Source organism: Dipteris shenzhenensis, chromosome 12 (genome assembly GCF_047967505.1).
Source record: "Dipteris shenzhenensis isolate YYH24624 ecotype China chromosome 12, Dip_SZ_1.0, whole genome shotgun sequence".
Taxonomy (NCBI): Eukaryota; Viridiplantae; Streptophyta; class Polypodiopsida; order Gleicheniales; family Dipteridaceae; genus Dipteris; species Dipteris shenzhenensis.
Genome location: NC_141607.1, coordinates 3,139,919 through 3,284,097, shown reverse-complemented (window position 1 = coordinate 3,284,097; position 144,179 = coordinate 3,139,919). Strand labels below are relative to the sequence as shown.

Genomic DNA, 144,179 nt, shown 5'->3' with positions numbered 1-144,179 from the left:
TGCAATTGCTACAGACTCCTTGGGGTGGCTTCTTCATCAACAAAGCCAAGAAGACAAGTTGAAAGGTATTGAACTACCCTCAGGCAAGCACCTTATCTGTCAGCAGTTTGCTGATGATACAAACCTTGAAGGTCATCATAAGGATGTAGCAAAGGCCCTAGGCAAACAGATGAAGAAGCAAGCATTTTTGTTAATAAAGCAATAGCTCCCCTTCAAGGCATCTGATATGACCACCCGAACTGGTTAGGCATTTTGGTAAGATGATAGATTTGACCATCTAAGTAACCTGACCCAGACCCTCTTCTATTAAGGCCCTTAAATGTAAAATCAAGAGGACAGCGCCCTCTTATTCAATGTGGCATTATCAAGGTGGCCATGGAGTCTTTAGAGATATTTTCAAAGCCTCTGGGTCCAAAATCAACCACTCTAAAATTCGATATGCAACCCTCAAGGGGATGAACAGCAAATGTTGGAAGGGATGGGATGCCAGAGGATCTCAAACATGGTTCAGAGTCTTCAGGCTTCTGCATATCCCCATGGGGTTTGATATTTCCCTCAAGCAAAGGTGGGATTGGTTCATGAAGAGATTCCAAAACAAGATGGAGGATTTCAAGCTAGTCTGGTAGGAAGAAAGACTGTTCTTAACCATTGCATTTACCCTATTATTATCTTCTACCTCACAGCTTGGTCCCCCTCCAAAGCTGGAATTAACAGATTCATAAAAACTTGCAGATCTTTTCTATGGGGAGGTAAGATACCCAAGGTCAGGGGTCAGGTGGGACTTCTGTATCAAACCCAAGCAGGAGGGTGGATTAGGAGTTATTGACATAGAACAGGTTGCTCTAAAACTCTCCTCAACCTGGATTTTAAAGGCAATCCTAAACCCTATTGAAGATTGGGCTCAACTTCTCCTTAGGAATGTCAGCTCCCTAAGACCCCTCAGAGTCCTCATGTGGAAAAACTACCCCATGCTATCAGCTATTTATAACCCAGAACCTTGCAAACCTAAAGGCAGCAAGCTTTGGGTCTCTCTTTGGACATCTTTTGATGAAGGGATCAAAAGCCAAATTGTCTTTTTAGGTAAAGGAGCTTTTATGACTCTGGACTCAATTTGGATTTCTGTTATTTTCAAAGAAGCTATGCTTTCTAATGAAGAGATAGCTAGGGCAGCTCTTCTCTTTAAAAAGGGTTGCAAAGCTAGGGGAAATTGTGGAATAGAGCTGAACTAAGGTGGAAAACTTTGGTAGAGATTAGGAGAGAGTTCAGCCTAAACAACAAAAGCCAATCACTTGTTCTGAGTAGAATACAACTTTGGAGTGGCAGCCAATAGTGGAAGGGGGGATCTTTCCTAGTTTATAGTAGAGAGTTCAGCTGGGTGGAGAGTACCTCTTTCTTCCCTATACCCACACCAAGCAAGGACATGGGTGATCTCTACAGGGTTCTTAATGACAGGTGGAAACTTCATGACTCCAAAGAGAAATGGAAATTCAGGTTTCATGCCATTTGGTCTCCTTCAATTCCAAACAAAATATCTGCCCTAATGTGGCTCATATTGCAAAAAGCTGTGTGGACCAATGTCAGAGGACTCAAGCTTGGGAAGGGTAATGGTAAATGTATGAATTACCCCTCTACCAATGAAGATATCTTCCGTCTCTTTGTGGCTTGTCCTATGGCTAGAAAGGTTTGGAAAATAGTCCAACTGGAGATAGGGAAGCCAGTGAATTGGAAGGCCATCTTACTTGGAGACTTTGCAAGGACAAAATAGGACACCTAGTCACCCCTGAGAGCACATGCACTTTGGTTCATATGGGTAACAAGGAATAATCTTCAGTTTAATCAAGTTATTTTGCAAGCTGACTTACTTTTTGTTAACTAGCTGAGTAGGACTAGAAGAAAATCATAGAACTGATTCACAGTTTCAACTGCCCTCTTCAATGCTGACTTTCAAGAACACACTCAAAGATGCTTTGGGATTTTTGAAGTCCCTGCTAAGATCACTAAGTTTCTTAATCAGGTACCCTCCACAAAGGTAAAAAAGGAACCATACTCACCTTGTGAAGCCCAGGCAGATGACATTGATAGCTTTTGGGACTCATACAGTTTCAATTACTCTGATTACTTCAATGATGACAATACAAATGACATTGAGGACTCCTACGTCCCTCTCTTTTGATTTTGTTGCTACTGTTTTTGTTTTACTTTAGAAATGTTTTGATGAAACTCTCCCCATGGGGGTTAGTTGTTCTTTACCAAAGAACATGTAAATATTTATGATGATGATGGATATTCTAATATAAGACAAATTTTTCTGCCCAAAAAAGAAGAAAAGAAAGACCCTTCCAACTTAAGTATCTAGTTTTACAAAACCACAACTTCAACATGCAAGTCTCAAACCCATCCACCCTCCAACATACCACTATGCACCACTATGCAATATAAAGAAGAGCAAAAAGGGTCTAGAACTGATGCAACTTTCCATCTAGGGGACATAAATATCATTGCATGATAATTTATGGCAAACCAAAATCATGCTAAACTGTGAGATAGAGCAAAACAACGACAATTTTTCAAAACCATAACGTCAACATGTAAATCTCAAAAGAGATATAGAGGATCGCTTAATGTTTCCAAACTTAGATAAAGTAATGAATACATATGCACTCCATACTTGATGGAAATACTGAGCCCATCCACCCTTCAACACACCACTATGTAATACAAAGAAGAGCCAAAAAGGATCCTTAACTAATGCAACTTTCTATCCAAGGGACAAAAGGATCACCACATGATATTTTATGGCAAACCAAAACCATGCTGGTCTTTGATATAGAGCAACACATATTCATCTATTTGGGAATATTTCCATCTACTCTGCAAGGTTTCTTCCAGCATTCAAAGCCTGGAAAAGTTCCACTTTTGTGAGAGCAGCTTGATGCATGAATTGATGGACTGTTGCACTTAGTCCAAGAACGAAAATAAACACAAAGTATATGTGCTTACAAGGCATGTATGCATTGTTCTTTATGTCACGTTGTTTAAAATCAAGACATGTGCAGCACAGAAACTTTGCTAGAGTGATAGACTAGGTGAGCCCTTTAGACATTGAATCTTCAGTTTGTGTATGAAACACATATACACCTCATTATGTATTATGATATCCTCCTTCACAACATCACCACTCTCCTTCATTGCCTTCTCTATCCTCTCTTTGAATTTCTTAATTTCGATCCCCATCTCACAATCTTTCCATCACGACGGGGTGGTCGTGCATGATTAATTGCACTACCTTGTTGAACTCTACTATCCTCGAAAACATCATCTAGGGTAAACCCTTCTTTGACCAAATGATCTCTCCCCTCCGTAGTTAGAGAGGTTCCCTATACAATCCTCCACACTCCTGGAAAATTACCAGGCATACCTTGAAAAGAATGATCCACACTCCATGTGTGGGTAACCGTGGTATTGCAAAACCTGATGAATTGCTCCATGATCCCTTTTGGATGTTGTCATCTGCCCTTGAAGCAAGGTGCAAGAACCCCTTGTGCAACCCCACTACCAAGTGGATTAATCAATGCTCCACATCTCCCATGTGCATCTGCCAAGTTTCCAAAGCATGTGAACACACTATGCAGTTTAGTTCTTTTTATGCCCAGGTGACATCATGCACATCCTCCTCTTTATAATTGCTTCTTATGGTTAACTTGAATGGGTCCCAATGTAAGACTTTCTTTTTTTACCAAGAACTTCATTCATTGTGACTGATATGTACTCTAATCGATTACTATCAAGCTCACTTTCCTCAATTGGTAATCCCAAATCCCTCTTTCTACGTACTATTAGGGGTATAGACATTGGTATCCTAGGAGAACTCAAGTTAGCCTCCACAAGTGTGGCCTCTGTTAAGTCCACAAATTTATTTCTTTGCAATTTACTAGAGCCACCCTTTGATATGCATTGCCTCATTACATCCAGATCCGCCGGTCCAGTTCCCAAGTGCTTGCTTGACATAAATGCATTATGATGGGCACTTTGTCGGGTACTTTTTGTGATATCCATAATTCATGCTTCATATAGAGAAAGTGTAAGAAAACAATACAACATTTGTGCTCAACAGATAACAGGATCTCATATGCAAGAGAGAAAAGTAGATAGTATGGAGAATAAAAAATTTGATTACTGTAAAACTGATACAATAGATGGCGCTGCCTCCCAGTCGTGCACTCCTGTGAGAGAAGCTTCTCTCACAGGAGTGCACGGCTGGGAGGCAGCGCCATCTATTGTATCAGTTTTACAGTAATCAAATAGTAGAGGACGGAGGTTGGATGCTAAGGAATTAGGGTTGCTGTAGCCAGTGATGATAATGGGCTTCACGGGCTTGCTCTTATATAGCCACCACTCATAGTTGGTTAGACCCAATTGGGCGACCGACCCAGTCCGCCGAAAACAGCCGACTAGGGGTCGGTCTCGAAATAGGCCACCGATCACATGATAGAATCGTGGCACAAAATAGAGCAACTAGACTATGATCTCCGTTCGGGGCCCAGAGCCATCCGAGATCATCTGAGGCTCCAAATGGGCCTCGCAACCCGAGAGTGGGCTACCCCGAGAAATGCTCCATCTACCCTCAGTGCGATCAATCATGGGATACCTTCCCGCACTTGCATGTAGCCTAGTTGGCAGTGTGCCAACTCTATCTGAAGCCGTTCAGCCATCAGGCCACACATGGCCCCTATCTGGTGTCCAAACTAGGACCTACTAGATAATGGAGCTACTCAAATGCCTTCTCCTCATATGGGGGGCTTACAAGTAGAGTTAGCTAGTTTTGTGTAGTTACACGAGAGTGGAGCTTTGATATCTAACACCCCCCCTCAATGTCCACCCACAAGTGAACTTACTTTTTCGGCCCAATGCCAAGTCGATGAAGATGCCTCTCCAACAAGTCTCTTCCAAGAGCCTTCGTGAAGATGTCCATAGCATTCTCTATAGTTGGACAGTACACCAAGTTGACCTCTCCATCCATCATGAGCTCGCATACAAAGTGATATTGAATCTCAATGTGTTTTGTGCGAGTGTGGAACATAGGGTTCTTTGCAATCACCATGCATCTCTGATTGTCACATGATAAGTGTGTAGGCTTGTTCTTCATTACACCCATGTCCCCTAAAATCCTCCTCAACCACACTACCTCGCAAGATGCAAAGCATGCTGATTTGTACTCAGCCTTGGTAGAAGAAAGAGCAACTGTTGGTTGCTTCTTGCTGACCCATGACACAGCTCTAAATCCAAGTGAGAAATAGTAACCTATCACTAATCTCCTGCTATCCACGTCTCCTACCCAATCCGAGTCACAAAATCCAATTAAGATGTTGCCCTTAGTATAGGTGATGCCATGATGTATTTCAGCACCTGCATCCCTGCCCTCCAATGGTTCTCTCGAGGCTTATTGGAAAACCTGCTTAGTACACCAGTCACAAAGCTGATGTCCGGCCACGTGTTGCACAAGTAAATCAAACTGCCCACAAGCCTTTTGTACTTCGCTTCGTCCACCAGTGGTGATGAATCCTCATTTGAGAGCTTCATGTCAACCTCCATGGGGGTGCCAACTATCTTGCACTCAGCCATGCCAAATGCCTTCAGTATCTCTCCAAGCATACTTCAACTGTGAGATGATCTGTTTTGGCTCTTGCCAAACTTCAATCCCCAAACAAAAATGCATCAGTTCGAGGTCTGTCATTTCAAACTCTCTTCCTAGCAAATGCTTTGTCTACGAGATCTTCTCTTCATGGTTCCCTGTCATGACAAGGTCGTCCACATAAAGGATCACAATCATACACCTGCCTCCTTCTCTGTAGATATACAAATTTGCATCAGATGGGCTCCTCCTGAACCCGTTTTGCAGAAAGTAGGCATAAATCCATTGGTACTACACTCATCTATATGCACCTTCGTGCTAGATTCTCAGTGGTGATGGTGATGCCAATCGCAATCATCTGATCGCACAGATTCTTCACCTTGGTGATGAATTTCTCTATCGCTTCAGACTCACATAGTTTCTCGTTCGCGAGTTGATCTCCATATTTTGAATCTGCATCTAATTCGTGGTCTCGTATTGATTCTTCAAGACCATCCATGCCTTCTCCACTATGGTGACATGTTGAATTAACGCCATGATGAAATCACTTACACTGTAGACAATAGAACAAAGTGCATCTGCATTTCTTCTTGTCCATGTGAGAATCTCATCCGCAGTTGGTACTATCTGTTGTCCTACATTGGCTGGATTCGTTCTCGCAACCGGCTTCATGTCCACCCTAGTAGCAGTATCCCAAAGCTCGTATGCGCTTAGGATGGTCTTCATCTTGAACTTCCAGAGTGGATACTTAGTGCCGTCCAACTTTCCACTTTTGCCAAACGGTGGGATTCGTAGTCTTGTGGGCTGGGCCATCTCTCACAATCTGCTCGCAAATAGAAACACACTACCAAATCTTCTTGCTAGAGTCCAGGCTCTGATACCATGTAAGAAAACAATACAACATCTATGCTCAACAGATAACATGATCTTGTATGCAAGAGAGAAAAGCAGATAGTATGGAGAATCAAAATTTTGATTACTGTAAAACTGATACAATAGATGGAGCTCCCTCCCAGCCGTGCACTCCTGTGAGAGAAGCTTCAATGGCATGCTAGAAATAGTAGAGGATGGAGGCTAGATGCTAAGGAATCAAGGTTGCTATAGCCAGTGATATAGCCACCACTCGTAGTTGGTTTGCCGTCTTGCCATCAGGCCACACATGGCCCCATCTGGTGTCCAAACCAAGACCTATCGGATAACCGAGCTACTCAAATGCCTTCTCCTCATATGGGGGGCTTACAAGTAGAGTTAACTGGTTCCCGCATAGTTACACGAGAGTGGAGCATTGATATCTAACAAAAACATATTTTCCTAACCCATGACTTGCCCTAATGCTTGAATGCTTATTCTCAAATAGATTAACTATGGGAACAAAGCCAGCATTGACTTGTTGTAACATGAACATGCCCTCCCATTGACTTACACGAATGTATCAAAATGCCATCCATTGTTGGAGACCAGGTAGGTCCCCATATTTACACGTGCTAGAGACCAAAACTTTACAATTCAGTTTTTACATTATGGTATGCTTGACCATGCTCATTTCCCAATGAAACACACAGGTTCTCTTCTTGCCTTCCATTTTGTTTCTAGGCCCGCCATTCTAAACAGTCCTAACAACAAGCCAATTTGCACTTATGGTTTCTCAAACCCATTCTTTAGCATTTGTTCATTCAACATTTCGCAAAATTGCACAAGGAATTGTGTTTGAACTCACACGTTGCTATTGTCAAAAGCTCTCGAACATATGGATCATAAACATGAGCACCCATGGTAGTCTAACACATATGTAATCGAAATGCACCCACATGTCACCCAAATTTCCACCAGGTCACATTCTATTTACAAGGTCCATTCCAGATGTAGGGCTGATAGTAGACATTTTAAAAATATGAGGATGGCCTCCATCTTCAAGCTAGCCTAAAAACAATATGCTTTGCAAGAAAGGATAAGTACACTGCTGCTTCAAAGCCAAAATTGCATCCAGGCCACTGTCGCCTATATAGGAATCCTTTCTTGCACATTTGACATATCTTTGAAGACGCTATAGTGGCACAATATAGTGATTGATTCAAACACCTCCTTGAACCTGGACTCACCTAACTTGTTTTACATGTGTCACCCTCTTTAACAAGAAACATGTCCATCAATATGTCTTTTATTACTGACATCTCAATGTTCTTGGAAGATGCATATGGAGCTAGTTTAGCTCACATTGACACCATATTTTTCGACCCGTTTGCTCTTCAATCTTGAGTCTCCTTATTCCATTGGATGGTCATGCATTCCCACATGTATTTCACATCTTGTAATCTTGTTGCATTCATGGGGCAAGCAATAGTATATTAATGCACTACACATAGAAACACACTCTGGTGGCTCACCACAATGTTTACAAACCAACATTTCCTTGTCTTCCAAGATTGGGCCAATAAAGGGAACCTTTTTCAACTTGCCCTTCCACTATATTTCATTCACATGCCACTGCATTCTATATAAGCACAATCCATGTTATAGCATCTCAAATACTTTGTACATCTACTTATTCTAACAATACATTTGAAGAACTCTTGTGTGCTAGTGGTGTATTCTATCCATACATGCCCATCATTCTTTTGCTCCATTCCTTGCATTGGAGATCCTGAAGCTATCAATGGCAACTATATCTCATAGGGAGCTCTTGCACCATCTTGATTGACTCTACATTTGAGAAGACAACATGCGAAGAAGTTGATAGTGGAAGGTGTTGTAACATTGTGATTATACTCACCTTTTGAGTAGAAGTTGCAATCAAAGATGCCCTCTGGTGGATAGTAACCTTGAAATGTTGAAACTAATGACCATCCAATTTGAAGCCCTTCTCCCCATCTTCCAAGTCCACCACTTCCTGTGTGATGGTGACATCCTCAGTACCCATCTCTTGGTGCACCTCAATCTCACTATCTCGGATATCAAAATGCTCTTTGATATCTGTAGTCAAAATTTCACAGAACTCTGTGTCGTATCTAATTGCAAGTGTGTCTACCTCACGAAAGTGAAGGAAGACCATTTCAGGCTTCATGGCATAGATCGAGAATGGGGAAGATTGGGCACTGGGAAATATTGAAGGATAGCAATAGCATTATGCTCAATGCATGCACTCACATGAAGCATGCCAATGGCGTGTGAAATGGTGAAATCATTGGAAAAACATATATGACAAAGAATGGCCGTAGAGAAGAGGTATGTCTTCAAGAAGTTTTGTTGAAGGGGAGAGTAGGCAATGGAGATGGACGTAGTAGCAAATGTTGGAGCTTCTGGAGTGTGAGCAATAGAGCAGCAAGAAAGGTGCAAAGCATTTCTCAAAGTGCCACGTAGCATGTTTTTGCCCATGCAAGTTTCATTTTGCCAAACAAACCCAACCCATGCATTAATGAGAACCCAACATGATTGTAGTTATCGTCGTCACTAGATTTTGGCCATTTCAAGATATTCTCAACAAGACATTTTAAATCATTGCCCACATTAGAGCAATGCTAGATTCTCCGATAGTAGATATGGCAGCTAGACCTCTTCAGTTGACCAAAACAAGAGGGTCAGGGCCACCTAAGGGCAGTTGACCTCTACTTAAAAGAAATCCAGAATTTAGGGCCCAAAAGTGTCAAAAAGTGTGTGTCCAAGTGTAGGATGGGTGCCTAGGTAGGATCTCCCAAGTCCTGGCACTTTGGGCACTTCCAGTAAGCATTTTACTAAGCATTTTAAAACGTTTAGTAGAAGTGCCCAAAGTGCCACAATTTGGGGGGTCCCACCTGGGCACCCATCCTACATTTGAAATGAGACCTTTGTCCAATTTTTTGGGGTTCGAAGGACTAGGTTAGGGCCACCTAAGGGTAGCTCACCTTTGCTAAAATGCTTAGTAGAAGTGCCCAAAGTGCTAGGATTGCTGGGTCCTGCTAGGGCACCCATCCTACATTTGAAATGAGACTCTTGTTCAATGTTTTGGTGTCAGAAGGACTGGATCAGGGTCACCTGAAGGCAGTTGACCTCTGTTTCAAAGAAATTCAAAAATTTAGGGCCCAAAAGTGCCAAAACATGTGTGTTCAAGTGCAGGAGGTAGGATCCCCCAAATCTTAGCACTTTGGGCACTTCTACTATGCATTTTAAAATGCTTAATAAAAGTGCTCAAAGTGCCAAGATTTGGGGGGTCCTGTTTGGGCACCCATCCTACATTTGAAATGAGACTCTTGTCCCATGTTTTGGTGTCAGAAGGATTGGGTAAGGGTCACCTGAGGGCAACTGACCTTTGTTTGAAATAAATCCAAAATTTAGGGCCCAAAAATGCATAAACATGTGTCCAAGTGTAGGATGGGTGCCTAAGAAGGACCCCCCAAAGTGCTAAGATTTGGGAGGTCTTGCCTGGGTAGGACATCATTTTAAATGTAGGATGGGTGCCCAAGAAGGACCCCCCAATGTGCGAGGATTTGGGCTTGAGCACTGAAAGCTAAGAGTTAGTAGATGTTGTTGCACCGTGTACCTTTATCAACAACCTTCCCTTGAAGATACAAAATCTGTGCGCCATTCTTATTGAAGTGAACTTTGAGGTCTCGATCTGTGATCGCAGAAATGGACAAGTTCCTCTTGATATCTGGCACATAAAGAAGATCGAACAACTGTTTTACAACTCCATCTAAGTTGAGAGCGATCGTACCTTTTCCTTTTACTGGACATTTTGCATCATTGCCGACTCCTACCAAGATGTCATTCCCTACCGGATGTAGAGAGGTATACCAATCCTTATGACTGGTCATGTGGTGTGATGCACCACTGTTAATAATCCAAGGTTCTTCCGTAGCTACATGAATTGCCTCTGTGCAAATCTCCTCAATTCCTACAAACAGCTCTACTAGTACTGCCTGCATGCTATTGCTGGACTCTTTCTTTACTCTGTTCTTCTCATCTGCAATCTTTTTCTGGCACTCATTTTGCTTGTGCCCTGCCTTGTTGCAATAGAAGCACTTGATCTTCTTCTTTCTCTTTTATCATCAGAAGAAGATGGGTTACTAGAATCCTTACCCTTACCTTTCTTTAATCCAGCTAAGAAAGTCGAATCTTCTCCAGTCCTCGTCTTTTGATGCATCTCCTCCTCCAAAAGCATTGCACTAAAATCCTCAAAGTTGAGGGGTGGATTTCTGTTCTGCGTATTCAGTGCCATAACAAGACCATCGTACTTTGGTGGGAGAATCCGTATGCACCTTCGTGCTAGATTCTCACTAGCGATGGTGATGCCAATCGCAGTCATCTGATCGCACATATTCTTCACCTTGGTGATGAACTTCTCTACCACTTCAGACTCAGATAGTTTCTCGTTCACGAGTTGAGTCTCCAGATTTTGAATCCGCATCTAATTCATGGTCTCATATTGATTTTTCAAGACCATCCATGACTCCTCCGCTGTGGTGACATGTTGAATTAATGCCATGATAGAATCACTTACACTGCAGACAATAGAACACAGCGCATCTACATTTCTTCTTGTCCACGCGAGAATCTCATCTGCGTTGGTACTATCTGTTGTCCTGCATTGGCTGGATCTGATCTCGCAACCATCTTCACATCCACCCCAATAGTAGTATCCCAAAGCTCGTATGCACTTAGGGTGGTCTTCATCTTGAACTTCTAGAGTGGATGGTTAGTGCCGTCCAACTTTCGCTTTTGTCGAACAGTGGGATTCGCAGTCTTGCAGGTTGGGCCATCTTTCACAATTTGCTCGCAAATAGAAACACACTACCAAATCTTCTTGCTAGAGCCCAAGCTCTAATACCATGTAAGAAAATATTACAATGTCTGTGCTCAACATATAAGAGGATCTCATATGCAAGAGAGAAAACATATAGTATAAAGAAAAAATTTGATTACTATAGAAGTAATACAATAGATGGCGCTGCCTCCTAGCCATGCACTCTTGTGAGAGAAGCTTCGATGGCATGTTGGAAATAGTAGAGGACAGCAGAGCCTGGATGCTAAGGAATCAGGGTTGCTATAACCAGTGATGATGATGGGCTTCATGGGCTTACTCTTATATAGCCACCACTCGTAGTCAGTTAGACCCAATTGGGTGACCGACCTAGTCTGCCCAAAATGGCCTCGGTCCTAAAATAGGCCACCGACCACACAATAGAACCATGGCACAAAATAGAGCAATTGACCTGTGGTTGCCGTTCGCCATCCGGGATCATCTGGGGCTCCAAACGGGCCCTGCAACCCAAGAGTGGGCTGCCTCAAGAAATGTTTTGTCTACCCTCAATGCGGTTAGTCATGGGATGCCTTCCCGTACTTGCATGTAGCCTAGTTGGCAACGTGCCAACTCTATCTGAAGCCATCTAGCCATCAAGCCATACATGGCCCCCATCTGGTGTCCAAACCAGGACCTACCGAATAATCGAGCTACTCAAATGCCTTCTCCTCATATGGGGGGCTTACAAGTAGAGTTAGCTGGTTCCCACGTAATTACACGAGAGTGGAGCATTGATATCTAACAATGTGAACATAATATAGAATTCCATTTGTTGATGCAGGTCCTTGCATTGCATGGATGAAATGATATCTTCATGTCCAAGGCTTAGAGGTCACACATTGGGTATTCTTGCTGAATAAACTGTCTTATGGATTCCAGCAATAGGATGTTGTGGATATCATGGTGGGTTGTGTCCATACAGCTTGCTCTCATAGAATTTACATGAGTGACAAATGATTCTGATATATTCTTTTTTATCGTAGAAGCATACTTCCTTGCTTGTGTTTTGCAGATGGATGAGCCATAGGCCACCCTTGTTCTACACAGAGAGTAACCTCTATTTTAGAGGCTAAAAAGTCAGCCCACATCCAACTCTTGGAATCTATACATGCAAGTGATCAAGACCACGATCAAACCGTCTTTGCCACCACGAGCAATACAGGGAGTGTTGGAGAGGTCTGCATTTTTTGTCAAAGCTATTCTCAGCATGCTGTGTCTCGCCGCAGATGGCCTAGCTATGGAGATGGGATGTGGCATGGCATCCCCCTACTTCTCCTTTGTTAGTGATGCATCTATTATTACGACCAATGTAAAGTCTCTTGTGCAGAGTGCTGTTGTTGCAAAGAGGGTTCAGGATCATGTCATTGAGGATGCGTCAATTTTACGAGCAAAAACCTATGAGCAGGTTTATACGAGCGTGTTTTTCAAGAGATTTTAAAAATAGTATTTCTTTAGGAAACATGGTTTTTACACTTTTATTTTCATTAGAACTAGATCCCTTTATCATAAAAATATACAAACTAGTCACTCATTCATTTTTACATAACATAAATCTTCTTATTCATAGACATCCCTTTGTACCCTTGTTATTACCTTAAAAAAGTATTAAAAAATAATTCATTTAAGAAACGTCCCTCATAATCACTCTCAACATAATAATATTATACATAAATAATTACTTATTAAACACATTTATATCATATGGCAATATCTTTCAAGTGTTTTTATAGTATTAATAACAATATATTTATGGACATGTTTCTATAGAAGTTTAAATTACTGTAAATAAGTATTAACTTGGGCTTATATATCACTCTCATAAAATACATGTAATATTTAATACTATATATGCAAGGTTTTCCAAAATATAACCCCATAGATGTGCTCAAATGGGGTTTTCCGATCAATTTGAGTGGCTGAATGACTATATTTGGACATTGGATGTGAAAGTTATGTCACTTTTAAAAGTGCTGTCCAAGGTAGTTTCGCCAGCGAAACTACCTTGAAAGACCTTGTTCAAAGGGGTTTCGCTGGCGAAACTACCTTGATGGCTTGCTTCAATGAGTTTTCTTTGGAGAAACCGTTTCATGAAGATAGGATGAGAGAGGTTTTTCAATGTCACCCCCTATTAAGTAAAAAGCTGTAAGAAGGATCATAAGGGAATTTTCATAGAGAAGTCTACTCTACATGTGGGTTTCTTCAAAAGCCATCCCATTATGTTCTCACCATTCCCAAAGATTCACATAAATATTCGTGTATAAAATAGGCATTCCTATAATACTTTTCATATTTCTAAGTGAAACTATGTTTTCTTCTGATCCATTTTTGTCATATTTTTGCATAGTTGGAAGCTTTTTTTTTCCTTCGCTCGGACGCTCGGAAGATTTCGCTCGGAAAATGCTCGTCCCCTGTCATTGAAGAGGAGGGGCAAGATGTGGATGAGTATGCCAAGAGATTTCAACAACGGAAGTGGAATAAAACAAGACTCCCAATGCCTCTTTCTTGGATTAGCCATATACCGGCTAGCAACTCCCACTACAAATGCAATGTCTGGTCTAGTAGCTATCATAGCATACATAAGACTCCCAACTACTAATGCATAAGGAACCTTGGCCATCGTGGCCATCTCCTCATCTGATTTGGGACTGTCTACCTGACTCAGTTTCACATGAGGCAGTCGATCAAGCGAGCTCTCTCGAGCGAGCAGGACCAAATAAGTGAGCAAGAAAAAGCGAGCAAAGTAGAAATGGTTGGGCTACTAACACATTATCTCATTGTATATATGTACTCATCATTAATAAAGATTTATAGTGCTTCCTCAACATTAAACATGATTATACCATAATATTGTAAGTGCACATTAGTAATACTATTCTACATTCTATGAGATGAGCTTAAATAGAAATACTTTGGCTATCAAGAACAGTAACTATATACTTGAAGTGCAACACTTGATAAAAACATAACCTTACTATATGTATGTATTGATTGTTAATAAAGCTTTATAGTATCACCATAATTTTGAATATGATTATAACATAAGCTTGTAAGTCTAAATCAGTGATAAAGTGCATAGAAATGCTTTGGCTACCAACGAGTAGTATATGGTCGAAGTGCATCATTCAATAAACACTTCAACATCGAACATGATCATAACATGTTATTGAAGGTCTACCTTGGCAAAAGTGTTCTATATATTTTCATCATAAGAACTTGCATAAAAAACCTTTGATTTTTTATCCCAATATATAAATAGAGTTCTAACATGCTCCTATTTATGAGCGGCCTTGCTCTAAATTTGGTGCAAGAAACTGGCAAAAATTCAATTAGATTCACATTTTGATGCATGAAGTTTTACCAAATGGTACAAAGGTCATGATAATCATCTAAATCATGCCTTGCCATTCGTTTTGATATGTAACATGACCCCATTTGGATTTGTAAATCAAAAGATATAGGACATTCTAAATTCTCATCTTTTGGGCCAAAATAGGTAGCATGTTAACGCGCTCCCTCCTTTGGCCCAAAAGATCAAAATTTCGATGTCCTGTATCTTTTGATTTACAATTCCAAATGGGGTCATGTTACATATCAAAACGAATGGCAAGGCATGATTTAGATGATTATCATGACCTTTTGCACCATTTAGTAAAACTTCACATATGAAAATGGGAATTCAATAAATAATTAGCGGATTTCTTAAGGAAAGTTTAATAGCGACCATGTCAATATGTTGTCTATTTTGGCTTCTACCATTGATTTCTATAAGCAAATATTGATTTGTTTTGGAATTTAATTCATTTTAAAGAAAGTGATGTACTTGCTTTTTAGATTTTGTTGGATTGGTGGGATATAAGAGTGATTCATTAGGGAGGGTTTTTTTGCAAACAAAAAAACATGGGTTTTGTTACAAGAGTGAATAGAGTTTCAAAAACCAAGCATTTATAGATGCATGTAATGTGGACTAATCCATTCAAGAAGTCCTATGAAACTTTTTACTTGTGTGGAAGATTTCATTGCTGATCTCACTTATGTTGGTGGAGAGAGAGAACTTGATTATTAAGGATTACAAAAATTTGAATGAGTAAGAGTGAGTGAAGATAGGGTGTGTCTTTACCAATGATGCCTCGGCAATGACATAGGTCCAACTCTCTCATAGACTTTTGAAGAACTTAGACAGTTGCTAAAATAAGGACTTGTCGATGTATTATTCTTTTGTTTTGAATTTTTTTTGGCTCACTCACTATTTCTTGCTCGCCTTTTTTGGTTTGCTCACTTTTCCTCGTTCGCTTTTTGGTAATCCTCGTTTCACATATGGAGGCAAAGAGTACTTTTACTGCCTCTTCCCCCCCTCCATATTGAAATATTGCGACACTTTCATAACACACTCCTTTTATGAAAGCCAAAGGAGTTTCCTACTCTAGTCACGCATGATGAGCATACCAAGAATATGACCTGCAGGCCCCAAATCCTTCATGCCAAAGGCCTCATGCAACTTGGCCTTCAATGCACCCAACTCATAAGTGCTCTTGCTAGCCAATAGCATATCATCCACATAAAGTGCCAGGAGTATCGGGCTATTATCCTTAGCCCTGTTAGTGTAGAGGCAGTTATCAATCTCACTTCTTCTAAAACCCTAGGACTAAATGAAAGCATCAAGCTTTTGATACCATTCTCTAGGCACTTGCTTAAGGCCATAGAGACTCTTTTTCAACTTGCAAACCTTTGCCCTTTTCTTCAAAGACTTCTAGCTGTACCATGTAAATTTCCTCATGTAGATCCCCATGCAAGAAAACTATCTTGACATCCATCTACATAAGCTCCATATCCTCTACTGCCACAAGTCCAATTATGCATCTAAGTTTGGTCATCTTCACAACTATGCAGATCCCCATGCAAGAAAGCTGTCTTGACATCCATCTATATAAGCTCCATATCCTCTACTACCACAAGTCCAAGTACGCATCTAAGAGTGATCGTCTTCACAACCAGAGAGAAGATTTCATCAAAGTCCACACCCTTCTCTTGCTTGAACCCTTTAGCAACCAAATGGGCCTTGTACTTAGGTACATCATCACCTATGGCCTTCATCTTGTAGACCCATTTACATGGCAATTCTTTTTTTCAGTGGTAAAGAAACCAAGTCCTAAATCATATTTTTCATGATTGAATTCATCTCTAATTGCACAACACACCCTTACTTGCACTAATCCTCGTGCATCATAGCCTCGATGTAGCAAGAAGGCTCCCCGCAATCAGTAAGCATCACATAGTCTAACCCTGGAACAAACCTCTTAGGAAGTCTAGACACTCTAGATAATCTTCTCAAGGGCATTTCAGCTTGCTGTCCCACCTGCATATCAGCCACATTTGGCTCATCATTGCCACCAATAGATGATCCATCCTAAAACCACTGCATTGGTTGCAATTATGCTTATGCAATAAATCATAGACTTATTGTGGTTAAATAGTGTTAAAAGAATGCCATATACTGGTCAAAGAAAGCTAGAATAGTGCATAAAAGTGTCAAAGTGCCAAAATGTGTTTAAATAGTGCCCAAAAGTGCTAAAAGGTGGCCATGAAGATCTTAAAAATACAAGAACTCTGGTAGAGTGGTTTTAGGAAACTGATTCTCCTCATTTCCACATCCCTCATGGGTGTCTTATGCATCTTCTTCTCAATTAAAGACCACATCATGGCTTCATATGATCTTCTTTGCTTCTAGATCCCAAAGACGATAGCCCATCTCTCCACTTTCACCATAATCCGAAAAGATGCATTTCCTAGATTTAGGATCTAGCTTCCTTTGAAGCTCTTTTGGCACTTGTGCATATGCCTCACACCCAAATATATGCAAATGAGAGTAAGAAGGCTTCTTGCCACTCCATGCCTCTTTAGGAATACCACCATCAAAACTCTTACTAGGTGATCTATTGATATTGATCACATGCACTGCAGGATTCATTGCCTCAGCCCAAAAACCACCAAAAAGACTTGCATTGGAAAGCATACATTGCAACCTTTCCTGACTTGGGCGGCTCATTTGTTTTGTAACAACTAGATTTTATTCAGGAGTATGAGGAGATGTGAGCTCCCTTTTGATCCCATGTATATCACATAAATGATGAAAGTCATGAGAGATATACTCTCCACCATTATCAGTCTGTAGGCATTTAAGCATTCTACCTGACTAATTTTCAGTCACCAAAGCCAACCATTTCTAAAATACCTGGAACACATCACTCTTCCGAGCTATAGCATAAGCCCACACTTTCCTAGTTGCATCATCAATGAATGTCACATACTATTCAGCCCTGCCTAATGATCGTGTAGGCATGGGACCACATACGTTTGAATGCACCAAATCAAGCCTTTCAAGATCTTTCTTCCCCCTTCTTTTTATGGGCTGATTTAGTCTGCTTCCCATAGAGACAATGCTCAAAAAATTGAAAATTCAAAAAAACTCAAAATGCAGTATAGAACCTAAATGGCATAAGAGTTTCATTCCATTCTAGCTCATGTGCCCCAACCTGTAATGCCACAAAGAAGTACTTGGCTGCTCAGTTTTTACAACAACATGATCAGACACCCTTCATATATGTAAGGGATACAAAGTCCCACACTTGGCACCTCTTGCCAAAACCATAGAGCCCTTCTGAATTTTCCAACTTTGAAAACCAAAAGTGGTATGAAAACTAGCATCATTTAGTTGACCCACTGAAATGAGACTCTTGGTCAACTTAGGCACATGTCTCACATTTTTCAAAACAATTGCAAACCCATTTGCAAAAGAAAACTTTATATCACCTGCTGCCACTATGTCACATGCATAGTTATTTCCAAGATGCACACAACCTTTCCACTGTCATAAGTGGAGAACCATTCCCTATGGGGAGTAACATGGAATGAAGCACTAGAATAAAAAATCCAATCCTAGGAATATGCATCATCTAAAGTGTAAGCAACTCTACAGGTAGACTAGTCATGAAGAGAATGTCATTGTCACTATTATCAGTAAGACTAGATTAATTTCCTCGACCTTCATTTTTCCTTTTTCCTCCCTTGGACTCTCTTCCTTCTTATTTGCACCCAAATTTGCATTCTTTTTCTTATCCTTTTGCTCTCTTTTAAGCTTGTAGCAATCCTTTTTCATGTGGCCCTTCTTGCCACAATGGTAACACTCAATGTTCCATGCCTTGGATTTGCTACAAGACTTCCCTCTTTCTTGGGACTTCCCCTTGAACTGTGATCTAACCCTTTGCAAATTTAAGGCTGCATCCTTTTTGTTGCCATCCATAGAATTTTGTCTAATTTCCTCGGCTAAAAAGCTACCCACAACATCATCAAACTTCAGTACTCCACTAGGTGCAGAGTTACTGATAACTGTACAGAAGGTATCTCATGAGGATGACAATGAACAAAAGAGGAATATTGCCTTAGTCTCTGCATCAAAATTCATCTTCTGAGCTTTAAGTTGGCTGAAAATAATATTTAATTCATTCAAGTGAGAAGCAATGGAGACCCCTTCCTTCATCTGCAACTCAAATAACCTCTTCATGAGGTAAACTTTATTAGAAGTAGTTTCCTTCTCATAAGTGGCACATAATTTCTTCCACAAATCTTCCGTAGTCTACTCATTTACTACTATAAAATAGTTTGACTTTGCAAGATGAAGTCTAATAGTAGACTTTACTAATGCATCCAACTCATTCCAATCATCTCAAACATATCTATAAGTTTAGCTCCAATCCCTACCAAGGGTTTAATTTGCTTCTTTTGAATAAGCACATCCCTTATCTATTCTTTCCATAAAGAAAAGTTTGTCCCATCAAACTTTTAATGCTGAAAAACTCTTTTTCAGACATAGAAGAGGATGCCATGATGCAAATGAAACAAAATCCTAAATGCTAGTACCTGCAACAAGAGAGAAATCACACCAAATACTAGGTGCACCAAGAACTCAATACACTGATCATATTTACATGACCGTCATCCTCAAGACAATGATAATATGATCATCTGCAAACATACACACATACATACATACATACATACATACATACATACACACACACACACACACACACATCTATGTGTGTGTGTGTGTGTGTGTGTGGAAGACAAGACAACAACCCCTTTTGCATAGTGAAGCGACAAAAGAGTAAGTGTAAAGGATGGAAAGAGAACATTATGGTATTAAGGAAGAGCATGAGTATGTAGGTAAAGCATCCATGAAATTGCATAAAAAGTATATAACAGCTTTGATAAGAAATGACCATATAATTTTTGTAAAAACCATTTTTGCAAAAGAATGGGAGCTTGGTGAAGTCCTGATAAGCATCTCTTTTATTGAAGAGGAGAGTTTGCATACCTGCCATCATCCAACTAGAAAAATGGTAAGAACCAGCTTTAGCATTAGTTGGGAAGACAGGTGTCATAAATACTCCTCCCTTGTTATCAGGGTCACAATAAAAAATTAACGCTTAGCCTTGGACTAATAAAGGAGGTCAGAAAAGGTCAATGTGAAATTTTTAATACTTACTATTAGGAAAATACAGGGAGTTAATGCAAAAAGGAGATCCATGTGACCATTTTTCTACTCTAATAATAATAGAAGAGCACTTTTAAAAAAAAGTAATGCATAGCACATGGGAAATTTAAAGGAAAATTAAGAGGAGGAATTAGTTGGGAAAGGTTAGGGTTAGAACTAAAGGTAGATTATAAAGGGATCTTAGAAAAAAAAAGGGGAGGGGGTTGAGGGGTAAAATAAAGGTAAATCTGAAAGGGATTTTTTGATATTAATGAAAAAAAGAAAGGGGGGGGGAAAGGTAATATATAAAGGGTTTCAAGAAATTAATGAAAAAAGGAACGGGGGGGAGGGGAAGAGATAATATATAAAGGGTTTTAAGAAATTAATGAAAAAAAAGGGGCGGGGGGTGTGGGGCAAGTGACTTCAATGCATGGAGAGCTTAGAGAGAGAGAGAGAGAGAGAGAGAGAGAGAGAGGTAGAGAGAGAAGGGGGTTTAATACATGAAGAAAGAGGGGGTGCTAATAAATGAAGTGAAAGGGGAAGGGGGACTGACGAGTCCATCTAAAGAAAGGTAGAGTATGTCGATGGTGGCAACACCGAGATCTTGGAAAATCGTAGAGGCATGGTGTGTGTACAAACCTGTATGGTGGTGCTGACTTGCAATGCAACAACCACTTGAAAAATGGAAAATTAACTTTGTGGGACCCATACATTTGCAAAGGGGACACAAACACACTATATCATTGTGGCCACAGACTACTTCACAAAGTGGGCTGAAGCTAAAGCATTGAGAAAGATAGATGCCAAAAGTATAGCAAAGTTCTTATATGAAAATGTGATTATGCGATTTGGATGCCCCATTGAAATTGTGTCAAATAGAGGCACACATTTCATCCATGAGGTAATCCAAGAACTTTTGTCTAGCTTTATGGTGATCCACAAAAAAAGAACACCTTACTATTCCCAAGGCAATGGATAAGTAGAGTCCACGAACAAAATACTATACATTGTTCTCACCAAAATAGTGAAGCCTAAGAGATCTGACTAGGCAGAAAAGCTTAATGCAGCCTTATGTGCATATCAAACCATACTAAAGGTTAGTACATGATTTATGCCTTTTAATTGGTGTATGGCCTTGAAGCAGTGGTCACTTTCGTATAGGCATCATACCTGCTTTCATACATTTGTCATACAGTGCTTCATATAATGTACCAGATTGGTATAACGTAACAGATCTGTACAGCTTGTACCTGCTCTAGGTATTGTTATCAGAATCCATACTAGCTGGCAGTGGCTGTGAATTCGGACATTGGCAGTTCTTGGGGCTTTTAGTTCTTTTCACCTTCTTTGGTTGCAATTTCTTGCAAGAACATTGGGACTTTGGGATCTAGGGCTGCAATCTCTTGTTTGTTTGCAGTACTTTTGGGTCAGATTTGGGTCAGATTGCAGGACATTGAGTCACTTTTGCAGAACATTGAGTCAGATTCTCACACATTGGGTCACATTTGCAAAATCTCAGCAAAATTTGGGGCTTTTTTGCATTTACCCTCTTTTTGGCCTATTTGCCCTCATTAAATTTGGGGCTTTTGCCAGATTTGTTGTTTTTCCAGTGAACATTGCCTGCCATAGTCACATTTGGGTTAGATCTACATTAGCCCTTTGATTTAGGTTAGAAATTTGCAGATATTTGTTGTAATTTTTGGACAGCCAACTTTTGCAATGATAGCCTTGAGGCTTTTGGGTTTTCTATCAATTGGAAAAGCATATAGAGGCAAGGTTAGTTTCCAATAATGCCATGACATCAAAAAAGTGAAGAAGGAAGGCATGGTTTCACACAAACCTTAAGGAAGGTAAACTAGTTTTTCTCTACAATGCCAATAGGGCAACCTCAAATATCTAGGTCAAGGATCTTATAGAGTCAAAAAGATGAATCCCATTGGAGTTGTGCTGCTGAAAACATTAGATGGAGTCCAATTCACCACAACAATAAGCAAGATCTTACTAAAGCGCTACTACATCAACACACAAGCCATCCCTGACAATAACGAAGATTTGGGAGCCCCAAGTCTTCTATAGTTAGTATTAGATTGTATCATGAGCACTCACTAGCATAAGTACATCTTCACACATATAGGTAGTATCAACCGATTTCAACCTAGGGCTCAGAGGGGGCTCAGAGGTGATGACTCAGTCCTAGTTGCCCCCAATGAACTCCCAAAAAAATAAGCATATTTTAGTCCCTACCTAGTTATTACATTACGTGCACTCACACATTCTTGCATAGACACTTAGTATATTGCATCAATAATTGTGCCACACTTTCATTCCACAATCTCAAAGCATGTGGTCAAATCACCTCTCTCACACTACACATACGACTGTCATACTTGCATACCAACTAATGTAATTTTTAATGGTACACCTTATCAAAAATGGATGTAGGTTTAGAACCAATGCCGCTACTAAAGGGGATTCGAAGAAAGAGCCCATAGCCTCCACCACAAGACCTCTGCCAAAATTCACAACAGTCATCTACCTCCTCTCAACCAAGGTGACCATAGGCATTTGCGGTTCAGAGTGATAGCTTCAATGAAGATTCTGTGCATGACATGGAGATAGAAGAGGTACAAATGCCACCCCAATCACCACCTGCTTACAAGACCATTGATGAGGCCTAGTCCTTGGAGCTTGTGTGGCCACCTCCATCAACTTATGTACTTTCCAATTATGCAAAAGATTTCTTAGAGAAAATTGGACTTGGTATTTGCTTAAGCGCCTACAATCCTTAAAGGAAAATCCTACGATGACCACATACATCTAGGAATTTCTCCATTCTTACCACTCCAGTGATGAATAGGTTAGCAAATATGGCACCATAACTATAAATCAAAGTCAACTCAATATTATAATCGATAGTACATTGATTAAGAGGGCCTTCTCACCCCTAACTAAAGGAAAAAAATATCCCACAAGGCCTGCCGATGCCAAATTTCTTGAAACTTAGCCTCTCCTCACCAAGGGCATCAAGTTCATAGGGATGGGATTCTACTTCTCACAACCATCGACCCTTGACTCAAGGAAGCAGTGACATTTCTATCTACAATCCTAGAGGGTCAAGTGTGGCAAGAATCGATCCCTCCCACTCCACACATTTGTTGTTTTCTCAGTAAGCAGCTAAAGCAAGACTAGATCTAGCATTTGCTCATATTCTTCACAAAGAAAATCGATGGTTCATCTACCAAAATATGTAATATTCCTCACTTATTGGTAGTAATCATCAGTAAGGAGATACAAGAAAAAGAAATGACTCTCCCCTTATTGCCGCAAACTATTGAGGAGCTGGATGTCCTCTTATCAATCATCAAGGAGCTATCACCACCTTCTTCTACTACCACATTGCCAAATGCGGATGCCTAAGAAGAAATGCCTATTAGGGAGGTAGAAAATGAGGAATTGCCCCAAGAGATGCTACAGCTTAACACACGATTTCAACCAATATATCTCCATCAACACTAGCAGTAAGAGCCAAAGGCTACATCAGTACTAATACCACCCGTCAACATCATGCTAGTCAATGAGCCACAAGGAGATCTAGTGCCAGATTAACAATACAACTATTGTGCCCAAGTGGCTGACCTACCAATGGAGCAACCCTCAGCTAGTAATACGAAATCATCAAGATGGATACATGGGTACCAATTGTATCAACAATTTCACCAATTCTCATCACTATCTTCCATACTCCATCATCAAGCCAACCAAAAGGGACGAACGGGGTTTCAAAAAGGAAATAGTGCACTGTGGGCCGGAGGGGCTACAACACTAATGGAACTGAAAGCTTATTGAAGGCACTGAAGGTATGTGGGAATAGAGAGAACTTGAGGGGTGAGCCAAGGAAACCAGCACGGGAGGCAAGATCACGATTGTTTAATACGAGATGCGACTAGCACGTGGCCAACTAGCACAAGATGTGAGGCAAAAGTGGGCAGGCTGTTGTGGGGACAGTTAGAGGTAATTTTGCAGGAAAAAGGCATGAGTGTGTAGGCGAGGGAGGTACGGAGTAAGTGGGAGGAAATATCATAGAGGAGGTCTTTTATAGGCTAGGGAGCATAAAGGCCGAGGTACAGGGGTCAGAATATAAAGAGTCGGGGATATGGAGAGCTGGGTTTTAGGTTAGTTAGGGAGTAGTTAGTTGTGGGGGGACCAAGGGTTTAGTTTAGAAAATATTTAAAAAACGTAGTAGTAACAATTAGGGGAAAATAGTGCAAATATTCAAGAAACTAGGAACAATATATATATGTGGGGAGAGATGAAGAAATAAGGGGGGGGTAAAGGACTATTGTTAATTAGTTTAGGTTAAAATTGATAAAGGGATCAATGGTAGAGTGATAAAAAATAACTCAAGAACACTTTAGGAGAGTTAAGGTGAGAGGAAAGCTATATATAGATATATATATATATATATATATATATATAATAAGAAAATTGTAGAAAAGTTTCAAGGTGGAAGAAAGGAAAAATTATGAGAAAGAAGATAAGCCTAAGAAAATAGAAAAAATAGGAAACTTTGAGAAATAAGGGGAAAATTAGGGAAAATAGAAAATTTGAGGAAAATTATAGGAGAAAAAAAAGGAAATATTTAAAGGAAAAGTTTTAAGAAAAAAGAAAATTAGGAAGAATAAAAAAGGAAAGAAAAAATAACAAATTTTAATAAAGGAGATTAAGGAAATAAAGGGGAATTTTTGGAAAAAGAGAGAGGATTAAAAGAGGAAATTAATAGAGTAAAAAATAGGAAAAAGGAAAAACTTAAGACAAAAATGAGGGAAATAAGAGGAAAGGGAAACAATTAAGTGAAGTAGGAAAGCTTAAATTGGGCGGGGAAAGAAAAGAGGAAGAAGAGGTAGAAAGGAAGAAAGGAAAAAATAAAGGAGAATGAGGAAAAATACTGAGAAAATTAGAGACAAATAAGGGAAACTTTATAAGGGAATTTGAGGGGAAAATATTACGAAAAGAGGGATAGATATAGGAAGAGAGAGAGAGAGAGAGAGAGAGAGAGAGAGAGAGAGAGAGAGATTATATTTGAAACTGCTATGTTTTTGTATCTGTTTGAGGGGATGAGTGAGGGAGAGAGAGAAAAAAAAGTTTTTTTTTAATTTGCTAGTATAGGAGGGGTAGATAGAGGAAGGGAAAAGAGAGAGAGAGATTATATTTCGAACTGCTATGTTTTCTTCTGTTGAGGGGATGATTGAGGGAGAGAGACAAAGATTGTATTTCAATTTGCTAGGTTTTAGAAGTATTTGAGAAAGAAGGAAGAAAAATAGATCCTAATCAAAGAGTTTTGGGAGGGAGAGAGAGAGTGATATGATATTAATAGTGTTTTCTTTATTTGTGGAGAAACAGAGCAGGAAGAGAGCATATCATAAACTAAGTATTTTTTGAGAGAATATGAGATTGAAAAAAAACCCAAATACAATTGATCCAAAGGGTGGAGCTGCTAACAAAATACAAAAAGTGTATATGTAAAATCAATGTCCATGACATAGATAGCTAAGGGCAACATGGCAACAAGATGATCGTCGGGTGTTAGAGAGAGAGAGAGAGAGAGAGAGAGAGAGAGCAAGGGAGAGAGGGGGAGCAAGAGAGAGAGAGAGAGAGAGAGAGAGAGAGAGAGCAATGAGGGACACAAAGGAAGGGAAAGAAAGAAAGATATATTAACATCCTCAAAAGACCTTGCGGGTCTATGAGAGAGAGAGGGAGGGAGATAGCTAAGGGCAACGAGAGAGAGAGAGACAAAGAGAGAGAGAGAGAGAGAGAGAGAGAGAGAGGGGGGGGGGGGAGAGGGAGGGGGGGGGGGAGAGAGAGAGAGAAAGAGAGAGAGAGAGAGAGAGAGAGAGAGAGAGAGCTAAGGAGAGAGAGAGAGAGAGAGAGAGAGAGAGACTTTCCAAAGAAAAAACAATTAATATAAAGATATTGTAATTGAGAGCATTTTTAAGGGCAATGCCCATTTATAAAGTACACTTCTAAGGTCATTTTCACATTTTTCAGTTTCCCACTCTTGAGTAACCTTACATTCCATGGCCTCCTCTTTCGTCTTCCCGAGCATCCTCCTACACTCATGGCTTCCCCTAGAGACGCTTTTGACCAGTGGATTCTGACTCTCATGCCCCTGCAGATCAGGTTTATCCTATCTTTTGCAAGGCATTCCATCTTGAGTCACACTTGAGAGCTTTCCTTCCTGTTGATAATCCCTCTCTTCAATTTTTTGATAGACTTATCCATGGACAATCTATCACGATTGCTAACTTCCCTCACCAATGGGTTTCATTGGATATTTTGAGCTCTTTTGACCAAAGTGCTAACTTCACGAAGACACTAGGTAGGCCCATAGATAATGTCCCTATCTCTCTGTGCGTATGCTATGCCCATCGGGGATGATTCATCTTCCCCAATTCATTTGATCGAGAGAGATGCAGCCCTTACTGTTCTCCTTGCAACTAGCAAGTTTGATGAGGATGTTGGCGAGCCTGAGGGTCCTGCATCCACAAGTGGTGGAGCAGATCAATCAACAAGTGGTGGAGGAGATGACCTAAACCTAGACCTAGAGCCTAAGCAGCATACTATTAGCCTAGCTAAGGAGCAAGTTGAAAGCAAGGTCATCTTATCTTCATATATGACTCATGCATATCCATCCTCTACCTATAATCCAGATGAGGCTAGCAAACCAAGCCACACCTTGCTTCGGTTGATCCAATCAAGACTGAGGGTGAGGAATACCTTACCTTATTGGAAGTGATGGAAGAAACCGGTCTCCGAGAGGATGAGGTGTTATGTCGGCTCTCGAATGATACTTTTGATGATGTCATTGACTTTGATGCTCTAGTCAATCCAGCAATCGATGAGATTGCATGCTTTGATGACTCGAGCCTCACCAATCTGGAGGCAATCCAACTAACACAGAAGGCAACCAAGGATGTCGCACCTGAGTATGACATGTTCGATGAGCAGTTCATGAATTTGCCGAGGGAATTGTTCAGGGAGAGATATGAAGAAGCTGGCACCTCAAGCCAACATGAAGTTCAAGACCAACCACAAAAGGGAGCCTAGTTGGACACTGTAGTAGCTAACGCACTCCACGATGAGGGAGAAAAAGTATGTAGCTTTGCCAACTTCATGTGATTAAAAATCATCAGATAATTCTAGGTTCCATTTTAGCAACAAAAATCATTGCTTTTTCTTCAACTGGTAGGGAATAAAAAATAGGGTTTAGGGTTTAGAGTAGAAAACCCAACCAAATTTTATGATTTTAGACCCAAGACATCCTACCACTGCCACTTGCCCTTGCCACTCCATTTCTAGAAACAATTAGGGCTATGGTTTTGTAATTTAGGAAAAAATAATTTAAAAAAAATCAAATTTGGGAGGCCATTGACACCCTAGCAACCATGTGCATCATTTTCAAGGAAAAAACCCCCCTGAAAACCCTAAATTCGATGCAAAAACAGGGCTCTGGTCACATGATGTCAGATTTAGGGTTTTCAGGTTGATTTTTTGCTTGAAATAATGCACATGGTTGCTAGGGTTTCAGTGGCCTCCCAAATTTGATTTAGGGAATTAAAAATAAGGTTGAGGGTTTAGGGTACAAAACCAATCAAATGTTATGATTTTAAACCCAGGACATCCTGCCATTGTCACTTGCCCTGCCACTTACCCCTGCCACTTGCCCTACCACTTGCCCCTGACACATGCCCCTGCCACTTGCCCCTCCCACTCCATTTGTGTGAACAATTAGGGTTATGGTTTTTTCACAAATGAAAAATCATACCTTTAAGAAATCATATCCTTATTAATTCTTAAAATATTAATTTCTATAATCTTTGGGTTTGATGTAATATGTTGGTTGCAGGATATCTTATGGCTTGATGAGTCTACGAGATGCAAGGGTGGAACGAGAGGGTCTTTTGGTGGGGGGATGGCATCGATCGGCCACTACATCAGTAGAGTGGCTCAACACATTTTGGTGTTCCATTGATAATTATCGCCAGATGGAAAGATGAACATCATGAAGTTCAGGGTCCTCAGTCAGATGGTGAAGATGAGGCCCATCCATTCTACTACCAATCGTGTTGTTCTAATTAGGCATAGTGTAGCTTTATTTTTGTTCTCAGACACACGATCTGGTCAGGATGCTTGAATACCTCGATCAAGGTATTGGCTTGACAAATGTGCTTCCACTTTATAATACCTCAATCAAGGTATATCCCACCACTTGTTTCGCCATGTAGGATGCATTAATATCTTGATTGAGGTATTTACATGCCCCCCATTACCCCTTTTACATGGGCAAAACCATTGCCACATGGTCTACTTTAATTAATAATAGAGCTTGTATCTTGATTGAGGTATGGTGAGATTGCCACATGGCATGTGCATCCTCTCTCTCTCTCTCTCTCTCTCTCTCTCTCTCTCTCTATTTCACACACACACACACACACACACACACACACATAGAGTTATGCATCCACAAAGAAGGACTCAGCTCTATCGTATCCACCCTACCACGGATTCCCTCTTTTGTCACATGAACTTGCTTTTCCTCAAGTTCCTTTTGGAATCCTCCCTCCTAGCCCAGTGCTTGCCACATGGTGTTCTCTTGCGTGCCATGTGTCCATCTCGACATTAGCACCTCTATGTTCATTTAGGCCTTACTTATGCACTCCATATTGATGTAAGCACTGTCGAGCCCTCTCGTTTCCCGCTTTACCATAACCACACCAGACGATTCTGGGATTATGGCTGACGTAACATTCCCTTCCCCTTAAGAATGGTTTGCATCCTCAAACACAAAATTGGGAAACCTCCTCTGGAGACTTCTTACCCTTTCCCATGTTGAACTCTCTTTTGATCTATCTTTCCACTTAACCAAGCATTCTTGCCATATAGTATGTCATGTTCTTTTTTCTTGTTTATCTATAATTCTTTCTGGTTCATGTGGTAAAGATGCAGGTTCAATGAGTTCAACTATGACTTCATTTCCAATGAGATTATCATCATCTCCTAATTTTCTTTTAAGCCTACTAACATGAAAAATTGGATGTACTCTACATCCCTCAGGTAAGGCTAATTTGTAAGCGAGTTCTCTAATCCTCTTAAGTATTGTGAATGGTCCGCAATACCTCTAGGAGACAACTTCGGACATTTACCTGTCTTTAGCGATTCTGAAGATTCAAGGACCTTGAGGTAGACTTTCTCATTTACTTCAAACTCCATCCTTCTACAGGGGGGGTTTGCATAACTTCATGCTCTATCCTGAGCTCTTCTTATGCTATCTTTAGCTAACTTAAGCGTTTGATTCATATCTTCAAGAAAGTATTTGGTTGCATGAACCTTCTCTTTTTCGAGTCCCACTGCCATTGGGGCTCTTGGTTGAAATCCATACATCATCATGAATGGACTAAAACCTATAGTGGAATGTTTGGCACTGTTATATGCAAATTCTAATATGGGCATATATTGTTCAATTAGTTTTCCATTTACTTACATATGCATGCCATGGTTGCTACACGTCCAAATATTGCTTTTGTATGGGAGCTATTAGCAGGTGTATGGCAAATCTTGGCAAGAAGCATTGGGAGGCAGTGAAAGGTATCATGAGATACTTGAATGGTACAAAGAACATGTGCATTTTCTTTGGGAGGAAGGACACATCTGTTGTTGGATATGCAAATGCTGATTTTGCAAGGAATGTAGACACCAGGAGGTCTACTACAAGATATGTTTTCTCATTCACTAGAGGTGCAGTTTCATGGGTCTCTCATTTGCAGCCATGTACGGCTTTGTCTACCACTGAGGTAGAGTATGTTGCAGCCATTGAGGCATGCAAGGAAGGTATATGGCTTACTCGTCTTCCTATTGCGGATGTGTAAGGTATCTTTGCCATTTCAGCCTGCTCCTCATCTGACTTAAGGCTATCCGCTTGGCTGAGTTTTACAAATTTTGTGACAATGCATCATCACTAGTCACAAGAAAAGCATGCTCAAACATGGAGGCATAAAGAATTTCACCCTCATCACTATTGTTACTTATGGCATTCACTTCCTCTATATTGACCATGGATTTCTCTTCCTTCTTGGACTGCACATTAGCTTTGCCTTTGCCTTTATCATTCTTCCATTTGTAGCAATCCTTTTTGAAATGGCCTTTTTTCCCATAATAGAAGCATTCCAAATCCTTTTTGGCATGGGATTTTCCTCTAGATTTGCTTCTAGACTTGCTTGTATTTCTGTCGTGGTATTTCCCCCTGGAATATGACCTCCCTCTCACATTGAGAGCACTTGAACTTTTAGTTCTAGCATTGTTCTTTCTATTTACCTCCTCAGTGAGAAGGCTACTCTCAACATCACTGCTTGTCAGGCCTCCTGCATGGGCTGAATTGCTTATAGCAGTCCTAAAAGTGTCCCAACTTTCAGGGAGGGTGACCAATAAGAACATTGCCTTAACTGAGTCATCAAAGGCAATTTTCTGAGCTGAAAGTTGTCTGAAAATTGTGTTAAAGTCATTTAACAGCTAGACATTGAAGTCCCTTCTTCCATGTGAAGATCTATGAGTTTCTTCAGCTAATACACTTGAAAAGCGGCACTCTGCTTCTCATAAAGGTCATGCAACTTTGTCCACACACCATAGGCACCACCTGCAATATCTTTCACATTGAAATACATTGATTTTAAAAGTGTGAGCATGATCGTGGAGCATGCAAGCTCATCCAATTCCTTCTACTCTTCATTATCTTCCCAATCCTTTAGCTTTATGCCTTTGCATTTTATAGGCTTTACTTGCTTCTTCTGCACCAGAACATTGTAGATTTACTCCTTCCAATAGGAGAAGTTTGTGCCATCCAACTTCTCAACGTTAAACAATGCATTCTCTGATGCCGAAGCCATCACAATGGATGACAGAACAACCAAGATACACTGCACCAATGTACCAAACTCAAGCCCAAAAATATCAATTGCAATGACAACAGCCACACTGTCACTGTTACAAATACATGTTCTGCTATAAGTGACCTCAGAGCATCCCAAAACTAGCCAATAGCTTTTGCACAGTAGCTCTGATGCAAAAGTACCGTGCAAAAGGTGTAAACAAAAGAAATGTAGCTTGTAGAAAACTCTACTCGGTTTACAGCAAGTCCAAAATCCTTGTAGATTTCCTTATATCTGCTGTTGGAAACCACCACCTGCAAACTTTTATTGTTGTAATAAGAGTCTGCAATAGTTTTGGCCTATTTTAAATTGTCAATATCTTCCCAACCGTAACTCGGGTTGCCTTTGCTGTAAACACCAAAGTTGTAGACATTCAATAGATCTACAAATTTCTAGTTTACTGCAGGTCCAAATTCATTATGGATTTTTTGATATTTACTGTTGAAAGCAACCCCCTGCTCATTTTTTCTAGCTGTTGTCATAAACTGTCAAAACTGTAAATCATGGCTATACCGGGCATCATAACTTTTTCTCTAAATCTCGAATTGAAATGCTTTCAAAAACAAGATTGTAGATTGTCCAGAAAACTAAAACTTCTTAGTTCAACTCAGAAGACAATTCCTCATGGATTCTCTGATATTCACTTCTAAAAACAGCCACTTGCTCACTTTTTACTGCTGTCACAAGAGTGCAAACTGCCAATCACCAACTTTTCCTGAAGCATTTGAGGCATAAACTCCAATGAAATAGCCCAACAATTTTGAAAATTGTTGTCCAAAAAATTCTCTTAGTGGGAAGAATATTACACTCACAAAAAAATTATCCCTTCTTGGAATACAAGACAGCTTCAGAAAAACACTGCTCACTTATGCTCACTTTCTCAGCTAAACAAAGGCTCAAAATGCATCAATTGTAAGCAATCACTTTCAACCAACCTTTTGACTTAATATGCATCAAGTTGAAGGCATAAACCCAACTGAAATCTAAATGTACCAGCTGCCTTTGATCAACTGGAGTCCGCCACAAGCAAAAGATGTTTTTTGCTTTCGGGCCCTAAAAAAGCAACTTCCAGTGGCTGGAATTGCAGAGCACCAGGTCGTTTTTGATAGTAGATGGATAAAAATGACCGTAGATGGATAATATTCCTTCTTCCCTAGTCAACAAGGCAATAGATTGCTAGAACAATCGAGGCAACCTGATATATATGGCTGAAACAGTAAAAACGAGCTAGTATATGTCAAAATACAGCTCCCAGGGGCAGCCCACGAGCAGTAGGAGACTCCACACAACAAGTTAGGGCTCTTGGCACAGCAACACCGCAATGCTACAGTCTCCTTGTTGGCTTCGCTCAACCAAGCTCTGATACTAGTTGATGGAGAGGAGGTCTTATCGGAGAGCAACAAAGAAAGGGAGAACGCCGAAATTGTGGGTGCTAACTCACCCATATCAAGGTAAGCTCTTATTATATATGTATGGTACAAAGGGGTATATACTAGGCCATTGGCCTTTACCCCAACAAAGAGTGAATTATCTCTAAGTAGGTGGAACACTTTTCGCAAATGTTCCAAATGCTTTTTTCTGGTTTTACTATAAATAAGGATATCATCTAAAAATACTACAGCAAATTTTTCTAAATATGGCCTTAAGACACTATTCATAAGTGTCATGAAAGTTGCTCGAGCGTTTGTTGATCCAAATGGCGTTACTTTAAATTAATAATGCCCATACCTAGTACAAAGTGTGAGGTTTAGGGATAGAGAGGGCTCCTCTTGGCTTCTTTGGCTCTCGGGCTGCTCTTCTTCTTCTCCTCCTTGCATCACTACCTTCTCAACTCCTTGCGGTTGTCTTTGTGCTTGAATAAATCCTTCCAACAAGGCATACTCATCCTCAAAGGACAATAGAAATTGCTAAATAACTGCACCTTCTTGACACATATGCTCATCAATACGAACATCAACCTCAAAACACATCATGAGATGAACCATTATTTTTAACATTGGCATCAAACCTTTGGTAATCTTTTATCTTTGGTTATTTATCCATTTTCTCATTGAACACAAAAAAACCATTCAGACTTGAGCTTTTTGCATACTCCTCAAGAGCTCCATCATCATCATCACACATGAAAGATGAGATCTTCAAATAATCAATTGCATAACTATCAAAAACCATATCGACTTCATTGCTTTGACTTGCTTCAAAATTAGAAACATATCCCAAACCTTCTTTGTTGTGAGGGCTTCTATAGTCAGGCTCCTTAAAGAATGCATTCGGATTGATCTTCTCTTGCTTCCACATCACATCAATAGCAAAAGTTGGTGCAAATGCATAGCATGCACAATCATCATATAAATCTTCAATATTCTCATCATTGTTTGTCAGAAAGCAATCATGTTTATCATCCGTGTCATTACTTGATAGATCATTGTCATGTTGCTCCATTTGTCTATGAAAATACCCAGAACTAATTGGCATTTCATAATCCTCACAAATACTTGACTTCTTTGGCTGTCCATACTTGCTTTCGAAATGTCTGAAACTGCTTTCGGACTGTTTGGAATGACTTTTGATCTAATCTAATCTGATCTGATCTGAAACATCTGTAATTTAATTAGAAACTGAAATATTTGAATAAACATAGTAAAAACTTTGCTCATCTTTGGAATCATCTTCAGAATCTAAATTGGAATCAAAATCATCATCTTCCTCATGAGAATATTCGGACTGCAAAATCTGAACTCTTTCTTGAAGTTCCAAGATATCAGCAATATATCGAAAAGATCTGTAATCATCTTTATGAAATTTGGCATACCAATCCTTTGCATTATCAAGCAAAACTGAATATTCTGAAAGCTTATCCAAGAGCTTTATGACTTTTTGGATTGCTTTTTCTTCACATAAAGCTGAAAATATCAGTGCAATACGTCCTTTGATGCCCATATTGCTTGCAATGCTTGCACAAATACATATAGCAATCTTTCGGACTATGATCAGCACTTCCACATAAATGACTTTGCTTGCCCCGATTCATGCTTCAAACTTTAGAATAATGATCTTTTACTTGTGCTTGCTTGTCCTCTCGCACCTTGAAGATTAAGAATTGTATCTGCTTGTCCATAGGCTGAGATCTTGAGTTGTCTTTCATCAAGAACTAGAAATCAATTCAGAATAGTTTGAGAGCTCTTTGGTCAACTTTTAAACTGATTCTTCTTCACAAATGGTAGGATAAATTTGATAAAATTTATCATCCAAGAGCAATGGACAATATTTTCCGCGATGACCTTGCTACAAACAATTCCACAGCTTTAAGTTCTGGTAACTGGTGAAATCCGGTTGCAAATCCAGATTCTTTGTTCCAGATCCTAGTACCGGATCTCTCTCTAGGATCCCGGATTCGTTTCTTGAATCCCGAATTACTGTATTTGCCCATTCGGAATTTCAGTTCAGTTTTGGATTTCTATACTATTACAAATCTGTGTTTCTTTAGGATCTCTCTCTAGATATTTGGAATATTTTAGAATCTCCTTTTGTAAAGTTCTGGGATTTTGGAAACTTACGATCTCTATCTTGATCATCACTAGCTCAGATGCGAAAGCTTCTTGCTCCTTTCTTTGTATGCAGCTTTGTCGACACTCCTTGGTTTGTATCTTTACTTTGGCCACTTTGCTTGATGCTACTGATTCATGCTACACATATCCCAAATTTTTTATTCCGAATGAATGAAAGGTGACAGATCTAAAGAGACTAGATTGCCGGGTCTATTTTTGCATTGCCTCTTCTCCCATTTGAAGCATCTGTGAAGCCAGATCGCTTCAGTTGGTAAAAACATTGTTGCAGATTGGAACCTCCAAAGCCATCCACCTCTCTTCTTATTATGGATTGCTCCTTCCTTCAAAACAAGAAGAAGTTAAGCGTCCTTTCTTCAGAAACCATTGTGACTTTCGTTCCTTACGCTCACCACGGCCAACCCTTCCTGATGCGTGTCTCATCTTGGGCTGATCCTCTCTTTCCTTGGCCTAGGGTCGCATTTCTACAATATACCTTTCTACAACATAGGCTGCTCGTCGCCACAAAGGACTTTCCTTAACAAATTACAGTGACCCTTCTTCCAGCATCTCCAAAAATGCCCACGGCTCTCTTTCTTGACCCATTTCCTTCACTCTTCTTTTGCACCCCCTCTTTCTCTTCATCTTCGAATTCAGATTTCAAAATTCTTTTAGAATTCGTCCATGTTACTCAGTCACACCGAGCGATCAAGCAGATTTGATTGAGTCTACATTTTCCAAGAGGAGCTAGTCTTTCTCCATAGTTCTAAATGATTGTACCAACTGCAGCTGCATCGGCGAGGACAATGTTTTGGCCAGAGATGCTTAAGGTTCAATCCCTTCAGTGCCAATCAAACGGCCTTCAGCTTGACCCACTGATGAGGAAAGGAGAGTGTCCTGCATTTCATCTTTACTCTAGGACGAGGAGTTACAGGCAGCTATGACTCAAATTGTTGCAGCGATGGACGTAGAGAGATGTAGCGGAACTTCAATTTACAGGAATTCTTTGCACCAGATTGTTGAGCCAATTTGTCAGTTTGCAGGAATTATCATGCTTTGAGTATGTCCGGCTGTTTAATTTCCTCGGGAACTTGCGACTGGGATTTTGAATTGACGTGTTGGATGGATGAGCAGATGATGAGAGGAACAGAGAAACTAAAGAGAAAGAGAGAAGAAGATAATATTGTGCACCGCACTAAAGAAGATGAGATGACTCAGGTAAGGGATGAGAGTCTCAGAAAATGAATTGCCTCTTCTTTTCCAACCAAGACAAGAACCGTAAACTCCATCCTTCAAAATAATGTGTTGGCCACAAGAAAACTCCCGCATGGACTAGAAATTCTAGAGTGAGAATTGCTCCACTCTCTGAAAAGAGGATGATCTCTTCCTAGGAGTGCTAAATATTTGAACCCATTGCAAGATCGGAAGTGTAACAGGTAGAGACTGATTCCAAAATTCTACCTATTAGATTACAGGAACTCAAACGTGATAAACAGTCTTTTCTCATTCGAAACTTCGGAACTAAAACATAATTTCATAAACTCAGAAATACAAGTAGAGGAATCATTGTAATTCTGCATATGTGCAATCCCTGATTTAGTACCTCAAGATAGAAGACTAAGGGAAGTTATGGGCAGTTGGAACCTCAAGGGTCCATTCACACCCCTTCACATCCCCCCATGTGACTATTCACTAACCTTATTCTAGGTGCCTAGTTAACCCCTCACAAAAAATTTCTTGCTTGGCTCTTTCATAATCCTAATTCTTCAAGAGAGGATAATTTTGTGTTTGAGGTTTCTTAGGTGGTACCTGAGGAACCTCCTTCTTGAAGTGCCCCTTCCTTTTTAAATTGGGAAATTTGTTGAACTTTGGAACAAAACATGTTTGCTCTGAAGTTCCAACTTTGAATTTCCTCGTCGTATCATCGTATGTTTGGGCATACTTAATGGCTTCCTCAAAGTTTTAGGAGAATTTGTTTTCACCTCAATCTTGTAAGTGTCTTTGAGACCTCTTACGAAACCCCTTATCTTTTGGAATTCGTCAATTCCCTTGAGCTTAAGGATTGCCTCCCTATAGTTCGCTATGTACTGGACTAGAGTGTTTTTACCCATAGTGCAATTGTCCCAAGCCTCCCACGCTCTTTCTAATTCATTTTCTGGTAAAAACTCTTTTAGGAAGGCTTGTTCAAACTCAGTCCAATACCTAGAAATTCTATCACTTTCCTTGAGGCTCATCCACCATTTATAGGCTTTATTTTCAAAGGAAAGACTTGCTTCCACGACTTGATTTTTAGGAGGAGTATTCCTAAGTCGATGGAAGGCTTGCCACTTTTGCAAGAACGTATTAACCGCATCTTTATTACGCTCCTTTTCTTCCCCATTGAAAATTGGCGGTTTTAAGTCCTTAAGGATATAAGAGGTTTCTCTAAGTTGAGAGGTGAACCTTTTAACTTAGCTGTGTTTCTATATTTTGCGTTCGAGATTCAAGTTTAGTGAATTCCGTATATGGAATTCCATAATCACCGTAGTCTATGTCCTCCATTTCCATGTTATCCTCTTGAGTTTCAATTTGTACCTCCTCATGTGTTTCCTCTTCAACTATCGCTTTTCCTTTTCTAGCCCTTTCCTCGGCCTCCCTAATCATATCGTCTCTTTCTGGAGTTGTCTTTTTTTTTTTAAAGTGTACTTTCTAGAAATTATAAAGCAAAAAGCTTTATTTTAGAGAGAAAAATATGATGCCCACTTCCCTGGTATTTGTTCGATGGCTTTGAGTTCGTCTTTGAAATCGACGCATCGTTGCGCTCTTTTAATTCATGATCTCTCTTCCCGATCCCGCTCTCCGTTATACTCTGCTTCGAACTTCTCGACCTGTTCTTCAATCTTCTTCTTTCACTTTGGCAAGGCTAAGAAGGTTGGAAGAGTTAGGGGTCTTTAGGGAAGATGAGATGGTTTTTAAAGTTCTTGGTATTTGGAAAAGAACTTTAGAGAATGAGAGGGCTTAAAAGGCTTAGATGATGTGGCTTTTTCCAAAGGTTTATCAACCTTTGTATGACGTGTCTTTATCGCAATAGTCGATGTCGCGCCGGACTTGCTCTTCTTGTATGCGAGTTCGGAATCGCGTCGCCAGCCAATTTCTTTATCTTGCAGGCTTCAAATGATACGACATAATATGGTCATGGTAGTGGTGAGGACACTGTGCCTCCTCTTTCACGAAACGGCAAATTGTTGGCTCTGCAGTGATTGAGATATCTTCAAGCTCTTCTTTCCACAGCTACAAACTGTGCACCAATTCAATTTCCTTGGTGTTGAGTCCTGTTATCATTTGAGACCTGCAGAGATCTTTATTTGTTGATGGAGCTAATGCCTCCCTAACGGCCTCGTAACAGCAAGTAGTTATGCTGTCTTTGGCGCCACTCTCTTTCGTAGTCCACAGCCCGAGCTTATGGCTCGTAGTCACTCACAGCCTGTGATTGAGCCGAATGTCCAGACTTGTAGTGAGCAACACCTGCGAAACTGCCTCTCCGCTCGATTTCTTCACCGCCATCTTCTGTTGTATTGTCTCGTTTTGGTGGATTTCTATAATGTTCATTTCCCTTGTATAGGAGTTACGTAGGTTTCTGAATGAAACGACCCAAGTAGAGATAGACCATATCCACTGTGCTCTGATACCAATGTTACGCGACCATGAAGAAGGGCTCAGCTCTGTCGTATCCACCCTGCCACGGATTCCCTCTTTTGTCACATGAACTTGCTTTTCCTCAAGTTCCTTGGGGAATCCTCCCTCCTAGCCCAGTGCTTGCCACATGGTGTTCTCTTGAGTGCCATGTGTCCATTTGGACCTTAGCACCTCTATGCTAATTTAGGCCTTACTTGTGCACTCCATATTGATGCAAGCATTGTCGAGTCCTCTGGTTTCTCGCTTCACCATAACCACACCAAACGATTCCGGGATTATGGCTGACGTAACACACACACACACACACAAAAGAAACTTCAAAATCACTAGACTAAGCATGTAAAATACTTTGCCTATTGATTTACCTATTGATTTTGATTCATCTCTCAATCATCTCATCATGTAGCTTCAAATTCCAAACGAACATATTCACCTTCATTATTATGGAAACTTCATTATAGCCGATAGCAAGTATTAAAGAGTATCTCTGAGATGTTATAATGCAAAATGCAAGTACCTAAAATGCATCAATTGGAAGCCTAGCCTCAATCAAATTGAGATTGCAAGGATGGGATATAAATATGCAACAATTGTAAGACACCAGTACACATTGTTGCATGTAAAAAGAGACCTTTTGCACCATGCAAGATTTCAACTTCAAGGGACACAAGATTACAGGAGGAAGAGAAAGATTGATGAACATAGTAGAGCAGAGGAAGCAATGTGATAGTTAATCTAATGGCCATTGCTGACCCATAAAATTTCCTTTTTGTAACTCCCGAGCACCATTCACTTTCCTTTTGAAAATTTGCAAGCAAAAGCCAACTATTATTGCCTTATGAAAATTGGTTACCTCTCCCTTGATTGTGTTTTATGTTATCAATCAACAAAGATGTCTTCAGTATTGTGCATCCTCACTCACCTACCCAAGTGCCACTGCCATGCTAACAAATTGTGTATTGAATGAGCTATGCCAACATTTCAATGGTGGTGTTCTATACTATCAATTAATGAAGATGCCTTGCTATTGTGCATCCTTGCTCACCTACTCAAGTGCCATTGGATCATCTTTCTATTGTAAGAGAAGAGTGTGGTGTATGCTAACCACAATGAAACAAGTAAGGGCATACCCTCATAAGATATCATTACTCACAATAAATCAATGACTAACTTGATAGCCCCAAAAGTGCTAACTAACCTCTCTATGACCACCCATGGGTTTGCTTTACCAAAACCCTTGGTGGCTATCTGACTCTAAGACCAAGCCCTCTAGGGGTTGGAGGGGGGAAGGGGGGAGGGGGACCAGGGGGGGTGAGGTGGGGGGAGGGAGGGAAGGAGGGGGAGTTGAGAGTTGTATTTTGAAAATCTTTTCATCATTGTAAAGGGACTAAAAGAAACTAGCTATTAAATATGACATCGAGAGTCGGGAGACTCCATATGGAAATTCCTACTGAGTGTTTCCAAAATTTTACAAAGTATATCTCTGTTCTAGTCTTATCATAGGATGACCTTCATTACATCAATCTAAGAATGACAGTCTTAGGCTTAGATTTGAATTCCCTAGTCATCACTTGTCCCTCCCTATAAACCACCCCATTTGCCTTCTTTCCTAGCGTCCTTTGGTAAGTTTAATGGCTCTTTATTCGAGCTAGGTCAAAGTGAGCCAGGAGCCTCTTAAATATCACCTTGTCTTTAGAAAAGATTGTGACTGTGTTTCCTTTTGATTAACATTCCACATGACACTTGATCCCATTCAATTTGTGGTATTTTCTCCTTGAGGCCATGGGTTCTATCTTCAATGTCTCCCTCCTAATCAAACCAACTATCTGAAAAATTCCCTCATGCGTAAGATCAATTGCCCTTGCTTGCTGCTCTTTCACCTCCACATGGAGGTCAACTTGTTCACTTTTTCATTGACATAGAGATAATCTCTTATTTCATTAACCTCACCCGAGTGGTGATCATTTCTTGAACCATAGAAAGAAGCCATGGTAGTGGTGGGGATGTACTACATTTGTGTAGCACCTCTTTAATGACTTCTTGTTTTCCATTTTTTTCCGTGTCATGAACTCTCCTTTCCATAGCTACAAATCGAAGCATGAGCTCTTAGATTTCCTGATGCAAGTAGTTAATCTGCTTCTAAGGATTGAAATAGCCCTATGTCTCTAACATGTCTTTGGAGAGAGAGAGAGAGAGAGAGAGAGAGAGAGAGAGGATCACATGTAGCTCACTTGTACTACAATGATACGTGCTTTGACCCTAAAAATTTCCCCTTCCACTAGACTATACATATAGGTATGTGTTAAAAGATGAATGTGACTCTCTACTTACGATAAGACCAGAGTCCAAGTTCTCTTTTCTTAGGTGGAGTTGGTTGATACAAAATGAGACACATAGGAGAGAGAAGAAAGAGAGAGAGAGAGAGAGGAAAGAGAGAGAGAGAGAGAGGAAAGAGAGAGAGAGAGATTTATCAATGTCTATAAATGGCCAAAGAAGCTTATGAGACCAATAAGTTGTTACATCGGATACCCAAGCTCCTCTTGATCAATGTCTACAAATGGCCAAAGAAGCTCATGAGACCAATAAGTTGTTATATCGGATACCCAAACCCCCCTTGATGGGGTGAACAATATATGCCATATCAAGAAATAGAGATGTACATTGGACATGTGCCCAATCTCCATTGATAGATCATATGCATATTGTGAGTGAGATGGGCATTGTGCAAGTAGAATACGTGTCCCATGGGGTACATTTCTGTTGTCATGCTTTGCTCAACTCACTCAACAGAAATATGTGGTCTATGAGACAAAGACAAGATTATAATGTAGCACTAGCATGCACAAAGCAAGCCTTCAAGTGCTTCTTTCCATCCAACACTTGAGTATCTATAGAGTAGTCGGAGATGGTGACGGTTTAATCTGAACATAAAAATGTGGTGATCCATTGCCTCATTGTCATCAAAAGCTGAAATAGAGGTTAAGGTCTCACAATCAGCATTGGCGTTATGGAATCGTGCGTCCATGTTTGGATGGATTGTGATCACTTGGATGGTGAAGCTAGCCATGATAATTCCGACTTCTTCATCTCTGCTAGTTCCCTAAGTAAAGCAGTTTGAGATGCTAGCGTGAATGCAACCAATCATGTCACATCTAGCTCTCCAAGTGGTATTCATTCGAAGACAATCGATGCCAGAGCACTGGTAAGAGAGTCGACAAACCATGCTTTTTAGTTTAGTGAAATAGAATTCGAAAGAAATAGCCGAGAGAAGAAACTCGAAGACATAAATCCATCATGCAGAGCATGAAAAACAAACCACTCACACAGTATGAGCAGATGAAAAACTTTATGGTTTATTTGCTCAATGCAAAGACAAATCAGAATGGTATATACAAAAAAAAAATAAGTACTACTGTCAAATAACCAATGGAGAGCCTAAGCGCTAAGAGAGAGAGAATACTTACATAATGACTAGCACTCCCATTGTCACTTAACCCTTGACAATGATTCTAAGGTCTTTGTCATGTATGTACCAGTTGATGTTCTAGATTGATAACATCTAGAGGCTGGCTACACTCTCATGTAATGTGGTGGGTAGGCGAATCAAGTGTAATACAAACTTTGTTGATCATATCCATTAAAATCCATCATACAAAGTAATCAGATTATTATCATGATGAACCCCACCCAAAGCTATGTAACTAGTTTTAGAGTGTGGTAGAATGACTGAAAAGGGACCATATGATCAGCGCATTCATGAATCTTCCCATCTTCACACAGATTAAATATGCTAGATTGATATCGTCTAGAGGCTGGCTATGCTCTCATGTATTGTGGTGGGTAGGCAAATCAAGTGATGCCTGGGAAACCCTGACCCCATTATGCACTAAATGAAGATTTCCTAACCATTACTAATCTTTTATGACACCTGACTAGTAACCATTCCTAATCCTTTGTGACACCTGACTAGTAACCATTGAGTCATTATTTCAAGGAGGTCCAACATAAGACGATAAAACTCAATATGCATTGGTATACCATGGTACTAGAGCACAAATACAAAAACATGAATAACAAGCCTATGTATAGTATAAAATTGCACCTCGGCAATATATCAAGAGCTTGCCCTTCAGCACGCAGATAGAAATGGAAGAAGACCATAGAAAATTTCCTTGAAGGAAGATTTATAATTTGCATTTTCTTGTAGCTATATTTGCCATTCAGAAATATAACTCTTTTGTCTCCTATATACGCATAACAGGGTTATTTCCCTAAATCCTTGCATAATTCCATGCTCTTTGAGTCTGATAGCCTATGCTCATTTGCTCTCATATGGTTGAGCATGCGTATCAATCCAACTGAAGAAACCTATTACCATTTAAAGTTATTTACATATGCAGACCACATCTGCTAAAACATAGGAGCAATAGCTTTGCATGTGAGAATTTATTACTCAGCATGTCAAAATTTCAATTTATTGAGCTCTGGATTAAAAGAGTTATGACTTTCTAAATAGCTTGGAGGCCAATAAATTGGGCTGCATAAAAGAATCAAGGGAAATTGAATAAAATATAATCATTCGCCACCATGGATGAATCCTCAGCATGCTTGGTGAATTATGCCTTTCATGGAGCTGTGTTTGTAAGCAATGTCTTCAGCTCTTTCTTGTTAACCTGCAAAGGCATACATGTGTGTTGATTTCTATTGACAACCCTTGATACAACATAAATATATAAGGTAAGAGGATTCAAGAAACCTTGTCCAAGATTTCAATTGCATTGAGCCTGGCAAATTTCAAAAATAAACAGTGAATATCTGCATACCTTTCCCATCGCATTTCGAGGCATTGTTTCCCAAATTTGTAATTTTGCTGGAATCTGCCGTGCATTCATAGAATTAGATAGGATTGGCATAGAATTCAAACATTTTGCAAGCTGTATGTATTTCAAACAATTACATAAGACTCATGCGGTGCCTGCTTAGTGGGTTTGGGCTTCATGTTTTCCTGTACAATCATTTGTTATATGTATCTACAAATGTTGTCTGGTATTTGTATGTGCAGACAATTAAATGATCCAGATTTTTTTCTACAGAACAAAAATGGGCATAATATCTCCAAAATGTTAACGTATAACAAAAATACATAGATGACCTAAAACATCCACATTCATGCATAGGAAGGCCCAAGGTCTAAGGGAGGACTGTGAGAGGGATGAAAGGGAGCAATTTTTTTAACAGACAAACCACATCAATCCATGGGGACGCTATGAATGCAAGTGGCAGGGCATGTTGAATTCCTAAACAAGAGTGGGTCAATGAGGACCAACTGAAGCTGCGACAAAAATTGAAGGAGCAGAAGGATGAATGTAAACAAAGATATGTGCATGGCATATAATAGTAAACTCTGTAGCCAGTTTGCTAATGATAAGAAAATCTTTTAATTGTGCTACAATCCACTACTGTATGAGATTCAATAGGAAATTCTTCTTATATGGGGATAACATACTTGTTGAAGACTGTTTAACTGTACCTTGGCCTTACATTTTTGTACCTACATTGCCTTCATTGGAGCTGATTCGTTTTTCTGTTTGAAGCCATCTTTTGGCTTCCAAATAGAAACATGTTATTTGAAGGAAGTGGCTTCAGTGGCTCAGCCTCACCTTCAGCTAGGTGGTACCCCCTTGTGCCCTCACCTCAGCCTCTCAGCCATCCCCCTCCCCCTCCCCTCAACCCTCTCAGCCCTTCTCAGCCTTCTCAGCCCCAGCCCTTCCATGCTGCCCTCTCCAAGTGACGGACGGAATTTTATTGGTTTGAATCGGCCACGAGAGGAGGGTAGAACTCTCTGAAGAGTACTTCTGAAGCTATCCCAACTTTCAGAATGGTAGCCATGAGAGGGGAGGTAGGAGATCTTAGATGGGTTGACGTAAAGATCCATCTAGGGCTGTCCATCCAATCTCCTCCCTGAGAAGGTGTGCATGTCTGTATACTGCGTAAGAAAAAATCCTTCCATGGCTCCTGACCAGGCATCAAACCTCTGACCACCATCTTGCAAAGCAAGGCTCTACACTGCATGTCTGGATCAATAATATTGAGACCCCCTTCCTCAATGGGTAGAATAAGGGTCTCCCAAGCCACCCTGGCTATCACATCTGAAGTGCCGTCTAATCCACTCCACAAAAAATTCCTGATAGGTCTCTTGAGCTGAGTGATACTGCTTGTCGATTGGCACCAACAAGAGCGAACAAACCAGGCTATAGCCAACAATACCTGGTTTACAACCATCACTCTGGATGCAAGGTCAAGTTTGGCTGAACTCCAAAATAGGAGTTTCCTCCTGATGCTCTCCAACACGGGAGCGAACTGCTGTGCTGGAGAAATGCCCACCCCAACCTGGCATCCAAGATACTTGATGGAGACACCCCTCTGAATCCAAGTAAAGCCAATATCAGCACCCCAATCTGGAGTGTCCTCATCACTAATCCAAAAACCATTGGATTAGTTCCAATTAATGTGAGTCCCTACTGCAATGCAAAACAAATCCAAGGCTGTCCTGAAAGAGGTGAGTGTCTGTGGAGTGGCATCCAAAAAAATAGCCATGTCATCTGCCAACTCACTATCCAACAACTCCTCTTCCTGTCTCAACGGAAGTCTCAACCCAAAAATATCAGCTTGAGCTCTAATATAGAGGCTCATAGCTTCAGCCACAAATAAGAATAGAAAGGGGGCTAGAGGGCATCCCTGGCAGACTGATCTAGAAATCTGGAACCTATCTCCCTTGACTCCACCAATGAGTACCTGGCTATGGGCTAACTTGTAAAGAGCAAAAACCCCTCTAGTCCACAAATATGAAAATCCAAAGCGAAGAAGGGTTCCCTCTAGAAAACCCCAATCTACCCTGTCATATGCTTTTCGAAGTACAGGAGTAGAATTGCCAGTCATGGCCCTCATGTATAGCCCACTCATGATGCCAAACAACCTGTCTCGCATCATCTCTAGCCTGTGAATCAGGATCTGCAGTCAGAAGGGAGGCATAGTAATCTGAAGCGATCTGCGTGACGGCATCTGGATGTGTCTGAAGTACCCCGCCTGAGTCAACAAGCTGCGAAACACTCTCTCTACTATGACTAGGGCCAAAAGTAGAGAAGAACTGCTTGTTGACTCTACCTCCGATCTGTTACAAAGAAACACCCCTGACTACATGACAACAGGTGTTGACCACATGTCGACAGGTGTTGACCATATGACCACATCTCGACAGGCATTGACCACATGACAACAGGTGTTGACCACATGACGACAGGCGTTGACCACATGTCGATAGGTGTTGACCACATGTTGACCATGTGTCAACACAAGTCAGCCACATGACACGAGGAGTTGACCACACGGGTTCATCCAGGAGTACTATCCAAGGCAATCATGCATCAACACATGTTAACCACAGCTCGACACATGTCAACCACAAGTCGACCAGGAGTACCATGCCCAAGGAGATCTCATCCAGACCTACCCACATGGAGAGTGAGCTTAGCACATGGAGAAGTCAGGAGTATTTACAATTACACAGTGGTTCAGTCATTGAGTGGTGCGGTGATCCAGCTCACCTGCACATGGAGAATTTACACTATCCTGACTAGAAGAGGCTGGGGAGTTAGGGAGTGGTCGTAGCCATCAAGAGAGCCAGCGACGCAACAGCTATCCTCAATAGCTAAGGAGATAAGAGGATGACCAATGGGAAGAAAGGGGGAGATTCTCAGCGAAGAAGCGACCCTCCAAGGCAGGGATGAGGATGAAAACGAAGGTGGAGAGGGGAGGGGATAGTCAACATTGAGCATTCGGTGTTCGGCATTGGAGTGGGAGAAAGGAGAGTGTGAGGAGAGATAGAGACTAGAGCTGCAAGCCCACCAAGGAGAGAGTGTGGAAAGACTTGTGTGTTGCGACTTGTGACCTGTAGATGTCCAGTGATATGTACTTTGGCCATCTTGGTCACTTTCTCATTTTTCCTGTCTCTTTCCAATATGGGGATTGTTCACTAGTGCATGACAAGGTCTTCTTCTGCTTATGTTCTCGAGTTCTCATGCGATTGTCATTTAGCATAGTGCACTCGTACGTTGTTGTTCACTGCAATACAACATACCACACTCGCACACCACTGCACAGTGCACTCTGCGCGATCCATTGCATTAGAGCATTGCAACACTCATGCTTCTCATGCCAGCGGCCTTTGGCCTCCGGTAACACCTCGAGAAGGATAGGAACACCTCCCCTCAGACAGTTTATGGCGATAACGGTGGGACACTATTGGTGTTGATTAGCAAGAGGGAAGTGGAGTTCTAGGGTCCTAGAGGAGAGAGTTCACTTATGAGGTGGAAGGCTTACCTTACTAGGGCATGCTGAAACAGGCATTGAGGCGTCGAAGGCATACAACATCTGCAACATCTACTGACTCTACATCTCAGTCCGTACAGGTGCCCAAGAACCCACTAGTTACTTTCACCCCATCTTGGTTGAGAGAAGTGGAGGGGGACTTTCCCCTTGAAGATACTCTAGCACATACAGGACTGAGAATGGGTGAGCCAAGTACCTCAACATTCCAATGCATTGCCCATGTTGATGAGGCACGGAACTGGCGGTATCTCAACATTGGGACTGAGGACCAACCTCGGCATTTGAAGTTATCCACTTGGGTCTGGGAACATGACTATCTACTAGCTGCAGTGATAGACTCTTTGTGGATGTCTTTGCCTGATCCTACAAGGATCTGAAGGGGGTGCCCGCTGATTTATGGAGCATCGCATCGAGTTATATTCAGATGCAGACCCTATGATTAAAGGTCCATACTGCATGAAGCCCAACTATGGCAAGGCAGTCCAAACAGATATACAGAAAATGGAGCAAGCACGATTAATCTACCCAGTGGATTACTTTGATTGGGTCAGCGGAATTGTCATTGTTCCCAAAAGAGAGACTGGCAAACTCAGAATATGTGTTGACTATCGGAGTTTGAATGATGCAACACGACGTGATAGGTTCCCCCTTCCCTTCACAGATAGAGTGTTGGAGACAGTGGCAGGACATGCTTTATACTCATTCATGGATGGATATAGCGGGTACAACCAAGTCCAAGTGAAAGAATAGGATCAGCCCAAGACTACCTTTGTCACTCAATCGGGAACATACGCCTACCGAATGATGCCCTTTGGATTATGTAATGCCCTGGCAACATTTCAACGACTTGTAACCAAACTCTTTTAGGAGAATATCGGCAAGTTTCTTGAGGTATTTCTAGATGACTTCTCTGTTTTTTATGGTAAATCGGCCTCCCATCTTGATCCAGCCATACAAAATGATCATCTACATAAGTTGAGATGGGTCTTTGATAAGTGCAGAGAAGTGCGCTTGTGTTTGAACCTTGACAAATGTTTCTTTCTCACACTCCGAGGTGTTCTTCTTGGTCATATTGTTTCTCTCGATGGCATGACTACTGACCCCGCAAAGGTAGAGGTGATCATCTCATTGCCTATCCCTCATACACCCAAAGAGGTGAAGTCCTTCTTAGGGCATGTAGGATATTACCGAAGGTTCATACGTTTCTATGCCGACATTGCTGTTGCACTAACAGAACTCCTACATCAAGACCGATCTTTTGTTTGGGCCACCCCGCAACAACTGGCCTTTGATGATCTGAAGCATCGCCTCATGAAGGCCCCCATCCTCCGGCGGCTCGATTGGGATGTAATTTTTCATGTCCATGTGGATGCTAGTGGGTGGACAGTAGGTGCTATACTAGCTCAACCTGACCTACCAAGATTGATTTGCCCATCTACTTCGCCAGCCAACAACTCAATGAAGTAGAACGCAATTACAGTACCATAGAAAGGGAGGGCCTCGGCATGGTTTATGCCATGACCAAGTATCATCACTACCTCTTGGGCAACAAGTTTGTGATCATCATTGATCATCAAGCTTTTAAGTATTTATTGAATAAGCCTACTCTTGGTGGCCGGTTAAGTAGATGGATTTTTCAAGAAGTTGAATTCGACATTGTGGTGAGGGCTGGCACACTGCATCACCTGCAAACCACTTGTCCAGGTTACATTCCGGGGAACCAGCCAGTGGTATCACCGATGAATTACCCGATGCAGGCCTTTTCGGGGTGATAGCACTACCTGATGAATGGTGGACTGCTTCCCACCATGGTATGCCAACATAGTACACCTCTTGTCTACACGTGGCTTTCCTCCAAGTCTGACTCCAACAGAGAAACGCAAGCGGATCCTTCAAGCTACTCCTTTTAAGTTGATTGTAGGTCGATTGTACAAGCTTGGGAAGGACCAGATCTTGAGAGGGTGTGTGCTTCCCCACGAGACACAATGCATTATTGAAGAGGCACACAGTGGCATAGGTGGAGGGCATATGGCCTCAAATGCTACTACTCGGAAGATCATGCATGCGGGGATTCCGATGGCCCAAGCTCTTCTGTGACTACCATGCTCATGTGACCCGATGTGATTCATGTCAACGAACAGGCCCCAAGCCTACATGGCACGAGTACCTTCCTCTCAAACCATTCACTCCAGTGCCCCCCTTCTATCATTGGTGATTGGATTTCATTGGGCCCATCTCTCTTACCACACGTCGACGGAACAAATATGCTCCGCTTGCCACCGACTATGGAACCAAATGGGTCGAAGCCAAGGCAATCAAGAACTGTAAAGCCTAGGTAGTACCCACATTTCTATATGACCAGATCATCTCTTGGTTTGGCTGTCCTGTTGAGTTGATGAGTGATAAAGGATCTCACTTCCTAAATAACACCATTGCTGCACTGGTTCACATGCTACACATACTTCACAAATTTTCATCTCCCTATTACCCACGTGCCAATGGTCTAGCTGAGAGCTCAAATCGCACAATGTGCGGGATCATGCTTCGCCTTTGCCTAAGTTCTTTAGCAGATTGGGATGACATACTTCCAGCTGCTTTATTCGCCTACCGAACTACTTAGGCGAGTACTGGGTATTCACCCTTCGAGCTGGTCTATGGACTGGAGGCTGTCATGCCTTATGAATTTCATCTTGACACCCACAAAGTTCTTCTAGACAAAAATGACAACTTTGAAGCCTGCACAATGGAATGCTTGTGGGATTTGGAGGCACTAGCAGAGCATCGACGTGAAGCTATCTTCGCTCAAGAAGTGTGGCAAAAACGACAGAAAGTTTGGCATGACCGGAACTTAAGAAAAGGGATTTCAAAGTTCATGATTTAGTACTCTTGTATTCCAGTAAGTTCCTCAAACACAAACCTAAGTTTGTAAGTAGTTGGACAGGCCCATTTTTCATTACCAAGCTTATCCCAAGTGGAGGAGTCCACTTTGGACGGCAGACTCCTACCTACACCAGTGAATGGGTCACGCATCAAGAGGTACCATGATCAATGAAAACACCCTCCTAGTCCTTGTATATATACTCTTGCCTTCTCCTTCCCTGGTCACATCTTCTCCTTCTGAGTACCACTTTCATTCTCTCCATGGGTCCTTCTCTTTGCACCTGGTGCCACTTTCTCTCTCTACAAGGGTCCTCCTCTCTGCACTTGGTGCCACTTTCTCTCTCTACAAGGGTCCTCTCTGCACCTAATGCCACTTTCTCTCTCTACATGGGTCCTCCTCTCTTCACCCTGTCACTTTCTCTAAGTGCGGCCTCTCTTTTTCACCCCGTGTCACTTTCTCTCTCTAAGTGAGACCTCTCTTTCACCCCATGTCACTTTCTCTCTCTAAGTGCGACCTTCCCTTTTCATCCCACGCCACTTTCTCTCTCTAAGTACGGCCTCCCTTTTTCACCTCATGTCACCTTCTCTCTCTAAGTGAGGCCTCCCCTTTTCACCCAGTGTCACTTTCTCTCTCAAAGTGCGACCTCCCCTTTTCATCCCATGCCACTCTCTCTCTCTCTCTAAGTGAGGCCTCCCTCTAATTGCGGCTTCCCTTTTTCACCTCGTGTCACTTTCTCTCTCTAAGTACGACCTCTTTTCATCTCGTGTCACTTTCTCTCTCTAACTATGGCCTCTCCTTTTCATCTTGTGTCACTTTTCTCTTCTCTTTTCACCCTCTGTCCAACCCCGTACCTCTCTCTTACAAAACCCTTCCCTTTCCATCCTCTGTCCAACCCCCCACCTCTCTCTTAGAAATCCATTCTCTTTCCACCCTCTGTCCAACCCCCCACCTCTCTCTTACAAATCCCTTCTCTTTCCACCCTATGTCCAACTCCCCACCTCACAAATCCCTTCCCTTTCCACCCTATGTCCAACCCCCCACCTCTCTCTTACAAATCCCTTCCCTTTCCACCCTATGTCCACCTCTTACAAACCCCTTCTCTTTCCACCCTATGTCCACCCCCCACCTCTCTCTTATAAAACGCTTCTCTTTCCACCTCTGTCCACCCCGTAGTACCTCACTATTCCAAAATGCTTCTCTTTCCACCCTCTGTCCACCTCCACCTCTCTCTTACAAAATTCATCCCTTTCCACCCCATTTCACCTTGCTATATTTAGCCCTACCCCTAGCGCTCCAGCCAAGTTTGGCATGTCTTCCCCTAAGTTTAGCACCTCCTTGCTATATTTAGCATCCCCTTCTAAATTTAGCGCCCTTTTATTAAAATTAGCACTCAATTTAGCAGTTCCTCTCCTTGCTTCCTACTATCCCTACCTTTAGCGGCGGCAAATTCCCTTTGTGGATCTCTCTCCACTTATTGCAACTACCCCTCCTTCTCTACTATCTCCTACCTCCGTCATCTACTCCCCCTCCCCTTTTTCACCTTTCTCACCACCTCCGCTACCTTGGCACCACCCGTGGCACTACCTTGGCCTCCTTGCCACCTTTCCCTTGGTGTCACCTTTCTCGCCACCTTTCTCCCCTGCCAGTCACTTCCTACTCCTCGCCACCTTCATCTCGTTGCTCCTACTGCTAGCGTCCCCTTGGCTTGTACAAGCCCCACTCCTCCTGCGCGCTTCCTTCCAGTAGCCTCCCCCTTGGCTGTTCCCTTTCCTCACTCTCTCATGCGCCTTTCTTCTAGCAGCCACCCCCTTGGCTGCGCCCTTTCCTCGCCAGCCCCTCTCCCTCACAAGCTACCCCCTCCAGCAGCGACATCAGCACCCCCTCTTCAGTCCTTGCCTCTCCAGACCTCGACATCGACACCACCTCCTCACTCTTTGCCTCTCCATAGGGAGCCATCGTTCATGCCTGCTGCCCGTGCCCTTCGCCACAAGTACAAACCCAAATTGCCTCGAGACTCTATTCGTTGACTTCCATACGGCTCGGGCAGCCCGCAGAACACGATCAAGACCACCCTCCATGACATCACTTGGCAAACGCACCGCAGATGACCAAGGTGCCGGGTCTACGCCATAGAGCACTTCCAAACACCCTGGAGTAGCTATAGATTCACCTCCCTCCAACAAGATCACTATCATATCAGATGAGAAGCTATCCCCTTTTTTTAGTTCCTCTGATTCAGATAATGGAGGCTTTGACTATTTGCCCCCCATAGGTACTATCAAGACACCATCCAAGGCATCTAGTGGGCACAATACCGGTGGCCGTGATTTGGCCCCACAAAGTACAGCTTGCGACCTTCCACCCCCTGCTTCATCTTCAAACCTTTCCTCGATCCCACACTTAAGCTATCTAGCATCTTGTCACCTGATGAGATAGTCCGCATGTGTCTCTCACGGAGTTTGCTGCTGTCACACTTCCCTCGGTGGACGTCCAAATGTTGACTACGTTTATTCAGTCTTATGACTTTATAACAGACACATTTGGATTCTTGAATTCCCATCATATGTTCACTCCTAGTCTCGTATCCACATATCTCCGTCTTCCCACACTCCCCTTTTTGCCACCTCACACTGACTCACTCACATTCTTGTCCTTCTTGTCAACATGTAAACCTCATCGCCGCGGACATGAGTGCAAGAAGGTTCTCAAGGGAAACAACAGAGAGGCGCTTTTAGCGAGGTATTTGTTCACTCACTTCTACTCTGCCCCGGGACACTTCTTCATCACCAAGGCGATCCATTCTGCCCTCAACTCCATTCTTTCCGTCACCCCCTACGATTTCACCTCACTCTTCTACTTTACCTTCCGTAACATGGTTCATAAGCGTGGAGGAACGTATACCTGTACCTATGGGCCCCACCTCACCTTCTTACTTCACCAGTGGAAGGCCAACTCTCCTTCCATTGTCACAGGTCGCCTCCCTCCTCTCCCCTCTTGTCACCGTCTCTGCCATCTCTTCCACTGTCACTTCCCCAGTTCTTGCCTCCTCTCCTCATTCGACAAGGAGGGCGCCTCGGTGAGCGCAACCTGATGCAGTCTACCTCGGAGCTTCTGTTACAGGTTTCCCATCAGTAACATGTCTCGTATCTCCATCAGTCACTTTGCCAGTGCCCGGACTTGCATCTCCATTAGTCACACTTGTTCCGGCTTCTCCAGGGACCTCTAGAGTTTCAATGAGTCTGGTTGCACCAGGTACACCCCATGTTATACCAGTGACAACAGATGTTGTACCAATGACTTCCTCGAAAAGTGTTATTTTGCGAAGGACTGCAGTTGTTCCATCTTCCCTCGCCACCACTTTCACCGATGCAGTCATCACCACAGTTCAGGCGACCTCTGACCATGTGTTGGATCTAAATCTTACTCTGGGACCTGACTCCCACGAGCTTTCTCAGGGGCTGTCCTCTTCGGGCGTACTTCACATTTCGGCCTTCCCACCACGACCACCACAGGGTAGAGACAGGAGTGGGAGCCCCTCCTAGGGAGATCCTCCATCAGCCACTTCACCATCAGAGGAGGTATTTGAGGGAGGGAGTTTGCCCAAGTCTGTGGATTGCCCACCCCTTCATCAGAATGATATGTTCATAGCTTACATAGCTGCTTCATCAGGCCCATCACTATCAAATGTTTCTCTTGTGGAAAAACAGAATGAAGATTACAACAAAATACTATCTGTTCTTCACAGGAAACGCTCACCAGTATGTGGGGAAGAGGAGGATTTGAATCAAATCTTCACCATTTCTTTGAAGGAATGCCTCGCACAAAACACGAAGACCTTGAGGGCCCCGACATGTTTTGCGCACTTAGATCAATTGGCACCTACAGGCAACCTGTCTACGCAGGAAGAGGGAGCTCTCCCTGACATGTTCGAGGAATTGGGGGATGTGATTAATTTGGCTGACAGGCTGAATTACAGCCTGGATCAAGAGGTCCTTACATCTTGCTCAGCGTATCATGGATGACACTTTCATGTAGCTGGGGACAGCCGTCTTCAATTCCACAAGTTATGCTCATAAGCTCCTCTCCCAGTAGCAACATTTGTAGTTAGAATTCGAGAGAGCTCAAGCAGCCCAACAGCGCGCCACAGAGGTGACACTTTGGCAACAGGAGGAAAGGTGGCACAAAGAGAAGGACTCAGCTATTCACGAGCGTGACATCGCTTGGAACATTCAGTGGGCTGCCCTTGAGGATTGCCTCCATAGTCACAAGCAAGAATGGGAAGCAGAAATGACAATAGTATAGAGCCAGCATGCAAAAGATCTGGCAACTTTGCAAAGCCAGCATGCCACAGGGGTAATCAGATTTCGGCAGGAGATCGAACAGTTAAAGGAGTCGTTTGTCTTCCTCAGAGATTGCCCATGAAAAATCAGAATCTAGAGTGGCCGAATTGGAAAAGAAGCGTTCATCCATGGAGGAAGAATTCATAAACCTTCAGACATAGTTGGCCACCCTCCAGACTTCCCATTCCACCTTGCAAGGGCAAAAGGATCATTACTACCGGCGATACCACTCGTATAAGACCAAGTATGAAAATCTGAGAAACATGATGGACACGATTGAGGCTGAGGAGGAAACACACCATCTAGAGCTACATATGACTGGGGCAGAGCTGATGGGGTGAGCAAAAGGCCACAGAGCTACATACGAACGCGGAAGAGGAGAAGGCTACTGATGACCTCCCTCAGTAATTGGATACATGGGTTTTTTGTCTTTTTTTGCACTGTTAGATTTTTGAGGGGCTGATTGGCTCTCAATGTAAATATCAGACTGTCCTATCCTAATGATGTACTCAGTTTTTTTGCAATTTCCCATGCTGTCCCTCATCAAGCAGCAGTTTATTTTCACAATTTTATTTTAATACAAATTTTGGATTCACTTGCAAGGCCAGCCACATGGTCTGTAGCATTTTCTTCACCGTATCAATGGTTTGTAAGTTCTTTTTTTCTCTTGATGGGTTTCCTTCTCCTCTATTCGCCGGGACGGTGAATGATAGTGGCGGGGGAAACTATTACAATAGAAACACCCCTGACCACATGATGATAGGTGTTGACCATATGACATGTCGACAGGCGTTGACCACATGAAAAAACGTGTTGACTACATGTCGACAGGCATTGACCACATGTTGACCATGTGTCAACATAGGTCAGCCACATGACACGAGGAGTTGACCACACGGGTTCATCCAGGAGTACTATCCGAGGCAACGAGGCAACCATGCGTCGACACATATCAACCACAGGTCGACCAGGAGTACCATGCCCAAGGAGATCTCGTCTAGAGCTGCGCACATGGAGAGTGAGCTTAGCACATGGAGCATTCAGGAGTATTTACAGTTACACAGTGATTCTATGGTTGAGTGGTTCGGTGATCCAGCTCACCTGCACATGGAGAATTTACACCATCCTGACTAGAAGAGGCTGGGGAGTCAGGGAGTCAGGAAGTCGCCGTAGCCATCAAGAGAGCTAGCGGCGCAACGGCTATCCTCAATAGCTAAGGAGATAAGAGGATGACCAATGGTAAGAAAGGGGGAGATTCTCAGCGAAGAAGGGACCCTTCAAGGTGGGGATGAGGATGAAGGCGAAGGTGAAGAGGGGTAGGGATAGTCAGCATTGAGCATTCCGGCGTTCGGCATTCGAACGGGAGAAAGGAGAGTGTGAGGAGAGATAGAGGCTGGAGCTACGAGCCCACCAAGGAGAGAGTGTGGAGAGACTTGTGTGTACCTCTCTGTCTACTATGGGGATAGACTTGTGTGTTCTTGTGACTTGGGACTTGTGACCTGTAGATGTCCAGTGATATGTACTTTGGCCATCTTGGTCACTTTCTAATTTTTCCTGTCTCTTTCTGATATGGGGATTGTTCACTAGTGCATGACAAGGTTTTCTTCTTCTGCTTATGTTCTGGAGGTCTCATGTGATTGTCATTTAGCATAGTGCACTCGTACATCGTTGTTCAATGCAGTACAGCATACGACACTTGCACACCACTGCATGGTGCACTTTGTGTGATCCATTGCATTAGAGCATTGCAACACTCATGCTTCTCACACCATTGGCCTTTGGCCTCTGGTAACACCTCTGGAAGGATAGGAACCCCTCCCCTCAGACACGATTTGCATCCAAAAAGACTCTATGGCATGAAAGGCATACTCTGCTTTGATCTAGAAGTGTCTGCTGATGAGCCCTTGCTGCAGCAAGGCGCTCTTGAATCCAAGCATCTGGAGGCCGTTTCTGCTCTTCTCTCTAAAGAGCTACTGGTGGCGAATGGCAACCTCTTGCCTGCGAATCTTCTCTCTCCTGATGCCAACAACAAAATGATAAAAGCTGCTAATGTCAATGAGGGCTACAGCCACATCTGACGGGGAAGACTGCCCACCCTGCAAGTGAGAAACCCAAATCCATAGCATTGCCTCTTTGAGGCCCTCCTTTGCATAGAAGGCATCTGGAATCCTAATACTGGCAGAGCGGCCTCTCGCCTAAGCTTTGAAACTATAAAACAACCGGAAAATGATCTGAAGTGGACACCCCAGCGCTGATGCATGCTGTCCCACCTCTGTCCAGTGCCCAATCATCCACATAAAATCTGTCAATCCGTGCGTGGATAGGCATCCGTACTCTCCTATTTGACCAAGAAAACATAAGAGACTATGGTTGAGGTTGAAAAGCATCTTCATACCAAACATCTCTGCCACTGAACTGAAAAAGGAAGGCATCCCATGTTGCTCTCTCAAGGGAGTGAATGCCACCTTCCCTACCCCCTCTTTTGTCTGAAGGCATCTCAACCGTGTTGAAATCGCCCCCAATAATCCAAGAGTCTGCAATATGGGACCAAGAGAGCAACTCCTTCCAAAGGAGGACATGATCCCCTCTCAAGTTTGGTGCATAAAGGTTAAGAAAGCCAACCTTACGCCCACCAATCAGCAAAATAACCCACTATGCTCTAGAGGGGACTATGACTCCATGTCCAATGACCAAGGGGAGCATCGAAGAAGAAATAGAAATGCAAATGCCTCCCCTGGTGCCGAAGGCAAGTGACCAAAAAGTATGGCCAGAAAGAAGCTTACCTGACTTGGCACAATCTCTACCATCCAACTTATGCTCTTGGAGCATAAGGATATCAATGGGGCCACCTAAAACACTTGGATGGAGTTGATTACGAATCAGCTGCCTATGGCGGCAATGAAGTATACCACCGAGGCCCTGAACGTTCCAACTAACGATCCTCATCGATGGGAGGAGGAGGCCGGGTGTAAGGGCCTACCCGACCTGGTGGTGGAGAAAATCCTCTCTTGTGAAAGAGTCCTCCTATCAAGCGGAGGGAAATCAATTGGTGAAAGAAACCCCACTCCAGCAGAGGGGGAAGCCCAGTCCAATGGAATCCCAATAACCGGCTCTCCCATGGTAGAGGGTACAAACTCCTCCTTTGTCTCAAACTCTACCAAATCTGCCAGTACTGCAAAGGAGTTCCTGTAAGAAGGAATTGGCTCATGGAGACTGAGAGGCTGATCAGGAACATCAGTGATAGGCCCTGAAGAGAATCAAGCTTTTCATACTATACCAAACAATCCAAGGAGTCTAAATACAAATTCACCACCGCCAGCATCTATAATTCCATTAGCACATAGGCTAAATACACTAGTCCACCTAATGGCATACCCACAAATAGCAAGTTTAAAAAGAAAATTTTCAGAGTTTCATGGTAAAGATAAAGAAGATCCAAACAGTCCTATTGTGCAATTGAAACTGAAACTTGGTGGCGAGCCAATAGTTCCGACACCTTGTAAGGGATCCAAAAAAATTGCAACAGTTTGCGGGGCACACTAGCTGGAAAAGCTATGCGGTGGTTTAGTCCGTATGGAGTGGGAAATTTCGCCACTTATAATGACTTAAAGACACAGGTTTTGGAGAGGCTTCAAAAAGAGAAAACCTCAACTGATGTCAGAAGAAAACTAAGGCAATTGATACAAAAAAACTGTTCGTAGAAGACTATACCCAACAATTTTTGAACATGAATGCACGATTGGATGCAGGAGCAAGACCGACCACTGAAACGATAGCGGAATATTTTTGCAAGGAACTAAAACCGGAAATTCACAGTTCCGTTGGTGGTCTCATATTGCCACAGCATGTGCAAATGGGTTCAATACCCTTGTTGATGCAACCAAAAGAGTTGAAAGATGCGTAGGAACAATTAAGAAGAAAAAGAATAAATCCAAGGTGGAGGATTCCGAAAAAGATTCAGATGAATCGGATAGTGAAAACAAAACCGAATCGACTTGAGCAGTAATGAGTCCGAAAGTGATTCAGAAACTGACTAAAAGAAGAAAAAGAAGACAACAAAAAAAGTCAAAAAGGGATAAAAGAAGATAAAGAGACTCCTTCAACCTCTGATTTGGAGAAATTAGTGGATCAAAAATTGCAAACTTTGGGAGTGAATCAAAACCGACCACAATTGCAGTGCGAGATTTGCAGCAAGAGTCATCCAACTTCAGCATGCTGGTACACCCTAATGTGCGCAACAATCCATAGCAATAGTCACAGAGAACTCTAGCAACAAAACGGGCGCAAATGCGGTAGCCATTGGAGCAAATGTAGCGGTCATTACACAACAGCAGTAGATACAATCTCAACAAAAAAGAAATTGGGGACAACAAAGGAGTTGGAATTAACAACAATCTGGACAATGTGGTGGGATCCAATTGTGCCTTGTGGGTGAAGCGCCGGGTTGAAAGGGGAATTCAAGTTGTTCGATATGGCAATCAAGGTCCACCACCACCTCAAGTAGCACAACAACCCCCGCAAGCCAATGCAGTGTTGATACAAGAACTACCGAATACACTAATAGGCGGAGCAACGATATACAAGTAGGGTAGGCAGCACGACCCTATTTGGGGTGTATCCTGACTGAAATGATACTGGAAAAACACAAGTCTTGGTAGTGACTAGATCAAAAGGACCACAGCCCCGGAGACACCACAAGCAAAGAAAGAAGTCAAAGGGAAATCTCTTAGATGGAAGGACCAAGAAGAAGTCCGAACAGCAACATTGAAACAAATCCAGAAAGTACAAGCCAAAGAGGCAAAGACAAGAGTGTGGCAACCGGTGGATCCGCAGGAATGGACCAATCCAAAAAATCCAAAACTAAATCTAATCAACAATCTGGCAATAAGTTTGAAGTCAAGTCCAGGTCACAACCCGATGTTGAGTCCAAGAAAGGATCCGACTGTAGATCCAACATGTAGCCAAGTAATTAAAGATCACAAGCTACCAATCTTGATCTTTGATTACCGAATAGGTTGATGGGTATTCCAACCCGCAGGATCACCAGTGTTAACGGAATACAAATCTGTATTCTTTGGGGGTTTGAAAATAGAGAGCTAAACTAACTGTGCATTGCTAAAGAAAAGAATTGAAATCCACGAGATAGTCAAGATATTATCACTACAGGACATAATACACTTCTCTCTCTCATTGCTCAAAGGGTAAGAAGGAAATAGATACAACATTGCACTCAGAAAAACAGTAATGGAAACATAATGCGCAAAATACACAACAGTCGAAATCGTATTCATCATCAGATAAGCTCCTACAAGAACATCACATTGTGTATTCCGCTCTCTCTATCTGTCTCTTACATTCTTGCTATACCCGACTCCGCCCTTGGTATTTCAATTACATCTTCTGATCGTTAAGTCTCTTGATGATTCTGATATTGAAGTCGGGCTACTTATTTTACCCCCTAACAAGCTCATCTCACTCCCCTCTTATGGCTTCTATCCTGAAAGCTTGGGCCAGTGTCAGGAGTACTCTTTGGAGAATTCCCCCTTCTCGTCACGAAGAGATTGATAGGCAGCCCGTCAAGTGGAATGAAAGTATACTTGAAAGCATGGCAGATGATTGGGCACCTCGCACTATTTCCAGTGATCTAAGTGGAAGAGGGGCTTTGCCTCCACCGTTGATCATGGAAAACTTCCAGAGGATCAGAAAATGCAAATGGTTAAGTTATCTCATATAGAGTGCAGGGAGGATTCAACAGATAGATGCAACCTTACCAGTGGATTGGGTTGACACATATCATATGCCTATTACTTGTTCCACTTGGATGGGGCCGTTTACCAGGACTGGCATTCCATTATAGGTTATCACTTTCCACACTGCACATGGAGATGCCATGGTCTTTGATGCTCTTGAGGGAGGCAGGCTGTCTAGACCCACGAAAGACATTCTGCTCCATTTTTCTTTCCATCCAGTCAGGATCGTAGGCTTCATGGAGCGTGGTTCAGATTCAACATGGCATTTGGATCCTAACCCATCTCTCATTTCACACGGTTCATGGAGGTCATGGCTCTATGGAGGTGTCTCGATAAAATATTTGCAATGGGACCCTGGGGAGTGGGAATGGATTGATGAAAGGCACCGAGAGAAGAGCCTCCCCTCCCCTTCTTTATTAGTAATGCCAGAAGATTTCAACTCATAGCTGCAGAGGCTGGAGACCATCTAGGGCTCCTCATCACTAGGAGAGTTTTCATATTTCAGCTAACTTGTAGGAAAACCTTTGGAGAAGGCTCTCGTAATCCCTCATGAATAGGAAAATCACCCTTTTCTTTTGGCACTCGATTCACAGTGGGATTACAGTGAATCTATGGAGGTCCAGGTTCGCGGTGGACCCTACATGCCTTCAATGCCTTTCTACAGTGGAATCAGCTCAGCATTGCCTTTGGGATTGCAGACATGCTAAGGTTATTTGGAAGGGGGTTGCTATAATTTTCAGTACATTTGCTCGTTCCTCTTTCTTTATGACCTGGGGCTCAGTTGCCTGGCTCTCTCTTATAGGGCCTCAGGTTTTCTTCGAGAGACATGACTCCTCTTGGGCCCTATCGATTCGACGACATTAGTTGAGTCATGTTCACTAGAGGATGTCCTGTCCTCACCCTTTAAAGCTGCACATGCCTCTGTAGACACTTCTTGGGAGATTCTCGTTGGTATCGCAGCGTGGCACATATGGAGGTCCAGATGTACAAAAGTATTGGATGGTTCCCAGGTTCACCCCTCATAGACATTGGCCAATATCTAGATAGACATCATACATACTTTGATGCCATATGGGAGAGCATGCAGGGGTCCTCTTGAGTAGATTTTGCCAAGAGGTTTCTCTTTTTAAGGGAATGGAGGGGCACCCCTTTCTTCTCTGAGTCTTCTACAGGGTTGAGATAGCATTTTCAGCCTCAGCCTTGGTTATTCTCTAGCTCTTTCTGCGCTATGTTTTTATGTTGTACTCGCCCCTTGACCTTCTTCACACGCTTTTTTATCATACTTAATAGAAGTCTTTTTCTTGGAAAAACAAATGTACGGCATCTTATGCAGGCCCTTCACTTATTCGGCCTTGCACAACTAGATTGAAGGTGAAATTTTCCCAAATCCAAACTCCTTCCACTCCATGCATGTGATTAGCACCGTAATTTACGGCCTGAATTGATATTGCCTTCAAATCAGATTGTGCGCCATTTGGGCTATCCCATTGGTTGGTGTATTTCTTTGCCACACAAGAAAGACTATGGGTTTTACAAAAGCTATTTCATAAGATACATTATTGGAAGCTGCCCACATGGCCATCCGCCTTCGAATAATAAAGTCTATTATTGGAAATTGTCCACATGACCATTCCATGTCCGTCTTTGAATAAAACAGTCTATTATTATGGCCTATGCGTAATTTCACTTGCCATTGATTCCTTGGTCTTTTATAGACATTGAGAAATTCATATCCAAGGCTATGGAATGCCTCTGGCACACTAAAACGGATTGTAAGGCAATTCGGCTTCTAAAGTTCAACTATGTTTGTTCACCCAAGATGCATGGGGGTTTAAATATTTTGAATATTCACACTCATGTGGTGGCTCACAAGGCTACTCTTTTGCTTACTTTTCTTGAGCAACATTAGCCATGGCCAATTATGCGCTCTTGCTTGTTTGCTTCACTTCGTTCTGACGCTTTTGGACAGTGGATTCCTACTCTATCTGATGTTACTTTTGGAAGGCCCCCACCCAGATATAAAAAATACACTCTATTCGCAGAATATCCATTCGAGCCGTGTCTTTGAAGTTTGATCTACCATTGGCCCATCTCCAGTCTAGAAAGGCTTATTTTCTACATCGATTGGTTATTTCCGTGGTGGATGATATGGTGCATGATAGGGGTCTTACTTTTTCTTTTCTACAGGCCAAGAGACAATTTTGTTTGAGCATGCATCACAGGCCCATCTGGCATACTCTCACTACCATGCCTGCTTCCTTTTCGACCTATTCCCCATTTATTTACTAACCGTTCTCTTATGGATTGGAGATTTGATTGAGGCATTCCGGGTTATTCTACTTTCTCCTTTGCAGATCTTATTGCCAAGAAATCTTATCATCTTCTTTTACCACCACAGCCATGAATTCAAGAGCGTGGCCTTTTTATTGGCATCTTGACAAACCTCCTACTTGGTGGTAGGTTTGTCTTGGCCATATTTGGAACATGAAAGGTCCGGCTCAGACAAAGGCATTTCTCATGGCGGTGTTTGGTTGGTGCACTATCATTGGGTTCTTTCTTGGGTGCCAGGCGCATAGCTTTCTTGCATTGTCCATCTTGTTCACATCCAAGGGAGACAGTCTTATTTTCGTGCCCCGTTTCCTAGCATTGCTTTTGGCATGCAATTTTGGTTGTTTGGGAGATATGCCTCTACATAGGATTTTATTCAGTTTTTTCAGTTGGTGTCGTTATTGGCCACTGTGTTCTTTATCTCATGCCCGTAACTCTCGGATCTATGGACACTCCACTGTGGATATTTATCATTTCTTCCGTTTCTCCTTGCACCCCTCCCTTCAGGACATGCATTTTATGGGATATCTTCCTGCGGGCTAGCTAGAAGTGTTCTTTCACTTTTTTTAGCTTTCCTACACTAGCTTTTCTTCACGGGAGCAACTATTACATGTTTTCTTTTTAGCTTTTTCAGAGTGTGAGTAGTAGTTGTCTCACTTTGAGACATATATGAATGTACATCCTTCTTGATGAAAGGTTTTTTTACAAAAAAAGAGCGTGTGTGAACACGCGTGTGTGTTTGTAAGTGAGCACATTCTTTTATATAATACATTCCTTCTTGAACATAAACAAGCCTACTAAAGTGGTTAAGAGTTGATAATAATACAACAAAGGAAGAGTATAGCGAGACAATAAGGTATCTAATTGGGAAAGATTAAAAGCGGTGTTATAGACAGTTGTTTGTGTGTGTGTGTGTCTGTGTGTTTGTATGTGTGCGCGCGCGTACATGCATGCATGCTTGCGTGCGTGCGCACGCACGTGCGTGTGTGTGTGGGGGGGAGGCGGGTAATTCTCTTTGGCGAATGCATCTGCTAGCTAAGTGGTGGAGGAAAAGACTGCGGCAACTTTGGGCATACAAAGTTCCACTTCGGCAACATGTTTTTTAATGGCGAGGGCTTCTGGGAATATTCCCGTCTGGATAGTTGTGCTGGACATTGCTCATGTTTATGTCATCGGTATCTGATCTCAGGAGACTATGCCCATCTTCTCGATAGTTTCTGGATTCTCTTCGATAGATGCTACGAGCGAGATTCCTGACTCTTCTCTTAGGGAAATTATTCTGGCTCTTTCGTTTTCATCCACAACGACTTGAGTTTTATCTTTTCTTTGTTTGGGCTTGCTATTGGGCACTTTGGACTTTATGGACAGACCGTAATTCTAAAGTCTTTAGTGATCCCAATTTTTCTTTGTTTGCTTTCTTTAAGCATTCTCTCAGCAATCTTTCTTTGATTGCTTGCAGACTCGCTAGATAGATCAGGATATATATTTGGCTTAAACTGAGATCTTCAATTGATGTATTTTCTAGCACCTCTTTTTGGAGGTCACTATTCTTGTAATATAATCAATTAAAGCTTTCACTAAAGAAAACGTGTATTCCTTTTGGGAAGTCTTTTTGGCGTTTCATCTTTTCTTTGTTTGGGTTCGCTATTGGGCACTCTGGACTTAATCGACAGACAGGAACTATAAAATCTTTGGCGATCCTATTTTTCCTTGTTTGGCTTTTTCAAGCATTCTCTGCAGCAATCCTTCTTTGATTGCTTGCAGACGCGCTGCATAGATCATGATGTATATCTAGCATACACTGAGATTTTCAGTTGATGTAATTTCGGCTGCCTCGTTTTAAGGTCGCTACTCTTGTAATATAATCAATCAAAAGTTTTCACTAATTAATAAAAATTGTGTGTGTGCTTTCACCTTCTGTCCCAATTCCTCCTTTGGAACTTCAAGATATAGGCTGAAGGATTGGATTTTGACTTCCCGAGAGTCCTCCTTTCGTCCTTTGAGGCTATCTCAAATTACAGTGCCTGAATTATATAAAATCCTTTTACCTCAGCCTTGGGTTTTAGATAAGGCTAATTCTTTTTGGCCAATGCATCGGCCAACTAAGTGGTGAAGAAAGAGACTAAGGCAACTTTGGGCATATAAGGATCCTCTTCAGCAATAGGTCTTTTTTGGGAGAGTTCTTTTGGGGGGTTTTCCATCTGGCCAACTACTGGCACGTAGACACATTGCTCCTACTCTATGTTGCAGATGTTTGGCTTCTCAGGAGACTATGCTTCATTTGTTCTGGTTTTGCCCGTCCTCCCGTGAGTTCCTAGATTTTCTTCGAATAGTGGTTGAGAACGAGATTCCAAACTCCTGCTTTTGGGAAATTCTTATGGCTCTTTGGTTTTCATCCACGCACTCAAGAGTTTGATCTTTTCTTTGTTTGGGTTCCTTATTGGGCACTTTGGACTTTGTGGATAAACAGAAATTGTAAAGTCTTTGGTGATCCAACATTTTCTTTATTTGCTTTCTTCAAGCGTCCTCTGCGGCAATCTTTTTTTGACTGCTTACAGACTCGCTACTGAAGGGGCAAATTGATGTGTGTGTGTGTGTGCCTATGAGATTGGAGTCCTATGCAAGAAGTGTGTGAGTGTAGGTGTGCTAGAAGGTTCTAGTTAGGTGTGTCAGGTTGGTGTGATGAGTGAGTGATCATAGGAGGTGATTGATTGAGATAATCAGGGAGATGATTGTGGATCTGGGATCTACCTACATGGAGGCAATTGCCTATATATGTAACCACTCTATGAATAAACAAACACATTTGTGTCTCATTGTTTCTACATGGACTTACACATGGTATCAGAGCCTGGTTAGAATCTGAGTGCCAAGAATGAGATTCTTAGAAGATTCCAACTAGATTCCTCCTTCTTCTCCAATGCCTCCATGTCTTCCCTTCTTCTACTTAGAGCTACATTGATCATGATGTATATTTAGCATATACGAAGGTTTTCAGCTGATGTAATTTCTAGCTCCTCGCTTTGAGGTGGTTTTTCTTGTAATATAAACAATCATGGCTTTCACTAAAAAAAAAAAAAGTAAGTGTGTGCGTGTGTGATGCCATTTTACTTAATTTCACATCCATCTCCTTGCGCAAAAGGGTAAAATGATGCTGCATTTTCTAGAAGGTGATCAGCCTTGGACAGCCATGATCTCTCATTCACTTTTGCAGTTGTCTACTCCTATTTTGGGGCATTGGCATCGCACTTCATGGGACTTTATTTTGGGACACCTTCATGGCAGGATTAAGGGCTGTCCTTTTGTTTCTCAAATGCTCTTAGCTTGGAAGGAGATTTTATCTCATCATAAATGGACTGGGCGTGACTCTTTGCAAGGCAATTCTTTAAGGGCTGAGAACTTGCACTGGTCGAAAGTATTTCATCCACCGCTTGCTCTATAGGAACTTAGTGTTCCTTTTTCCTCTCTTCTAAAGGTATTTCACTTGTTGGTAATGTCCTTTCGGATGATGGTACTTTATTGCCTTTTCCATTGGCTGCCAGACAGTATGGATTGGGGATGCATTATAGATCACTTTGGCATTCCCTCTCTTATATGCTTTTCTCTTTCCTTCCGGTACCCAGATTGGAGCTCACAGATCGGCTTACTGATTGGTCTTTACATTACCAAGGTTCTTCTATGCACTTTTTGCGCCTGGCTGATATTTCAGTGTCTGGTTTATATAGGATTTTGCTGCCACCTCATCGAATCATGCAGCATGCCAATCGACTCTGGTCTTTTAATTGTAGTGCCAAATGGTGGCGTAAAAGATTGCATCAAATTTGGTCTTGCAAACTACCCCTTTGCCAGCAAGTTTTTTTATGGAGAGTGCTGCTTGGTGTCGTTCCCTTTGGCCAACTCATGGCTCGTTGACATATTGCTCCTGCGTTATGCCACAGATGTTTGTCTCCTAGGAAATCTCTGCTTTATCTTTTCTTGACTTGTCCCATCACTCGGGAGTTTTTCTTGGTAGTTTAGCAGTGTCTTCGAGCATGCTTTCCCTCTGCTACATTTGGAAAGCTTTTCTGGCTCTTTGAGATTCACACGACGCGATGACTGGATATTGATTTGTTCTTTCTATGGGTCAGATATTGAGCACTCTGGACTATATGGAAAGATAGGAATCAAACTGTCTTTCATGAGCCCACTGCTTCCATGTTCTTTTTTTGCATGTCACTCAAACAATCATTCTATGATTGTTTGTTTGTTCATTAGATAGACTATGCTGCCTACTTGTCTTATACTGATATTTTCTGATTTTGTATTGATTGACCTCTGCTTTGGGAACGGTCTTTTTGTAATATAAACAAACATGGCTTTCACTACATAAAAAAGTGTGTGATGCCCTTTTGCCTCCTGAATGTTTCCAGATTGGAAGGAAATCCTCTCTCATCTTAAATGGCACGGTCACACCTCTCTTGAGGGAAACTGCTTATGGGCTTAGAGTTTACATTGGTCCAAGATGTTACCTAGTGCACTGGCCTTACAAGAACCCAAACACTCCTATTTTATTTCACTAAAGGAATTCAATTTGTGGGGGATGTGCTTAATGCTGATGGTACTTTTCTATCTTCTCCTTTAGCAATTAGGCAGTGTGATTTGGGGCTATATTTTCTCCCCCTCTCGCATTATATTTCTCACCGCCTTCAAAATTTCCTCCTAGTTCCATAGTTGGAGCTCACTTCTCAGCTTAACTTGGGCTCTACATCGCTACGGTTCATGCATCCGTCCATTATTATCGGCTGATGTCACTATAGCTAGCTTGTACAAGGTTTTGATGCCTTCATCGTGGATTTCAAATAGGGAAAATCACATGTGGGCATGAATGTAATCTAAAGCGGTGGCGGAAGAGATTGCACCAGGTTTGGAGCTGCAAATAGCCTCTTTGACAACAGGTCTTTTTGTGGTGGAGAGTGCTGTAGATGTATGGCTCCAACGGAATCCTTGTCTCACCTTTTTTGACATTGCCTTGAGACTCATGATTTTTTACAGTTTCTTCGGCAACAACTCCAGACACGGTTTCCTACTACTTAGCATTTTTTACTATTTGGAATCTATCCACAATGGCCTGGTTTTTATCTTTTCTATGCATGGGTTCCTTATTGGGGACTCTAGACTCTATGGAAAGATAGGAATCATTGAATCTTTCTTGATCCTACCTTCTCCAAGTTCACTTCTTCTAGATGTCGCTCTAACAATCATTTTATGATTGTCTGTGTGCTCATCAATTAGATTCTCCTGCATACTTGTCACGTATAATGACATATTCTGATGTACTAGCATGTTCCTTTTCTTAAAACTACTCATTGTAACATAAAGTTGCATGAATTTCACCCAAAAAAATTGTGTGCGCCTCTTTGTCAACAGGTCTTTCAATGGTGGGTCTTTCTTGTAGTTATACCACTTGGTCAACTACTGGCACATAGATGTATTTCTCTGACAGTTTGTCACAGATGCCTGCCTTCAAGGGAATCCTTGCTTCATATCTTCTCGCATTGCCCTATCGCTTGTTGTGACTTTTTGTTTCTACTACAGCAACGTCTTCGAGCCAGATTTCCTTCTGCTTGCTTTGGCAAGCTCTTCTGGCTATTAAGGATATGAGTTTGATATTTTCTTCACTTGGTTAGACATTGGAGACTTTGAAATCTATGGAGAGACATAAATCATAGTCTCTTTGGAGATTCTACTTTCTCCAAGTTTCACTTTTTTTGGATGTCACTCAGGCAATCTTTTTATGATTGCTTTGTGTTCATTAGATAGATTCCTACGTCTACTTATTTTATTTTGAAATCTCCTCATGTTTGTAATTGTGCGTTCCTCTTTGGGGATTGTTTATGATATAGAAATACATGGATTTCACTAAAAAAAATTGTGTGCGTGCACGTGCGCATAACATTGGCAGTTGTTGACTTATGTATGCATGGGTGTGTGGGTGTGTGTATACTTCAAAACTGATCAGAAAACACTGTAAAAGATGGTAGATTCTTTGATATCCACTTATCTAACTAGATATCTATGATATCCACTTATCTAACTAGATATCTATGATATATGAATAGATAGTTCAATGAAGGTGAAAAGTATATTGTGTAGCACTTGCCATACCATTTCTTCCATTCAGCTTCACAACCCATGTATTAGATCTGAAGAGGATGGCTACTCAAGGACTCACTTTATATGGTGCCAATCTCTGCTTTGCCCATGCTTGGAGCTGTGATAAACCCAGAGCAGGTTCAAGCCCGCCGCCTGTTGCTTCAGATTTTGCTTGTTCAGTGAGGACAACAATGGCACATATTGCTTCTCCATAATATGCATCTGGTAATCCTAAAATTGCACATTCTGCAATGGCTGGGTGCTGTCATAATCACTAGAAAAAAGAATTAATATTCAAACTCCTTAAACTTTGAAACTTTTAGATACAAAAATTTCACAAACAAGAATATCAGATAAACTTCCAACCTCATACTGGAATAATCCATGAAAGCACTAATATGTAACAGTGTTTTACGTGTGCAGAAAAATGGAATATGTCCATTAACATTTTCATCAGGAAAAAATCGGGAACAAAGGTTGGTAGTGAGAAAAGAGGGCCACCTACTTCCAATATAACGGCTTCAATCTCAAGAGCTGATAACTTGTAGCCTCCAACTTTCAATATATCAACACTGCTCCCTGTTAAAACAAAAACTATGCATTCAAAATGCATACCTATATTGTTCCAAAAGTGGGTTGTTTTTAGTTGAATAACATGCACAGATACCTGAAGAATCACCAAATAGAAATATAGACACAATGAATAAAATGCTAATCATGCATGACTTAACATCCATAACAACATATGAATATTTTTCATACAGGTAGACTGAGGTGCATACTTCCGAGAATAATAAAATATCCATCTTTGTCCATGGTCACGGAATCCCCTGTTTTAAAATAGCCATCTTCTCCAAAAGCATCTTTTGTTATCTGAGTATGAAATAAAGAAAGGGTAAGAGATTTCCTTTTCTTTTTCTCAGTTTAAAAAAGAACAGAAAAAGAAATATGTATATTAGTCAGAAGAAGCATCAAAAGAATCCAACATAATTCAAACAAAAAAAAATTTGGTTGCATAAATATCAAGTGTAGCAACCAAAGGAGGTAGAAAACCATTAGGCAAACAGCCAGTCAAGGAAGTACAGAGTCTATCACAATACTTCTTGCTTGGAGAAGAAAGGAAGTCAAAGGTCCATGTTCAAAAAAAGACAGTCTTGTCAGTCGTGCGCTGCGCACATTCCCATGACATCACTCCACAATAAGGTCACACCACAAGAACACTAAAATATTGAAGTCGACGAGCTCTGACAAGAACATATGACACCTAGCTTCCAGAGAGCCTTAGGAATCTCCTCATGCTGATAAGAGCAATCTCCTCTTGAGACAGCCATGCCCCCTCTCTCAACATTAAGAAGTCATCCAAGCAATAACAAAAGAGTTCTCCAAATGGAGTGAATCACGGACGAGGAGTATCAGCAAAACACATACATCACCTTAAATGAGCAAGAATGAAGATCCAAACACTCGCAATGAAATCTCTGCTGAATCTTAGAATACGTGCATATATATATATATACATGTACTTTTTTTAAAAGTGAAATCCATGAATATTTAAATTAAAAGAAGCTGTCTCTAAAGTAGAGATCAGCAAATACAAGCTCAGAAGACTTCATTGTAAGACAAGTAGACATGTAATCTATCTGACGAACAGACAGGCAATCATAAAAAGGGTTGCCTGAGTGACATCTGGAAATCATAGAACATGGAAGAAGTAGGCTCTCGAAAGACTCGGTGGTTCCTATCTCTCCACAAAGTCCAAAGTGCCCAATATCGAACCCATGCGGAAAATAGATGAAATTCCGGTCTCCATGGATGAATGCCAAAGATCCAAAAAAGCTTGCCAAAGCACGCAGTGGGAAAGCGAGCCTAGAGGCGCTATTGAAGAGATAGCAGGAAGTCACGGGCGACAGGGCGATTCCAAAACACACACACACGTGCGCGCGCACGCTCACGTACCCTTGCACTTTTCTTTTAGTGAGATCCATGTATGTTTATATTACAAGAAGCAGTCCCCAAAGAGGAGACATGCAATTAAAATATCACAAGATTTCATTGTAAGACAAGTAAACATAGTAGTCTATTTGATGAACAAAAATGTTTTGTAGGAGACTTTAGAAATCCCTCAGGATTAGAAAAATCATTCTTTTCTTTTGGCTCTCTATTCATCGAGGGATTGCAGTGAACCTATTGAGGCTGAGGTTCAGGGCAGATTCCAGTTGTTCTCGATGCCTTCTATTGTGGAGCATTGTCCATGGGATTGTGAAAGGCGAGGATCATTTGGAAGGAGATTGCTAGGCTTTTCAGTGTGTTCACTCCATTCCCTTTCTATATGACCTGGGGCTTGGTAGCTTGGCTCTCTCTTTTGGACCTAAGGTCTTTTATGAGATGCATGACTCTTCTTGGGCTCTCTCGATACAACATTTAGTTGAGTTGTGCTCTCTAGATGATGTTCCCTTCTTATACTTCAGGCCTGGGCATGCATCCATGCATTTTCTTGGGAGATGTTGGCGAGTATTTCAGCATGACATATCAGGGCCAGGGGCACAGAGGCCTTTGATGTATCCTAGGTCCACCCTTCTCACACTTTGGCCATTATTTTGGACAAATACTATTCATACGCTGATGGCCATTTGGTCGAGCATGTTGACAGAGATGTCCTTCTAGTTGGAGCTATGATGCCGAGGGGAATTATGCCAAAGGCTCAGCAAGCCTACAAAAATAGACACCCAGCATTTGAGATGCTGGCAATGCTGCCAATGCAGCCCAGCCATGCTATGTCTCTCCCTAGTTTGAACCAAATCATACTTCAAAGCCATTGAAGATGCCTATGTATGCAGGATGAAAATCTGATTATTTTCAGGCAATTACAGCTACAATTACAAAAGGGTTTTGTGAGGCTAGCTACGCAAATCAAAACAGCAACCCACATACTAGACAGCGAGAGAAGGGCTGTTGTATCAGTTTGCAGAAGCAATACATTGCCCCAGATGATGCCCTGGCAGTTCAGCATCTCAATAGAAGAAATACCTATATACGGAGTGATGGAACGCGCCTACATAACAATGGCAATGAAGCAGGCTTGATGGGTGATAAGATAGATGGTGAGCCAAGCAATGATGAGCTAAATAGAAATCAAGATGGAGATGTAGACAAGCAAGGTAAGGACTTGGATATGCTTACACTTGACACTTTCATGCATGCACAATTTGAGGACAGTTTTCAAAGAGGAGGTGAGTATCAAGCATGGTATAGTCTCCATAAAGGAAGAAAAGATAGAAGACCACACAGTTGACAGCAAAGGATGCCAAAGTAAACTTTCACACAATGATCAGAAGCAGCTTGTCCCGCACGAGCAAGATATGCATGATAGTGAAGCTGCATCAGAATACATTCAGGAGCATGGTAACGGTGAATATGCCCACAACTTTAACTTAACTAATGCCCTTCACTACTGCTCACTAGGTAAGCTCGGGAGTCTTGCCTTCTACACTTAGCAGCCATAATAAAAAGAATGGCATCTCATAGGACTGTTGTAGATGCAAAGGCAGAACTTCGGAATGGTGTCCTCATGCTGCGTACAGCACATGATAAATATTGCTGTCATGTTTTGGCAGTTGCAAAGGCAAAACCATGTATACATGATGACGCTGAGCAAAACTATGAGGGTGATGCCAGGACTATCAAGTTATAGTTCCTCAAGGTGGACTACTAGTAACATGCATATATCACTAAACTATGGGCTAGAGCTATCAATTTCTTCTCTTTACTGTAGTAGTGCTCGACTACACACCTTAGCTACTAATTTTAGTGGATACATCCTTCTTTTCTGACTGCTTCTTGCTCTCTTGAGATTTCTTGGAAATTTTACTGGATCAAATCTTGGTGATATTCTTTATAAAAACTTTTGAATATGACCCCTCAAATGCATGAAGCAGGTTTGAAGACCGCTCTGATACCACTTGTTGGAAATTCAGAGACACATTTCTCACATAAAATGACAAGCAAATGCACTCAAATGACATCGTATTTCATACAAGGATGACTAAAATTGATCAACCAAAATACTGCTTGCCCATATCAGGTTTGCTACAGGTTACAAAAGATCCACAAAGCACTTTGCTTTCCACAAAGGCCAGACAACTAAGCTGAGTGAGCCAATGCACAACCAGCTCACATAAAATATCAAAGCTTGAAGATATGCGCCGACACACAGTTAGCCTAGATAGTCACATAGACCGTATGCAAAAATCTGCAAGACATGCTATGAGTTTGAGTCACTTTTAGAGAGCTACAAACCACCTCCTGCAACTATACAGCTCTTGGAAGGCCATGTACCACCACCTGTGTTGCCAGCATTGACCTCCACCCTTTGTAGCCTTTACTAAATCGAGCTCGTCTCCATGATATGGCCAAGAATCAAGCAAACCAACTCTCATGGGAGAGGAAGAGACGTGAACTGCCTAGGGAGAAGACACCGTCTCTCTTATTCACCACTTCATACTATTGCATGGTGAATCACCACACACTACGGCCACTTCACAACCACTTCTAATCACACTTTCCAGGTTTACCACACTTATATCCCCTATGAATGCAACAAGGAGTGCTCTTACTTTGGGCCGATAGTACCTCTCATCCAGCATTCACCTTACTTTGTTGCATGAGATGTGGGATATCTTGTGTTTCTTGGTGCACAGTCGGCTCAGCTCACATCAGCTATGAAGGTTCTTTAGTACAGTTCTATGCCATAGCTTTTGAGCTGCCTCTTTTATTTAAATGTACTTTTTATTTTACTTCATTATATTTTCTTTTATGCAAAAGAAAAAAAAGGATGCTACAAAGACGTGGCATGAGTCTATGTACCACTCCCTTATCACTTCAAGACTAGAGGCTTAGCCCACTTGCTTTTTGATGTGCTCCTTGAAGGCCACAAATACAATATCCTCACCATTCGGTTCCTTCACCTTACAAAGTGTATTTCGAGCTTCATCATAGTCCAAGATCCTAGTGATGATGACATATCTAGATCTTTTGGCTCACACCTTGATGAGATCTTGTAGATTCCACATGCTCTCATGCAATCTAATTGACCTTTACCTTTCTCTCAATATGCTTACTCAATACAACTCCTTGTCTCCAATGGAGTTTTTGCCTCTCTTCAGTCTCTGTCAAACGATTTCCATCTTTTTGCACCCTTAGTAGGGCCATGTTGACTATGAGGTCGCATAGGACCTTCCACTACCCCCCCCCCCCCCCCCTCTCCTCTTCAATGAGGGTTGTTCAGGGATTGGGTAGGATGCATAACTGCCATAGGAAGTAGGTCATTTGGACCAGCTTCATGGTCACCCATGGACCGATCAATATTCTTCACCCATGGCCATTTCTCAATAGAACATTCAGGGATTGGGTAGGATGCATACTGCCATAGAAAGCAAGTAATTAGGGACCAGCTTCATTTCTTGGTCACCTATGGACCAATCAATATTCTTCTCCCATGGAACATTTCTTAGTCAGAATGCTCAAGGACTAGGTAGGATGCATACTTGCCATAGGAAGTAGGTCATTAGGGACCAACTTCATTTCTCACTCACCCATGGACAGATCGATATTCTTCTCCTCCAAGTGCACAAAATCATTGATAGTCAATGTGCCGAGATGGGTCAACTCTACCTAGGCATACTTTTTGGTTTGGTTCTCTTTGATCATGTGGAGTAATCTCCATTTCAATTTCAGCCTTTTTCCTTTCCACTATTATTGCACATGGTGTCTTGATCCGAACCAAGGTTCAATGGATCCTCCTCCTCATAGGGGGCTCTTAGATCGGGGTTCTCAACATTTATGAAACCAATTTGAGAAGCGATCACTCTGTATTTTCGAGGGAGTTTGCAAATGTTTGCCATAGGCTGACTTTTGGGTGGTACGGGGGAACTTCAATATGGAGAGCTTTCGGTTGATAAGACAGGGGAAAAGAAAGGTGGTGTTTAAGAGCGGCATGGGAAGAATTCATCCTCACGATTAGAAGGTTTGAGGGTGAGTTTCAGATCAACGATGCCAGTCTTCAATACTCCTATCTAACAAAGAGACTCGTGCGTGATAACCATGCCAAGATTGGCCGCTTGCTTTGCATAGAGGGGTATGCACCTTCATCTCAGCACGGAACACCACATCCGACCATCTCCATGTTGTCCTCCTCTTGGTAACAATAGTTTCATTTGTCAAAGTTAGGATATCAAACTTCATGTACATGGATGTGGAGATTTTTGGGCAAATCATGATTCATAGATATTCAGGTTAGCCAGGATTTCGCTACCAAGAACGGCTCCATGGGCCTCTCTACAATGCTTCAGCTTATCACTATCATGGGGTAACAATTGAGACTTTGCATTGTAGTATTGATGCCCTTTAGAGGAAGGAGGAGAAGCACCGGTCAGGTCCAGGATTCATGAGAGGCTAACTCTTGCGCACCAACAGCAGTAGCACCTTTTTTATCAAATCAGAGTATTGATACCTTTCAAGATGCTTTTGGGACTCAGATTGGGGGAAGATGCAATAAAATGCGTCTTCTCCACAGAGACATGAAAGGGAGGCCATTAGAAGACTACAAGCTCCTCATGGAGTTCTTCAAACAGATTTCCTAGCAGCAGTGAGAAAGAGCACTACCAACTTTTACTCCTCTCTTTATGCAGCTAAACCCGCACCCGAGCTAGATGCAGAGCTTAGCGCACAGTTTGGGAGCACACGCCTAGTCCAGTCTCATAGCAGAGATGAGAACATACAGCCCACCATTCCTTCCTTCCCCTCAACTCAGGTTTCTCACATATGTATTTGATAGACTCGTGTTCCATCAATACAACAGACTTTGATTTCACATCGATAATGCCTCCAAGTTTTCAATGTGTAAATGATTGCATATAATTCCTTTCCCTGAGCAGGCTACCGAACTTGAGTTCCACCTATCTTTTTGCTCTCAAAGGCATAGGTCAGTCCTCTTGGAATAAGGCTGTGTCTACTATGAAATCACTAGTATCAGCCTCGACGTGGTCAGCTGGGATCTGATAAAGCTTCTTTCCCCTTAAACTTGAGAGTTTGGAAAGCCTTGGAGCTGGAGCAGCAGAAATTGAGGCAAAGATTGGGGCAGCCTTGCTGGCTCTAATACCACTGTTGTTGGTGGAGTGGAATGGAAGGAAACGTGGAATGCAATAGAGCTGAGAAGCAATGGATTTACTTGCAATTGGATAGAATGAAAAGTACAAGTGAGTGGCCCATATACACCAAAGTTCACCCTAGATATCCTAGGTGGGGGACCGAGTGTCCTCCCTAGATGTCCTAGGTATCCCAAGTAAAATCAAGCGTCCTAATTGGCCTAAAGGCAGCATCAAGGCTAAAGTGGCAACAGGTTCAGCTGCACTATTGCATTTTGATATTGGGCCTTCCAAGCACATCACTTCTAGGAAGGATTTGTTTGCTGATTTACAGCCTGCTCCAATTGGCAAGCAAATGTCTTGTGCAAACAATAAAACATACTTTGTGAAGGGAGTAGGAAGAATTTATCTTTCATCAGTTAATAGGACTGATTTATACCCTCTAGATGTTCTTTATGTGCCAAGCATTAAGAAGTCAGTTTCCTCTTTTGGGAGAAGAGAGTTTGCTTCCACTTTTTTGGGAGAGGAGAGTTTTCTTTCATTTTTTAGGATGATAAGGGCATTGTCAAGATAGAGAAAAGTACTACAGATAGTCACTAGAGTAACTTTGAAGTAGGGTTTATACCAGCTGGACAAATATGACAGCAGCATGTCAAATGCATGTGTGGCATCAGCTACTTCAGAAATGCAAAATGCTGAATTATGGCATGCACGATATGGCCATGTGGACTATTGCAGTTTCCAGTTGTTGCAAAGACATGGGATGGTACAGAATATTCCTTCATCGGAGACAACTCCTAGACATGTCTATGAAGGGTGCATTTGGGAAAGCTGCACAGGAATGCCTTTCTCAGAGATGGATCTGTTAGAGCTAAAATAAATCACACCTCTTATATACTGTGAAAGCATCTGCATTTGTTACCTTCATAGATGATTTTTTCACATTCTCATGGGTATATCCCTTAAAGAGAAATCAGGTGTCTTTCAGTGCTTCATGCAGTTTATGGCTATGGCTGAGAATTAGTCAGGGTGCAAAGTGCAAGCTTTGACAATAGATAGAGGGGGGAAATATATGTCAGATTCCTTCAAAGATTTCTTGAAGGAGATAGGGTTTATGCATCAATGTACAGCCCTTGTACACCTCAGCAAAATAGAAAGCTGCTGGGGAAAAATAGGTCTCTCATGGTGTTGTCTCACAAGGCTCTCTCTTCTGCCCATTTGGAGACATACTTGATTTCCACCACGATGGCCAGATGCATAATAAAAGGAAAAAGGTGGCCACAAAAATTTTGGATGGAGGCAATAATGTGTGCATGCATTTTGGATAGATGCCTTGAAAACCATGACTCCCTTTGAGAATGGGTATAATAGAAAACCCAAGGTTGATTACCTCAGGGTATTTGGCTGCATAGCCTATGCAGATAAACCTAGTCAATTGAGAAGAAAGCTAGGTGGTAAGACCATTAAGTGCATTTTTGTTCTCTACAATCCGCAGATGAGGGATTTTTGCAGTAGAGATGCAATTTTTGCAGAGAACTCAGATCAGTCCATGATTGAGTTTGATAGACAGCTGCATACAAGTTCTCAGCATGGTTTGAAGGGTTACTTCCACTGGCAATCGAAGGCACTTCAGAGCAACCAGTATAAGATCAGAATATTGCTGATGCACAGCAGCCTTTGGATGCTCCCAATCAGGTCCAGGATCAGCCTATCACACATGAGGATGTAAAAGAGGTTGTCAGCAAGGAGAGAGCTAGTTCACAGGAAGCTGGAACAGTCCCTCCTTTTTTTGGCCACCTTAAGGCGATCGTTTTTTGATTTTCTGCAGGCTCAGGTTGATTATCTTGCTTGTCTTATATTGACATATTTTGATATGTTGTACCTCGGAGTCCCATTTTTTGGGACTGATTTTGTAATACAAGGCAATATAGTTTTCACAAAAAGAAGTGTGTTCGTGTGTGGGTGCGTGAGTGTATATGTGTGTGTCTATGTGCAAAAAAGAGAATTCCACTTAGATTTGCTAAACTATGCACAAACTTGTGCAATTGACAAAATGAAACATATTGGAAAGATTCATACTTCAGGTTGACGCCAGTATTGCTTGAACAATGATGGACTTTTCACATATAACTCTCCAACGCCAGGAACAGTAGCATCGTCTTCCATTATTTTTACCTGGAATTTTAAAAGAAAAAAGAAACGTCTATGGATTCACATACACGATGATAAGATCAAGAAATGTCTCTCACAGATAGAATATTACAGATACAAGAGAAAAAGAATCATCTATGGATTGACATACAAGATGATACGATCAACAAATGTCTGTCACAGATAGAACATCCAAACAATCTGTAGCCTGATGAATTGAGACCAATATTTTTTTCTAAAATATCATATAATTTTGGTGATACGTCCAGGACATTCTGAGATACGTGGCAAAGTAACTTGCATTCATTGAAGATTAATAAATGCTCCTATTTCGAACAATTCAACAAAAGGTCAGTACATTGATGTATGTATGCTGCTAGCACGTTATTCCTCTTTCTTCGCCCCACCTCAAAAAGAAAAAAAACGTTATTCCTACTCATGAGAAGTTTGAAGATTTCCTTTCAAGTGTCTCACAATGCACCTATAGCCTGCACAAATGTTTTCAAAGGAGATGCTTTTTCATGACCTGTACTCCTGGAAGAGGCTTGCCTACAGTTCCTGGCCTTCTTTCCCCCTGATAAGGATTGGATAATGCCATCACAAACTGCAAATTCAGAATTGAGAAAGAAAAAGTAAGCTTCCACTTGTGCAGATACTGCAAAGACAAACTGAAACTTCAATCCGGTAACTGGGCATAACAATTTTGACTAAGCTAACATGATGACAACAAACAGTAATCCTACTGGAGCACCATCTAACTACACACATGCATGGAAGCCAATTTCCAAACCCAATATCAATTACCTCTGTCATGCCGTATCTTTCCAATAACTTGTGTCCTGTCAGTCTCTCCCACTCATTCATGACTGGTTGAGGAAGGGCAGATGATCCACACATCTGCACTGCAATTTGTCAGAAATGACTATAATGCATTGATCCACAGGAAAGAAGACATCCTTTATGAGTCTATAGCATTGAAATAAGGTCAATAATCTCCAAAGAACAAAAATACAGGGTACAAAAGTACAATAGTAAAAATTTAGACTGATTCTTAAGAAAAAGAATGAGAGTAAGTCGTAGAAAGAAGAATGAGCCAGCAGAAGAACCCATGACACCAGGGAACAGAGAAAGAGGACGTGCTATGCTTGCATAGGGATTGTGCTATCTGACCTTTGTCAGTAGAAGGAAGTTGTTTTTGAAAAATGCACTTTTTTATATACCAGCCTCTTTCAAGACTTGGAAGGCAAGCTTATTTGTGTTCAAAAGGATTCTTTAACCACATATACTCTTCTATCAAGATTCTGTAAACTTTTTTTGAACTGTTAGAAGTATCAACAAACAACACAAAGAAAATTCTAGTTGGAATATTATACAAAGGGGTGGTTTTCCTGTTTGCTATATGGAAAAAGGGACAAAAATAAAATAATGAGAATATCAAACTGTCAAAAGACTATGTTGAACAAAGGAGCTGAGGGGAGCCATTGAAGCTTACTAGTAACTGAGATCTAGACGACGGTAATGCCAACAAGCCACTAACAAGGCTGATGAGACAGCTACAAGCTCATTGGTAAGCTATGAGACAAAATAAGGGCCGCTCTCAAAATGGGCGAAATTCTCTAAGGTAGACTAACTTCAACAAGGGATGATGATTCTGATAGGAGCACATCTGTACTAAACTGCAGTGTGTTTGCATGGACCTATCAAAATCCAAACGAATACATCCATCAAGAGTGGTGCATAATATTATTTTAAGCCTGATGCAAAACTAATTTGAAAGCCTTGTCGAAGCTTAGTGGATAAGCTTCAAGGAGTATGTTTTGCCGAGATAATGAAACTCTTGGAAGCTGGGCTGCTCTTCCTATCCAAAGGGTTCACCTGTAGTATCGCTAAGAAAAGATAGGCTGTAGTAAGACTCTGCACCGATTATAGGAACTCAACAAAGTGATAATCCTTGATTGATGCCCTCTTCCTTTCATGAATCAAAATTTTTATGAGATATTGGGAAAAGAATTTACAAATTTTATTGATTGTTTAGCAAGGTATAATCACATACTAGTAGCACCCGAGGACAAATTGAAATCCACGTTTGTATCTAGGTTTGGAGATTTCAGGAGACATATAATGCCTTAAGGATTGAGAAATGCACTAGAAACATATTACAGGTTCATGAACCACTCATTTGAAAATTTACTTCCCGATGATCTTAAAGTTTTCATGGATGACCCAACTTAGGTCTACTCCCTAAATCACATGGAAAGATTAAGAAAGTATTTGTGTATTATCAAAATCATTTGACTGCTCTTAACCCTAAGAAATGCATGTTTGGTGTTTCCTAATATTGGGGCATGTTATTCGCTATAGAGGATTGCTGTTGATCCACAGAGACTCTGAAGGATAAGGGAGTTACCTATTCCACATAGTGTCCCTCAATTGCAAAGCCTTTATCAAGGTTTACACTGCCCAAACCTTACCCCTTACTCGATTGCTTAAGAAAAATGAAGAGGTCAATCGGGAGGATCAAGATTGATCTTTTGAAGAGCTCAAATAGATGTTAGAGAAAGCGTTTGACCTGACTATAATAGGAATTTCTTTGTAGTCACAGTAGTAAGGCCACAGACAATGGCGTGTTGTTTAGCCTAGTGTCATGACCCAAAAATGCATCACCCTATAAGTTTCTATAGTAAAAAATTTCTACATGCCAAGTCACGATTCAATTGAGCAGGGTGTCTATGCCTCTCAATTATTTATTCAACTTAGAAACCACGCCATTATATTTTGAAGTCAAAGACCATTTTCTTTGTTGAAAGTGAGGCTTTGAAATTGATGATGAATAAGTTGAAGCCTCCTAATAGGTTAATGAAATGGATGGTCATACTAGAGGAATTCAAGCATAAATTACGAAAAAAACACCTTTGTTACAATCAATATTAGAGTGTTGGGTAATGAGTGATGATCCCATGATTGATGAATATGACAAACAAAAGGCTTCAGCACAATCAAGCTGAGAAGAGTGGGTTCGGCCCAGTGAGGATTTGTTCAAGCTTGATATGATCCCACATTGGTATTTGATGATGGTCAGTACCTTCGACAATTCCAAGAGAACACGACTATAGTCAAAAGCGTAGTTAGCAGTAGAGGTTTAGCATAATAGGGGGAATGCTCTCAAGAGAATACCAAAGGGAGTGTATTGCCAATGTGTGACCATGAGTGAGATCCCCTTAACCTTGTAGGAATTTCACAAGTCATCTTGTGGAGGACTGCTTTATGTTCCAGGCATTCGCAAGAACCTCATTTCTATTTCAGCCATAGCTACATGTGGCTTTCAGGTTCTTTTTTATGGTGTTCGGTGTGCAGTGTATGATGCTACACATGCCTTTACCATGGTCTTGTCTGGCACATTGACTAGAGGTCTTTATAGACTTGATGCTTATGACAGATGTTTGGGTGATGATGCTGCACTTGCACATGCCTTTGCTCTTGATTCTACCATGGCAGATACCCATTTGTGGCATGAGAGGTTGGGACACCTCAATTTTTGAGCCTTGGTGAAGTTATATAAGGATGGTATGGTTGTTGATCTTCCCAAAATGCATATGCCTTCAAAGCATGTTTCTGAACCATGCTTGCTTGGTAAGATGCACCGTGCCGTGTTTCCCAAGGATGGGAGAGTTGGTGCTTCATGCAAGCTTTATCTGGTTTATAGTGATGTTTATGGACCCATGAGGGTTGCAACTCTTGGGGGCTTCTATTATTTTGTCACTTTTATTGATGACTTCACCAGGTACACTTGGATTTTTTCCTTGAAATCCAAATCTGAAATTTCTTCATGCTTCAAGCACTTTATTGCCTTGGATGAGAATGAGAGTGGGCTGCATATTGCTTACCTTAATATAGATAGAGGCGGTGAATACATGTCAAAGGAGTTTGCTGTTTTTTTTGCTTCACGTGGCATCCATCATCAATGCACGGTGCCTTATACTCCTCAACAGAATCCTGTGGCTAAGTGGAAAAATAGATTAGTGATGGAGATGGCCAGATGCATGTTGAAAGGCAAACATTTGCCTAACAAGTTGTGGTTGGATGCGGTCATGTGTGCTAATTACATCTTGAGTAGATGTCCCACAAAGGCATTGCAAACTATCACATCTTATGAGGCTTGGGCGGGTCGTAAGCCTCGCATTTCTCACATGAGGACTTTTGGATGCTTAGCTTATGCTCATGTGCCTTCACAGACATGTACTAAGTTGGATGATAAAGCTGTCAGCCTCGCATTTCTCACATGAGGACTTTTGGATGCTTAGCCTATGCTCATGTGCCTTCACAGACATGTACTAAGTTGGATGATAAAGCTGTCAAGTGCATTTTTATTGGGTATAGCTCAGAGAGCAGGGGGTATAAGCTCTACCAGTCCCACACAGGCAAGTGTTTTGTCAGTCGGGATGTTGTGTTTGATGAATCTTCATTTATGCCTTTGCTGGACTGTCAAAAACAGCCTGTTGTTGATGGCCCAAATATTTTTCACAGCTTAATGCCTTTGTTTCCATCCGATGCTCCGGATGATGTTCCATCTGATGTTGTACCTCCTCCATCCATTGGTCATTTGCAGCCACATGTGTAGCTAGATATTCAGCCTGATCTGCCTCTCATTGATCAAGACCATTTGCACATGGCTCTTGACCAGGAAAGAGCTGAAATCCAGGAGCCCAAAAAGGTCCCCCATTGGCTCCTTGACACATTAAAAGACAGCAAACAAGATACTCCTTTGCCAACCCGTACTAGAGCAGTTGTCCGGAAAGAGCATGCTAGTTTTGTTGCTTATGTTTTGGTTGCTATTGCACGCAATGAAGAGCCTTTATATCATCAAGATGCCTTTCACAATGATTGTTGGTTGAAGGCTATGCAACTTGAATCCAATGGATTCTATCTATCAGAATAGCACTTGGGAGTTGTGTGATTTGCCTCCTAGCAAGAATCCCATTGGAACTAAGTGGGTTAATAAAATCAAATGGAAAGCTGATGGTTCAGTGGACCGTTACAAAACCCATCTTGTTGTCAAGGGCTATGCTCAGCAACATGGCATTGACTTTGAGGAGACTTCTGCTCCCACTTCCACGATCACTACTATTCACATTGTTATTGCCTTTGCTGTCCACTTTCATTGGGAGGTACATCAGCTTGATATAAAGACAACTTTCCTTCATGGGCATTTGCAGGAAGAGGTCTATGTTTCCCAACCTCCTGGCTTTGAGGTTGAAGGTTCTTAAAGCAAGGTATGCCGCTTGGAAAAAGCCCTCTATGGATTAAAGCAAGCACCTCAGGCTTGGTATTCCCGGATTCATACTCATTTGCTCACACTTGGCTTTTAGAACAGCCCTACAAAGGCTATCCTTTACATCCACAAGCGTGGGAAATTTGCTGATTTTAGTTCTTTATGTGGATGACATGCTTGTGATTGGGACACACGCTCAGCAAATTGCAAATTTTAAGCTTGATTTGCAGAAGACATTTGCTATGTCTGATCTTGGTCTTTTGCACTACTATTTGGGCACTCAATTTGCTAGCAGTGAGGGGGGCATTTTGATGTCACAATCCAAGTACATTGGACAACTTTTGCAGCATTTTCAGTTTGAGGATTGCAAGCCAGTATCCACATCCTGGTTTTCACTTCTCTTCTGAGGATGGTAGCGGTACACGTGATGTCACTCTCTATCAGCAGGCAGTTGGTTGTTTGATTTACTTATGCCATACGATACCTAATCTAAATATGCTGTCTCACAGTTGAGCAGATATATGCACAGCGCATATATGCGCACCATTGGCATGCCGTGAAGCATGTTTTCAGATATCTCAAAGGCACTCATCATTTAGGCCTTCTTTATGGGGCTAATACTTCACTTCTCATGCATGGATTCACTGATAGTAGTTGAAGAGACATGGAAGCTAGCTAGGAACGGAATGGAAATATGGAAAGCATAATGAAAGGCAGAATGGAGAGAAAAGAAAGTACAAGTGCAAGGCAATAACCAAAATACTCACAATGTATTGATAGCTTGATGTTGACTGTTGTAATAGACAATAGACAAGTACAACACTATATTAGGACCTTTAGACTCAATGACAACCAAACACTCAATTACATATCGTTTTAGGGGGACTACCGAAGGCAGAGGATCCCAAAATACATCAAGTTGTAGGAATAATAAAAATAGATCTCTTAGGACTCAGGAGTAAGAGATGTCCTCCAAGTAGCCACTGCACATGTGTGCACATCCCTACAAGTCGATGACGATGTCGATGAAGCACTAGGCATGGATGTCCCAAAATATGTGTCGGCGAAGTCCATGGGGTAGCTACATGGAGCGGTCATGGCATGACTCTCAAAATAGAAGATGAGAGTCACCAAAAAGTCGGTGTAGAGGCTGGAGGTGCCACAAGGACTAGTAGCGTCACTCAATATGCAAGACTAGCACCACGGGCAATCTAAGAAGTAATCGGAGAAGCCGGGAAGTAACCGTACCTCACATCAAGATCTTCTTGTTGCAAATTAGTGTGGAGTCTACACATCGTTATAGAAGGCGGATGAGGTGTGCAATGTGGCAGCTCGAATGGCGAGAAGAGAGAGCTTCGTGGGCAACAAGAGAAGCGTGAGCACCAGGAGCAGCAGCGTGGGCAGCTAGAACTGGGAGTAAAGGCCACCATCCCTACCACCCCTTTTGTCTGAGGGCATTTCAACCATGTTGAAATCGCCCCCTATAATCCAAACATCTGCAATATGTGACCAAGAGAGCAGTTCCTTTCAAAAAAGAACATGATCCCCTCTAGAATTGGTTGCATAAAGGTTTAAGAGAGCAACCTTATGCCCATCAATCAAAAGTATAATCCATTGAGCTCTGGAAGGGACTATGATCCCGTGTCCAATCACCAAGGGGAGTATAGAAGAAGAAACAAAAATGCAAGTACCTCCCTTGGTGCCCAAGGTGGGTGACCAAAAAGTGTGGCCTAAAAGAAGCTTACCCGACTTGGAATAATCCCTGGCATCCAATTTATGTTCCTGAATCATCAGAATGTCCATAGGACCCCCAGTAACACCTGGATGAATTTGGTTACGAATCAACTCCTGTGGCAGTGGTGAGATACACCCCCGAGGCCCTGAACGTTCCAACTGACAATCCTCATCTACGAGAGGAGGAGGCCGGATGGAAGATCCTACCCGACCTGGTAGCGGAGAAAACCCTCTCATGTGAAATATTCCTCCTATCAAGAGGAGGGAAGTCAATTGGGGAAAGCACACCCCCCCTTGCTAAGGGGGAAACTCTGTCCTGGAAGATATGCTCCCCAAGCGTGGAGGGTACAAACTCCTCCTCTACCTCAAACTCAACCAAGTTTGCCAGAACTGAAAATGAATTCCTGTGAAGAACCTCTGGCGCAGGAGTGCGAAGGAGTACCTCTGGCGTAGGAGTGCGAAGAAGCCCTACGAAAGGAGGAGTGGAACCAATAACCCCCTTACCTCTGTCAAGTGTAGACAGACGTGGCCACAATTGCATGACCTCAGCCACAATTTTGTCATTGCTTTCACGTAAAGCAAGGGTCTCTGCAAAAAGGTTCTCCCTAGATGAGTGCTCCTGCATCTGAACAGGGTCAAGAGCAGTCTTATTTGCACATGAAACCAGGACAGGGATGTCTCCTGCCTGAAGAGACAGGTCTGCGGTCCCGTCAGTGGTAGCCTAAGGTATTGGCTCACCAACTCTGACAAGCACCTAACGGGGGACGACCGAAGCAGGACGTACTGACTGTCTTGTCCATGCTGTAGAAGTACTAGGACAAGAGGCTGATCATCCTAGCTGTGAAGTCGAAGGTCTAGCAGTGTGTGAGGTGGTAAGAACTGGTTATGAAGAAGGTCTAGGTCGGGTGAAGCTATGAGGTGCACCCGTGGATCTTTTCGGTCTTTTCTTTTTCCTTGGGCAATCTCTAGCAAAGTAGCCAAGGGTCCTGCAAATCCTACAACTCTCTATCTGAAGAAGGAGCCATTTGGATGCTGAAGCATAATGTGGTCATCCGAGATATTAGGGTCAGAGACAATGACCCTAACACACGGTACCCCATTGGACCTGACTGTCTCTGCTGCTGAAGTAGGCATCTCAGGGGAGGGGGGATCTCAGTAACCACTCCAAAGGCGGTTCCAATGAAATATAGCAGTCGATGGTACACCTGAGGAAGGCCTGAAAATCTAATGAAGAGTGACGTCGTCTGGTTGTCTTCCTCGACAGGATCAAACCCCTGTGAAAAGGGGGTCATAAAAATGCTCCTGGAGCCCAGTGCTAGCGGACTATCCTGAAGCACTGTATGTGCTACCTCCGAGGAGTCAAAAACAATCTGGAAGAAACCTCGACCAAGCAGATGAACATCCGTGAAGTGCCTTGCGAGGTCTCTAGGTAGAGTGGCGAGCATCCAGTCCCTAGCCTGTAACCTGGAAGGGTGGGACCCATGGATGCGAGCAAAGAGCGATGTCAAACTCTCCTGCCCAGTATCTTTTCTGAGCTTCTGCAACTCGTCTTTTGAGAATGTGATGGTTTTCGCGGCCGGTGGAAGGGGGGAGGATTGGTTGAAGGTAGAGCCATAATCAATTAGGGTGGAAAGGCCGACTCGAGCACTGATGAACGCCGTCCAACTAAAAAGCTGCTTAGGAAGAGGGTGAAGGCAGAAGGAGGGGATGAAGGGTGAAGAAGGGTAAGGGTGAGGATGAAGGGAGGAAGAAGGGTGAGGATGAGGATGAACGGAGAGGGGATGAAGGAGGAGGGGAGGGGAGAGATACGCTGAAAGGGAGGGAGGCGGGGGGAGGCGGCAGGGGGGGCAGGCAAGGGAAAGGGGCTGCGGGGGCGAGGGGAGGAGGCGGGGGTAGGGGCTGAGGGGGTGAGGGAGGGGGGCGCAGGTAGAGAGCAGGGGAAGGGGGGCTGAGGAGAAGGGGTAGAGGATGGGGGTAGAGAGCAGGGGAGAGGGGCTGAGAAGCGGGGGTAGGGCGTGGGGGTAAAGGGCAGGGGAGAGAGGCTGAGAGGCGGGGGTAGGGGATGGGGGAGAGGGGCTGAGCAGCGAGGTAGGGGGCGGGGGTAGAGGGCGAGGGAAGGGGGCTGAGAAGGCGGGGGTAGGGAGGCAAGGAGGGGCTGAGGAAGGAGGGAGAGGTAAGGCAGGGAGGGGGTTGAGAGGAGGGAGGAGAGAGGGGCGGGGAGGGAGGCAGGAGGAGGCTGAGAGGGGGCAGCAAGGGAGTCAGGGAGCAGCAGCAGCTCCTTGGTCCCATTCTCCTCAGTGGGAAAATTGCCTTTTATAATGCAGGTTGTTAAAAAACCTCCTTTGAGTAACAACCCTTTGTTAGTGAAGGCCCTCTGCCAATACATACATACAAGGATATGTATATATACATATACACAATACATTTATAAATATATGTATATGCTCTACACACACACACACTTTTTAAAGTGAAAAATTGAGTTGCTTTATATTACAAAATCATCATCCCAGAATAGGACGATGAGGAATGCATCACACACACACACACATTTTTTTTTGTAATACTTACATTACTGTGTGGGAAAACTTAAAAGAGGTGAAAACCCACAATGACGTACAAAAAGGAAAAGCACAAAAGCAAATCCTATCAAAGAAGATAGGAGGTCAAGGTAAAAGCATCAAAAGGGAAAGGAGGAAATTATATGCCAGCAAGAGGTGACATAAAGACAACATCCTCTAACTTGATCCCCTGTTGTACCAAGAAACCATTGAGTAAAGCAATATTGCCATCAATAAAATCTAAATTCTTTCAACACTTGTAATTCTTTTTAACATAAGCGGGAATTCAAAACCTTTGTATCATTAGGTCAAAAACTTGTTGCATCGTAGATGCATGTCCTCAAGCAAAAAACTACTTTTGGGTTCATAAGAAGCTGCAAGTGCATTTGGGTCTCTCAATTTCACATTTTGCTCCTCACTTGCATCATCTACTACGTTCGTAGCAGACATATCCACCTATAATCACATGATTATGATACAATGACCAGAGAGGCTGACACCAACATAGAGGGACTGGTAAACTAAAGAGGGTTCTTGAGAGTCAATTGAACCAGCATTAGTAGGCGCTGGAGCACAAGAGGGAATAGCATCAGTACTAGGCATTTGATCTACGGTGTGGTATCCAACCCTATCAAGTCCTGCATCCCAAGAAACAATATCACAAATCATATCCACAACCATCTAGATGCTCATGTTCTGCAAGCATATAAGCATCTTGAAAAACTTCATGAGATACATGCACAACATGAGAATCCACAATAGCCAAGCGGAGTACCGAACGATCCAGAGTGTTCAAACCAAGAGTAACATGCAACATCAAGCCCTCAAAAGGATTGGAAATAGAGAGGCTAGAAGGTTAGAGATAAGTAATCTTGGAACAACTATAGGCATTTTATCCACTTTCTTCCATTGCTTCTTTGGAACCTTGGAGGCAGATTCCCTACTAAAACCATAATAGGAACCTAAAGGGAAGGCTGAGGAAGTTTACCGTCCTAAGAGCACTTACGAGCAAAGTGACCAAGCCTGCTCTGGTGGCAGGCGTTCGTCCTCTTTCCTTTTTCCAATACTCGATGAGGGCAGGTTACAGGCTTCAGTAGAGAGACTCTCATCACCTACCATCTACCTCACAGCATTGGCACCCACACAGGGACTTACTGCAGAGCTCTTGCTGAGCTACTGGACTCACTTTTGGGGCATCAGTAGAGCCAGGAAAGTCTCCTACTTTCTTTGGCTCACTATACATAGGCGTATACCTATGGGTACTTGGCTTCAGCAGATGGGTAGACCCTCCTTGTGTATGCGTTGTTAGCTTGCAGAGGAATCTAGTAAGCATTGTTTATGGAGCTGCCCCAGCTCTAGAGTGGTATGGACAGGTATCTTCACGTTGTTCTCATATGTTACATCCGAGTCCTTTCTGATGAATGGGGCACTGCCCTTTGGGGAAGAGGATCTGGAGCCTTTTCTCTCTTTGAGTCAGAGCAAGGAGATCACAGTTTCTTCATGCAGCATCGCCAGAGACGGGGTCCCACAGAGGTCATCATCATGGAGCTGCAGGATTTACTTTTGGTACCTGTACCAGCTCAAGATTCCATGCCTACTTCACCTGCAGGGTCAGCCAGGGAGGTGATTTCCAGCATTACCCTATGGCGGATATGGTGTTCGCGATGTTCTTTTGTCCTCGGGGGCCATTTATGCACGGAGGCTGACACTCTCGCTTCCATTTGGGCGGAGATTATCTTCACTCTCAGGAGTCAGTGGGAGCGGTGTACAGGCACCTCTTTGGCAGCTCGTGGGAGACTGTTATCCTTCATGAGGACATGGGACTGCTCATTATTTTTTCATTTGACCCCTTTTGGGATGTCGTGGCATTTTAGACCACCACCATGGCTTTTTTGCCACATTGTTGAGGCTAGGGATAGAGTACTTTCTCTCCCACCTATTGTATGATTCGTTTTGAATGGAATATATCACTTTATCTTTTAAAAAAAAAAAGTGACCAAGCCTGCATAGCCTAGCGAGTCTACTTTGACGTCTTATGCCATGTGTGTGATGTATTGTTACGCTAACACCTACATATCCCAAAGGACATAAACCTGAATGTCCCTGCCCAACATAAAATATCCCTACCGAGGAACATGTGGCACCGTATATGCGTGAAAAAGTCCATTGTGGGATCTTGGAAAGCTTTCAGAAAGCTTCCATAGGACCGGAGAGTTTTATTAGTTAGTCATCTAAGAGGGAGTGCAAGCAGAATTCAGCAAATTGATGCAGCCATACATGTGGAGTGGATGGATACAGATGATATGCCTATTACGGGTTCCACTTGGTTGGGTGCTTTTACTAGGACGGGTATTTCTCTTCAGGTTATTGCTTTGCAGAATGCTCATGAGGATGCCCTTGTTTTTTATGTTCAATTGGGAGGGAGACTTCATATATCTTCAGATGATATTAGTTGGGGGGTTCCCTTCCAGTCAATCAGGATTGCAGGTTGTATGAAGCATGGTACAAATTCACAGTGGTACCTAGATCTCGTCCCACTTCTTTTGGCCCTGGGTTCATGGAGACTTTGGCTCTATGGAGGTGTCCCTATCAGATCCTTGCAGTGGGACCCCGGTGAGTGGTGGATTGATGAAGGGCACCGAGAGAAGAGCATCCCCTTCTTTCATTACACGGCTAGAAATGCCAGGAGATTCTAGTTCAGTTCTAGGGGTTGGGAGCTCTCCAAATATCCTCATTGGGACAGCTTTCCAATTTTTGCAGATGTGCATAAAAACTTTTGGAGGAGACTTTGGAAATCCCTCATGAATAGAAAAATCACTCTATTCTTTTGGCTTTCTATTCATAGAGGGATTGTAGTGCACCTGTGGAGGTCCAGGTTTGGGACTGATGACCTTACATGTCCTCAATGCCATTCTGTAGTTGAGTCAATTCAGCATTGCCTATGGGAGTGTACATAGGCGAGGATGATTTGGAAGGGTGTTGCCAGGATCTTATGCACTTTTCAAAGATCACCCTTCTTCATGACCTGGGGCTTAGTTGCTTGGTTATCTCTTATGGGGCCTCAGGTCTTCTTCGAGGGACATGACTCAGATGGGGATTTTTCCATTCGATGATACGTAGTAGAGTCATGTTCCCTCTAGGATGTTTCATTCACTCCTTTTAGAGTTGCACATGCTTCTATAGACACCGCTTGGAAGATTCTGGCTAGTATTGCAGCATGGCATATTTGGAGAGCCAGATGTACAGAGGTGTTAGAGGGATCCCAGGTTCACCATTCTCAGACTTTGGCCTGTATATGGACTAATACAATACATACCTTGATGGCTATCTGAGCACGCATGTAGGGGTCATTGAGAGCAACTTCTGCTAGGAGGGATATTTTTTTTAGAGTATCGCCTTTCTTCTCTAATCCTACCGCAGGGTTGATGTGGCATTTTAGGCCTCAACTGTGGTTATTTGCTAGCTCTTTTTTTGTTTTGGTTATTGTACTCCCGCAAGAGCTTGCTCCTGCGGTTTTCCTTCATACTTAATAGAAGTACTTTTTTACAAAAAGAAGACATTCCGTAAGTCCACCAATGAGCAAAATGATCTACTAAGATCTATTGGGTATAATGATATCATGTCTAACTGCAAGGGGGAGAAAGGAATCTTAGACTGAAATGCGTGTTCCTCTCTTAGTACAGGCAGAAGTCCAAAAGGTTGACTAAAAGTAGTTTACCTGACTTTGAACAATCTCTAGCATCTAGTTTGTGTTCCTAAATAAAAAGAATGTCAATAGGTTCCCAGTAATGCCTGGATGAAGCTGATTGCAGATCAGTTGCCTACGGTAGCAACGTGGTACACCACCCACGCCTTGGATACAACAATCCTCATTAATGAGAGAAAATAGGGAGGAAAACCTTACCCGCTCTAGTAAGAGTGGCAGGTCTCCTAGAGCAGTAAAGAGGAGGGAAATACACGGAGAGAAGAACACCCACTCTTGTGCAAGATGATGTCGAGTCGATGGGAAAACCAATAATTGCATTACCAAATATAAACTCTCTCTCTCCAAAATCAGCTCGTGGAGAGGAAAACATGGCACTGAAGTGCATAAGATCCATGCTTGCAAAAGAGCTGAAGAGGCAAGAGGCACACCTTTCCCCTGATCAATGATGGGGGATGGAAGAACTAATGTGGAAGCGGGCTGCTCGGATGGAAGACTAGGACCTGAATTCTCGCAGATATTTAAATATTCTTATGAGCCCAGTAAATAATGTGTCTATAAATGGAGTAAATGAAAGTGTCTGAATATTACTGTAGTCTAATCCTCCAACTAGTCAACAGCAATTTTGCATAGATAAAGATACTGGTTCTCCTTGTACTGATATGTGATTTAGTCGCAAATCATCTTTGCAAATTCCTGCTCTGAGCATGTATATTTCATCCTGATAGCCTTAAAGCACAAGCATATAATATACCAATCTTGCAAATTTATACACATTCATTTCAGCTTGATAGCTATTAGCCGTGAAGCACAAAAATATAATATTTGAGAAGAACATCATTTCCATCCATGACATACAGTGCTTTTCTTTCTAAATGGATTACTAGATTAATATCTCTTTCTTACTAGATTGAGATCTCTTTATTTCTAAATGGATTACTAGATTGAGATCTCTTTCAAAATCCATTTTAGAGAAACAATTTTGTTTTGTGTAATGGATGCAATGATTTTTTGCTAGAAATTCAGCCTTGACATTAGTAACATGTGATAGTAGCAAGCGAGCTGTGAATCTGATGCGGATACTTTCAAACATGTTGAGACATATCAATCCCTGAGATATGTCGGATATCAAAGAAAACAAGACGTTTTACCAAATTGCAGAGAATCTTTACACTTTTCCTTCTTCTAAATGCTTTAAGAATAATTCACATCGTCATAACGATGCTATCACCAATGTGAAACGTTAATAATTCTCACGTTGCTCAAAGACAGACCACAAGCTTGCTCAAAGACAGACCAATGTGAAATGCCATTGAATATTATTCTCAAGCTTGCTCAAAGACAGACCATAAGACGTAACTGCCGAGCAGCTGATGCAGCAGCTTTTTGTGCATCTTCATTCATGCTCTTGTACCCCTGAAGCAAATACGCATACATTGTGGGGACCTGTTTTGCCAGCCAACACAAACATTGAGAAGTTATACACATAAAGCAAACAAAAGCTCACCCTTCTAGGAAAGTGTGTGCAACTCCAAAAGCAAGCACCTAGTCCCTTCACAATATCCAAGCTTTGTTTTATGATTAACACTTTGAGGGATGAAATTGCAGAAGATCCTCCTTAACAATACTTGATACAGACCAGTACAATTCTAAAGGAAAATATATTTTAGTTGAAAAGGGTAAGACCACCAGCCTCTTGCAGATGTCTCTCTCTCTCTCTCTCTCTCTCTCTCTCTCTCTCCGCGCCATGCTTTTGCTACTTGCTGCTCGCTCTCTCCCTGCCATGTTCGTTGCTCTCTCCTCGCCATGTTTCTCTCCTTGCTGCTCCCCGCCATGCTGCTGCTGCCGCCTCTGATGCTCCCCATCATGCTCCCCTCCATGCTAGCTAGCTGCTCTCTGCCTCCACCCACCTTTGCTCTCCGCCTCCACCCACATTGCTCTCCACCTCCACCCGCCTAAATCATCGCCTCCACCCGTGTGGTTCGTTGCTCCCTGCCCACCCCGCACCACCCTTGCTGTGTGTGCCTATCGTGGGCACCATTGCCTCTCCAGCCCACCCTTGCTACGTGCGCCTCCACCCCTTGCTGTCACAGGAGCCTCATCCACCTCAAGGGCGTTGTAGGAGCCCTCCAACCATCACGTGGGCCTCTCAGCCCCACCTCCCTATGTGACGCCTACTTCGGTGTAGCAGGGACAACTGTGTGAGCCCTGAGGCCCCCAAGCAGCCCCACGGTGGCTGCTCAGTTGCGCCACCAGTGCCATAGGGAGCCACTTGGCCCCTAACAGCTGTGCGCTGCTTGTGAGGCAGCCTCAAGCTGCTAGTCTTCAAGCATGACCTTAGTGGCCAGCCCCTCAAGACCTCAAGGGTCCCCTCCTCAACTCGCACAATCTGCACCGAATCTGTACCTGCAAAAAAAACACACTCCAAGAAGATTACTGGATAAAGAAAGGCTGCCAATATGGGGATAAAAGAGAACTCACCCGATCAGAAAACAAGAGGGGAGGAAGACCGGAAGTATAGCCTCATTTGGATGAAGGCGGAGAAGATAGAAGATCAGAGTGTCAAGGCTTGCATATCAACACTCAAGGAAGTCTACAAGATACAAGACACTGAAATTGAATGCCTACGCAAGAAGCTGAGAGAGACCAGAGGAGATGAGCTCTCAAACCTCCGATCCCAAATGCAAGATGAAATGAAGAAATGGAAAGAGGAGATGCAAACCAAATGGACATGTGAAAAAGGTTAAATGTTGCAAGACATGAATTGTGCTCTAGGTGAAAAAAACCAGTCATTTGGCCTCTCAGATTGAGATATTAGAAGTTCAGGTGGCTGCCCTTAAAGATGAGAATGACAAACTGAAGACAAGTGCACAACATTGGGAGGAAGGGGAGTTTCAGCCACCGTTAAACGAGAAGCTGAACACCATTAAAGAACAAATGCAACAACTGAAAGATGTAAAGGGGGTGCCAGAGAAAGGATGCAAGATCATTGATGTGCTGAAATCAGAAAATGAACAGCTGAAGAAGGAAATGGCAGCCATGCAAACAATGGTAAAAGGGAAACATGTTGAGTTCATACAACAAATCATGAAGGGGAAGGTAGATATGCTTGCATGGAAAGATGTGCTAAAGAAAGACACCACCAAAGAAAAGGGAGCTCATCTCTGAAACACTTGAAGAAGAAAAACGGCCCTCTACCACTCCTTGCTCCGTAAGCGCTCGCAGTACCACCCCTTGCTCTAGCTCTGCTATTGCCACTCCGGGTTAGCAAGATTTCGAATGTGCTGGTCAGAGGTCTACCTGTAGGTGATAGCCTCATGTCAGATGCCAAAACCCTCTTTGACAAGATGGGAATCAACCTCACTTGTGAATCAGCTTGGAGAGTGGGCAAAGTAGATGCACCGACGAGGCCCTTGGTTGTAAAATTACGGATAGCCATAGATAGATCCACCCTCATGAGTACACGGGAAACACTGAAGGGGACCAAGATCTATCTAGATGAAGACCTCACACTCCTACAGCAGGAGCATAGAAGGGAAGGAATGGTGCGGGTGATGGTCGCAAGACAAGAGGGAAAATGGGCAGTTTACAAAGATGGCAAGGTGATCATTCGAGAAAGGATAGAAAGAGAAGTACGAGATGTAGGAGAAGGGGATAGCACATGACGGTGTCTGAACAATGGGACGAGTATGCAAAACAAACTGAAGATGGCAGTATGGAATTGTAATGGCACCCTTTGGTCCGACCCAGGAGGGTTCTTGGAGACATACAGTAACAGAGATATGGTCTTCTACACTGAGACACACAAGAGCCCAGAGAGAGGGTGGCCCAGCGTGATAGGATACACATGGGAGTCTGCCATAGGAGGGAACTGAGGAGGGATAGTGGAGCACGAGGTTCTAGAGGTATGGTTGTCCTCTTCAAATCAGTTTTGAGGCCACTCCTTTCAGTGGTTAGGAAAGAGGAACATGCATGGCACATGTGGATTAGAGTTTAGATACCTAGGGCACGGCCGATCTTCATTGCGGTGATAAGAAAAAAAAAGGAAAGACAACCAGGAATTATGTACTTCACCACGTCAGATAGCTGAGACTTCATAGGGATCAGCTGCAATGTGGGCTCGTAGATGATGAGCTTATGAACCAGATTCTAGAGTATGTGTCTTTGTAATAGGCACCGAGACAAACCCCCACAAAAAAAAAAAAACTGACTAAACATGGATCACACACACTCAAAGAGAGACAAAAGACTACACAGCCCGAAACAGACTGAAATTAGAACTGAACTTCCCCCCAAAACTCAGAAAACAGTCAGCCTCAGAATACTATGAACCCACAGCCCACACTCCTAAGCTTCCATCAAGAACAACAGCTCATAATTCCTGCAAAGCTGCAACAGCGCCTCCTCCTCTCCCTCTCTATCAGTATTCAGAAATCTCCCGTGATCAAATCAACATAAGATCACAACCATGTCAAAGAGGCTTTCGATTCCTTTAGGATAACTTCTCTTCCCTCACAAAGCAGAAGATCAGTGATTGACGAACATCTGCAGCAAGCATCAATTGCCTAACTCCTTTAGGACAACCATCATCGATGCAGGTCACGATCCATTGCACCTTAGCCTGCAATTCCTTGGTCCCTCTATCTCTTTGCATACGGAGTTCATGGAGTCTCTGTCGCCCAAAATCCTTCAGCTAGCAAACGACGATACACAGCTATGCCTTAAGCTGTGTTAATCCATAGATCATCACCAACTATGCACAAACCCAATGGAAGACACTTCCAGCAATAGCCTTGCTGCCTTCATTTCTCACGGAGAGACTAGCTCACATTTATAGCGTCACCCGCATAGCCACGTAGCTTCCTCAATCAGAAAAAAACAGAGCCCTTTCATATGATCTCAGCCAGACCACAATTCTCTGCATCAGCTCACGTGCAAACAATGACTGTCCTACCTACGTAGTAGCTATGCTCAGCCAACAAACAAGAGCTCGTAATCTCTGGAGATCCCCAGCGCCAAGGTCTTCTCAGCGCACACACCCTCTTTCATCTACGAGAGCCCCCTTCATTTTCCGTCGTTCAGCCTCCTCTTCTCGGAGCCCCCCTTGCATCGTAGATCCTTCTAGTGTAAAACTGAATCAGCTCCCAGCCGCCATCTCCACGTAGCTTCAGCTCACAGCCTAGAAGCTCCCCTTACATCCATCATGTAGCCACCTTTGCACGAGCAGGATGCCTTCCCAATCAGTCCAGCCACCTGACATTTTACCACTCTCAAGACATTTCTCCCAAATCACATTAAATGCACATTTTGGACCTTTAGTCACACAATTCCCACACACATTAGCATGCACATTAAAGCTTGCATGCTACCCCGTACACACACATGAAAAGCCCTTTGACATGGATACCATAACATATCAAATTCCTGTAACATGCAAGTGCACATTGACGCAAGAAAATATTAAAAAACCCTTCATGACTTGACTTTACATGACCCCAAAAACATTTCGCTTGATCACACACTGGGCATTCTTGCTCTGGAAGTCTGGTACAACCACATTGCATTTCATCATTTCCCATGAAGTCGCTGCAAAACATACTTTATTGTCTCAAAAAACTATACATCAGTCCATCATGCTTGTGAAAGAGAAATCCACAAATGCCAAAAGCCCACACCTACCCTAGATGTGTACAGCTATGTGCCTACCCACAGCTATATATAGTGCTCAAAAACTTGATACAGGTTTTGTCCTATCATTTTGCCCATCCCCAAGTCTGCAGACATTCATGTCTTGCAGATAGAGGTATGTAAGATTTGCATTTCTTCAGAGATATCCTCATCCATGAGGTCTTCCGGCTTGTCTGGTTTCATCACAGTAGGTCCACAGCTGCCTATACTCATGATCCTATGAAAGTATTTCTTTAGTCTGAAGCCATTGACTCTATTCTTATGCTGCTAACCATCCAAATCCTCAAGTTGATATGATCCATTTTTGAATTTCTTCCTCACATGAAAAGGTCCATCCCATTTGATCACAAATTTCTTCTTGAAGGTAGAATCTAGACTACTGTTGTATCTCAAAACTAGATTACCCTCCTCGATTTTCTTATCCTTGAATTTCCTGTTTGCTTTCTTCTGATTCTCCTAAGCATAATGTTCCACCGCCTTTTGTCTGTCTAGTTGTGCTTCCTGCAAATCCAATAACCGGTTCTGGAAAGTAAAATTTGAATCCTCGTTTATCTTCATTAACATCTGTAATGCAGGAATTTCTACTTCCAAGGGTAATAGAGCTTCTTTCCCGTAAACAAGATGAAATGGTAAAAACTAGGTGCCTTCTTTTACTGCAACTCTGTAAGCCCATAAAGCCCAGTGCAAAGCAAGGTCCCACTCCTTCTCATAGGTTCTGATGATCTTTCCCATGATATTAGTACACACATCATTAAATTTTTCATTCATCCCATTACATTGAGGGTAATAGGGACTTGCATATCTGTGTTTAATCTTCAGCTTACCACATAATAAATCCATTAGTTCACTCCTGAAACCTGGACCTCTATCAGAAAGCAATTCCAGTGGTACACCAAATCTACAGCAGATATCCTCATACACAAATTTACATACAGATTTTGCATTGACAGCCCGTACTGCTCGTGCTTCAGCCCATCTCGTCAAATAATCCACAGCTGTCAGCATATAACAATTTCCCTTGGCTGTCATCGGTAGAGGACCGATGGCATCTATTCCCCATTTCTCAAAAATATTATAAGCAAGCATGATATTTCTGAGTTCTGGATGTAAGATCCTCTTACTCATTTGCTGACACTGTAGGCATGACCTGCACCAATGTCTTATGTCTCTCTGGAGGGATGGCCACACATACCCTTTTGTAAGTATTTTCCTCAGCATGATTTTGAAAGCAAAATGTCCTCCACATACTCCCTCATGATTAGCTTGTAGAATATGAAAAACTTTCTCATGCCAGGGAATTCTTCTGAGCACCAGATCAGCCCCTTTCATGTAAAGAACATCATCTATCAGACAATAAGAAGTACAGCTTTCAATAAATCTGTATTTTCTTTGTTTCGAAACTTCTTCAGGCACTTTACCAGTTAACAGGAAGCTTTCCTCACAAGCCAATGTCTCCCTTCCTTTGTATAAGGGCTCCTGCACTCCTACTGCATCAACATAAGCTGCTGTAATTTCCTGTGCAGCATCATGTGCATTTATATTCTTACCTCTTTCAATATGCTGGAGTGTCCAGGCATCCAATCGATTTAACAGTTTCTTCACCGCACTTATCCATCTCTTCAAATGAACTTTTGCTTAACCTTCCAGACACCTAAAATTTGCTTCACAACCAACAAAGCATCTCCCTTAATCATGAGTCTCTTAATACCCAGACTAATGCATACTTTCAAACCTTCGAAGAGGGCTGCATATTCAGCTTCATTATTACTGCTGGCTTCAAGCTGAATTCCCATTTTCTGAATCTCCTTTCCTCCAGGATCATAAATGACAATTCCTCCTGTACTTTTATTTAAACTTTTTTTGTAAGATCCATCAAAGTGTAAAACAAATGCATCCTCTAGTACTTTTTCTTCATTCATGTCAATGTTCTTCTCCACATCTTCAACTAAAATAGGTCCTTCCTTATAGGTGAGGAGATCACCCAAGGAAGCTCTGGTAGAGTTCAACCAAGAAGGTAAAAGAGTACTCCTATAACTCTACTATCCATTTATTCATGCTCCTGGAGATGTTTGTACTATTCAACATATGAGGTAGTAGTGAACATGAGGTGAGAACCACAAAAGGCCTGGACAATAGATTATGCCGAAATCTCCTACAGGCATACAAGAGGCTAGCCAAGACCAATTCAGCCGCTGAATACTTCCTTTCTACTTCACTCTTCACCCTGCTGGCATAATAGACTGGCCTCATATATCTGGAACCCTCTCCCTGCTACAAAAGAATATTCCTCTTCACTTGCTGAATCTGAAACTTCAGCCCTGCTTACCATATCGAAATAATTCAATTTCTTTCCATTCGTATGTACAGAAAAGATTCCTCTCTGCCAATTCTGAATTGCACCTACCTTCCTCAACCACGGCCTTCTAAGAATCAAAGGATAGGCTCCCAACCCCGCAGGCATTACATGACAATCCACTCGACATGAAACACTGAATGCCTCAACCTCCAGACCAGGTACTGTCCCTAAAGTCTTCACCTTGGAGTGGTTTGCCATTCTGATGCGATAACTAGAGGAGCGGGATATCTTCAGTCCTAATCTCTCCACACAAGCCTGAGTAATCACACAAATCTGTGCACCCCCATCTATATAGGCCTCTCCAAAACCCTTTCCTTTATGCCAGGCTTCTACAGCGGGTAAAAGATCTGGCAACTCTGAGACAAACATCAGCTTAATTGTACCCTTATGAGAGTTCTTCTTTGCTGGATTTACAGCCTGCCTCCATTTTCTTTTTTAAGCTTTGGGCATAGACCAATCATTTGAGCAAATGTAATGTCCGGTTTCCTCGCTGAAAGATCTTCCACCAAATCATAATCTCCCTGCTCCTTCCCCATGGGATAATCTGCAGTTCTGTACTTCCTTCTGGGCTTCTTGCTCTTCTTCTTTTGGTAGGTCATCATCTCCTCAGACTGCTTCCCCTTCTTTGCACTCGGACGAACCTCCTCTTCTCTATCTCTCTTCCCTAATGGCATGACATCTTTAACTACCTCCAACTCCAACAAGCCAAATGTAACTGCCTTACCTTTCCCTTTCTCTTCTGCAGTGGCTTTACAGATTCCAGAGGTACTAGGCTGACCTACATCTTTTACTTCTACACTATGATCATTCACCCTATTATTTAACCCTGTTGGCAATGGATAAACATCACCTCCAGCACGACGAGGCTTATCACAGTGTGTGCTGTAATGTCCCCACTCTCCACAATTAAAGCACTGGACACAAGGTGCATATGACCCTTGACCTCAACCTGCCTGCCACGGGCCTGAATTATTTGAAGAAGGCATGCTACCTCTGCCATAACCACTCGATGATCTACCTCTTCCGCTACCATTCATCAAATTCAAACTCAAACTCTTCATAAGGTCCGACATCATGAATTTCTTCTTTTATATTCTCCTCCTTCTTGACTTTTGGCTTCACCTGAGAGAGAATTTTAGGCACATGCTGAACCATCGGCATCTCTTGCATCATTTGTGATGATCTTATCTGCTTCCTCTCCTTCTCTTTTGCTACCCTGAGAGCATCCTCATAAGTGACCAGCTCTTTACATTCAATCTTTATCCTAATCTCCGGCTTCAGACTAGCAACAAACCTATCCTTTTTTATGACTCTGGGAGAGCTTCAGGTAATAAGGCCACTTGCCATTTATTCCACAACACAGTGAACTTACCAACATACTCATCCACTAATTGAGTCGGCTGTTGCTGCAATAAACATAGCTCTCTCCAAATGCCATCAGGATCTCTAACACACAAAAACCTGTTCAGGAAAGTTGTCCTCACCTTTGGATAAGTCGGGTTTCTGTGAGCACCCTGATCATCACGCATCCTTGCAGAGAAAGTATGCAGCCAAGTTCTCGCTTCTCCCAATAGACAAAAGGATAGAATCTGAAGAAGGACTTTTGGAGCATTCCTGTCTTTAATAAGAGCTGTGAACTCCAAGCACTCTAAAAACCTCTCTGGGTCTTCATTGGGCAACCCGTGAAATCGAGGAAATTCATGAGCCATCTCTCCTCTTGACTAACTTATCTCAAACACACTTCCAACTAGAAATACCACCCAACCTCTTCTGGGAAGAAAACAAAAAGACTCTACTGAAGAAAACTTACCCTGCATCTGACTGGCATTCTTCTTCCTAAGAGCAATCACTTTCAAAGCCTTTTGAACCTTAGCACGAAGACGTATCACCCGAAGTTCAACATCAAGGCATCTATCTCTCTTGTGTCCACACTCTTCACATAACTCACAATGAATCACTCTCATGCGAGGCTTTGTCTTCATAGTTTCAATCCCTAACCACACAAAAATTTAAGCAACATTCCCCATACAATCTTCTGGTTCGTTTTGTTTTGAGTACCCAATCTCAATTCAAAACTCCTCCTGTCCCCAACAGGATCGCCAAAAAAGATGATAAGAAAAAAAAGGAAAGACAACTAGGAATTATGTACTTCACCACCTCAGATAGCTGAGACTTTATAGGGATTAGCTGCAATGTGGGCTCGTAGATGATGAGCTTATGAACTAGATTCCAGAGTATGTGTCTTTGTAATAGGCACCGAGACAAACCCCCACAAAAAAAAAAAAAACTGACTAAACATGGATCACACAGACTCAAAGAGAGACAAAAGACTACACAGCCCGAAACATACTGAGCTTAGAACTGAACTTCCCCCCAAAACTCAGAAAACAGTCAGCCTCAGAATACTATGAACCCACAGCCCACACTCCTAAGCTTCCATCAAGAACAACAGCTCATAATTCCTGCAAAGCTGCAACAGTGCCTCCTCCTCTCCCTCTCTATCAGTATTCAGAAATCTCCCGCGATCAAATCAACATAAGATTACAACCATGTCAAAGAGGCGTTCGATTCTTTTAGGATAACTTCTCTTCCCTCACAAAGTAGAAGATCAGTGATTGACGAACATCTGCAGCAAGCATCAATTGCCTAACTCCTTTAGGACAACCATCATCGATGCAGGTCACGATCCATTGTGCCTTAGCCTGCAATTCCTTGGTCCCTCTATCTCTTTGCATACGGAGTTCATACACAGCTATGCCTTAAGCTGTGTTAATCCATAGATCATCACCAACTATGCACAAACCCAACGGAAGACACTTCCAGCAATAGCCCTGCTGCCTTCATTTCTCACAGAGAGACTAGCTCACATTTATAGCATCACCCGCATAGCCACGTAGCTTCCTCAATCAGAAAAAAACAGAGCCCTTCCATATGATCTCAGCCAGACCACGATTCTCTGCATCAGCTCACGTGCAAACAACGACTGTCCTACCTACGTAGTAGCTATGCTCAGCCAACGAACAACAGCTCGTAATCTCCAGAGATCCCCACCGCCAAGGTCTTCTCAGCGCACACACCCTCTTTCATCTACGAGAGCCCCCTTCATTTTCCGTCGTTCAGCCTCCTCTTCTCGGAGCCCCACTTGCATCGTAGATCCTTCCAGTGTAAAACTGAATCAGCTCCCAGCCACCATCTCCACATAGCTTCAGCTCACAGCCTAGAAGCTCCCCTTCATCCATCACGTAGCCACCTTTGCATGAGCAAGATGCCTTCCCAATCAGTCCAGCCACCTCAGCCTAATTTGCCACCTCATGAGTGACATTTTACCACTCTCAAGACATTTCCCCCAAATCACATTAAATGCACATTTTGGACCTTTAATCACACAATTCCCACACACATTAGCATGCACATTAAAGCTTGCATGCTACCCCGTACACACACATGAAAAGCCCTTTGACATGGACACCATAACATATCAAATTCCTGTGACATGGAAGTGCACATTGACTCAGGAAAATATAAAAAACCCTTTATGACTTGAATTTACACGACCCCAAAAACATTTCACTTGATCACACACTAGACACCCTTGCTCTGGAAGTCTGGTACAACCACATTGCATTTCATCATTTCCCATGAAGTCCCTGCAAAACATACTTTATTATCTCAAAAAACTATACATCAGTCCATTATGCTTGTGAAAGAAAAATCCACAAATGCCAAATGCCCACACCTACCCTAGATGTGTACAGCTATGTGCCTACCCACAGTTATATACAGTGCTCAAAAACTTGATACAGGTTTTGTCCTATCAGCGGTGTGCTACTTTCCTCTGGATACATCATCCTATGCACGTGAGGTTGCCACAGAAGGGAGCAGCCCATACGAGAGTATACATGATGATATCACAGAGTTCTCTAGATAGGGTGACACCCCCCTCCTTGGTGACTCCAATGCACGGATAGGGGACAACCAGGTGGGACTACTGGACTTTGCATCCGATTACCTCATAGTATTAGAGTTAGATGCAGCTGAGCTCAGGATAGCGAGACACTCAGCAGATGCTCCACACGTGATAGGGTATGGGCAGCACCTACTTGTGATGGCGGCCTCCAGAGATGGCCAGTGGACTCACTTGTTTCCCACATGGAGAGGGGGGCAAGTACAATGGACTACTTGATGGGCTCCCTTGCCTTCACATCTCAGATTTACGACTTTGTGGTACCCCTTCCCCCACTCGGTGTAGATCACTCATACCTAACATTCTGTATTTCGACCACCAGGCCAGTCACAGAGAGAGTCCTCCATGTGCCCAATTGCACCCATGTTCACTTTGACCAGACTCGATCCAGTCTACGTGAGTCACTTAGCTCAAGAGCTTTCGACCCTACACAGAGCGGAGGTAGACCTTGCTTAGGTTTCAGCCACTTTGGCTTCAGTGGTACATCAGGCTGCCATCATATCTTTCCCTACAACTCGACCCACACATGCCCCGCCTAGGAAGATTCCTCAAAACCCCTGGTATGATCATGAGTGTAGAGCTCACCTCACATGTGAGCAGTCCTTGGGACACCTGACCTCATCTGAGGCACGTTGCATCTCACGTCGGATGACACAACGTGAGAAGCGAACTTTTCTCACTTGCAGGATTGATGAGGTGGTCGGATCCTTTCGAGGAGTAGACCCGACTAGCGGCAGCTAGGGGCTCCTATCAGAGGGGAAATGGCCCATTCCATTACGAACCCAGCGATTTGGCACAGATATGTATGCTCTTTATATGATATCCCAGGTCAGATGCCACCAGATATGTCCTTTATGCCTAGACCCACTACTTGTCACTTGTTCACTGTGTAGAACGTAAGGAATGACCTCCTTCATCTGCACAACCACAGAGCACCAGACCATGAGGGGCTACGTACAGAGCATTTTGCACATAAACAAGAGGACTTGGCCCCAGTTCTAGCGCAGCTGTTCAACCATGCAGCATGTCACAGATTCCCACCTACTTGGAGCACTACCACCATTGTACTGATACATAAGGCAAGGGACCCCATGGATACTGGGAACTACTGCACTCTCATGATTGGCCACCCTCTGGCTAAGATTTATGGATCGATATTGGAGAGGGCGATCAGCAATTAGAAGACCATGGACAGCGGGCTCTTGGGCAGGTAGGCTTCCAGAGATAGCATTCCACATTGGACCATATTTTTACCTTGAGAGCCATCATCGAGGAGGCGAAGTCGAGACTCCAGAAGGTCAACACTTGTTTCGTAACCTTTCAAAAGGCTTTTAATAGTCTCACACTCTCACCTAATCACGCGATTACAGGAGCTGCATCTCCCAGAGGTCATGATCTGGGGAGTGATGAGTGATTTGGGGAGTGATGAGTCTATACAAGTCCATCAGAGGGCGAGTCCACGCTCCTGGGGGGATTTTAGATTGGGTTGAGAGCACCATAGGGGTGAAACAAGGATGCCTCCTCTCATTGACTCTCTTCGGACTATACATTGATGAGATCACATCCTTTGTTGATCCCTTAGGAGGAGAGGGCTCCCTATTGGCTGATTTGATGGTACAAATACTACTTTATGCGAATGACATAGTCCTCATTTTGTCCTCAGCAGAGGGTTTGCAAAAACACTTGGAGGACTTGGAGATGTTCTGTAGAGAGAGGGACCTGACAGTCAACCTTGGAAAAACCAAGGTTATGATCTTCAATACATCCCAAGCAGTGCTTCATCAACATCGATGTGGACATAGTTTCACTTACCGTGGGGAGCTAGTGGAGATAGTGCAATCCTACACGTACCTAGGGGTAGTTTCATGGGACCAGGCTTCACGATGACCCATGCCGCCAAAGCACGACTCACACGAGGGAAGGGAGCCCTGGCCTAACTAGAGAGAGAGTGTTTCCAGATGCATTTCCAGGATCCACCGACAAAGGGCTGGCTTTTTGAGACTCTCATGAGACCGACTGCCATGTATGCAGCACCTTTTTGGGGGAGTGACCTTTCAGCTACTGAGACTGGAAGGGATTTGAGAAGCTACAGGTGATCATGGGGTCTAGGATGATTCGTAGTAAGCCTTCACTCCCCCCCCAGATCATGCAGGCAGAGTTCGCCATGACACCTCTTTAAGTGGATGCCCTCTTCCAGACCGTGACGTTTCTCCACAGAGTTTGGGCCCTACCTCAGTGGAGATTACCGAGACTGGCATTGGAGCCATCTCGACGCCTCGCAAAGAGAGGCTTTGATACAACATGGTATGCGCGGGTGTCCACTTGGTTTGATAGCCACGGTATCATGATGGATAGGCTCCCTCCCTTTCAGTACAGCATGGATGCACCACTAGAGCTCCTTCCACATGATGAGATTAACCGTACCATACAGTTATACCTTCTCCAACTTCACACTTCTCGGGCTTGGGGGGGGGGGATCAGGAGTTCCCCACCAAGACCCCATTCTATCATGACCACTTTCTGAGGATATCGGAGCATGATCTCATCATCAGGCCCCCAGTACCCCGAGGATAGGAGAGTCTCACACGCCTTGCAGATTGCTATCAGATAGATACGAGTCTCACCCCACCAACTGCGGATTGAGGCTGGGAGCGGCATACCTAGAGAGCAACAGCTCTGCAGACTATGCACGATGGGGGAGACCGAGACTCGAGACAGATGAGCATTTTCTATGTGTTTGTCCGTCCTACTATGAGATCCGAGGGCGATACCATTGTCTCTTTCAGGAGGGGCTCAGTTTTGGACCACTCACTTGACTGATACATTTCCCTGACTAGGTTTGCATTGGGCTCTATCTGATTGAGATGCGGAGACACAGAGTCTCCCTCGTGTGGTAGGCCAAAGATTAGCTACAGTCAATACCTCAGGACACTGAGCTAGACCGAGCACAGACACGTGTCACTGATTTTTACGCATCTGAGTCAACACCAGACAAGATCGTGGGGGAGTAGCTCAAGGAGATGAGAGCACTATGGATCAACAGTGAGGCCCGTCACCACGATGTGGCTGAACGAGAGATACGGAGACCACACACGACATGTGGGACGACCAGAGCACGACCAGAGTAATGCCTCATCTCTGGCGGTCTCCTCTAAGGAGGCCTGAGATAGGTCGAAACTTTGGGACGAGGTGGCTTCTTGTAAATGGTTTATGATTAATGGAAGTGAGTTTCTCTTTGTGTGGAAGAGTAGTGTTTTCATGTAATGTTCCCCGACTTCAATCACCCCAGTTCTCCGTGTTCAATTACTCTGTTGTCATCGAGTTTGTTTGTGGACCTTGCACAGCAACAAAAGGACTGCAAGAGAGGGCATATTTGTGTTAACACCACCCACTCGAGCACTGAGCATCGAGCACTTGAACACTTCTTACTCGGAACCCTTGCACCTTCCAACCCGAATTAGAACGCTTATTGTCGCAAGCAATCGTAAGTAAACTAAAGCGTCAACATTGGCTGACAAGACGCAGTAGAGATAGTCTGTACCAACTCTATCATGAGGGATTGAAGATATGAATGAGCTTGGTGAAAGCCCCAATTTGGGCCTTGGTGCCACTAGCGCATGTTTGAGATCTACATTTGCCACCCTCTGGACAGCTTTAGGTGCCATGGATACCCACAACTAGAGAGGGGGGAGGACCCATCCCTAAAGCCAACAACTCGATCATGTGGAGAAGAGCATCATCGTCTTCTACTTTTTCAATCTAGCAAGTCTCTAACCCTCTTCGGCTACATAAATAACTGTCTCATCTACATTGTGCCAAAGCATACAAATAACCTATAAAAGAGCACTTGTGTCAGAGAAGATTCCTAGTCAATGAATCTATCTACCCACCCACTGCTTGATCAACTACAACAATTGAAGAGGAATGGCTGTGTTAATCCAACTACAGCCAATGAAGAGGGTGGCTGTGTCAATCTATAAGGTGCATCTACAAGTGGCCCCTAAATTCTAGGTGATGATATGATGTTCCGGTGAAGGAAGCTCTCTGAACAATCTTTAGGCAGCTATTGTTGAGGCCGGTCCAATGCATTTTGTCAAGGCCAATTCCCCCTCCCATCTAGTCCATTGCATGTATTTTATAAATATAATAAATTACATTCCATGCAAACACGTTATACTAGAGGTGGGAGGGTGAGAAGTCTATCCCTCGCCTCTACACATTATAAAAAATGTACTTTATTCCATTGAAAACACATTATACAAGAGGTGGGAGGTGAGAACTCTATCCTTGGAGTCTACAATATTAATAAACTAACCATGGGGTTGGTCTTTAATGCCACATCATCCCAAGTGGAGTAACATGAAAAAACAATGAACAATCCAGGATTCCTGTCCTAACAAAAGCCCCTTGACCACCACCTTGCAATGCATATAGTCCTATTCTCCTTCCACGGGTGGGGGTTGGATGGATAGTACTTCAGCCCATCTCAGGTTTCCCTCCTCCCCTCTTATGACTGCAATCGTGAAAGCTTCGGGCAGCTTGAGGAGTACTCTGTGGAGAGTTTTCCGTTCCTCTCGGGAAGAGATTGATAGGCAGCCTATCATGTGAAATGACAACATCCTTCATGATCATCACAGACCACTTGATACTTCTTACTATATGCAATGGTCTAGATAGGAGAGACCTCTTGCTTCCTTTGCGGATTCTTCGAAAGATTTCAAAAATCTTCCATATGACTAGTAAGCCACCTCAGAGGAAGTGCAGGGAGAATTCAGCAATTGATGTAGCCATACGCTTGGATTAGGTTGATATAGATGACAAGCCTCACTATTGCTCTACTTGGCTTGGGGCCTTTACGATTTCAGGTATCCCACTTCAAGTGATATGACAACAATGTTCAAATGGGGATGCCTTGGTCTTTACTATTCACTCTAGGGCATGGTTTTAACTCATGTGGAGTAGTTTTTTTTGGCTTCATGATAGTATCTAGACCCTAATCCGGATCACAGGCCTTTGGGTTCATAAAGGATTTGGCTCTATGGAGGTGTCCCCATAAAATATTTGTAGTCCGGACCTGGGAGTGGGAGTGGATTGATGCAGAGCACCAAGAGAAGAGACTCCCCTTCTTTCGCTACATGGTCAGTAATGCCAGGAAATTATAGCTTAGCCTTAGAAGCTACAAGCCTACTAGAGCTCCTCATTGGGAGAATTTTCAGTTTTTTGCTCACCTACAAAATTCCTTTTGGGAGAGACTCTGGAAGTCCCTCATAAATAGAGCGATCACTCTTTTCGTTTGTTTTTCTATCCACAGAGGAATTGATGTGAACCAATGGAGGCCCATGTTTAACACAACCTCCACTTGCCCTCATTGGCTCTCCATTGAGAAATCTATTCAGCATTGTTTATGGAAGTGCAGAAAGGCCAAGATCATCTAGAAGGGGATTGCTAGATAATTGAGAACTTTTGTTCCTTCTCCTTGTTCATGACATGGGGCTCGGTTGCTTGGCTCTCGCTTTCAAGGCCTCATATATTTCATGAGAGGCGCAACTCTTTTTGGGCTCTTTCAGTTCGGCAATATCTAATTGAGTCATGCTCTCTAGATGATATTCCTAGCTCTCCTTATAAACCTACACATTCCTTGGTGGATACTTTATGGGCAATTTTGGCAACATTTCAGCCTAGCACATTTGTAGATCCAGATGCACATAGGCTTTTGACGGTTCCTAGATCCACCCTTTACACACATTGGCTGGTATATGTAAAAATATTGTACACACCTTGACGGCCATTTGGGTGAGCACAAAGGGGTCTTCCTAGGAAGCTTCTGCCAAGAGGGTTGTTTTTCTTAGCAAGTGGAGTGGCTCCCGAATTTTGGTCAGAGTTCTTTGCAAGGTTGAGGTGGCACTTTCAGCATCAATATGGGATTTTTTCTAGCTCTCTTGAATGAGCATGTTATTGGCCCTCTTAGGGTGTTTGGTTTCTCATGCTTTGCATGATGTATATCTACAGTGTTTCTTTCATACTTGATAGAAGTCTTTTCCTTGAAACAAAAAAAACACAACTCAGTCCTTAGTGTCTCAAATACCGCTGTCCAAAAATGACCGGTAAATCTGACATCTCTATCTGACACTATGGATCTAGGCAATCCATGCAGACGAAATATATGTCTAATAAACAAATCCGCCACTTGCAGGGCACTAACAGATTCTCTAGTCGAAATCAAGTGAGCCATCTTGGTTAGACGATCAACCACCACAAGGATAGAATCATATCCACCTTGTGTCGTAGGCAGCCCCACAATAAAGTCCATGGAAATGCTCTCCCACTTACTTAGTGGTATCTCCAAGGGCTGTAAAAGTCCAGGTGGCTTCACCCGCTCGGCCTTGCTTACCTGACACGAAAAACACCGCGTCACATATTCATGAATATGCTTTTTCATCTTTGGCCAAAAGAAATCTCGCTTCACGAGATCATGTCTTCTCGACTCCTGGATGTCTCGCACATGGGCTATCATGGCACTGTCGAATGACTCTCTGCCCGAGATCATTCTGACTAGGTACTACAACCTTGTCATTTCTTTTCAACATACCATCCCTTATGGTATATCTTGCATATGTTTGGCCTTTTCTGGATGCCAGGTCATCCTTTTCTTCCCCGGGTCTAAACACATGAGCTTTAGGCCATAAGCTCTGGACAAACTCGTCCACCTTTTGAGTTTCTCTAATCTCGGTCATTAGAGCACTCTCTAATACCGTAAAACTCATATTGTGCATAATGCCAGACAACGCATCAGCAACCTTATTATCCTTCCCTCTTCGGTACCGAATCGTCACATTAAACTCTTGCATGAGCTCTGCCCACCTAGCTTGGTGGCCTCTCAAGTCGGGCTATTTACAAAAATGTTTCAGAGTATCATGATCCACATCCACATAAAACTCTGAACCATAAAAATAATGCCTCTATGTTTTCAAAGCATGGATAATAGCATACAACTCCAATTCATGAGTTGGCCAATTCCTTTGAGAGGGAGAAAGCTTCTTGCTTTCAAAGGCGACTGGCCTTCCCTCTTGAAGGAGAACTGCTCCTACCGCAATGCCACTTGCAACGGTTTCCAGGAACAATGGTTTCTAGGGATCAACTATTTTTAACACCGGTCCTGTGACCACAGCTTGTTTTATGGTGTTAAAACTTTCTTATTGATTTTGTACCCATCTAAAAGGTACTTTATCTGAGGTCAGATCAGTCAATGGCGATACTATTTCGGAATATCCTTTGATATGCCTTCTATAAAATTGGACAAATCCCAAGAATCATCACAAAAAGCGGTCAGACTCTGAGGGATTGGCCAAGTTAGTATCGCAGCCACTTTCTTTGGATCCATCTCTACCCCCTCTGGAGTAATTATGAATCCTAAATATTCAAGCCTAACCATACACAGTATTGTTTTCTTTTTATTTACAAAAAGACTGGCTTTCCTCAAAGTACTGAACACTATTCTTAAGTGTTCACGATGCTCAGTAATACTTTTACTGAATACTAGAATATCGTCAATGAAATGTACTACAAACTTTCCGATATACGGACGTAGTAAATCGTTCATAAGTATGACGAATGTAGCTGGAGCATTGGTAAGTCCAAAGGGCATTACCAAAAACTCATAATGACCAAACCTGCTTCTGAAAGCGGTTTTATGCACATCCTTGGCTCTAATCTGGGTCTGATGGTAGCCACACTTAAGATCTATCTTGCTGAAAATCACGGCTCCATGTAATGCATCTAGCAAATCATCAATCCGAGCCATCGGATACCTGTGCTTAACAATGATATTATTCAATGCTCTGTAATCTATACAGAGGCGAAACGTATCATCCTTTTTCTTCTTTAATATCACTGGCGAAGCAAAAGGTGAGAAACTTGGTTGAATTTGCCCCAACTTGAGGTATTTTTCCAGTTGTCTACGCACCTCCGCCTCTTCAGTAAAACTCATTCTATAGGGAGGTCTATTTACAGGTTCTGTCCCCGGGATCAGTTCAATCTTATGCTAAACATTCCGCTCTGGAGGTAACCCATAAGGTAACTCATCCCTAAAACATTCAGAGAACTCCTTTGCTATAAGATTAGCGAGCTTGGCCATCTCACCACTTTGCGCAACATCAGTGCTAGCCGAAGAATCATCAACCGGCTCTACCGATGATGTACAAAGGAATAAAAACTCTTCTTGAGCTTTTCAGATTTCCATTACAGAAACCACCAGTCCCTGAGGTACATCTTTCTCACCTCGTAAGACATAAAGCAAATCATTCATCTTGAATTGATATACGTGTTTTTTCCAATCAATGGCTGGATTCTTCCTAGAATGCCACGCCATACCCAGGGCTATATCTGCATGAGTAAGCTTAGTCATTTCAAAATCAAGCTTCTCAGCATAGTCCTGAATACGAAGCTCCAACTGGGTAACCCTTTGGTCCCATACTTCAGTTGAACTTCCATCTGCCATCCTGACTGTATACGCATAGTCAGATAGGCTAGTCTTTAACTTCAGCCTCTTCACGAGCTTGGAGTTAATTACATTGTGAGTTGACGCCGAGTCGAACAACACAATGACATCATGATTGGCCACTTGCGCAATCCACTTCCATCTGCCCATACTTCAGTTGAACTTCCATCTGTCATCCTGACTGTATACGCATAGTCAGATAGGCTAGTCTTTAACTTCAGCCTCTTCATGAGCTTGGAGTTAATTACATTGTGAGTTGACGCCGAGTCAAACAACACAATGACATCATGATTGGCCACTTTACTAATCCACTTCTTCTTAAACCCAGATTTCTTCTGGTACCCATACTGGGTTCCGACTTGCGCAAACCCACTTGGCTTGCTGCCCTTGGCATCTTCATAGTTCAGGGCTATGGCTATTGCATCATCCAATGTGTTCGCATACTTAGCCCGAACTTCCATTTTAATCTGATCATTCAATCCAAATATAAAATCTTTCACTTGGATTGATTGAGGTAGGGGTCCATCAACCTTCATTACACTCTCTCGAAACTTATCAGTGTATTCTACCACTGACAAATTTCTCTGAAGAAGGTTTCTATATTGATCCCAAGCTCGGGATGCTTTGTCAGGAGGTAAGAAGTGTTTCCTAAATTTCCTTTTAAACCCCTCCAAGGTAGTGGATGCAATACCATCTTTCCGTTGTTTAATCCACCACCGATCCACTGCCTCACTAAACATGTGGGTGGCCTTGCGGATTTTCTTGATATCATTTCTGATTTCACAAATGGCGAACGCCTCGTCCCATTTGTGTAACCAGGCCTCAATGACATCAGAACTACGGTCATTCATCCGACCAGAATACTTTTCCGGCCTATAATTAGCAATATTAAGTACTTTAGCCTTCCTAGGCTCGACCGTATGGATACTAGACTCGAATTTATTTATTTAAAATACCGCTAGAATACTGTACTTACAAACTGACAAAATTCAGGGTACTGGCACTCTGACACAATTCCCTATACTAGGGAATACCTGCAATCCCAGGTTCACCCTAACTAGGGTTTTTTTTTTTTTTCAAAAAAGAGACTTCTATTAAGTAAGAGAAAAAACCCGCGAGAGCAAGCTCAAAGCGGAATACATCATGAAATCATGAGGATAAATAAAAAACCCCCTCAGAGTGAGGTGGAAAACAACCAAGGCTGAGGCTGAAAGTGCCACCTCAACCCTGTAGTAGTCTCAGAGAAGAAAGGAGAATCCTTCCATTCCCTGAAGAAAGAAGCCCTCCTAGCTGAGGCTGCACGGGAGTCTCCCTGCATACCCGTCCATACGGCCATCAAAGTATGTACGATGTGTCTGTCCAGATACTAGCCAATGTGTGCGAGGGATGAACCTGAGTACCCTCCAAAGTCTCTGTGCATCTGGCTCTCCAGATATGCTAGGACTAACTAGGCATTTGACACAAGCATATATCACAATATACCCCAAACCACTTTCCCTATACTAGGAAAATTCCTGCATCAAACTGACTTTATCACAAAGGCGTATGCACAAGCATAATCTCCCAGATTGCCCATAGGAATTTGAAGAAGTCAAAAAAAATCCCAAGTCTGCTATGTACCCTGCTATGGCATCGAACCTTCATGCAGACTAAACATTCACGAGAACCTCTTCATGCAAGCGGAGCATCAACAAAAACTAAGGTCGGGGAAGAAAAAAAACACAGAATTGATGAATGTCAAAGAAAGCTCCCTGGTTGATCGCTCCTGCTACACGATTTGATACCCCTGGAGTCCTCACGTAGCGTAGATGTCCTGAAGCCTGCAGCCTCCACGTAACTCCCTGATAGCAGACGATACGACCTTTTGCTTCTTTTGCCAAAGCGTTGCTATTTGTTTGGAGTCTGTCTCAGCCTATGGCTATCTACGTGATCGGAAAAAAAAATTTGCGTAGCTTAAAATTTGTTGTAGGAGCGTAAGTTCCCGTAGGCAGGTGATGGAAGGCGCCGTCGATCCATTTCTGCAGATCAGTCACGACGCTGCCCGTACTAGCCGCCACGTATTTCCAACTAATTCACAACGAAACGATAGGCTCTATTCCTTCCAAAAGGATCGCACATCATCCAAACTGAAGACATGTCTCAGCCCACGTCGTTCAACCCCCTGCGCTCCTGTGACAGCTTGTAAGCCTAGAACTTGGCTGTATCATTAGCCTATCGGCTATTTTCACAGGCTCCCAGATCCTCCCTAATCTCTGCCTGTGCGTCGCCCCTCCATGTATCGCATCAAAGGCCTCCCCATAACACGAGCCACTGTTAAGCCCACGACCAATCACCTAACACACAACAAATCTTGATAGCCAGTGTGGGAGGACCACTGAATATCAATTCGTCACCCTTCGACACGATCGCTTCAGATTACGGTACTTTCTACCAGCTCGTTCTCTTCCAATGCAATCCCCTCGTTCAACCTATAGGCTCTGATACCAAATGACACAAGCTTCCTACTATTACAACAGAATCACGGGAGTAGCACCACATAGTTTCCTCCCAGCCAAATCCTGTTGAAGCATGACAGCTCACAGAGAAGTCGAAATCAGCCAATTCACGTGAAGGTCCATTCTTCTTCTCTCACTAACTCCAACAAGCCCCATCTCCCTAGATGGATCTAGATGCCACATGTCATCATCATAGGGCCTTTCCTAATGCATCTTTTCACCCCTCTCTTGGGATACATTTGATTCCCTTTGCCCCTAGGCACATTGCTCGCATTAGGCCCTTAGCCTTAGATCCACCTACTCTGGTGCTATCAGCCCTCACCTAGGACCTTGACAGTAATTCCCTCCCGATCATTTACATGAAGCGCAAACAGATATATTACAAACATAGATCCTTTAAAAGAAATGTCGACTGATTCTTCCGATGTCATGCTACCTCGGCTAGAGCGTAACAGCCACCCATGTCTGACTCGTATAGAGCAAAGACACCAAACCCTTTGGTCCAAATAGCTATTTCCCATGTTAGGGTGAGGGACTCAGAGGTGATGTATCAGAATAATTTGAAAACTCATGTCCAAACCCTGGCAATATGGCAACCCCGGCTGCTAAATCCAGAGGCAACTGGACTATCTCTATAGTTATCCAAAGAAAGTACAAATCTTTCTGGCCCTAAAATGAGACCAAAAACTCGAGAGATGATGCTCTGAAATCCCCTGTGCATGCCAATGCTGATGATGTGTGGCTCTCTGCAAATTCCTATACCAAATTCTCACGGAATACTGGAAGCATGGAGCACGAGAATCTGGAGCAATGGAAGTAGGCCAAGACCACTCTCTTGGGTCCCAGTGTAGCTCAGCAAGAGGTGTCCCCTAAAATATGAAAAGCCTCCATTTAGGCTCAGTTGCGACTGTAGTATGAGACGGATCTAATGACCAAACACTCCCCAAGAATCCTATAACTTTGATCCTCTACCAATCTGTGAAAGGTGGAAAGGTGAAAGCACATCCATTCATATCATGAATAGCATCTGAAACAACAAACCCCAAAAAACACTTGATGCAACACATCCATTCATATTTTTGCATTTGAAATAATTCGGCTGTACCAAACATAATCAGGCAGCTCTCGGTTGTGAATCTAACAAAAATAAAAGTTTGACCCGCCCAAATGCTCAAGGTGAGCTGTAGCAATTGTCCACATGAAAGCTGTCATCTCAAAGCCATTAGCCTCTAGGGACCTTTTATAGTCTTGCACTCAGCCTAGGCATGTTTGGTGGAAATCTTCTAGTCAATTTCAGTTTCCTTTCGTTGTCCTTTCACTCTTCCAGCTTCTCATGGACCTTCTCCTGCCACCTCTCGCCTCTTTAGTGGTGCCATCCACAGCTTATCCCAGTCTATTATTTCTCAGCATCCTCTTGGGAGATTGTCTCCAACATCTCACGCTACACGATTGGTGATCTAGTTGGTGATTTTTCTCATAGATTCAAAAAAGGGTCATTCACCCTCTGAGGAAGGTATTCTGATGATTATCAGCTACAAGACTTAGAGTAGAGACTTTCCTTAGAATGTGGAATGCACCAATTTATTTGCATCTTTGATTACCATGGCTTGGCTTGGCATTGTACGCGTCCCCTATCTTTCGCTTTTTGAAACAACTGCACTTGTACTTTACAATGGAATCTAGGCAATTCCCCCCTCGTATAATGCATGATGAGTTAACCATATAAATCAGAAATATAACCCTTTATGGTGAATGAATCTTGCAGAACTCCATTTTCTCAAAATCATAAGTTGAAAAGCAACTGCTATATCTTTCAAAAGAAAATGTTTCTTGTCTACTCACCCCAGTGAACACAGTAATGGCATTGGCATCCTTGGGCCCTGTGATAGGATAGGATTCGGACCACCTCCTCCATACTCCTCTTACACTGAATTTTGGCAAGAATTCAACCTTGCAAAACGTAGGCACAGTGCCATCTTTAACAAACATTTTATATAAAAGCACACGATTTATACCTGAATCTGTGAAACATTTTTAGTGCTATTGCTTGTAGACAGATGAAGATTAGATTACAAGGAATGCATCATAGAAGAAACAAAGATGATTCTACTAGTTGATATTATTGAATGAAACCTGGATTCTAAGTTGATTCTTGTTTGCATTTCTAAGAAAATCCTATCTGCATGAAAAAATTAAATACGTCTCTCCTCTAGCATTTTCAGGGAGTACAATTGTCTACTAGATCTTGTACACAATGTGACAAGACATTTAAAAATCCAAATTGCAAATCTATATCTTGAGAATTACCATGGCACCTGCGTATAGAGGTGCAAGGAGACTGTTGAATAGTCCATGTACGTCTGTAATGATGTCAATGGTTCAACCCTGATCCCCGATTGCCAATGAAAAAGACCATTTCATGGTACTTGGGATAAATAAATAAAATATATAACTTTTGAGAAACTTTTATTCATTAATACATAGACACATCCATGCATGCACTCGCGCGCACATACACACACACACTTTGTTTTTAAAAAATAAACTTTTCATTAAGAAGAACGTAAATTCATAGCTGTCTTAGAGTGGAACAGCTACTATTCAAAACTAAAAACAGTAATAAAAGACTTCCAACCGGGCCTGAGGAAGGTCTCCAAGGGAATGAGCATGATCGAAGCAAGATCTGCGTGCACACGTGCGCACACACACACTTTTTTTTTTGGTGAAATCATTGATTGATTATATTATATGAGTAACAACCTCAAAAAAAAAAAAAAAAGGTGCTACAATTACATCAACTGAATATTTCAGTATATGCCAAAAAGACCTCATGATCTATGCAGTGGGTCTGCAAGCAATCAAAGAAAGATTGCTGCAAAGAACGCCTAAAAAAGCCAAATAGAGAGAAAGTAGGATCACCAAAGACTTTACAATTCCTATATGTCCATAAAGTCCATAGTGCCCAGTAGCGAACCCAAATGAACAAAAGATGAAACTCCGGTCTGGATGGATGAAACTCAAATAGCCATAAGAACTTCCCAAACGGAACAAATGGGAATCTCGCTCGTAGGTGCTATCGAAGCAGATCAAAAAACTCACGAGAGCACGGACAATGCCAAAACAAGTGAGGCACAGTCTCCGAAGAAGCAGAACATCTATGGCAAAGTGCAGGAGCAATGTGTCGATGAGCTAATAGCTGTCCAAATGGAAACACTCCCAAAAGAACTCGCCAAAAGAAAACCTGTTGCCGAAGTGGTACCTTATAGGCCCAAAGTTGCTGTAATCTTTTCCTCCACCACTTGGCTGGGTGATGCATTCGCCAAACAGAATCACCTCTCTCTGAAACCCAAGGTTGAGGCAAAAGGATTTTATACAATACAGGTACAGTAATCTGAGATAGCCTCAAAGGATGAGAAGAGGACCCTGGAGAAGTCAAAGTCCAATCTTCCAGTCGGTCCTGGAGTTCCAAAGGAGGAATCGGAACAAAGGGCGAAAGCATAAAAGTAATTTGTCGCCACAAAGGATGATAATGAGAGCCCAATCCATATGTAGTGGCTGCTAGAGAAAAGGGGAGCACAGTACCAGCATCATCTATAATATCAGCAACCGAGGTGATGCCTTTAAACGAGACAAAGTAGGAATGTCGAGGTTCCTGTAAAGCCAAGGGAGGCTGAAAGACTTTTGACCAGTGAATGCTTTCAGCTCTCAAAGAATTCCCAAGCAAAGATTGCCGTCCATTCCATTCCAGATGAGAAAGAATATGCTTCCAGTCAAGAAGCAAGCGGGAGACAAAAGGGCATCCAGGCAAAGTGCCATCAGTGCAGCCCAAAAAGAAATCCTAGTGATCGAGTTGCCAATGACCAAACGCAGAAATACTGATATGAGTGGCCAGAGTCCTAATCATAAGAGCCCAAGGCTGATCACCTTACAGAAATCGCAGCAACATTTTCCCCCTGTGGGCATGAATATGCACATGAATATCCGTGATGTTCAATCCACCATGCATCTTGGGAGAACAAATGTGATGCATCGAAAGCAACTTGAGACTTTTTCTGCCATGTTTGGATCGCCAGAAGAGTTCCATAAAGACAGACATGAAATATGTAAGATCTGCCTTAGTGAACATGATCAATGGCAAGTAAAATTGAATATATGCCACAAGGATGGACTGCACTATTCGAAGACGAACGTGTAAAGGCCAGGTTGCCAGTTTCCAATACTCAAGCTTTTTCCGAAGCTTAGCCAAAACCCAATCAGTTTGTTGTCGGCGAGTGAGTTCCCACCCCAAAGGGTAACCAAGATGACGAACAAACTGAGTGGGTGGAATGATATCCCCGGGCCATAATACACTATGCCAGTCTTTGGAATGCAAAGGGAGCAGCTTAGACTTCTGAAAATTAACATGAAGACCAGTTGCCAAACCATAAATAGAGAGGGCCTGCATCAAGGCACCAAGATCATGGGGCGTATTCTTCGGGGTAAAGAAAGAATCATCAGCATAAGCTTGAGCAACCATGCTGCGATTAGCATCCAATTCCAAGCCATGAAGTGATCCTGTAGCCACAAGATGATCAATATATTGCAGCATAGGATGAGTAGCAATGGCATACAGTAAAGCACTGAGAGGGCATCCCTAGCGGACCGAACAACGAAGAGTCCACTCATCAGAGATATCCCCAGAGATAATGCAAGCCGCATTGCTATCTCTGTAAAGCCAGTAAATAACCTGCTGCATTTTTTGTCCAAGCCCCAAAGCTCGCATAGTTTGCGAGATGAAATCCCATTGAACTGTGTCAAAGGCTTTTGCAATATCTACCTGCAAGAGTAGAACATCCTGCTGCGTGTATTTGGCATATTCAGTCCCAATATAAGCATTGGCAATGTTATTTGTGATATGGCGACGTGGAACAAAGCCATATTGGGAGGGATGCAACCCATCATCATGCAAATAACCTTTAATCCGATCAACCACCATTTTGGCAATGATCTTGTAAATGACTGGCATGAGTGTGATTGGCCTCCAATCACTCAGTGAATCACATAGCTGCTTTTTTGGAATCAGCTTGAGAAGACCCTTTTTCCATGACAAAGGCATATGCTGATTTTGCCATGCTATATTTACCATTTGCAGCAAGGTGAATTTAAGAAGATCCCAGAACGCAAGAAAAAATTCAACAGTGAGACCATCCCATCCTGGAGATTTCCATCTGCCACAGGATCTCAGTGCATCAGACAATTCCCTTTCAGTGAAGGGATGTTCAAGTTCCAAAGCCTGAGCATCAACAGAATTGGATGAACATGCTGCAAAAGAAGTTGACGTGCAGACACGACTCGAGGAGAAAGAGTATCCAGATGCCCAAAATGAGTGGAGAAGTGCTGCACACATAAATCAGCAAGCTCTGAACGAGATGTTGACCAAGAACCATCAGGCATCCGGATCCGACAAATATTGGCAGCTTGTCTTTTGTAGTGTAAACTCTTAAAAAATTGCTTGGAAGAGCAGCCTTTGTCCAAAAATGCCTGTTGTCTGGATCGAGTTTCCCATTTAGTAAGCTTTCTGCGATCATTAGATTGAAGGGAGAATTGAGCCTGACATAAGAGCATGCTTTCCTCTGAAGACAAAGGGCGAAGATGAGCAAGCTCAGTCAAACTCTGACATGTAAATTTGGCATGTGCTACAGTATCCCTTGTGGCTTGCATATAGGATTTGCCATAATCTCGAATAACTGCTTGCATCCGAGCAACGAAAGCCTGCCAGACATAATCCAAACCAATGCGTATCTGACGAGAGAGAGGCTGAATAGCATCAGAGACCAAGGCTTTAAAGTCAGCATGATTCAGATAACTATTATTAATCAGCAAAAGCCTTCGGCAAGGCAATCTGTCAGTGGGAAATTCATGTAAGGAAAGCCTCAACCAAAGAGGAGCATGATCTGAATGTATGAAAGCATGATCAACCCAAAATTGATAAGTAAAGGCATCACAATGCTGTGGATCATCAATCTGATACCATCTATCCAAGCATGCCCGATAAGAAGATTGAGCATTATGCTGAAAGGTATAACCCGGAAGGATGAGCTGTAATTCCTTCTAGAGATCAACCAGGCGCAACTGAAGCAAAAAATTAGACCATGCCTGTGTTTCAGAAGCCAACATATGAGTGTGGCCTAAGGTGTTGTCACCCGATTGAGGGACATTATTAAAGTCACCACAAATGAAGGCATGTTGTCGCCATGGGTAAGTATGCATGGCAGCCCAAATCAAAGCTCTATCACGAGAAGACTGGGGAAGATAAACCGATGCAAATTCAAAAATTTTCCCTTGAACAAGGCATTGAACAATAATCCATCTACCATGGCGATCATTGAGAGCCACAACAGGTTGAAGGTCGTGCTTTACCAAAAAAGCCACACTAGAAAAGGAGTGCTCTCCAGCATAGAAGATATCATAACCAGCAAAATGGCCTATTTGACCAGCATACATATGCTGATTATGCTCTTACAAAGCAATTATATCAGGCTGCAATTGCCTGATATACATCCAGACCAGTTTTCATTTGCGACCATCACACATTCCCTGTACATTGAGAGTAACACACTTCAAATGATCAAGCATATTTACAGTTATGGGACACGTATGTACAGCAACTAACGGGCTGTCTACGTCTGCATTTCCACCTTAATGTCTGGGCCTCTGCCCTGGGATGAAGCATCAGCCTGAGGAGAGGACAAAAGTGCAGCAACTTCTTCTTCAGGAAACAAGGTCTGATTTGCAGTCACAGCAGCCCAGGTCAAGCCAACACTAGAGTCTTCAGCAGGTGTTTTCCCATGAGAGGATGCACCACTCCAAGTCCGAGAAGGCAAAGGTCGCCTGGGGGAGATCACTTTGCGAGGAGTTTGCCATCCATCAGTCAAAAAAATTTCCCCCTTCCCCTGAGGTGGAGAGGACAAAGGCACAGGAAAAGAAGCATTACCATGTGAGACAGCCGGGGCTTTGCCTTTGTCTTGAAGTTTGAAGAGAGAAAAACTGTTTGACCCCTTTGTTTTTTACCACAGAAGAGGCATTTGCGTTCTTATTCAAAGGCTAAACTATTTCAGCTTGCACTGGCATCCGTGGAGCTCGGGAAGGGCATTGTGAAGCCATGTGCCCAAATTGGTTGCATTCAAAGCAAGCACCTGCAAACAGCCCCTACTTGAGCTTGTAAAAGGCACTCCCCATGGAAACATTATTCACAGTGACCGAATATGAAGCTGGAGTGGGATGATCTGTATCCCACAAAATGCGGAAGCGATTCGAATTTCCATTGGGTCATGGTGGACATACCACCTTACTGAGGGAAGCTGCAATTTTAGGTAGAGGAGAAGACAAGAATTGAGGAAAATCCACAACTTCTACCCAAACAGGGCAATGATGCCAAATCAATGCCTGGTAATCCCGGGTGGGAGACCAGGGCAGAACATGGACCATCTAGAGTGCTCCAGCAAAACCTGACAGTGCTCCCCATCAGCCATGATGATCTAAAAAAAGCCCCTCGCTGCATAATGAACTTTTTTGACATAAGAACCACCCAGGGTTCGAGTCAACCAATTCCCAACATCTGCAGCAGCAGGCATCCATCCTGCGAAGAAAATTATAATGGCATGCTTTGCATACTCCTTAACTGGATCAAATATATCATCCACTTCCACCATAATGCCAGTGGTGGGAAGTGGATCTTTCCAACCTTTACGGCTGTCTTCAAACCTTTCATGCATAACCTCATAAACAAGCTGAGCCTCAGCACAGTCATGAAGGGAATCATCTGAATCCATCACCTGTTTTTGTTTCTTGTTGGAAACCAACTTGTCTTTGTGAAAGGTTTTCTCATAGGAATGATCCGCCATTCGAGTTAAGGAAAAAACTTGGAAGCAGCAACGCTTTACAAGGAGGAAAGCACACTAGGTACAAAATTGTACGGTGTTTTCCTGGCTGTACGGACGAAATCGTACGGATTTTTGACAGTACGAAAAATTTTTTTTCCCCTGACAGGCAGACTGTACGGACTTCCCCGACTATACGGACAAAACTGTACGGACGAAGTGTATGGAATTTTCTCGCTGTACGGACAAAATCGTACGGATTTTCTGACTACAGATTTTCGACAGTAAATTTTTCTTTTTTTTGACAAGCAAACTGTACGGACTTCCCCAACTGTACGGACAAAACTGTACGGACTGTACAGATTTTTCGGACTATACGGACGAGATCGTACACAGTTTTGATAGTACGATTTATTTTTTTTCGGATTTTCTGACAGAGCGTACGGACAGAAAACGGACGTCAAAAGGAACCTCGAGGGTGTCAAACTGAGGGAGAAACAAGCAACTGTAGCGTGGGAGCACGAGGGCTAGCACGGAATCTCACTCTCTCTCTCTCTCTCACACTCTCTCACACACACAATGCCTGCACACACACTTTCTTTTTTTTTTTTTTTTGGGTAAAATCCAGTGCATTGTATTTATATTGTCATAACTTTACAAGAGGGAAAGTCTGCAAGAATGGAGAGTATCCCACAGATCAGAAGCATAAAAAGAAAAGCTCAATGCAAGATGAATGTATATCACCCTCATGGCAGGCATCATACACACACACACTTTTTTTTTGTGAGAATCATACACACACACACACACACTTTGTTTTGTAAAGGAGAATTTCACTCAGAAACATGCTCATATTGTGAATAAAGAGAGTTTATCTGGTAATTTCCTTTAAAACGTTCGTTTTGGTACTTCTAAGCTTTTACAAAATGAAGGATACGATGCAATGGTAGACAATGAAGGAAGCGATCATCCATTGTGTACTCCCAAGCCTGCATCAACATTCTCAACTGCCATGTAACATTCCAAAAAACCAACAGAGCATTTGTGAAAACCGATATAGTCACATCAGCACAAAGAGTGTAGTGAAACATTAATTCTTTCAAAACAATGGTAGTAGTATATGCTGTATTTGCATGCTGAGAAGAGATCCCCCTACATGGGAGAGGTTTCAGTTGGCAGTCTGAGACCCATTTTGAAAATAAAAAGGGTGTATCTAGATCCATACATGGGAGAGGTTTCTGCTTGCTGTAAGACCCCCATTTTGTTTCACTTAAAGATCCTTTTTGTTGGACATGGAAAAGCCTCTTTGTCGTCTGCTGTAGCTCTATGCTCTATAAGAGACTTGACAGATTTAATATAAAGTTGTGGGCTGTTCATAGAGGCAACTCGTAGCAAGACACAATTTAATGGAAATTTAATCCTTTTGAGAGATAGTACGTAGTGGCACTTCAGTAATACACAATGTTACACATATGTTATGACCGAGCTTTGCAAACAGTTTTTGGTAGCACATGCCTAGGTTTGCATCGCACATGCTCCTGATGCATCATTGGAGCTTATTCAAGATCTTTTGCTCCTACCTATGATACGTGCCTAAGAGATAATAAACTATCTTTGCCATTATTCATTCTTGAAGATATCTTTTGCGCTCCCATCTTTTGTATGCTTTCTCAAAGGGCCTTTTGTTAGGATCTTCAGGAAAAGATGGGGAAAAGACTAAAGCGCTGTTCTGATTGCTGTCATATTCAAAAGGGTGAAAAAGATCCTAAATCTCTGGTCTGGCTCCCTTTCTTTGAAAGATGTCCAAAGCTTCAGAGCCTAATCATAAGTAATAATACAAGGGGGTGCAACGGCGTTACCAACCATTTGCTTGTACTCATGATGCTCCAAATAACTATTGTTGACTATAAGGAGTCTTTTATTTGGCAACCTGTCCTGTGGCATCTCATGAAAAGACAACCTTAGCCATATTGGAGCATGATCAGAATGAAGAAAGGTATAATACACCAACATTTGACAAGTAAGATCATCATACTGCTGAGCATTTACCATGTACCAATGGTCCAACCTGGTCTGATATGCAGACTGGGCATTATGCTGAGAAGTATATCCTGAAAGCATAGGCTTTAACTCTCTCCAAAGATCTACAAGACCAAGCTGAGAGATCAATTGAGATCAATGTCGACGAGTGTTACCAGAAGTATTATCCCCTTGTTGGGGTGCATTATTAAAATTCCCATAAAGAAATGCACGTTGTCTCCAACTACATTGGTGCATAGCCCCAAATTAAAGCTCTTCAATGAGAAGATTGAGGAGCATAAATAGATGCAAATTCAAGTATTTCACCCTGAATTAAACACTGAATGATGATGCACCTATCTTCTTTATCATTTAGAGCCAGAACTGGGTGAAGAGCACGTTCACAAGAAAAGCAACACCTGAAAAAGAGTGGTCTTCAGCATAGAAGATATCATAACCAGCATAATGGTGTGTCTTACTTGCATACATGTGTTGATTGTGCTCTTGTAGAGCCACTATCTCAGGTTGTAACTCATGAACATATGCCCGCACAAGATTCCATTCTTGAGGGTCACACTACTAGGAATAACCTCAGCCTTTCCTTTAACTTGAGCATTGCTTCATTTTTGGCTCCATAAGCCCTAGGGGCATCCTTATTTTCTACAAGGCAGGCACCGAGTCCAGAGGCATTCTACGTAGAACCGGGCATTGTGAGGCCATATGCTCAAATTTTCTGCATTCAAAGCATGCTCCAGGAAAGAGACCCCATTTTAGCTTATAAAATGCACTCCTTATAGCAACATTATTAACCTTTACAAACTAAGATTCTGGGGTGGGGATGTCCTTGTCCCACAAAATGCAAAGTTTGTTGGAATTCCCCATTTGGCTTGGGCAGACGCACCACCTTGCCCAAAGATGCTGCAATCTTTTGCAAGAGTTGGCTAAGCATTGAGGGAAATCCACAACCTCCACCCAAACCGGGCAACAATGCCTAATCAATGCTTGATAATCTTGTGTAGGAGACCAGGGCAAAACATGCACCAATTGCTGCCCATAATATTGAGGAGAGTGCTTCAATAACATTTGTTTATGCTGTTCATCTGCCATGATGACTTCAAAAAAACCCTTGGCAGCATAGTTCCCCTTCTAGGCAAGACAACCCACCAGAGTCCTTGTCAACCAATTGCCCACATCATCTGCAACAGCATTCAACCCGGGAAAAGAATAATAACGACATCCTTTGTATACTCTCTAAGCGGATCCCCTATCTCGTCAATCTCAATCATGATTCCCACGGTGGGGGCAGAATTTTTCTTGTATCTTCAAAGCCCTCATGCATCACATAAAAAACCAGCTGTGTCACATGAGAGGCATGAACATGGTAATCCTGACCCATTTTCTTTTGACTTTGTGAAGCTCTGTTGTAAGTCTTGCCAAACTGAGGGTCAGCCATCTTGTGACAAGAGAAACCCCAAACACAGCTATGTACTTGTAGAAGTAAAACCCAACCTTTAACCTTCAGAAATATCCACAGCAAGGCTATCTAGGGCAGCACACAACAGTTGGAAATCAGCTAGGAAAACCCAAGTTAAAGCGACTATGAAGAAAGTGCTGAATGATGAAAGTATATAAAAAGTATTTCTATATAACAAGGCTCCAAAACAGTGAATTATAGCCTGCTCACCCATGCACACAGACCCACGCAGCAGGCCATAGAAAAGGACAACAAAGTGGAGCAGGAGAGGTGGCAAGTCAAGGGATTTGTAAGAAAAGCTATTCGCGAACAGGCTTAGGGGAGGTTGTGCACAGGTAGCTGGGTCTCCAAAGAAGAAGTCCATGTGCATAAAGGCCCTGGGAGAGTAGCAGTCAGCAAAATGAGGAAGTAGAGGGTCTCAAATTGCAGTTACCAGCAGAACAGCATCCTCTGGAAGGTCGTGAAAGTGGCAGGGTCGATTGATGGGCTGTGGGCGCTCTGGAGGGGTGGTGCAGCACTAGCAAGCTGTGCAGGAGGGATCCGCCATAGCCTAGCTCTTCAGCTCTCTCTACACACACACGCTTTTTTTCCTGGGATGAACAGAACAGTTTCATTGCAAATTTGTACATTCATAGTTGCCCCCGCTCCATAAGGGAGCAACTACTACTGAAACTAGAAGCAGTGATAAAACACTTCCAGCTAGGCCAAAGGCAGGTCTCCAAAGAATGTGCCCGAGTGTGTGCTTGATGATGATGAGTAACTCATTAATTATGACACGGAACTTGGTCCCTTTTTAAGTTTTGTCAGTTATCCTTGTTAGCTTCTTCTAGGCTGCACTCCTTCCTATCTTGTCGCAGTAGAAGCACTTTAACTTCATATTTTAAGGAGACTCCAAGGATCTTTCCTGTTGACCATGCTTCTTTCGCTAAGCACCTATCTTCCCTTTGCCCTTGCCTTTGCTTGGAATTGAATTGCCATCTCACGTTTGTAATTCTTCATCTGCAGTTCTTATTCAGGGATCATGCTTGCACGCTACCTGGATTGTCCTCTTTCCGGTAGTTGATACCATAACAGATCCTTGATACCTATAGGGTGCTTGTTGAGCCCAAGCTGTGCTGAAGTCTTTGCATAACTAATCTTGTATGACTTGATCATTATGAGGAAGCCCTCTACCTCATAATGCTTAACCATCTTAAGAGAGATCATATGGTACAAGAGATTCATGATCCTCCTCCAGTTGATGGTCTCATACCAATCTTTGAGAATAGTCCATGCATCATAAGCATTTGAGGCTATTTGAATCAATGGTAGGACATTGTCCATCGTTTTCTGTTTATGGACTGAATAAACGTTTGCATAGACATCATTTTCTGTTTATGGACTGCATATACATCTACATACTTTAATCCCATGCTTCAAGCAGCGCCAGTTCTGGTGGTGTCACGATCGTACCAACCATGAGCCCTCATGGCCTTGGGTAGCCTCCATGAGGTCATAAAACTCTTGACTCTTACTATCGATGGCAAGTAGTTGGGATCCATCAGGCTATCTTCTCCAAATTTGGGGATAGCAAGATACTTGGAAGAATCCAAATTCAAAACATTCAATTGCTGTACATGACTGAGAACTTACTGCCGTATAAAAACAACAAACCTTAGAATACCTTGTTCAATGAAGCTTGTTGGCTGCCAATCTGGAAGATCCGGACTATGACAATCATGACGTTTGTGATGAGTATGACGATCATGACGATTATGACAATTATGAGATCTTTCTACCCGAGCGATAGGAATATCTGTCCATTGCATGGATTGTTGTCCTTCCTTTTTCTATCCAAATACAGCATCCACCATGTCAAATCTTTGTGGAATTTCTTCCTGGGACCCTCTGCAAATCACCTCCTCAGACAGAAAGCAGGTGTGCTTGAAGGCCCATGTGAACTACGTGTTGTGAATAAGGCTAGAGTTAACCGTAGGTTAGATCAGCTCGCTATAATTAGCCTGACTTAACGAAACTAACCCTGGTTAGTTAGTCTAATACTATTAGGTTAGTCTTCTAAAGTTTAGGGTACGCTCACACCTAGCTTTGAAGGCCAAAGATCCGTCAAAAGCCTAATTTTGACCCGGTGTTTGACTAGCCATAGCTTACTCAATTAAAGCCCAACCTGGACCTTGTGAAAGCCTATTTTTACACACTGAAAGAGCATGTTTTGCATACATTTGACTTAAGTTTGGACATCATTTCCGAAGCCAATAATTACAACTATTTGAGGCAAATTATCAAGGAAAAATCATCATCACTTCAATAAAACATATCAAAATTATTCGCAGTCTTCACCAACTGGTTCAGCCATTCAAAGGCAACAATTCTGAATGCTATCGGGCAATTTTGTCAACACTTCATTGACAAATTGGCATTGTCCACCTAGCATTGGCTGGTGTAGAACCTCCACATGACCTTCAGGCAGTCCCTTCCATCAATTCGAGTGAACTTTGGCTCCAACACTTTTTGACAATGCTTTCATGTCGTGTTTGATAGTGAACAGGTTTGTCTCAAAGAAGGGAATTCACAATGCACACAAGTAGCTAGCTCACAAAGTTTATAGATAATCCAAGGTAGTTCTCTTTCAATGGAAGATATTGCATTGGAAAGGCTGAAGTGTAGAGTGTATGATTGAGGTTCATTCAAACGTGTTTCTTTCCACAAACGATAAGCTTCCCAGACAATGTCGTTATCCTGCCCTAAGAGAATTTTTTCCTCCATCACAAGTAAACTAGATGACTCCTCCCTAGTCCCGAATTAGGCTTCAGTACTGAATATTTAATATTTATTTACAGGACAAGGACGAGAAACATAAGCCATATTACTTCCTTTGGATGAGAGTATTGGTTCTAAAGATGTCGAAGAAAAGTGAGACAGAAAATTTTGCTTTTGTAGAGGTAAAACTCACCGTACAACAATGGTATAACAGCAAGAAATTTTGCTAAACAAAAAACCCATCGGTCGATTCCGATTTCAATTGCTAAGTGGTATCATTCACTGGAACAAGTAAAAAATGATAAAACTCTGGACTGTTTTTTACCTGAGCATTCATGCCAGCATGAGTATGAACCACTCCTTTTGGCTTTCCTGTGGTTCCGCTGGTGTAAATGATCAATCCCGGGGTTTCATCTATAACACATTGCAAGAAAACTTAGTCACCACAAAATCTGAACCTAAACTGACAACTCTCAGGATACTATAACCCACCTTCAATAGCAGATAGACTAGTAATTTTGGCCAAGACTTGCTCAAAAGGAGCTCCATCCTTGTCAGTTGCTTCATCAAATTCAAGAAAAGGGACTTGAGGCAGAAGACAAAACTGAGCAGAACACTTGTGAGCGACATCCTGTAACGGTGCTTGATAGTCATGTGTGGCCATCACGACTGCTACATCCTGCATTTCAAATATGACCCCTCGAGTTAGTTGGTCAAAGGGATAGCCTTCACATGAAAAGGGTAATTACACCCTCCGTGGAAAGAAGGAGTACCGCATCCGTAAGCACATGCGTGAGCTCGGCTTCAGGATAGCTCAAAGCCAAAGGGACTGCAATACCGCGACACAGCCACGTTGCCCAAACCCCTGCCACAAACTCCGCAGATGGCTTTGCGATGATTCCTACACGTGCCCCGTCAAGGTCATGGTAAGAATTCGGTGCGACTGCAGCTGCTTTCTGGCCATTATTTTCGTTGCGTTCCTCTAAAACCTGCGACAGAAGACGTTGATTTCGACCCGAACGCATGCATCATAGGGACGGGGAGTATGAAACTGCGACAGTCACAGTTACCTTTTGGTAAATACATTTCAACTCGGAAGAGAGAAATAACGCAGATTGCAGCAGCTGCCCGTAGGTGTGAGAACGCTCTTCCGCAGAGATACTAAGAGTGGTCTGGGCTTTCAAGCCGAGGTTTACTACCGCCTTAATCACGTCCATATAATATAATGGAGTTGTCTTCCCCTGGAAGAAAAAACACACATGCTCGCAGCCAAGTACTAGCGAAATCGCACCGTTGCGAAGACGGAGGTTACGTTGCGCGTGCGTAGTCAATAATTTGTTTCGCAGACGATGTTCTTGTTTAAAGGTAGGAGAGGAGGCAATGAGATGAGGCACTTACTGAGATACTTGAGGAGGAAGCGGGAGATGAGGATGAGGGAAGGTGTTGCAGTAGGTAGTGAAGATGGATTAAGGAAGAAGGAGCGAGTAGTTGCGTTGCAGAATGCTGACTTTGTGTGCATGTGTAGGAAGTGTTGGAGGTGGCGAAACGTGATATTGATTGTGTTGATAATTGAATGCGTGTGTGTGTGTCATCAAGATCACAAACACGTGATGCATGCATGCAATCAATCACTGATGCATCAATTTCAAAGGCAATCACTTGGACGTTGGGTGAAAGAGCACCACATGCATGGGCCCAAAGTTATACCCTCTCTCTCTCTCTCTCTCTCTCTCTCTCTCATCTGGTCGTTACCGTTGTCTTTCAGCAATGGATTTGGAACACTCTCCAACCTCTCGCTGCACCTGGATCAAAGATGTTTGGTGACTTCCACCTGCTCAATGCACATAGGCATGTCTAGCCAGATTCCACTCAGAGTGTGATCACTGGCATTGGCCATCATGCCAAGAGAATCCATTCCAAAACATACCTCCACTCTAGAAACATCCTTAGCCTCTGTCACAACCCTAGCAGCACAAAAACCTTATAGTCCACAAATTCAAAGGTCACATAAAAAACTTCCAGTCCACAAATTCAAAGGTCAGATAAAAGAGTCTACTCACCCCCGGCATAACCATATGTTTAGAAACCTCTTACAAACCCCATTTCTCAAAATGACAATAGTGGAGTGTCATAGCTAGTGGGCATATCTTATGGAAAACTAACCCACACAAAACCAAATTTTGACAATATGAGAGGCATTGAGATGCTTAATTAACATAAACTTGGAATTGTGCCCTCTAAACCATTGTAGGAAACGCTAAGCTATTTGAGTTGAGGCATACTTCCAAGGGATGATGGTACATCCTTGTGAGATTATTGGTCAAAGAAATCGAGCTTTGCAAATTTGCAAGGGAAGATAAATGAGTAAGCTCTTGAGGTAAAGATTCAGCACCCAACTAATACTATCATTGTCAACATGTAAGCTATAGCAACTTTATAGCACATTGTGTGATAAGTCATGGCCTTTATACTTAATAGCGCAACGCATTTGTCACAACGACTGGAGGACATTGAAATTCTTGTATCATATGCAATTTTAAAACTTTATGCTACCAAACCTTTAGTTATGAGGATGTAATTAGACAAATTGATCATTTGGTTTGTTCACCAATTGTGCACTAGCATCACCATTTGAAAGAGCCTTGGATTGGAGGGTGCGAGGAGAGCAAGCTTCTATGCTCAAGGGTTTGCTTTAGTAAAGGCTCAATTTTGCCTCTATTATCTTTTCACAATGGGGGTAAAGAATCCTTAGAGCTAGGGCATTGCCTAGTTAGTGATGCAGCTCATAAACTCTAGCCTTGGCTTAATCATGTGGATCGTCTTCTTTTCCTACTCTCTATTTTGTTGTCTCCCCTCTCAGCTATCAACACAACAATAAATGGTCCACCGTCTCTCTGTCTCTCTATCTCTGTCTTTGTCTCTCTCTCTCTCTTATCTTGATTAAAGGTCCAACAACAATGCAGAACATGAAATATTTAGGACTCTCACAAACAACATATTTTTGCTCCTTTTGATTTAAAAAAAGGCAAAATATAACTATGATAACACAAATTTTGAAGGTCTTGTGACCTCCTATTAAACAACTATATCAAGTCAAAGCACCTCAAGTTTTAACATTTCTCCCAACCCTCTAGTGGACCAACCATGCTCTCTAGATTGGGGTGAGCCCTCATACCAAAGTAGATGCCCATTATGGATTATCCTATGTTTACCAAAGGAGATGTCACAACAACGTATCATCATGTAACCCATTTCTATAAACTTGTAACTCATCCCTTCAAACATTGCCGATCCCCTTCCCTTATATACCTTGACCACTCTCTTCAAATTTAGATACTTGTCAACAACATACGATATAGAACTCTTACTTCACTCAATTGCCTCTCATATAACATTTCTACAAGGAGCGATGATAGGGTCATCACTTGAAGGGTGCCTAAGAAAGATGACCACCAAGATTAATCATGATCACCATTAGGTGGTGACCTCCACTAACCAACACTTGTTGTAGCGAAGTTCTCAAACCAAAGAAATTTGCACTTGCAATAGTGGGTATTAGGTGCACTTTAAAAATATGACTTATGCTAGTGTTCTACATTTTCTTTCTCCATTTATGTCTCCATGATTGCTTTCTTCAGCATAGTACTTCCTTGTGGGACCTGCATTCAAGTTAGATCAACCATCATCCCATGCAAACTCTATGCAACATGTCATTTATGTTTCCTTTTAGTTACCATACTGAAGTGCTCCACCTAGATGTTTATATCTATAAACTTCTTATCACAACTCAGTCACCATCTCTCATGCCAATTGAATACAATCCCTCTTTTATTACCCCTCTTTGGTGGTAGATTGCTTCGATCCCTCTAAAGGTTTTCATGAATGTCCATCATGTTAGTCATTATTAAATGTGTCATGATCGAGGAGGTTAATTGTCTCTGAGATAGCTTCTTGGCAAGTCTCTTCAATCACTCATTACATGAATCTACACCATTTTGAAGACCTTTTTTGAGGAAAAATGACTTAGAAATGAGTGGAAATAACTTTTTCAAAGACATGGAAATAAGCATCAAGATTAGAGTTGATATTTTAATTTTTCGTTCTTTTATTAAAACTTATTTTGATACTCATTTGAAAAACTACTAAGGACCTACCGGATAACCGAGCTACTCAAATGCCTTCTCCTCATATGGGGGGCTTACAAGTAGAGTTAGCTGGTTCCCACGTAGTTACATGAGAGTGGAGCGTTGATATCTAACACCCCCCCTCAATGTCCACCCGCAAGTGAACTTACTTTTTTGGTCCAATGCCAAGTCGATGAAGATGCCTCTCCAACAAGTCTCTTCCAAGAGCCTTCGTGAAGATGTCCGCAGCATTCTCTGTAGTCGGACAATACACCAAGTTGACCTCTCCATCCATGATGAGCTCGCATACAAAGTGATATTGAATCTCAATGTGTTTTGTGCGAGCGTGGAACACATGGTTCTTTGCAATCACCATGCAACTCTGATTGTCACATGATAACTGCATAGGCTTGTTCTGCATTGCACCCATGTCCCCTAAAATCCTCCGTAACCACAGTGCCTCACAAGAAGCAAAGCATGCTAATTTGTACTCGGCCTCGGTAGAAGAAAGAGCAACTGTGGGTTGCTTCTTGCTGACCCATGACACAACTCCAGATCCAAGTGAGAAACAATCACCTATCACTGATCTCTTGCTATCCACGTCTCCTGCCCAATCTGAGTCATAGAATCCGGTCAAGATGTTGCCCTTGGTATAGGTGATGCCATAATCAAGTGTGCCTTTGATGTATTTTAGCACTCGCATCCCTGCCCTCCAATGGTTCTCCTGGGGCTTATTGGAAAACCTACTTAGTACACCAGTCGCAAAGCTGATGTCCGGCTGCGTGTTGCACGAGTAAATCAAGCTGCCCACAAGCCTTCTGTACTTTTCTTCGTCCACCAGTGGTATGAATCCTCATTTGAGAGCTTCACGTCAACCTCCATAGAGGTACCAACTGTCTTGCACTCAGCCATGCCAAATACCTTCAGTATCTCTCCAACATACTTCAGTTGTGAAATGAAGATCTATTTCGGCTCTTGCCAAATTTCAATCCCCAAATAGAAATGCATCAACTGTCATTTCAAACTCTCTTCCTAGCAAATGCTTTGTCTGCAAGATCTTCTCTTCATGGTTCCCTGTTATGACAAGGTCTTCCACATAAAGGACCACGATCATACACCTGCCTCCTTCTCTGAAGATATACAAATTTGCATCAGATAGGCTCCTCCTGAACCCGTTTTGCTAAAAACCTCTTGAGACCCTCAGGATTTATGGGATTGGTGAAGCCTCTCCACTCAGCCCCAATATGTCTCTGATAGGTCTGGCTCCCAACAAAGGCTGACATACATATCACTTGGGTGGACCAAAGAGTTAAAGAAAAGAGAGTGTAAGCATTGCCGCTCAAGTCTAGCAAGCATGGCATATCCCCTATTGACTCAGGCCTACATTTGCTTGGTCACATTGTGAAAATTGGGCTAGAGAAAAGAACACCCAAGTATTTATAGAATGCAACAACGTTTATCGGTAATCCATCTAGTGTGAAGTGCTCTCCATGCATGCCTGCCTAGGATGTATTGAAGTCATGACCTTGGTTTTACCAAGGTTGACCTTCCAATCATGTGTCTCGCAAAAAGTATGAAGTGCATGCAAATGTCACCGGAGACCCTCTGCTAAGGATGAGAGTAAGACCACATCATTTGCTGTAGGAGGAGTTGGATCAAGGATCCGGCGAGAGAAACTCAAAAGAAGAAAACACCTTGGAGGAATCCCCTAGCTGCCTACCAAACGGTCAACTATCCATCCGAGTGATGGGACCTATGTATGTGTATCTTTATACTTTCATATCATCTTGCTTATCATTTTTCACAAATCGGTAGTTGTAAAAGTAGCAGGTTTCCTATTCAAAAAGTGTAACATGATTTGATGACTTGAGTTTCATCAAGGGTTTGAATCATAAAATGTGTAAAGTATGTAAAATATGATTCCTTTTGTTTTTTAACCTTTCTCTTAACATCGTGCGAAAGAGAGTCATAAAAGCATAATCCTATATTATACATGTAAAGACACAACCACGTACTTGCGCACTCTCCATATCTTGGGTAGTCATTCATGGTCCACATTAAGATACCCTTGTCTAAAATATCATTATATATATATATATATATATATAGCTAGGTAAGTTATATTATTAATACTCTTGTGTATTATATATATTTTTGGGTGGAGATTATTTTCATCTTTCTCCTTTCTAAATTCCCTTATTAGTACGAACCGGATTTCTTTTTGAAAAAATTAAGTCATTGGTATATATTGATGAGCCTAGATGACCCCCCTTCATGTCTCTAAACCATTTAATCAATTGCATGTCTCTTTTATAAAATGATAATTTAATGAAGGAACTGGAAGTATGCTTCATTTTTTAATGTACTGCTTTTCTAATGTTTTAATGGTTGACATAGTGTATATTGTAGTTGGCTTCACTTTAGCGTAATATGCAATTTATATTTCTATTCCTCTTTTCTTGCAGTTATATATATATATATATATATAAAAGCTTGCTTACATGTTTCTTATAGAACATTTTTGTCTTGTTCTATGCATATTATATGTATATGATGTCTTTAAATTATTTTTTTCTATTTTTGGTTATCTAAGTTGACTTTTATAATTACTTTAAATTATATTAAATTAATTTTCTTTTTTAAGTGTTTGGTTTTTTAATTGTCTCATAGTTAACTTTTTTCTTGACCTTTATCATTATCATAGCAACTTTTTGATATGGCTTTGGTGTGGGCTTGGACTACACTCCTTGGCATCTTTTCCTTAAGAAAAAGGGTTCAATAGCATTTTTTACCTTGGCATCATCGATTACAACTTGTTTTAGGATACTTAAGTTTTTCTTGGTAGTTTCCTCTATTGTGCATTTTCTTTATTTTTTAATCCTCAAAATAGTTAATTTTTTTCACGTGCTTATTTAGGCCCTTTTTCATTGCAAGTGCTTTATTTTCACACTTTTTTTTTGGGTGAAAATTTTGATACCCCCGATGATTGCGGTCCTTCCATAGGGTCCATAGTGCCAAATAATGAGGACCCAATAAAACAAAACATCATATCCTTGCCACACAAGATGAAAACCAAATAGCCAAAAATTCTTGCCAAAGGAAGCATTGGGGAAAAGAACCTATAGCCATTGTTGAGTAAAAGTGAAAAATCATGAGACTCTGGGCAATGCCAAAATAGATGAGGCATAGACTCCATTATCCATATATAGATAGACACCGTCGATAAGTAGCAGGAGTAATATGATGACGAGCTAAGATTTGTCCAAAGGAAGAACTCCAAGCATAACCCGCCATAAAAAGAACTTTGATGAAGAGGGAGTTTGGAAGCCCAAATGCACAAGTGTGCATGTGCACACACAAACATATGCATATACATACATACATATGTATGTATGTATGTATTATTTTGTGTGTGTGTGTGTGATACTGCGTCTAGAGCTCCAAGATAGACTTGAGGATTGTACTCTTCTTTCATTACACTCATCCATTCGTATTTTGAAGCTCTCCAATATTACAATGTCCTCTCTATATAAAGTTTTTTTGCCTCCACCATGGGTTGTAGCTAGGGCAAATGAGATTTGGCATTTGAATCATCCAGCCAATTGGTGGTGGAAAAGATTGAAGCAGATTTGGTATTCAAAGGTCCCTCTTTGATGGTGCATTCTATTGGGGGTCCTCCCATCCTAGCATGCTGACATATTGCTCCTGCTATTTGTCGTTGTTGTTTGGCCCAGAGTGAGTTTGTGTCTCATGTTTTTGGGCACTGCCTCAACACCCATGACTTCTTGGGTCTTCTTTGGCGGCGGTTACAATTGAGATTTCCTCATTCTACCTTCAGCAAGTCTTTCTAGCTTTTTGGGATTCATCCTTGCCAACCGGAGTTTGAGTTATTCTTTTCATGGGTTCACTATTGGGCACTCTGTACTGTCTAGAAAGATAGAAACCACGTAGTCTTTGGTGATCCTAACTTTTCTACTTTTCTTTTTTTTAGACACGATCTTTGCATCAATCTCTCTTTGATTGTCTGCAAACTCGTGACATAGATTACAATGTATACTTGTCATATGCTAAAATTTTCGGCTGATGTACTTTTGAGCTCCCTTTTTAGGGGAAGCTATTTTGTAATATAGAGCAAAGGAGCTTGGATTTGTGGGATTGTACATTTGGAGGCTTGAGGCCCTTATACTTTTGGTATAGGCTTTGGCCTACATGAAGGAAGGCTTATGCACATTGGAAGCTTTAATGCCTAAATGGTGACTTTATATTTTGCGTTATTATGAAGGTGATATCCACCATGGCCCTTGTTTGTATGCATGTTAAGCATGAATGACTAGTGGTACAACACTTTGCAGGACCATTGATAAACTAGGAGATGGGATATTTTTTGACCCCAATGTGAATATACGATTGATAGATGAAAGCTCAATCCTACTCTTTGAAGCACTTGGCAGTCCTTATACACTTTTGGAGGTTTGAATGGACTTGGTGACTACAAGAATAGAGGCTATCATGACTCGCTTGACACTGTTTTTGGTCCTCTAAGGGTCCTAAGGGATGACTTGGTTAGTGAGTTGCTAATCAAGGCCATAGCTTTGAAATTAGTTCATTTGATCAATTTGACCTTGCAAATTATGGTTAGTATGAGGCTTAAATGTGGGTTAGTAGAAGTTTAAGGGCTTCTAGTGTGTTTAGGGTGTTTTTGTTTGCACGTGGAGGTCCTAGATGTTTTTTTGTCTTTTGTCCTAAAGCTTTTGTCTATTGTTAGGTATCTCTCTCTAAAGATGGAGGCTCTCTTTGTCTCTTGTATGACACCACATTTATATTACTTTTGCCAAAATAGGCACTCTATCCCCACTTTTATTTAATGGCCCATCCACCGCACACACACACACACACACACACCTTTTCACCTCTTTTCTCTCCTCTCTTTCACTCATGTACCTTTCCCAATATTCCTTCCCCTTCACTTTCTTTTTCTCTTTTCCTTTCCTTCCAATTTACACCTATCGTTTCCTTTCACAAGTTATTCGAATATTTATCGAGCTACTTACACTTGGACTTATAATGACACTCCAAAAGGCAAGGCCATAGTGGGATCCCCACCCTGTTTAAGTTCTCTTTATGCTAGCATTTCAACCAGGTTGCCTGAGACTCTCGAGCATCCTCCTTGTTAACATTTTGGAATCTCTATTTTACCTGAGCTCTATTATATTTGATGGCATAGAGACATAGACACTCGTTTAGAAGGTCTTCTTGGCTGGCTGGGATTCACCTACTACCATATCATGTGTAGATGCTCCAATGACCTTAACAGCTCCGTTGTTAATCTCTCATCTCCGTGACCATTGTAGTACATAGTGGTCTACCACTTGTAGAGTCTATTGAGAGATCTAGCTTTATACATGTTGACACTATATGTAGGCTGTTTTCGTCCACTATCCCCTCACTTTGGGAGGTTTGAGTAGCTCTTATCCATGGATTTCCCTTTACAAATTAAGCAACGACCAACAAATAAGTGTAGGGATGCTAAGCTCGTTTCTCATCTCGGTGCTTGGGTTTCTGGGATGGCTTACTCTTGGATGGCTTACTCTGCATATGTTGTGTGTGTCATGTTTATATTGTGGGTGTGTGTCGTGTTGTGTTGATCTCCAGATTGCAGAGGGAAATCGCCTTGCTGGTATATCCACTCACAATACAAAATTTTATATGGTTCTACTTACAAACCTTCCATATGTAGATAGATATTCTATCCTCTTCCCTTATTCATGAAGAGGCCCTTTGGGACACTATGGAAGAGATACTGTAAGGATTAGGAGGAACCCATAGGATTCATTATATATGCATTGTGTCGGTTAGCAACCATGATTGTTTAAGCTACATGGGTTTGTGTTCTTATGAAATAGAAATTCATTCTGAAATAATTGCTTTTAAATTTATCCCAACACATACTTAGATCTCCCTAGAAAACTTTGAAGTCTTTCTTAAATATTGTTAAGATTCCAAATTCTTTGTAGACTTGAAGATGGATTTGGACTTAAGGATATGCATAGAAAGATAGACTACTAGCTACTTTGCCTTGACATTTAAAAGGAGGAACAACGTTTCTTATGGGTTTCCCTAACCTTGGTCCTATTTTTACTTGATACAGTCTTCATTCGGGGTGCTTTCAACATGAAAGCCTTATTTTTCTTGTAAATTGTTGACAGTACGGATTCCTTGGTTTCTTCATTCTATATTCACATTATGGATTTCTAGGTTTCCTCACTCTATATGCCAATTTATGGAGATCTTTTATAAAGCCTTATTTTATGAATCCCTATCGGAGATATTCGAACATTAGAAGGATGAAAAATGAAACTTTGGGTCTTAGAAATATAGCACTACATGCCTAGCTTGATTGCTCCCTTCAAATTTTTGATGGAGTTGAAGTCCTTGGATCCAAGAGAGGAGTTAGAATACTACAAGCTTGGATTACTATGCCAACCTTTGCCAATTTCTTTATTACCTCAATATTTTTGTTCACCTTATACACCTATTTTGTAGCCTGGATAGCTCTCAATCCTTGAGAACTTGAAGCTGAGTCCAACTGAGAAGTTGTAGATATATGAATAAGCTACAACTTTGCTTTTGGAAGAAAACCCATCCCATACTTATAACAAAAGTTATGGTACTGTAGAAAAAGCAAAAGTTTTTTTTTGCTACAGTCAGGAAAATGCCTTGAAATTGCAAAAATTTCTAGACAGCTAGTTTGCAACCTCATTACCTCTCAATCTTTGAGGATTTGCAGTATGAGTCCAATTAATAAGTTATAGATCTATGAATAAGCTATAACTCTTCTTTTGGAAGGAAACCCGTCTGACATTTATAACAAAAGTTATGATGCTATCAAAATAGCCAAAAGTTGTTTTTGCTATAGCCAGGGAAATGTCTTAAAATTGCAAATTTTTTTGGATAGCTAGTTTGCAACCTAATTACCTCTCAACCTTTGAGGATTTATAGTATTAGTCCAACTGAGAAATTGTTATGAATAAGCTACAACTTTTCTTTTGGAAGCAAACCCGTCTGACATCGATAACAAAAGTTATGGTGCTGTCAAAATTTATTTTTGCTATAGCCAAACAAAAGGAGAAAGGGGAGTAAGGATGTTTGCTTTTGGATATTTTCAGATTTCTCTACATTGGAAAAAAGATCGAGATGGATTTTATACTTCTCAAATGCCAACATCTGATTACTTTTAGAATTTTGGAATGCCTGCAGGAAAGTAACATGGCATTGAGGGATATTTACCTTTTAATGAATATTTATTTTACAAAATTTCGATTCACCGGTTAGTCATGCCTAATGGTTCTTGTTCGTAGGCCTAATAAGTTCAACATGGTGATTGAGAACTGATTAAAGGACAATGGGGTCTTTGATCAATCTATATACTACCTTGGGAATTGTCCTAACATTTTATAAGCATTTCACCAACTGTCTAAATGCCAACCTTTGATTACTTTTGAATATTAAAATTCCAAGATTTAAGTATGCTAGTCTAGATAGAGTGACATGGGTGGATAACAAGTGTGTGCCAGCATTGAGGCCTAGCTACCACAACTTGAATGAATTGTTCTAACTTTCATTTGGTTGTGATGGTGCCAGGTGAGTTAGTATACCTCTCCATCGGATTAACATTAGAGAATCTTGGGCATGATTTGATGGACATTAAGTATGATGTTGGCAACTTCAAGGAGTACTTTGAAATGGATTATCTCCATCTATTGTAATATGGGAATGAATTATTTGTTGGAGATTACTTTTGACCCTTTTTGTATTTTAGACATTTTATTGATAGGAATGTGAGTACTTATGGTGACTCCCACTCTGATACTTTGTCTGAAGGGGCTGAATATTAATGGATGTCTCTCACTTGTTGTTTGAAAAGGGCAAATGCATATGTTTGCATTTGGATTACTCAAACATTGAAAATTGGTCCAGTAGTGTAGTAGGCTAGATTTTGGTAGGAAACAGACATACACACACACGTACACACACATGTTTCTCTTCAATTGACTCCCTCATCTTCATCATGGGGTTCATACCCTAGCCATACAAGTTCTAGCATCAAGTATGTACTAGATGGGGTAAATCAAGTCTCCAGGATAGGGGAAAATCAAGGTATGCCACCCACGCAACTCACCACACACGAAGAACCTCTAAGAACAAGAAGGAAGGAATGCGACCCATGCAATTGTAAGACTTATTCTACTCAAACCACACCCAAGGTAGCCAAGCTACTACACGACTCTCACTCTCATAGCAACTCTTCCACACAAGAACATCAAGATGAAGATAAGCACTCATATTGACACAAGGACACAATAGTGGATTCCAACTAAGGCTACAGGGAATGAGTACTCTCATCACCTAGCTCTTAATATATAGATCAAAGAGGGTAAAATCCATGCCACATGTTGTATAATAAGAGAATACATGGATTGCAACCAATAAGAAGTGGAACTAAATGTAATCTTCCTCCAACCAAAAATCGGATGATCTTGTGAGAATATTTCTACATCATGAGGGTTATCCCGCATAAGCATGGATGGCCAAAGTGGAAATGGGTTAACAAGGTGAGAGATAATAGGAGTGCTAGAGACCTCAAGAGGGGAGGGAAGAATTGAGATGGTGGGGACTTTGGATGAGCTTTGCATGATGGACAAGAGTTAATAAAGGGACATGATATTTCATGAGTGTAAAAGATCTTCCAAAGGAAATGGAACAGCCACTTTTGAAGCATGACTACAAGACATAGAGGTGTGGTAAAGGACATCTTGAGTTCAAGTCCCCATTTTGTACAAAAGTGTGAAGACATATCGGGACGAGCATTTTCTGAGTGAAATCTTCCAAGCATCTGAGCGAAGGAAAAAAAGGCTTCCAACTATGTAAAAATATGGCAAAAATAGATCGGAACAAAACATGGTTTCACTTAGAAATATGCAAAGTATTATAGCAATGCCTATTTTATACACAAATATTTACATGAATCTTTGGGAATGGTGAGTAACATAATGGGATGGATTTTGAAGAAACCCACATGTAGGGTAGGCTTCTTTATGAAAATTCCCTTATGATCCTTCTTACAACTTTTACTTAATAGGGGGTGACATTGAAAACCCTCTCTCAAACTAGCCTCATGAAAGGGTTTATCCAAAGAAACCTCATTGAAGTAAGACATCAAGGTAGTTTTGCCAGTGAAACCCCTTTGAAGTAGATCTTCCAAGGTAGTTTCACTGGCGAAACTACCATCGATAACACTTTTAAAAGTGGCATAACTTTCACATCCAATGTCCAAATATAGTCATTCAGCCACTCAATTTGATAAAAAAACCCCATTTGAGCACATCTAAGGGGTTATATTTTGGAAAATCATGCATATATAATATTAAATATTACATATATTTTATGAGAGTGATATTTCAAGCCCAAGTTAATACTTATTTATAGTAATTTAAACTTCTTTAGAAACATATCCATAAGTATCTTGTTATTTATGCTATAGAAGATTATGTCCATATAAACCCACATTCTAACCACTTTAAACATAGTTGAAAGAATAAAAGGCCTTTATAGAGGGTTTATAATAATGACAGGTTGCATTGAGTAGAGCAAGCTCAACTACATATTACACATCGATTAAGAATGTGAGGAAGCATCATGTATAAAAAAGTTACCATGATCCCCAAAAAAGTGCATGTATTGATCCCATTCAGTAAACCATAATATTCTAATGATAAATGCTTAGTACTATAAGGTAGGTACAGGAAAAAGTTTAGTACGAGTAGTGGCCGAATTTTGAAGACTCATGGCAATGAGTTAATATAGTGACATGGTTTGAATATGAGTATTACTATGGTTGAAATGTGATGCTTGTTATTTCTAGAGTATCAAATGGTTAGAAATTTACTAAACTAAATAAGATATGACATTATCTAGAACAACTGGATTCATGTTTTTTGATTGAGGGATCCAAAGCACTAAAAATTTTCCTACATGTTTTGAACATCTATGCCATATGTAACTTCTATTGGCCAAGTGCCACATGCCACGATCCAACGAGGCATGCATTATTTCTATTATCAATGATCAATGTGGTACTTAACCACATGGCACATGCCATCACTATCCCACATGTTGTTATTGGGGCCATGTAGTTGCTGAATATATTGGCCTTCAACCCCTTATGGCTTAGTGATTTGGGTCTATGGACTCAATATGTTTACGTATATATGGTGTGTGTGTGTGCATGTGCATGCGCACGTGCACGTGCATGTGTGTGTGTGTGTGTGTGTGTGTGTGTGTGTGTGCACGTGACACATGTACTTGGGTGCTAATAGAAAGTCCCATATGTAGACAATGCATTTGAAGGCTATATGGGGCTTTTATATAGTGAATATCTTGGGCTTAAAAGAGGGAGGTGCATTTTAAATTTTTAGCAACACTTGTGGAGTGGTTGCTCATGGGTACTTGTCTACTTTGGCAACCAATGGCGGCACTGCTATATAGAAGTGATGCCCCATGACATACTCTATCTCTATCTAGTGCAATTTGGCAACCATAGCATAGGTACGGAGATGGACCTTGCAAGGTATGGGGCCTGAGATGACCATTGATAACCATGATATATGTGTCGTGGTGTGTTGTGAGACAAGCACATTCAATGCGTTGACATATTTGAGATGAATTGGTCTGGTGTCGAGATGGTCATATTTTCAAGGTTTGGCCATGTTTGGGTGAGCACAAAGTTTGGAACTTGGCTAGTAATGGATAATAATTGATTGGTTCTTTGATGAATGGTGTGATTCTTGGGCATATTGTCCTTCACCCATTTGTAGCATAGGAATTGTGGGCCAAATTCCTATTTACAAATATGGTATGTTTGTATTTTATATAACCAAAGAGGTTTCAAGAGTTACCTCATGTCTTGAATCTATTTGGGAAGCCTTGGTATACTTACAACTAGCTAGGTAGCAAGGGGACAATGTCCCCCACACATGGCTAACCTTCATGGAATGGAGGATACTAATTGGACCCTAGATTGAATAAGGAACCCAACATTGAAAAATTCTAGTGCAATGCCCAGAAGGACAAACAAGCAACGTTAGTAATCAAAGGACATGATGATGACCTATAAATCCAAGGTTCAACATTCAGTCAATAAGGCCAAGTGTGAAGGAAGTGTCAGGCACATGGGATGACAATACTAGCCAAACTATCAAAAAAGTGAGAAATTGACATGGATAAGTTGGAGGGGTATTAAAATTCAAAGGATCTCATAAAATCTGGTAGGAGATGAATGTGAGAGATTTGTTGTTTGCAAGCTGCTTCTGTGAATAAGAGCCTACTATGTGAGTATAGTGTAGGAATTGCGTGTACATTCTCTCACAATGCAAGAAATATCAATCAAAGTTCTAGATGTCTTTGGCTTTTAATTCTATGTGCATTGTTCCTTAGAAGTGCATTTACAGTGATGTGATAAGATAATTGTAATGAGGAATAGTGAATGAAGTGAACCTTATAAGTTATTTGTATGAATGTAGTGATCTTTCCATGGTGAGGATGCACAATGCATACCTAGAATAGATATACTTTCTACCTAAAGCCTATTAGAGTAATGATAAGAAAGGATGACAAAATATTATTAGCGAAATGCTTTGACAAAGGAGATCAAATGTAGTCTTTCAATGTTGATTATCTTGAATAAAAGATACAATGAAGAAGGTTAGAGAATGGAAAGAGGTAGTTTCCTCATGAGTTCTGGAAAAGGATTGATGAGAAGATCCAACAAGTCAAAAATCTAGTAGGGTGTATCATCAAGAGAATTAGGCCTATGAGATCAACATTTACATAATTGGCATTGAATAAGGAGAATTTTCTATTGCTTTCATTAGAATTAAACAAGGATAATTACAATGACATAAAGTGAGCAAAGTGAGGCATGAGAATCATTCATGTGGATGTGATGATTCTCTTGTAGTGAGGTTATGCTATGCACATTTTGAAGTATACATCCTACAAAGAGCCTAGCACCTTAGTTCCGAGTCTTTGAGTGGCTATTGAGCATTGGCCTATGAAACTTGAGGCAATCAAGAGTAAATTGCACTAGCTTATTGCCTTGGATGAGCTGTGCATCCGAGCTACTTTGTTGCAAAGGTTATCCAAAGAAGAAGAAAATATTGGCATGACAAGTACATTGTTCCAAGTGCATGAAAAAAGGCATGTTCATCCTACTATATAACACCAATTTAGACCCTCTCAAGGCCAACTTGAAGCTTGGTTGGAATGAACCATACATCTAATAAGATAATGTAGCTAGCAGATTTGTACGGTTGGGTCATTCCCAAGATCTTCAATGCAGACAAGGAAAGCCCTACCAAGACAAGACCTGCCTGGT

General features: G+C 42.2%; 1 protein-coding gene across 7 annotated transcripts; it reads right to left on the bottom strand.

Moving 5' to 3' along the window:
* Nucleotides 1–42,306: 42,306 nt before the first annotated feature.
* Nucleotides 42,307–129,136, bottom strand: LOC147895687 (putative CoA ligase CCL8). 7 transcript variants are annotated; one of them, XR_015541896.1, is made up of 18 exons: nt 129,021–129,136; nt 128,693–128,863; nt 128,396–128,611; nt 128,115–128,301; nt 127,948–128,036; nt 122,310–122,379; nt 115,821–115,873; nt 115,356–115,463; nt 91,861–91,959; nt 78,051–78,143; nt 77,773–77,850; nt 77,175–77,270; nt 68,736–68,826; nt 68,459–68,532; nt 68,033–68,215; nt 42,958–43,011; nt 42,707–42,807; nt 42,307–42,663 (listed from the first exon to the last, which is right to left on the bottom strand). XR_015541896.1 is itself a non-coding variant. In XM_087382716.1 (17 exons), the coding sequence occupies exons 2-17, from the start codon at nt 128,837–128,839 to the stop codon at nt 42,760–42,762; spliced, it is 1,668 nt and encodes a 555-aa protein (XP_087238842.1). In that variant the 5' UTR covers nt 128,840–128,863; nt 129,021–129,136; the 3' UTR covers nt 42,307–42,759. The 7 variants fall into 7 exon arrangements, 6 of the variants coding, with proteins under 6 accessions (XP_087238842.1, XP_087238843.1, XP_087238845.1 ...); XM_087382716.1 differs by having other exon boundaries at nt 42,307–42,807; nt 122,310–122,361; XM_087382715.1 differs by having other exon boundaries at nt 42,308–42,807.
* Nucleotides 129,137–144,179: the final 15,043 nt, after the last annotated feature.

Coding starts and splice junctions, on each gene's coding strand:
- LOC147895687 (XM_087382715.1), bottom strand. CDS start 128,839: ATGGACGTGATTAAGGCGGTAGTAAACCTCGGCTTGAAAGCCCAGACC. Junction 77,851..78,050: donor AAAGATACGGCATGACAGAG/GTAATTGATATT, acceptor CTGAATTTGCAG/TTTGTGATGGCATTATCCAA. Junction 68,827..77,174: donor AATACTGGCGTCAACCTGAA/GTATGAATCTTT, acceptor TTTCATACTCAG/ATAACAAAAGATGCTTTTGG.